At 43.4% G+C, this 144,179-nt stretch overlaps 3 protein-coding genes across 6 annotated transcripts in view; 2 read left to right on the top strand and 1 right to left on the bottom strand.

Annotated features, from left to right (window-relative positions):
* Positions 1 to 36,680, top strand: part of LOC138830835 (leucine-rich repeat-containing protein 37A3-like) — a 60,467-nt gene extending 23,787 nt beyond the window's left edge. For 3 of the 4 annotated variants that reach the window (XM_070027628.1, XM_070027627.1, XM_070027626.1), the window contains exons 4-16: positions 4,158 to 9,225; positions 11,943 to 12,014; positions 13,211 to 13,282; positions 15,777 to 15,848; positions 16,636 to 16,716; positions 19,673 to 19,744; positions 22,011 to 22,085; positions 25,748 to 25,866; positions 28,027 to 29,816; positions 30,147 to 30,251; positions 33,911 to 33,957; positions 36,178 to 36,299; positions 36,408 to 36,680. In XM_070027628.1, the coding sequence (XP_069883729.1) occupies positions 4,158 to 9,225; positions 11,943 to 12,014; positions 13,211 to 13,282; positions 15,777 to 15,848; positions 16,636 to 16,716; positions 19,673 to 19,744; positions 22,011 to 22,085; positions 25,748 to 25,866; positions 28,027 to 29,816; positions 30,147 to 30,251; positions 33,911 to 33,957; positions 36,178 to 36,299; positions 36,408 to 36,430 (7,718 nt within the window). In that variant the 3' untranslated portion in view covers positions 36,431 to 36,680. Of the gene's footprint in view, positions 1 to 4,157; positions 9,226 to 11,942; positions 12,015 to 13,210; positions 13,283 to 15,776; positions 15,849 to 16,635; positions 16,717 to 19,672; positions 19,745 to 22,010; positions 22,086 to 25,747; positions 25,867 to 28,026; positions 29,817 to 30,146; positions 30,252 to 33,910; positions 33,958 to 36,049; positions 36,102 to 36,177; positions 36,300 to 36,407 lie in introns of those variants that run through there. The other variant, XM_070027629.1, reaches the window with a different exon arrangement.
* A 24,120-nt stretch (positions 36,681 to 60,800) lies between these two features.
* On the bottom strand, positions 60,801 to 140,316 carry LOC138830844 (large ribosomal subunit protein uL29-like). The gene is made up of 3 exons (XM_070027657.1): positions 140,136 to 140,316; positions 139,730 to 139,860; positions 60,801 to 66,516 (listed from the first exon to the last, which is right to left on the bottom strand). The coding sequence occupies exons 1-3, from the start codon at positions 140,190 to 140,192 to the stop codon at positions 66,465 to 66,467; spliced, it is 240 nt and encodes a 79-aa protein (XP_069883758.1). The 5' UTR covers positions 140,193 to 140,316; the 3' UTR covers positions 60,801 to 66,464.
* LOC138830495 (uncharacterized) lies at positions 75,743 to 115,686 on the top strand. Its single transcript, XM_070026880.1, has 15 exons — positions 75,743 to 76,328; positions 82,856 to 88,406; positions 91,126 to 91,197; positions 92,392 to 92,463; positions 94,914 to 94,985; positions 95,769 to 95,849; positions 98,724 to 98,795; positions 101,060 to 101,134; positions 104,813 to 104,931; positions 107,092 to 108,881; positions 109,213 to 109,317; positions 112,987 to 113,033; positions 115,089 to 115,140; positions 115,217 to 115,362; positions 115,463 to 115,686. The coding sequence occupies exons 1-15, from the start codon at positions 75,884 to 75,886 to the stop codon at positions 115,590 to 115,592; spliced, it is 8,829 nt and encodes a 2,942-aa protein (XP_069882981.1). The 5' UTR covers positions 75,743 to 75,883; the 3' UTR covers positions 115,593 to 115,686.
* Positions 140,317 to 144,179: the final 3,863 nt, after the last annotated feature.

Here is a 144,179-nt window from a genome sequence, read left to right as displayed (position 1 = left end):
CCTGCCGTCTCTTTGGGGGTTGGAAGACCTCAACCTGCCCCGCTAGGGTGTCTACCAGGAGAAGAAGGTACCTCGGGGCTGAGGGCTTAGCTCAGCGGAAGGGTGCCCGCCTGGCACGCGCAAGGCCCTGGGTTCGGTTCCCAGCCCTGGAAAAACAAACAAACAAACAAAAAAACGAAGGTACTTCATCCTTTTGTGGGTGGCATATGGATGGACATACCAATCTCTGATGGGTTGTAAAGGCTTGCCTAAGTCCCCCTTGAGGGGTGGTGCTGGAGCAAGTAAAACATGCCTGAGAGGCAGACTCAACTATTCTGGAAAGCTGAGGTGATAAAAGAGGGGCTTTAAAAAAACCAGTCCCCAGCTGGGACGTTGGCTCACTGGTAGAGTGCTTGGCTCACATGCATGAGGCCCTGGTTTTGGTTCCTCAGCACCACATAAGCAGACAAAGCCAGAAGTGGCGCTGTGGCTCAAGTGGCAGGGTACTAGCCTTGAGCTGAAGAGCTGAGCGACAGTACCCAGGCCCAGAGTTCAAGCCCCACGACTGACAAAGACAAAAACAAAAACAAAAATGTCCCTTGGGCCCAATAGGAAGTGAGGAATAAACCTGCTGTATGAGGGTTTCAGCCTGGGCCAGAGGCAAGGCCACTTCTTTCCCAACAAGATCCATTCCTGTTCTCCATCTGTGCAACCACCCCACTCCCCGCCTTTTTTTTTTTTTTCACTCAGTTGTGGGGCTTGAATTCTGGGCCTGGGCGCTGTCCCTCAGCTCTTCAGCTCAAGGCTAGCACTCTACCATTTGAGCCACAGCGCCACTTCCAGCTTTCTCTGTTTCTGTGGTGCTCACAAATCCAACCCAAGGCCTCATGCATGCCAGGCAAGCACTCTACCACTCAGTCACCTTCCCAGCCCAGTGCCACCCTTCTCACAGATAAGAATGTTTTCAGATGGGCAATACTGAGGAGTCTAAATGTGAGACCTGTAAAAATAAAATGGAGACTGTCTTGAAAACCCTGGGGAGGCACCGTCCAGATCAGCTGACTGGTCTGAGAGGTGTTTGGATCCTCCCACGTAATGGCAAACAGATTCCAACGGCCGGGTCCAAGGGTATGGTAAAGAAAGCGGCCGTAAGATCCAATACTGAAAAATGGGTCATAGAAGGGGAAATATGGAAACGGCGGGTAGATGGGTTGGGAACTACAGGGTGTATGGGCACCACAGCTTCATTAATGAGATGAAGGTCCTGTACTAACTGGAAGGAGCCATCCGGTTTGCAGACAGGCAAAATAGGGGTGTTATCAGGAGAGTTAGTTGGCACCATGAGTCCCATCCTTTTCAAGTACTTTCTTATCCGGAGGTAACCAAAATTTCCCCCAATTCCTTTCCCAAGATTTTCTTTACTACCCTCTTTATAATTCCTTGAATTCCGTTCCCAAGGCTTTCTCTACTACCGTCTTTACAATTTCTTAAGCTTCTTTGTGGCTAGAGTTTAAACCAACCATTTTTTAACTTTGGCTTGTGGACCTGGGCTATCTCAGAACTGCCTCAAGGCACCGCTTGGGTGAAGTTTGCTACATTTTAAGGCTAAGAGCAGGATCTCATTCCTCTTAGTGCCTCCATTGCTTATATGAGGCATGAAAGACAGCTGGCCTTTCCCTGGAGGCTGGGAGGGAAGTCCCTCAGCTCCCATAACTGAGACCTGTGACAGAGAAGACCAGGTGTCAATGATCATTCTCAGCACCAAGGCTAAAGGTAGGGGGATGGGGGGGAAGGAGGGAGGAAGACTCTGGCAGGAGTGCCTGTGACTTTTATGGAATCGGGAGGAGCCTAGTTTCTGGAAAGCAAGACAGGACACCCTAAGACAAAGGGTAGGGATTTACCCAATCTGAAGGTGTTGGGTGCATAGAAGACCAGGCTCAGGTCCTGGGTCAGACAAAGGAGAGAGGGAGAGAAAGAGAGAAAGGTAGAGGCCTCAGAGACAGCCAATAATATCCCAAGCCACTTGGTGGCCATCCACAGCATATGCAGAGCTTACAGAGGCAAAGGCCATAAGGTGTTTTCAGGTGGCTGTTTTACTCAAAGTAAGCTCAGCAGGTTCTGTGCTCCTGACTGAGGAGGCCTCAGCAAAGAAGGAAGGGAAGAGAGAAGCCTAGAAGGGGCAGTGCCAGTTGCTCACTCTAGAGCTAAGTGAATGAAGCACAACAACCTTCCTGGGTTCCACACCAATCTATGGTTTTAAGTGAGGAAAGAACACGCAGGAGGAGTTAAAGGTGAATACAAGAAAAGTACATTGGGGTACACTCCTAGGAGAACTCCCTGGTCAGGAGCAGAGAGGTCACACTGAGTCTGGTTGTGGCAGGGTTTATATGGCCGGGGTCAGCAGGAACTTTTAGCAGGTAACTTGTTTTGCAAGTTTCAGAGGATTCAGGCTAGTGCCCCTCAAGAAGGATTCAGACAGGTGGTGTATAAGGAAGTGGCTTTTCTCAGCTGCCTCTGCCCTCCAGTGGCCTGACAGTTTTAACTTAAATTGAGACCAAGATAAATGATCTCCAGTCAGGAGGGAGTGGGAGGGGGAAATAGAGACAGACAGACAGAGAGAGAGAGAGAAATTGAAAATCAAACCTAGAATGGCTAGACTCTGAGAGGGAATCTAAAGGGGCATCCGCAGGACCAAGCCTGCGTCGCACTCTTGCAGGCACAAGCCAACAGGTTGGAGAAACTGAAGTAGGAGAGAGCACAAAAGAGCTTCAAAGTAAACAGACTTCTGACCATTACAAGTGCAGTGGCAAAAACTGTATCTCTGAGAATATTTTGACCAGGCCTCATGGCAAATGCAAGAGGCATTCCGACTGAGTGTCCCAGCTCGGGCTTAAAAGCTCAGGAGGCAGCCAGTCTGGTGAGTGAAGGAGAGCTTACTCGATGGAAGCAGCGTCCCACATCCTCCAGAGCCCTCTAGACATATTTCACTCACTTGAATGGAAAAGTGGTGAGCGTGGATGAGGAGGCCAGCAACGTTTTTCGCGAAAAATTTAGTGTAGCATCTTGCAGCACTTCAGTTCATGGAAAAAAGGCCAGCAGAACTGGGAATTTCCTTGGGGGGAGGGAGGTGGGAGGAGGAACAAAACAGTTTTAAAAAGGGGGGGGAGAACACAACACGGAGAGGAATCCCACCTATCCTGCCTTTAAACCCTTGCCAAGTTCACACAGCACCATTCATGTGAGGTTTTCAAATAGGTAGCTTTATGTAGGGAGGGTAAAGAGAACACCACACTCTTCCAGGCAAACCACTTGTCCCTGCCAGGCAAGGTAGAGACCACATGCCTGAAAGATGGGGTGGACTGAGGTTGGACCTAGGTTTAAGTAGGAAAAGAGAGGGGAGAAGTTGCAGCCAGGTGAAGGAAATTGTTGCAGCACCTTCCCTCAGGGCCTGGGACCCTCCTCTGGTCCTAAGGGAAATGGGGGCAGGTGGGCAATGTGTGTGTGTGTGTGTGTGTGTGTGTGTGTGTGTGTGTGTGTGTGTGTGTGTGTCTGTGTGTGTTTGCAACCCAAGATGAGACCTCCTTACCCATGTGACACAGGTACTGGGTTGAGACTTATCCAAGAGGAGGGAGGAACCTGCTCCACCTTCCCAAGGCCGACCTTACTTTAAGAAAAAAATGTATTGCTTTTGCTATAGGTGTGCCTGTTGCTTCAGGCCAGGCCAATTCTAACTAGGGAAGGGAGGGGAGAAGTTGAGGTCAGGTGAGAGAAAGTGTGGTTTCACCTTCCATCAGGGCCTGGGACCCTCCCCTGGTCCTATGGGAAATGGGGTGGTGGGATGATGGTGGGTGTGTGTGTGTGTGTGTGTGTGTGTGTGTGTGTGTGTGTGTGTGTGTGTGTGTGTGTGTGTGTGTGTGTGTGTGTGTGTGTGTGTGTGTGTGGTGTGTGTGTGTGTGTGTGTGTGTGTGTGTGTGTGTGTGCGCGCCCTCCCCTGGTCCTATGGGAAATGGGGTGGTGGGATGATGGTGTGTGTGTGTGTGTGTGTGTGTGTGTGTGTGTGTGTGTGTGTGTGTGTTTGTATGAGACTGTTTTACCCTAACTATGATACTGATGGACCCTACTAAGCCCAGGTCTTCACCCTCTTCTCACATCACACCTACAACGATTTTATTTGCTAGGATCTTCTGCTCCACCTCAGATGTTGGCTGAGCCTCAGGAGCCAAAGGAGACCAATACAGGTTCTGCAGGACAGCTACCTCCTGGCTCAGATGAATTTACTGTTTCTCATCAAGACCCGCCAGAGAAGCTGACTCTGCAGCACAAACTCCCACAGATGGTGCCAGGGCTAGGTGAAGATCACAACCCGGCCCGACCTCTGCCTCATTCGCTCAAAAGTACCACACAGAACAGTGCTCAAGCTGAGGCTTCAGAGCGACCGTCATCTAATATACCAAAACATACTGTGAATTCACAAGGGAAAGCATTTGTTCTTGCACCCGAGGAGCGGCTGAAGGATCCAGTTTGGGTTGGTTTCCATGAGCGGAGGCAGCAAAAACTTCAGCTGAGAGCAGCTGAAAACCGATTGGCACAATCTCTGCTAGATCCAAATAGAAAGGTGGCTTATGTTGACAGTGTGCCTCAGAAAGGCAAAGACAATGCTGATGAACCTCTAGAACCCCTTGAGCAAGATGAATCTTCTCAGTTCCACCAGCAGGCCCATACTCAAAACCCCAGGACTCCTGAGAAGCTCCAGTCTCCTGCAGCTCAGGAAGAGCACCCAGTGCAACAGCTTGTTAGCGAGGAGGTTGTGCCATCAGTGGAAAAAAAGCCTCAACATTCAACACTGCCAGATGCCACAGTTCAACCTGCAGATGTGCAGATTACCTTCACCACTCCCAGTCACCAACAGACTGCAGGCCATCCTCCAGGGAGACCTCTGGAGGAAGAGCTGTCATCTACCCAACAAGAGGTGCCAGCTCAACCTTCAGAGCTCCCAGAGTTTGGAGAACCTTCTGAAACCTATCTAGGAGCCCCAGCTCAGCCTGAAAAACCTTTTGAGGGAGTGAGACCTCCAGGTGAGCAGGAGGCTCCTGTTCAAGCTCCAGGGGCCCCCATGGAGAGCACAGATGTAAGTCCCCCAAACCATGAGCTGACAGCTCAGTCTCCAGGAGAGGTCCAGGCTCACCATGCCAACATCTCCTTTATTACAGATAAGCCCGCAGATGTGATAGTGACCATCACTGCAATGCCTACCAAGGAGACTGAATCGCCTCTATCCCACAATGAGGCTCCAGCTGGTCCTGCAGGTTACAGAGAAGAGACAGAACCTGCTTTCGGTGAGCAGGAGCATGCATCTCAACCTGAGTCTCTTGGGGAGATTCGGCCTTCTGAAATACAGCCTGAAGTCCCTGCTCAGGCTTCAGAGCATGATGGGGAGGTTGAATCTTCTCTAACCCAGCAGGAACAACCAGCTCAGTCGTCTGAGCATCATGAATGGACAATTTCACCTCCAGGTCTGAATGAATCTCAGCATTCAAACTTGGACAGTTTGACTGGTAAACCTCCAGATGTGGTGATTACCATAACACCACAGTCAACAGTTGCGTGGGGGAATTCTCCAATCCCCACTGAGGCTCCAGCTTATCCCTCAGTCCCAGGGAATGATATGGGACTTTCTATAACCCAGCAAGAGTCCCCAGCTGGGCCACCAGAGCCTTCTCAAGTGTCCATACCTGTATCAATCCAAGAAGAGGCTCTGGCTTCAGGATCTAGTGGACATGAAAAGCCTTCCACCCAACAGGAAGCCACAGCAGAGACTACACAGACCTCTGAAGAGGTTGTACCTCCAACCCGGCCTCCAGAGGGAGAAGTACCACCTCAGCCTCCAGAGCTTCCTAATGAAATTGTTCCATCTACAGAACTTCATGAAGTTCCACCTGTACCATTACAGAACAATACCGTTAAACCCTCAGAGATGAATGATGTTGAGATTACAACCCAACAGGAGGTCCCTGACCAGTCCTCAATGTTCTCTGAACAGTCTGGTCCCTTGGAAGACCAGAATGAGGTCCCAACCCTGAAGCCAAGACCCCCTGCATTGCATCAACACTCTCCAGTCTATGAAGGAATCTCTCCAGGGCTTGAAGAGCTTCCTGAGGAACCTTCTCCAAGCCAACAAGAGAGCACAACTCTGCTCCCCAAGCCCTCTGAGAGTACTGAGTTTCCAACCAGCCAGCAAGGACTTCTACTTCCGTCACCAATACCCAGTATGGACTACAGTATTCCTCTACTGTCAGATAGCTGGGGATTTTCACCGTTAGATCAGGAAACAGTGTTCAAAGGTCATAATGAACTAACATTGCCTAAAACCACAGTGAAACATGTGGATCTGGAGTTGACCATAACTCCACAGACTAATGAACAAGTTGAATTTTCTCCAAACCAGTCTGGCCTCCCTTCCCAGCCTCCTCAAGGCCCTGAAAATGTTGGATCTTTTTCAGTCCATCAAGAGACTACAACTCAGACTTCTCACAAGCAGCAAAATGCTTCTACAACTACCATAATGGCTTCATCTCTGCCTGCACAACTCCCCGAGAAGGTGGAACCCTTGCCAGTACTTCCACTGGACATAGAACTTCCTTCAATTCAGGATGTAGATCCAACTCAGCTTCCAGTGCTGCCTCATGAGATGGTAGTGCAACCTCCAGGGCACTATGAGATGACAGGTCCCACTCCAAATCAAGATGTAACTCAGGGTCCAGTATTGCCCAGTGTCACATCTCAACCTGTGGACCTGGAACTCACAATTACTCCAGAAATCTCTACTACACCTAAACATTCTACGGACCTCAAAAAGCACCCTTGGCTAACACTTCAACCTGTACACATCCAACTGACTGTAACTGTGCAAGGTGTTGTAGAAGATGAACGTCCTACAATAGTAGATGAAGCCCCAGGTCAGCCTACAAAGCCACCTACAGAGGATGTGGCGCAATCGGAAGAAAATCAGGGGGTGACAGTTCTCGTCACAGGTCAGAATGAAACTCAGCATTCAGCATTGCCCAATGTGACAATTCAAGAATTTGACCTGGAAGTTACACTAACTCCAGACTCCACCATAGAGCATGAACAGTCTTCAGCTCTGAAGGAAACAACCCCAGAACAACCTGAGGTAACCGTTCTACCCCCTATTGAGTCTCAGCATCCCCCTTTGACTGAAGACTCCCTTCATCCGTTTGACATAACAATTACCTTTACTCCAGATCCCAATATGGAGGCTGGGCTTGCTCCAACCATACAGGACACCTTCACTGACCTTACAACACCACCCAAGGGTTCTACGACCCAAGCCCCATTTTCCATCACAGGTCCAACTCCACCCTGGACTCCAATGACACACAACGTCACACCTAAAACAATGGGCCTACCACTTTCCACAACCTCAGAACCCATTACAGAGACAGTCCCAACGGAGCCTATGCCAGAGACCCAGGTTCCACCTCTGCAGGAGAACACGAATCAGCCTCTGCAGGAAACCCCGACTCAGCCTCCGCAGGAGACCCCAACTCTGCATCCGGAGGAGACCCCGACTCAGCCTCCGCAGCAGACCCCAACTCAGCCTCCGCGGGAGACCCCGACTCCACATCCGCAAGAGACCTCGACTCAACCTCCGCAGGAGACCCCGACTCAGCCTCCACGGGAGACCCCGACTCAGCCTCCACGGGAGACCCCGACTCAGCCTCCGCGGGAGACCCCGACTCAGCCTCCGCGGGATACCCCGACTCAGCCTCCGCGGGAGACCCCGACTCAGCCTCCGCGGGAGACCCCGACTCAGCCTCCGCGGGAGACCCCGACTCAGCCTCCGCGGGAGACCCCGACTCAGCCTCTGCGGGAGACCCCGACTCAGCCTCCGCAGGAGACCCCGATTCCGCATCCACAGGAGACCCCAACTCAGTCTCCCCAGGAGATTCTGACTAAGCCTCCACAGGAGACCCCAACTCCATATCCACAGGAGACCCCGACTCAGCCTCCGCAGGAGACCCCGACTCACCATCCACAGGAGACCCCGACTCTGCATCCGCAAAAGACCCCGACTCAGCCTCCACAGGAGACCCCGACTCTGCATCTGCAGGCAACCCCAACTCAGCGTCAGCAGAAGACCCCGACTCCGCGTCCCCAGGAGAGCCCTACTCAGCCTCCGCAGGAGACCCTGACTCAGCCTCCACAGGAGACCATGACTCACCCTCCACAGGAGACTCCAACCCTGCCTCCGCAGGTGACCCTGACTCAGCCTCCGCAGGGGACCCAGATTCAGCCTCTGCAGGAGACCCCGACTCAGCCCCCGCAGGAGACCCTGACTCAGCCTCCCCAGGAGACCCCGACTCAGCCTCCGCAGGAGATCCTGACTCAGCCTCCACAGGAGACCCCAACTCAGCCTCCGCAGGAGACCTCAACACAGATTCTGCACAAGACTCCAGCACAGCCGCTGCAGGAAACTCTAACACAGCCTCCCCATGAGCTTCCAGCACAGCCTTTGCAGGAAACTGCAATACAGACACTGCAGGAAACTTCAACCCAGCCTGTGCAAGAGACCCTAACCCAGCATCTACAGGAGATACCAACTCAACCTCTGCTGGAGATGCCAGCTCAACCCCTGTGGAAGACTGTAACTCACCCTAAGCAGAAGACCCCAACTTTGCCTCAGCCAAAAACTCCAACTCAGCCTTGGCAGAAGACCTCAACTCATCCTCTTCTGAAGCCCTTAAGTCAGCCTCACTGGAAGATTCTAACTCAATCTCAGTGGAAGACCCCAACTCAGACCCCACAGACACAGTTGGAGCCTGAGGCTAAACCTCCAACATCAGGCTATCAGCCAATGTCAAGGAATACAAAGACTGTACCTGGTGCCATCCTGAAGACTACTAGAACTCTTCCTCTAAAACTCACTACGGTGCCACTTCCACATCCCTATAGGTTTGGGACTCAACCTCCAACCCTGATTCAAGGCACAGTTAAAACTTTGAGTCAGGAACAGGAACAACTTCCTAATAATCAGTTAACAACATCCACCACAGAAAATGCTTTAGCTGTGCAAACAGAACAGAAGGCCCCTCCAAGCATCAGCTTATGTGAGCTCTGTCACTGCCAAGACCAGACACTGTCATGTGTGGATCTCAGCCCAAGTCAGAGGCTCCGCCAAGTTCCTGTGCCAGATATCGACCCCAAGAAACAACTTTTCACTGTCTTGCAAGTATCCCCCTACCTCCTTCGTGCTGGGCATTCTTTTCTCAAGGTCTTCCTCCTCTCTCCAATCCAATCTTGAATAATATTTACTATTTTTTTTCTTATTTCTTTTAGGTTGGTCGTGGGGCTTGAACCCAAGGTCTGGGTGCCGTCCTTGAGCTCTTTTGCTCAAGACTAGCATTTTACAACTTTAAAGCACAGTGTCACTTCCAGTTTTCTAGTGGTTAGTGGGGATAAGAATCTCATGGGCTTTTCTTCCCTGGGCTGGTTTCAAACCAAGATCTTCAGATTTCAGCCTCCTTAGGACTAGGATTACAGGCATGAGCCACCCGTAACCTGGCTGGCTCTTCAACTTGTCACTTCACCTTCCTTGTTCTCATCTTCCTATTGTATCCATTTGCCAAGCTTTTATTTGAGGTTGGAAAGATCTTTGTCTGTTTCCAAGAAGATTCTGAGTCACAGAAGTTCCATGGGAATACAAAATGGTAGTACAGTTCTCTAAAAAGAACAACAGAGAAATCACTGACTGTGGGCATGAGTGTACCAAACAGGACTCCACACTTTTGGTCCTCAATGAACCTGACAGTGATAGAAACAGTAGTCAGGAAGGAAAACCAGTTTGTGAGAAAGGAGTTCAGCTTGGAACATTTTCATTGGTAAGCAGTCAGAAGGCTTGCAGTTAAATGGAAAAGTCTACTAGACAGATGAGCAGACTTAAATCTTCTCTACTCTGCTACCAGACAAAGTATATATGAACTGAGCAAGAGAGTTATATCAAAGACTAAGGACAGATTAAGGTATCTCAGTAGCTTCTAGTAAACATGCGCTTTTGCCAAGCAATGGTGGCTCACACCGGGAATTTAGCTACGGGAACAGGCTCAGATCTGAGGACCGGGATTTAAAGCAAATCCTATTTGGAAAGTTTGTGAGGCTCTTATTTCAAATTAAATACCAACAAGCCAGAAGTGATAGAATATCATCCTTAAGCAAGAAAACCACAGAGACAGGGCCCAGGCCCTAAGGCCACGGGCAAACAGAAGCAAAATATTTTATTTTTCAACCCACATTTGTTTACTTTCTGGTTTCTATTTTTTGTTCTTTGGGTGGACAATGGGGCTTGAATTCAGGGCTTGGGAATTGTCCCTGAGCGCTTTTGCTCAAGTGGACTCTAATACTTTGAGCTAAAGTGCTACTTCTGGTGTTCTGGTAGGTAATTGGAGACAAGAATCTCACAGAGGGTTGGGAAGGTGGCTCACTGGTGGTAAAGTGCTTGTCTCACATGCATGAAGCCCTGGATTCAATAAATAGGAAGAGCCGAAGTGGCGCTGTAGCTCAAGTGTTACAGCGCTTGCCTTGAGCTGAAGAGCTGAAGGATACTGTCCAGACCCCAAGTTCAAGCCCTACAACCAACAAAAAATTTTTTAAAAAAATTAAAAATGAGGGGCTGGGAAGGTGGCTCAGTGGTAGAGCGCTTACCTTGCATGCATGAGGCCCTGGGTTCGATTTCTTAGCACCACATAAGCAACAAGAAAAAAGCCAGAAGTGGTGCTGTGGCTCAAGTGGTAGAGCACTAGCCTTGAGCTGAAAAGATGAGGGACAGTGCCCAGGCCCAGAGTTCAGGCCCCACACCGGACCCCCCCTCCAAAAAAAATGAAATAGAGTCTAACAGAGTTTCCTTCCCAGAGGGGCACTGAATGGTGACCCCAGTTATCAGCCGCCTGGGTAGCTAGGATTACAGGCATGGGCCACCAGCATCTGCCCACATATGCTTTCATATGTGCATTCTATTCTCCAAAAAAAAAAAAAAAAATCCCACAGAAGCTAATTTTACAGTACACATCTTTAACACACATTTGAGGGAGGAGAGAGCCTAGAATTCAATGCCAGTCTGAACTTTACCAGGTGTTATCTCAAACACTAATGGCTGATGACAAAGCATAGTAGCAGAGCCTTGTGCACACAAAAATCTCAGATCATCCCATAGCGCGTGCATGCATATGTGTACGCGCACACACAGACACACCAGTTATAGAAGTATAGAGAATAAAAGTATAAAAGCATGCAGTTCTTCCCTGTACTCTCTATCACTCCATTTTATATGCTCTATTCCAATCAGATTAAACCTCATACCATTTCCCATACATCCTCCTTTCCAATGTCTGTCTTTGGCCTTTTATTCCTGATGAGGTAATAAAACTTAACTCTTGTCTCAGTGAACCATGCTTTTCCCTGTATGCAATATGACTCTGAGCTCTTCCCTCACCACCATACTAATTCCTCTAATTTCTAATATTCCTTACATTTCCAACATATACTTCCTTCTAAGGCTTCATCCTTCTTAACAACACTTAAGCACAGCCTTGGTACACTACCTGACAGAGAGGTTTTTATTCCTGTTTTCCCACAATGCATTTGTCCCTTTTTCTGTCACCATTTGCTTATTGATTTAGATGTCATTTTCATCACACATGACTTGGGAAAATTACATCCAGAGTAATTAGAACTACATATGCACGAGATTGCTTGAGCAGACAGCAAATTAAAAGCTTCTGTTGAGGAGCCTCTTCTTTCGTGACAGTGGAGCCACTTTTGTTCATAGCTTCAGAAAGTAGAAAACGCTGGGTTTTTTCCTGCATTAGATTGCCTCATGAAGTTGCAATGCGTTTTTCTTACTCTAATCTTTTCCTTCTTATTCCTGGATGTAAACTGTTTCTCCATAGAAATTTCCAAGGAAACGATATTTCTTATATTGAAGAAAATATATGGGCATCGTACCGTTGGACTGAGAAACTGTGAGTATGTTCTCTCCAAATATGAATATGACACTATTCTGGGACCCACCTTGGCCCAGAATCTTGAAGGAAGTACCTCTGAGAAAAAGCCATTGCACTCCCCACCCCCCATATCCTAATTGACCTCTACTGACTGAAATTCTAACATTATTTTGAACATTAAACTTTATGGGTACTTGGGGTACTGTGAAGTGGCAGAGTGTTTGTCTTGCATGCATGATGAGTCCTTACAGCTATCATGCAAAATGCAGTTTCATGGACCCTCTTTGAACTAAGTATGTGGCAAGTGGAGATTATTGTCTATTGTATAAGTGATGCATGCTTACATTCTTCGTGCGTACAAGTGATGTTAATAACAGAATGAAAACTATACCTGAAACAAGAGTATAATAGAAAGATGTTTTCCCAGGCAGTTGTGCACTACTTTATGATAGTTACATATATATTTACTATATTTCCATGTAGTACAATAGATTTGGGGTATCATTTTCTTTTTTATCTTTTTTTTTTTTCTTTTTGGCTGGTCATGGGGCTTGAACTCTGGGCCTGTGCGCTGTCCCTCAGCTCATCAGCTCAAGGCTAGCACTCTACCACTTGGGCCACATCTCCACTTCCTGCTTTTTCTCTTTATGTACTGCTGACCAATTGAACCCAGGGTGTTACGTATGCAAGACAAGCACTCTACGACTGAGCTATCTTCCCAGCCCCTGTGGTATCATTTTCTTACTGGGTTTTCATTTTCTATAAACTGTAATATACTGCAACTTGATTTTTCCATTTCATAATATATACTTTGAACTTTCCTGTTACAGACATAGAGGACTATCCTATTCCTTTAATCTTTTCCAAAACATTCCATAATGTAGATGCCTCGTGCTTTATTTCATGTTTCCCTTAATATTATTTAGAGCATTCCCATTTAGCTTGTTGCATTCAGGCTACAACGAACATCCTCATATATACTTCTTTGTGAACACAGACAACTCATTCAGCAGAATAGTCTAGAATAGGATTGTTATTATGAACACGGTGATAGTACACATGAAATGTTAATTGTCCTCAAAAAAGTCGTGCCACCATACACTCTAGGCAACAGAAAATGACAGCCTTTCTTTTCCCATACTTTATCTCTCTATTCAATATATTTCCCAATGTTGGATGAATTTAGTTCCAGCAATAACTTTCTTATCTTCCAGAATTCTCAGCGAAAATCACCTTACTGAATTACATAAGGATACATTTGAAGGACTCCTATCCCTTGAATATTTGTAAGTTAGCATCCTTAATGTTTGTAATTATGTATAAATTATTCAGATTCATTACTGAAATCTCTTCTAGCAATCAATTCTGCAGCTATGAACTACTGTGTCTATCTGGGCTCATCTCTAGCAATAAATACTTCCTATTCATTATCAGATTGAGTATACAGATAACATATAGATAGGGAAAAATGGAGTGTAGACATTAGCAATTCCTCATACTCATAAAAACGTTTCCTTAAAAATGCACAACCTGGGTCTGGTCATGTGGCTGAGTGGCAGAGTGCTTGCCTATCATGTATGCAACCCTGGGATCAATTCCTCTGTACCACATAAACAGAAAAAGCTGGAAGTGGCACTGTGGCTCAAGTGGTAGAGTGCTAGCCTTGAGCAAAAGAAGCTCAGAGGAGACTCAGTGCCCAGGCTCTGAGTTCAAGCCCCAGGACTGGCAAAAAAAAAATGTACAGCCTGGCCAGGCACAGATGATTGATGCATCTAATCCTAGCTACCTACTCAGGAGGCTGAGATCTGAGGATTCCAATTTGAAGACAGTAGGGCAGGAAAGTCTGGGAGACTCTCATCTCTAATTAACCACCAGAACTAAAAGTGGTACAGTGGTTGAAGTGGTAGAGCACCAGCCTTGAGAAAATGGATCTCAGGGACAGCGGTCAGGTCCTGGATTCAAGCCCCAGCACCAATGCACAGGCATGGGTGCATGCACGCATCTCCCCTCCCAAGACACAAACCAAAGGGAAACTATAGCTCTAGTGTTAGAGCAACAGCGTTGAGCAAAGAAACTAAAGGACAGCATCCAAGGCCTAAGTTCAAACTTCAGTACTGGTACCCAAAACAACAAACACACACACACACACACACACACACACACACACACACACACACACACACACACACACACACACACACACACACACACACACACACACACACACACACACACACACACACACACACACACACACACACACACACACACACACACACACACACACACACACTTACTTTGCCCCATTTTTGTGCTTTGTCCATGAGGCCCAAAGATCCATCCTTAAGCTTATGAATGTTTCCATTAATCAGCCTCCTATGATAATGAGCTATTTTCAAGTAATTCTTTAAAAACCAAAGAGACTCTTAAGTGATTGGCATAACACAAAAGAAGGCTTTCAGTTATCAACCCTTCTAGGTTCTAAGGTGATGACTAGTTTTGGTCATTGTTGTTTGTTTGTTTTTCCCCACTCCTGGGGCTTGAACTCAGTCCCTGGGCACAGTCTCTTCTGAGCTTCTTTTGCTCAAGGCTAGCACTCTACCACTTAACCCACAGTGCCACTTGTGGCTTTTCTTGGTTATGTGGTACTGAGGAATGGAACCCAGGGCTTCATGCATGTTAGGAAGGTACTCTATCACTAAGCCACATTCCCCGCACGTTTGTTGGGTTTGTTTTGTTTTGGGTTTTTTTTGGGGGTGTGGGGGGTCCGGTCGGGGGCCTGAACTCTGGGCTTGGTTACTGTCCTTAAGCTCTTCACCTCAAGGCTAGTGCTCACCACTTGAGCCACAGCGTCACTTCCAGCTTTTTTCTTGTTTTTAATGTGGTGCTGAGGAATCGAACTGAGGAATCGAACCGAGTGCCTCATGCATGCAAGGAAAGCGCTCTACCACTGAGCCACCTTCCCAGCCCTGATAACTAGTTTTATACTGACTTTTTGTGGCCTTTCTGCCAGCTGGGCTCTCAAACCTCTAAACATGATTGGAAGGAAACAAATAAGAAAACTCTCCATGAAATCATCCCTTTGATTCTCCTACCATGAAACGCATTGCAAGCTATTTATATCCCACTACTGTGTATATCATCATCATTCACCAATAAAAAAGGAGATAAATTGGCTGCGTCTAGATTGGAGCACACAAAGATGAATAAGGCTGGGATCTACTCTCTAAGAACTCATAGGCTCAAAAGGTCAAGCAACAGTGCAGCAGAAGTGCAGAAAAGGTGTACTGCCAGCAAACAGCTGAATGTGGACCTACGGTTCAAGTGATAGGGCACCAGTTTCTGAGTAAAAAAGCCTAGCAACAGTGCAACGCCTGAGTTCAAGCCCTAGTACACCCTTATAGGCTATACATATAACAGATATGCAATGACTATCCTACATATTGTGTAATCTAACTATATGTCACATATATATATAATAGAATCTTACATTAAGCCTTGACGTTAATTTTATGAGAATACAAAATAAAACCTATTCGTTGTTCTGCTCTCTTGAAAGATTACATACATCAGTATCAGTAATTACATTTCATTGATGATGATCATAAGTCAAAATCTGTTAGGTGTGCTGAGACTTACTTGATTAAGGAAGTTAAAACACAAAGGTTTATCATTTAGAAATAATTCTTGTGTTCAATATTATCTATCCTAAAGTCTACATTTAATCATACTCATTAGATATCTAATAGAGTCTGAGTATATTTTCCTTTCTTTTTCTAGAGATTTGTCCTGCAATAAAATACAGTCAATTGAAAGACGCACATTTGAATCATTACCTTTTCTGAAGGTCGTGTAAGTTGCAAATAGAGTTTCAATATCTCGGACTGGGAATGTGGCTCAGTGCTAGAGTGCTTGCCTAGCATTCATCAACCCACAGGTTTCAGTCCTCAGTACCACATAAGCAGAAAAAGCAGAAGTGACACAGTGGCTCATGTGGTAGAGTGCTAGTCTTGAGCAAAAAGAAGCTCAGGGACAGTGCTCAGGCCCTGACTTCAAGCCATAAGACTCGCAAAAACAACAAAACAACAAAAAAGAAGAAAAACACTGCTTTATCTCACATATCAGCTCATTTTGAAATAAAATTAAATTTTACTAGCAAAAAGTTACATATATATATGAAATTATTTTAAACTAGCAAAGATGAGTCATTATAAGTCAGACAGACTCTTTACAAAGCAGTTATTCTCAGCCAATAGCCTGTACCCAGAAGACATTCAGCAACTGTGGATATGCCATGTGCATGTAGTGGGCAGACATGTCTAGAGGGATGCTGATGTCCTGCTTGTATCCTACAATGGACAGGACAAGGCTCCACAGCAAAGAACTGTGCAGCCTAAAATGAGTGGACATACAAAATCCTGTTCTCTATCAATGAGGGTCACTTGACACTGCATGTGTAAATATGAAAGCAGAAATCACGAGCCAGTATAGCCCACAAGAAGATTTCTTTAGAGCGCAGGCAAGGAACAGAATTGTTTCATTATATGAAAATTAGAATCACAAGAAAGTTCTGGAAAAATGCCTTCTTTTCCCTTTTTTTTTTTTTGGCTTATGGTTTTTGTTGTTTCTTTGTTTTTAGAAACCTTGGTTGCAATTTAATCACAGAACTGAGCTTCGGAACATTCCAGGCATGGCATGGGTTGCCGTTTTTACACCACATGTAAGTGGTATAGATGATAAGCATGTTAAATAAAAACTTATTTAGGTGTTCAAAACCTAATATCCATAATACTAAGCTGGGTATAATGACTATGTGAACTCTCCAATATATGTCTTTATGCATTTTTCTTTTTTAAAGTATTTTTATTGTTGTTATTATGTAGTTATACTAAGGGGTTGCAGTTCCATGTCAGGTTATGAGGACACTGCTTCCTGACAATGTTACGCCTTCCTTCATTCTCCCCCATTTTCCTGCTCCAATCCCCTACCACAAGTTACATGGTTTACTTTAATATTGAGCACATGGAATACACTGACTGCTTTTGCTCCATCCATTCCCGTACCCTCTCCCGTCAAAAATGAAAACTTGTTTCCATTTCACGCTTACTATTTGTGATGAACAGTACTTTGGTTGCTCAGAGGATTTATGCCAGTCTCTGTGTGTAAATGCATTCAGCCCTGTACATGTTATCATGCCTAGTTGTATTTTTGATTTAGCTTCCACATATGAGAGAAAACTTGTGTGCTTTGTCCCTCTGAGCCTGGCTTGCTTCACTTAACACAATTTTTATTTAGGTTCATCCATTTCCCTGCAAGGACACAATCTTATTTCTTTCTAATGGATGTGTAAAATTCCATTGTGTATTGGTACCACATTTTCTTGATCTGCTCATCTGTTGAAGGGCATCTGGGGTGTTTCCATGACTTGGCTATTGTGAATAGTGCAAATGTCGGGCTGGGAAGGTGGCTCAGTGGTAGAGTGCTTGCCTTGCATGCATGAGGCCCTGGGTTCAATTCCTCAGCACCACATACACAGAAAAAACCGGAAGTGGTGCTGTGGCTCAAGTGGTAGAGCACTAGCCTTGAGCTGAAGAGCTGAGGGACAGGGCCCAGGCCCAGAGTTCAGGCCCACAACTGACAAAAAAAAAAAAAAAACATAGGGCAAATGTCTTTACTATATGCTGACTTGGAATGTTCTGGGTAGATATCACACTCAAAAGTGATATCATTTGTTGTTGTTGTTGTTTTTCAAATCCGGGAAAGAAATAAGGTTCACAAGGCTAGGTGACTCATATGACTAGTCACACAGCGCCAGGTTCTGTTTCCTTAGTTCTGATGTATGGCCTGGAAAATAGAAGACATCACACAAGTAACCTTGAAATGAGCTCTGTCATGGGAGCCAATGACTGCTCTGATCAATGTGAGGTTAACATTCATTGCTTCTTTACTGCATCTTTACTGCAGAGTGACTGCCTGACTGCCCACATGTCAGCGAGGCAGAGCTGCAAAGAGCAACACTGATCACCAAGTCCTCCAGCAAGTAAAAGGGTGGATGACTTATCAGTGTCAGTTTCTTCTAATGGTGACAATGGCACTTCTCTCAGTCAGGCAGAATGTTACTTTTCAAGTATGTACCTCTGAGGTTGTTAATTACCTTGGGCAATAGGAACCTCTGAGGTATAGAAAAAGCTATACATTCAAAAAGAAAATACATTGCCCTAGAACTGATTCTATAAATTTTCTTTCCTGACTACCTCCACCAAGACACATGGGTTTTTATTTCCTGTCAGTTCAAAAATGTTATGCTGTTTGCCAGATGTGGTGACATACAGCTGTAATCCAGCACTCAAGAGGTGTGGGCAGGGGACCTATAGTCCAAGGCCACTCTGGGCTACAAGTCAAAACTCTACCTCAAAAAGAAAAGGACTGTGGGGTTCAATGTTCCAAAGGAAATTATGACTCAAGGTGAAATTCTCCTCTAAACTTGTCTCTGTGAAAGGCTGCTTGTGGATCAGGAAATTCAGGTTCCTAGAAGGTATTTTGTGTTGGTGGAGGATTGAGATGTGGCTGGAAGCTAAGATTTGGTTGCCTGTGCTGGCTCTGAATCTCCATCCTCACATAGCAGCCTGAGTAGCTAGGACTACAGGTGTAAGGAACCAGTATCTGCTTAAAATGACTTATTTGAAAATGTCCTTTTAGCCAGAAGCTAATAGCACATATCTTGTAACCTTATCTATTCAAGAGGCTGAGACCTAAGGATTGCAGTTCAAAGCCAGCCAGGACAAAAAAGTCCATGAGACATGAGACCCTCACTTCCAGTTAACTACCAGAAAACTGGAAGTGGAACTATGGTTGAAAGTGGTGGAGCAAAAGATCTCAAGCAGAACCCAGGCCCTGAATTTAAACCCAAGGAGAAACACACAGATACACACAGACACACACACACAGACACACACACACAGACACACACACACACACACACACAGACACACACACACAGACACACACACACACACACACACACACACACACACACACACACACACACACACACACACACACACACACACACCTGTCCTTTTAATCACTTCATTGATTCTCACAGTCCTGGCTCCATGAGTTTAGAAGCTATTGGACTTTACAAAGTAGAAATCCTATACCTTATTAAGGTAAAGCACTTTCCCATGCTAACTGGTCATGAGCACTAAGAGACAATAGGAGAAGAAAAAAGAGAAAAAAGCAGGCCTTATCCATATTGAATTATTTACCCCATGATTGAGAGTTTCTGTCATGCTACATTTTGAGGGCAACTCAACTGCTGTCCCTGAAACATCCTATTGCTTTCTCCCAGTTCAGTAGCATTGCTTTTCTATTGATAACAGTAGGTACGCAGAAGTGTGCATGCTTCTGGCTGTGTTTGGGTTTGTACTAGAGTCCTGGCTTAATCTCTGCTATCCAAAGCCTTTTCTAGACCTATACCCTTTCTCTTCTCCAAACTCTTTTCTAGAATTCTAGGCAGTGTCCAAAGGATGTCTACCTTATGGATTGTAAGTATGACTTAAAGACAGTGATTGTTTTTCATCTACAAGTTTCAAATCAAAGAAATGAATAGAAACTTTTCATGGAGACTAATATATATCAAGTGTTGATAATTTCAATTCCATTGCATTTTTCAGAGTTCTCAATCGTAATCCTCTAACATCTGTTGAAGATTCCTATCTTTATAAATTGCCTGCATTAAAATATCTGTAAGTATTTCAATGATCTTACCAGTCTTGAGATCATTTCTGTTATTCTTGATTAGTTTTTACAAAGCTTTAATAGTTTTCAGTAAGCCTAAGAAAGTCATTTTTAAAAAATCTTTTCTGGTGCTGATTCTAGGGCTTGAACTCAGGGCCTAGATGCTGTCCCTGAGGTACTTTTGCTCAAGGATAGCAGTCTACAATATAACCCACAGCTCCAATTCTAGATTTTATATTATTATTATTATTATTATTATTATTATTATTATTATTATTATTATTAGCATTAGCATTATCTTAGCATTATTTTGTACTTTAATGAAGGTAATAGTCTCACAAAATTTCCTGCCCAGGCTGGCTTCCAACCCTGATTTTCAGATCTCAGCCTCCTGAGTAAGCCTGATTATGGGCATGGGCCACAAGCAATCAGCTTAAGAGTCATAATTTTAGTTAATAGGGAATTAAGTGAAATGCCCATGGGAAAAGAAATAACTAAGAAAGTATATATGAAGGACAGAACAGAGAATGAACTTGTAACAACATCACTTTTCCCAGAAGGCAAAGAGGAATAAATGGTGCATTGTTTTATTAAAAAAAATAAAGGGATAGTGAATGTATTTTGAGAATGCTAAAATAGTGGTAAGAAAAAGAGATATTGATCCTAAAACACAGCAACATCCTAATTTGATGATGTAAGAAAGAATATCTTAGAGTCTTTTCAATGAGAAAGAACACTGTCAATTATTTTCAGTGACAAACTCTTGAGCTGACTCGTGCTCTTGAAGGATCTGTTTTCCCTTGAAAATATTTGACCTCCGATTGAAAACTGAACAGTGTCCATACTGCTCACTGCAAAGATCCACAGTATGCACCAATACACTGCTGGTCAGTGAGGAAATATATATACACCTCAAGTTCTCCTGCATGCTTTTCTTCTAGAAAGATACTGTTTACCAAAAAGAAACTTCAGCAATATAGGAAAAACTATTTTCCCAATAAATTTACAAAAACCTAAGGTTCCCAATGAAATCAAGTTTAGCTTCCTGCTACCACCACCTCAATATAATCACATGCTTATTAGAACACTAATATTCACACCCTAAGTAAGTACATTTACTTTTCAACAATGAGGGTGATTCTTTAAAAACAAACTTCAGTGTGGAAAATGTAACATGGATTTCTGTCAGTATTAAGTGTGTGCAACAGGTAGCTAATGCCGCTTCTAATATTATTTTATAAATAATTGTTATTCCTTAGCAGTAAACATAAGTCTACACATTCACTATAGTTCTACAGAATAAATGTAATGATGATGCACAATATGTTATGACACACTAGCTTCAATAAAACAAAAGCTTCAACATCTTAATAAAAATTCTGATCAGAAGAAAATGTAACTCTAAAACAGTCAAAATAATGGCACATTTAAAACTTCCCAAACAAAAGCAATAGCATCACTGAAATGAACAATTTCCAGTATGTTCATGTTTTAATTCACAATGAAACAAAATATGTGCCACAACCATAGTACTTTGTAAACCGTGAGGGATCTTTACTAGAACACAGTATCTTTTTTTATTTCTTTATTGAGATTAAGTGATTACCTAAATTTCACAGTATTGTGGGATAGTCACAAACACATTTTAACCTTCGGAAGGCAAATTGTCATTATCCCGGTCTATAAAGCTTAGGAACTCTACAAACGTTGACAATACAACCATTCCATTCCAAATCAGGTTGATATGTACATTTCTTTGCTCTTGCTTAGTGTAAGCTGTTCCCCTTTTTCTCTCATTCCCTCCCCCCATCTCTGCCCTGAGTTGCTTAGTTCACTTTCATCAATGCCCAGTGCAGCTGATGGGGGAGCCCTTCTGCTGTATTTTTTTCACCCATTTCCCTCTGATTGTGTTCCCTCCTAGCTTCCCTCAGACGTACACATGTACGTATGTATCATATGTGGGGTCAAGAACACAAGAGTCATGTAAAAATGATGCCACACATTAAGAAGAGGTCCTTTGTTTCTTGTCATCTCTCATTGTGTTTTGAATTTAATATCACGTATCAGGGAGACTCGCCAATCTTAGCTGAGCATGATTGTTCTACTTCCATCCCTTTCCCCATGAATGCCCTTATTTTGTTCTTTCTAATGGCTGCGTGATATTCCATTGTATACAGGTACCATAACTTATCTGTAGTGTAGTGGGGCATCTGATCTGTAAGCACACGATCTTTGAGCTGGGGTTTATCATGAATGTCTGGCTTTCTCCTTCAGAGATATGGGAACAACACAGGTGCAACTTACGACAGTTGAGAATGTCCTCATGTTGACCCTTTCCTTGGAAAAACTGTGAGTTAACTGTTTGTACATTTGTATCACTTTTTCAGGTTTGTTTTATTGCTTTCTGAGGCTAGGTTTATTGCGGAGACACTTTCATGCAATTAACTTTACACTTTTTTAAGTATACAGTTTGATGAGTTTGCATAGCTGTAACCACTACCGCATTCCCATCAACCACAAAAGGGAACAGGCCCTTTGCAATCAATCCAGTCCTCCTCCTCCTCCTACCCCTGGAAACATCCAATCTTACTTCTGGCCCTACAGGTCTACCTTTTCTAGACCATCCTATAAATGAAAGCATAGAATGTGTAGCCTTTTGGGCTTGGGTTCTGTCACATCACAAAACCCTTACATTGTCCCACTGGCAGTGGATGCGACTGTAATTGCTCCATGTCTCCCCCTGATCCTCCTATTTCCATTTTCCTCTGCCAAAACTGTACAACCAAGTGACCCAGAAATGCCAAAAGACAGACTACTGTATTCTCTAATCTCTGAGTTCCTTTGGCTCACTCCCCAAAACTACCTTGTCAGATAGGCTATTTGCTCTAGGCATCAATACAAACTGATACTGTATAGTCTGAGCTATTTATCAGAGGACACTAGATCCTTTGTTTTCAGAAATGGCCTTGGAGAATGAAGTTGCTGCCAACTGCTAAATCCTGAGCTCAAACTCTTCCTCTTCTGTCCACCTCTGAGAGTAGTCTGTGACCTGGACCCAGACTGGGTATCCCAGCCTTCTCAAATCCTTAACTTTCAGGCCCTCCTTTGTGATTTGTTTGCCAGTAATCTGTGTAAAGTGATGGCTCAGCAATCAAGACTTTCTACCAGCAGAAGCCAGGGCATATATTTTCTGAAATGGCCCTTTAGCAATGAAGTTACTCGTCCTGGGCGAAAGGCCAATTCTTCCTTCTCTATGGCTATGTGTGGTGGCTGCCAGCCTGGTGGACACTGGCAAGGGATCACAGAACACACTGATATCTGATGGTTTCTCCATTTCCAAGCCTGGCTGCAGGCTGTTTGAACATAACTAATGTAATCTAACTGATCCCAAGCAAGAAGGCGACCCACAAGATGGAGCATCAGTGTCCCCAAGATATGGGGAGCAAAAGACTCTTATCTAATACTTTCCTGTCATGATTATTGTTGGCAGGGACAAAATGACTTTTTTTCATGCCAGTCCTAGGGCTTGAACACAGGGCCTGAGCTTTTGTACTCACAACTAGTGTGCTAGCTCTACCACTTGATCCACAGCTCCCAGTGTTTTGCTACTTAACTGGAGATAAGAGTCTCATGAACTTTCCTGCCCAGCATGGCTTCCAACCATGATTCTCAGGTCTCAGCCTTCAGAGTAGCTAGGATTATAGGGGTAAACTACTGGTGCCCAGCTAATTTTCTAATTCTATCATGCCTCCTCATTGACCATTTTTCATTACTACATTACAGGAGAACACCCTATCATTTTAAATATTTAAATATCACAGTGGAATAATGGATTCTTCACATCTTTTGTACCTTATTATTATTTTATTTTTCCCAGTTTTTTGTTATTGTAGAATTGATATACAAAGGGGTACAGTTACATGAATCAGCAATCAGTCAAGAGTACAATTCTTTTTTAACCATATCTGCACTTCAGTGACTCTCTCCTGGCGTATTATCAATTGTTTGTATCTGTACTGCCAGAACCAAAGCTAGTCTCTCAAATGTAGCAGGCAAGCACTCTATTATTGAGCTGCATGCCTAGCCTTCTTTATTCTTGTGTGTGTGTGTGTGTGTGTGTGTGTGTGTGTGTGTGTGTGTGTGTGTGTTGGCATGTATATGGGTCCATCCTGGGTCTTTATCTCACTGGAGAGGGCACAGTCCATGAGCTTTTTTTTAACTTTTGGTCAAGTTTGGTGCTCCAGCTGTAGCTTGAGCTACAGCTCTAATTCTACCTTTTTTTTTAGTGTATAGTTAGAGATAAAAGTCTAATAGACTTTCCTGTCCAGGCTGGCTTCGAATCTTGATGCTGAGGTCTCAGCCTCTTAAGTAGCTTGGATTTTAGGCATGAGCCACCAGCCTCCTGCCTTTCTAGTCTTCTATATGCTCGGATTGTCTCTGGCCAATATGCTCCTTTCTTTCCTAACCACATAATATAGAGGATTTAAGCTGTTTTGACACCTTGTATAATTTCTAATATTTACCACTTAGAATAGAAAGTGAGGCAGAGGCTGGGCACCAGGGCTCATGCCTGTAATTCTACCTTCTCAGGAGGATGACATCTGAAGATCTCGGTTCAAAGCCAGCCCACACAGGAAAGTCTTCAAGACTCTTATCTCCAATAACCACCAGAAAAGCAGAAATGGCATTATGCCTCAAAGTGGTAGAGCAGTGGGACAGCTCCCAAGCTCAGAGTTCAAGCCCCATGACCAAGGCAAAAAAGGAAAGAAAAAGAAAGAGAGAGACAGAGAGAGAGAGAGAGAGAGAGAGAGAGAAATAGAGAGGGGGAGAAAGAAAAAGAGTAAGAAAGAAAAGAAAGAAAGGGAGGAAGGAAGGAAAAAGAAAGAAAAGAAAGTAAGAAAAAATGGAGGCAGGGAATTCTGAGGTGGGGAGCTTCGCAAACTCTTTTTGAAGTCTTGTTCCTACCTGTGCACTCACCACCCAGAGGCCTTTGAATTCATAGGAGATGCTTCTGAGATAAACTACAAATCTAGGATTCTCAGTTCTGATCTATTACCTAAATTTGAGTCAGACCACATCACTCCTATGATTAACCTTCTATTGGCTCCCGCAGTCTTCCTCCTTGTTTGTTTTCAAATATTAAAGGGCAGTAGTTTACCAAAGGGTTCCTCTTTAACTGTCCAGGCCATGTTGCTCAATAGCTCTTTTCTGTACAACGGAAAAGAGTTATTGGGTGAGCAAACACACCAGCAGTACACATTAGCCATTACGTTGGAAATGAACTATATACCACTGGTGGGTAGAGGCAGGAGGGAAAAACTGAGAGTAAGGGAAGGGTAGATGCTGCCCAATAAGAATGTACTCATTTCTAACGTATGTAAGGACTTGCCTCTCCCCTCATGGCCCAATCATTTTATGTATCTAAAGATGGAATATGAAAGATTGACCTCAACCCTATTGTCCCAGGTGCAATCAAATACCAGGCAAAACCCCTGGTAAGCACAGACATGCTTGGTGTGCAGGGAGGGCAATCTACCTAAGCTCAGCTGTAAATATTCCATTGTGGGCCCACCTGAAAAGCACCCAGCTCCCTAGTCCTAATGGATTTTTCATTAACCTCTGACTCCTTGCTCAGGTCCCATACAAACTTGATGTCAATTCACCCACTCACACAACCTCCAATCCCACGAGAAGGTCTGTGACCATCACTGACAATAAACAGTCCTTGGCCATGGGCGACTGAGTCCAGCCTATTCCTTTTTCATTCTTCCCTATTTTCGTAACATCACTTTTATAATAATATAAAAAGGTAAATATAAAATTTTTTAATTAACCAAAAAAAAAAATAAAATAAAATAAAATGAGCAAAAAAAAAAAAAAACAAAAACAAAAACGAAGAAGGAAAGCTCAAACCAAAACAGAATCAATAGAATTATTGGCCTTTCATTGGCTCTTCTACCACTCAGTAACTTCTTCTCCATTAACTTAATGCTTGATGCTTCAATTTATAGGGTCTTGCCTCAAAATATGGCCAGCTGCCTCTGCCAATTTAAAAACAATATTGAGGTTATCTGCAAGACAGTCAAGCTATATTGTGACAGTGACTTGCTGACAAATAACACACACTGCCGTGAGTCTGTTCACCCGATGCATATTGTTTTCATTTTTTACTTTTCCCTGGTGATGATTTGTAAATTAATAATTGCTTTCTTTTTATTCATTTATCTAGAACTAATCTCTCTACATTTCTGAATTGTTTCTTTCATGAAACTCCTGTTTGAAGGAGTTACTGTATAATTCAATAATTTAATTGCCCATATGCCTAAGAACCAAGAGAAGGGAATGGAAGAAGAAAAGAGATTATCAAGGGCCACTTTGCATGTACTGTGGTCTCTGCTTGGTACTCTGCCTTCCAATAATAATTTTATTCAGATGGTGCAAAGTAGACTGTAAGATTCTTTAAGTCTCAAGTATTTTCGTCTTTGTGACAAGTGCAGCTAGGTTTAGCTTTGTTTTCTAAAACAGTAGAAGTGATGTTGTCTTATTTGGAGCCTGTGAATTTCCAATTTTCTACCTTCCAGTTGTTACCTAGCTTTCATAACCAATCAAAGGCCTCTTCCAGGTCTAGACTGTCCAACTCTGAACATGTTTCAATCTCAGGCTTCCCTATCCACAGAATATCCCGGTGTCTGGAAGCATTTTTCCCTGTACATTACTAGATTTAACTTTGTGACTTCCAAAACATGACTGATGTGTGAAATGCAGTAACTTGCATACACGTTTCCACTGGTGATGGAGGGCAAAAAAACAAATAAACATGTAATAACACTGTGCTACCAGGTTGCTTAGTTTGCAAAACAATTTTTCATTCGTATCATTATTTCCTTCTCTATCAGTGATGGGCAAGCAAGGATTTTTTCATCTTTTTTAGCTGAAGGAAATTAGATCAGAGAATCAGGTACTATAGCCTCATGCCCAAGTCTTGAACCCTGGAATCTGGACTTACCAGAGGCCAAAGTTCCTCTTTTCCCACTATCTAACCTCCTCCTGTGACCTCACTACCAACAAAAGTACTTTAATTCTCCTAGCCACAGGATGACACACTAAATGTTCATGTTCTCTGATGCTCTGGATGCTTCCCAAGTAGCACTGGAGAGTTTGAAGTGAAAAGTAGCTTTTTCAGCTCCATGCTGTGATTTATGCCAATAACCACAGCTACTCAGAAGGGACAGATAAGGGAGATCATAGCTCCAAGTAAGCCTGGGAAAACATTTAGCCAAGACCTCATCCCAATCCATAAAACAACTGTGGTGGCATATGTCCCTGATCCTAAGAGGGAAGCTATAAACTGGAGAACTGATGTTAAAGGCCAGCTGGAGCAAATAAAAACAGAAAACCCTAACCAAACAGTAACTAAAGCAAAAAGGACCAGGTGTGGGACTTGCATGGCTGAATGACTCCCAAACTAGCAAGCACAAAGCCATGAGTTCAAATCCCAGTCATGCACAACCAAAACTTAAGTTTTTCTTTTGCACATTTTAGAACATCAAGTCATTTATATGCAGAATTGCTATTACTCTATTGATTTCATACCCATTGTGCATTAACATACAACAAGGATAACTGAAAATTGCTTAACATACCCCAACCCTATGTCCAAATTGTAGAGCCTACAGTTAGGGAAGCAGGACATATAGAATCAGAGTTCAAGTGAAGGTACTGGGAAGGTAGGTGGGAAAGAAGAAGTCCAGTTGAGGACCTATTATTAAAAAGGAGATGGACCTCTGGGTTAGCCTCTGACCTTGCTATCCTGAGGACCATCCTTTGTCATGGTTTCTGGTGTGGTAGGAAGAAAACAGCACAGTCAAGAGGTGGAGAGAAGTCGCCTGTGCTCCTTCTGAAGTTATAACAGGACAAGATAATACGGGGCATGTGAATGTGGAGAGGCATGGCTCTTCTGCAGAGAAGATACTCAGGATGAATATTTGTTTTCCAGCCTTGGGCTGTTATTGAGTACTAGGCATTGGGGATGTTCTTCTCTAATAGAGTTCCTGTATTTCACACAAAATTATGTACTCAGATGTTCTAAGTAGGTGACTACTTTGTTCAGGCTTGTCTTTTTTCTGTTTACTGTTGCCATTTCATAGGCTTGAGTTAGGGCTTATTTTTCCCCTCTATTGACACTCAAATCTTTGCTGACCCCTAATGTATTTCCTGGCATTGTGAGGTGGGAGAGTGCTAAGAAGCTATCAGCCTTCCCCTATCAAAGCAGTCTTTTCCTTTCTGGCAGTTGAAGAAGAATCCATTGGGAACCCAGAAGGAACATTCACGAAGGTGTTAAAATCCCGGAAGAAGAATACCAGCACCGAACTCACTATTGAACCAGAAAGAGAATATTCCGACAAAAATGACATTACCCACTCAGGACTCATGAATGAACAGCCTGAAATTACTGATGGGAGTGATCTTTTTACTGCACTAAGATACATATTGGCCTATTTCACACAGGGAAATGTAGGAAATATACAATCTACAGAATTACCACTCATTAAACTGCTTTTCTCCAATGTACAAAATGGAGATACCTTCATAAATTATTTAAAAGCCAATACAGAGATTCCCCCAATTATACAGGCATCAGACTCCTCCATTTCCAAACCTACATTAAATGATATTCATAGGGTAGAAAATCTGATAGGTACAGAAAGGCAGAGAAAATATAACAATGTTAAAAAGAAAGAGAAAGCATCAGTATTCATGCAACCTCAACTTTTATGGCCTAAAATTAAACGGCAAATCTTTCCCAAAAAAATGCCAAGTGTTGAACCAGAGGAAGGCATCTGGGAACAAATGGAGAATGAAGAAGAAAGACTGCCAAGCCTTAATAGAATCCTCGAGGGGCCAAAAGGCAAACAGAAAAGACACTTCAAGGAAGGGAATAAACAGAGCTCCTGGATGAGACAGAGTGCCCATAATCTTGTGGAGAGTGCTGGTAAAAAAAGAAGGTTTAGAAGACCTCCAACAAGGGAGCTGGGGCCACTTCATGGGGCTCAGGATCCCAAGAAAATGGTGGAAAGCTCCTTGCCCACAGAGCCCTCATTCATAAAGAAACTTAAGGCAGTAGCCTCTTCTTTCCAGAAACAAGACTCAGGGGGAAGGGCCTCTTTATCCACCATTGTAAAACCCCTACGTGAGGTTGGAAATAAAGACAAAGACTTAGCCGATAGCATGTTTATTTTAGAAGAAGCAAATTCTAGAGTAAAAAGCATGGAGGCTTCTAATCCAGTCATCTATTCCCAGAAAACATACCAAGCTCCCGTGGCCCACAGAATACCCAGGGCCAAAATGAGTCAAAAGTTCAGAAAGAAAATTTCACTCTTTAGACCAGTGCCTGCAAACAGGCCTCCATTTTCTGCAGTAAGGAACCTCATAAATTCCCCTTCAGGAGGGGACTTTTCATCATGGGCACAGCCGATTTCGAGGGAGAACCCTTTTCTAGAATTCAATGCTCGTTCAAAGCCTTCTGGAGACAGCACTCCTGCAAAACACCACACTGTAACAAATGCTGGGGTAGGAAGTACCCCTACACAAAACATCCCTGTGCCAGAAGGAAGGCTCCCGACAAACACAATCCGGGAAAATCTTGCTGCTCCAGGATCCACTGTGACTGCAGTGAATATAATTCCATCTATAAAACAAAACAAGGAAACACAATGGGAATATCTCAAGTCTGGAACGGACTCAACTCTCAAGGTCTCAATCACCCATTCCCATTCTCCATCCTTTTCTGATCACTTTGAAATGCAGTTAAACCAGCAGCTGATGCCTCTTGTTCCCGATAACGATGTGAGGAGGCTCCTGTCCCATCTCATCCGGACCTTGAAAATGGACTGCTCTGCAACTGAAGTACAGATACCCTGTTCCAAGCTCATCTCCAGAACAGGCCTGCTGATGAAGCTTCTCAGTGAACAGCAAGAAGTCAAGGTGTCAAGATCTGAGTGGGATACGGACCAATGGAAAACAGATAACTACATCAATGAGGCCACTGAAGTTCAAGGTGAACAGAAGGAGCCAAGTGAGGTGAGGACAACTATAGAACTGCAAGCTCTGCTTTCCCCATCCTTTACATATATACCTTGAAGGAGGAAGACCCCGGCCTTAGACCATTCCAAAGTCATGTAACCAGGACAGTGTTCTCCACTCTTCTTTATAGAGTGGAGTAGACCTAAAACACACTAGAAGTATAGAGAAACTACAAATTAGTAAGTCACATAGGATACATTAAATTTAACACATCCTCTAAGAAATTGCAAGCTTCTCTCCTGGGAGAATGGGGTTTTAAATAGTGTTATTTCTCAAAATCTCTGTTATTTAACCAAAGGATCCTTTTGTCTTCTGTTTTTTTTTAAGCTAACACAGGAAATTCCGGGATATGGCTATAACAACAAAATCATCTTGGCAATATCTGTGACTGTCGTAGTAATGATTTTGATTATTACTTTCTGTCTCATTGAGGTAAGTACCAGCATTCATGCACTTTTCCAGAATATACCTTGTTTTTGTAATAGATCCAGAACCCAATCTGTAAACCAAAGCCATTTTCCCACTCTCCAGATGGTAATTCTTTGATAGTGCACAGTGTTTTCCAAATAGATCCCAGAATTATCAGCTCATCCTGTGGTAACAAGCTAAGACTGCTACTACAGGAAGAAATGATTTGTTTTGTTAGTATAGTAACATTTGAATTTGACACCTCTTAATTGGGAACCAACACAGGATCAGTGGGCAAAATCCATTAGCAATTGATCACTGATCTTTCAACAGGCAGGCCATCTGCATCTCCTAGTGGCTAATTGTCTAGAAATTTCTATATACTCTCACACTGCCTTTACTTTGTATGTACAGTGCAACATTTTCATTATTTTTACTTATTTCCTCTGCATACTTAGATAAGCTCTGTGAGAACAGGGAATGTGCAATGTTTCTTTTGTAGTTGATAGTCAAAGAAGAAATGATGTTTGTGTTAAGTGGTGCTGTGTGAATGTTATGCCAGCTAACCATGTGCTCAACTCCTGAACTACACTTTTAGACTAAGATTTTTGACCTCTTACCTATTTTAGTAAATGTAAAATGAAAAAAACGATAAAACAAAGATGTCCTAAAACTATGAGAAGCCGCATTCTGGTGGCTCACGCATGTTATCCTAGCTACTCAGGAGGCTAAGATCTGAGGATTGCGGTTCAAAGCCAGTCTGGGCAGGAAAGTCCATGAGACTCTTATCTCCAATAAACCACTAGAAAATGGGAAATGGCGCTGTGGTGCAAGCGGTAGAGCACTGGCCTTGAGCTGAAGCCTCAGGGACAGCGCCCAAGAGTTCAAGCCCCATGACCGGCAAAAAAAAAAACAAAAAAACTAGGAGGAGAATATGAAAACAATATTTTTTTTTATAATCTTGTAATAGAAGAGAGCTTTCTATGCCTAATCCCTTAAACAAAAACCTTTCCTACCTTGGCCACTTGTCCCTGAGGTCCACAACACTATGGATCCTAAGTGAAGGACAAAAAGTTCCCATAAATCATCTTACCTAACCCTTACAAAAGACCTAGGAGGAAGATCTCATCCATCCTCTTCTATAAATGAAGGAGATCAACTATTGTCCCAGGGAAAAAAATCCAAGGACAGAAACTAATTCTGTTGACAATAAAGCCTGCAGTCCTTATTAGCTCTGTTCTGTTTGTGTCCTTACACAAAATAATACCAGGATATATTTCAAACATCAAAACACGATGTAAACGATCACTTTTGATGCTAAAGACTAACATAGTTAATTTAAAAGAGAGTTTTGTCACACTAAAAAAAAAAAAAAAAAGAGGGCTGGGAAGGTGTCTCAGTGGTAGAGCACTTGCCTTGCATGCATGAGGCCCTGGGCTCGATTCCTCAGCACCACATAAGAAAAAAGAAAAAAAGCCGGAAGTGGCGCTGTGACTCAAGTGGTAGAGCGCTAGCCTTGAGCTGAAGAGCTGAGGGACAGCGCCCAGGCCCAGAGTTCAGGCCCCACGACCAGACCCAAAAAAAAAAAAAAAAAAAAAGAGCAATCTGGTGGAGGGGGCCAGGACTTGGAAGAGCATGTACATTTTTCTAGTTTCCAACACAACCTGTGCCAGATCTCCCCCACCCTTGCCTATTTATGGTATGTGCTCTTGATAGACAGGTCTTTCTTATCTCATGGAATAAAAATGGACTCTAATGCTTTGCTAAGCTTGTCTTGTTATTTATAGCTTTAATCCATCTGGAATTTGTTCATGTTTTAGAATGGCTGTGGTAGAGAATTCTTTTTTAGGGCTGGGAAGGTAGCTCAGCGGTAGAGTGCATGCCTGGCAAGCATGAGGTCCTGGGTTCAATTCCTCAGCACCACATAAACAGAAAAAGCCAGAAGTGGCGCTGTGGCTCCAGTGGTAGAGCTCTAGCCTTGAGCTGAAGAGCTGAGGGACAGCACCCAGGCCCAGAGTTCAGGCCCCATGACCGGCAAAAAAAAAAAAAAAAAAAAAGAGAGAATTCTTTTTTACTCTAACTGAACATCAAATTATCATACACAATTCTTAATAAATCATTAATTCATTCTTCATTAATCTAAAATACTATATTGATCCAACTGTCTATCCTGCACAGTAACAGTACCAGCTGTTAATTAATAACTGTTAGTCCTAGTAACTTCATAATGCTTCCTTTAACAACTTTTCAACCTATGTAATGGTAAAAGGTAATCAACCTTCCCCTCTAGATCTTGTTTTCTATACATTTCATAGCTCTTTTTTCATACCTTCTCTTCCAAAAAATTTGGGAGTTGTTTTTGTTTTTACTTTTAAGTACATGATTTTGAAACAATATGGTGGGGTTAACTGGTGATAAGAGTCTCAGGGACTTTTCTGCCCAGGCTGGCCTTCTGAATATATTAATTATTATAGGCTTGAGCCACCAGTGACTGGCTTCACAAATAGTTTTCGTTAAAGGCATGGTACTATGCTTCATCCTAGGTATTTACTTTTTTTTTTTTTGTCAGTAGTGGGGCTTGAACTCAGGGTCTGGATGCTGTCTCTGAACTCTTTTTTCGCTCAAGGTTAGTACTCTACCAGTACGATCCACAGATTCACTTTGGGTTTTCTGGTAGTTAACTGGAGATAAGAGTGTTACTGACCTTCCTGCCCCAGCAGGCTTTGAACTGAGATCCTCAGTACTCAGCCACTGGAGTAGATAAGATTATAGGTGTGATTATAGGTGTGAGCACCCAGTGACTTTAGAGGTTCTATGTCATGGAAGTTTTCCATATTATTTACGTTTTTTTACATATTACATTTTATACTAAGGTGCTTTGTGCACCTTATTGCTATTATAAATTGGATCTTTCCTTCACCTCTAACTCATATGGGTACATAGGAAAGGTCTTGTTTGTGTGCTAATTTCCATATGTTATTTCTACCCACTTCAGTGAACTTTCATGTTACTAGTCCAATACTACCTGTTGATTGTCTTGGGCTTTGTTTTTTTTTTTTTTTCTACATCTGGCTTTCTTCTGGTTGATTGGGGGACAGAACCTCATGTACTTTCCTACCTAGACTGGCTTCAAACTTTGATCCTCAGATCCCAGCCTGCTGAGTAGCTAGGATTACAGGTGTGAGATATGATGCCTGGCTCTCTTAGGTCTTTTGGTTACCCATCATTTCATATACAAATAGAAATAGTTTATATCTTTCCTTTCCAACATTTATGCTCCATTTATGCCTTTATTACATTGGTTGGGAGATCTTCAATGGATGTGTCTCATCATAGTAAAAATTGTAATAAAGACAGTAATCTTGTCTTTGATTTGATAACAATAGTGTTCTTTTGGTCTTTACTACAGTAAAGATTGTGATTGCTTTACTGTATTAGGAGATACCATCGAGAACTTCCTGTTGGATAGTATCTAAAATACTGAATACTATGTGTTACTTTCTAGCTTCAGACAAGACCCTCACCTAGATACTGTGGAAGAGAACAGTATCTATTAGTAGGATAGAATTCTTGGAGTCAAAAAAGATACGTCCTGGGGGGCAAAGAAGACATAAATGAAGGAAGGAACAGTTGAAAGTAGTAATATTGGTAGATAATCATGATTGTGTTTTCTTCTCAAACAGATTTATTCCCACAGAACATCAGCAGAAAGAAGTAAAGAATCCTCACGGTAAATGGGAGTCTGTACATCTTCCAGTGAAGATCTGAGAATTGCAGAGACCTCTAGAACTCATCTGTTTCTATCCCATAGCCTTGCAATGGGTGGGGGGGGGGGGAGGCCTACCCAAAGTAGAGAGAACTCTTCCTTCCCAGAGGGCTTACCTGGCTCCTGCAAAAGTAGTTTTTCAGCAGAGGCAGAGGTGGTCAGTACTACCATGGATACCTCTCGGTCACAGTCCTTCAGTGAATAAGGGTGAGAGACTGAGAGGTTTCAGCTGTGACTGCTCCTGCTAGTGGTGGGCCTCAGGAGACAGTGTAAGAAATCCGTAGGGTATTGGGGTATAGGTCTGTTGGAAGGTGGAATGTAGGGGTCCTTCCTGGTTGAGAACAAGTTGAGAAAACTCAACCCCTCAACCTTCTCATTCCCACTCCCCTTTTACCTAGAACTTCATATCTTTTAGGTAAGAGAGACCTCAGATGCTAATTTATCATTTCCTTTTGTAATAAAGAAAGGAGAATAGAACTCCACATAGAGCTCCCCTATGACCCAGCAATCCCACTTTTGGGCATTTACCCAAATGTTTACAAACAAGACCACACTAAAGCTACCACCACAACTATGTTTATTGCAGCATTATTTACTATAGCTAAGATATGGAACCAACCCAGATGCCCCTCAGTAGATAAATGGATCAAGAAAATGTGGTATATATACACAATGGAATTCTATGCCTGCATCAGAAAGAATGACATTGGCACATTTGTTAGGAAATGCAAAGACTTGGAAAAAATTATATTAAGTGAAGTAAGCCAAGCCCAAAGAAACATTGGTACCATGGTTTCCCTTATGTGCAATATCTAGTATATGTCTGAGTCAAGCAGAAAAGGTCAGATAAGGTAATGTTAGGGAAATGAACCCTAAGATATGTATTCAAATGTTTTTTTCTTTCATGCGATTGTTTCTAACGCATTTAAAAGATTATTTCTTTGCTGCTTTGTATGTCCCTCCCCCACATTATAACCCCTGCTTTCACTGTATTTGATATCGGTATAATTTGTGGAGGGGAAGGGGAAAAACAAGTCGTTTAAATAAGGATACATGTGGACCGGTTGCAACAATGAGAAGTACAAGTTATTATGTCGAAAACGAATTTTGCAACTTTGGTGGTGGGGGGGGTACGGGGAGGATTGGGTGAGGGGGCAGGGGAAGGATGGGAAGGGATGGGAAGGGGAAACAAATGAGGAGGCTACAATGCTTGATAAGAAATGTACTCATTTGCCCATGTAATTGTAAGCCCTCTGTACAGTATTTTCACAATAAAAAAATAAATAAAAATTAAAAACAAAGAAAGGAGAATAGAAAGGGGAAATGTCTTCCAGCAAGATCACACTGCTCAGGAGTTTATGGAGCAGATGGTTCTTTCCCCTTATTACATGGGGACACATTTAACCAGTACACACATGCAATACAGACATCTACAGTCTCGAGAACAACAAACTGATTTTTTCTTATTTTCATTCAGAAAGGATAGCTTGCCTTTAAGTGCTAGTCATGTCCTTTAAATTGATTTCATGTCATTCATCATGACAGCCTTTCAGAGATGAAAATCTCTTTAACTACAGAACTTTAGAAGCTGTGCTTCCTATGATTCAGCTTATATAAAAACAGCTAAGATAAAACAGCTAAGAGAACAGAGGTAGCTCTCTCTCTCCCCAGCAACTGACATATGAGAGACTAAGTCCAAAGAGGACTGAAATGAATGGCTCTAGAGAGAACAAAGGCTTTTGCCCAGAATGGTTGAGCAGTTGTCTATGTGCAGGGATTTCTGGCAGAGAGCATAAGTGGGGCTAGCAATCCTACCTATGCTGCAGAACAAGGTCTCCCTAGAAGCATTGTAGAGACCTTTGGGACAGACCTGGGGAGATCCTGCAACTCCTGCCTGCATGCATGGAATTGTTTTCAAGCCCCAGGTTAGGATAGCTTTTGCTCATTGTGATTATGAACCAAAGTATAGGGGTTTCTGTTAGTAAGATCTGAGATGTACACTGAAAGAGACATGCAAAATGGCATGAGTCATTGTCTGCTTCCTTTTCTCCCCAAGGAGCTTTTTCGGATTTCAGTGAAGGAAATGCTCATCAGAAACTCCAAGCCAGGCAAGTTAAGGACTTAGTTCTGTGCCCAGAAAAGGGAAGTGAATATAGAATTAATATATCTCCTTGTCTCTCCTAGGAGGGCTTCTTCTCCTTATGTACAGACCTCTCAATGCCACACGCAAGAAAAACAATGGCCAACAAGCTACATGACAGGGACTCTTCTGATGAGGAAGAGATTTCCCATAAGAAGAGAAAAAGGTAAATGACTGGGGGCAATTCAACATTCCTAGCTAAGAAGGGGGGAAATGTAGGAAAAGTGTAGTTGCTTCCTTCAATACTGAAAGCCTGCTATTGTTCCTTTCACAGGGAGCCCAGTGACACCATCATAGAGATTCCACCATCACCACCACCAGCCTCATCACCTCCTCCTCCTCCACCTGCTGAAACTGAGACCACTGGCGATCCTGGGTGTTGTGGTGCTGTGCGTGCCTCATAACTCTGAGACTTTTACACTTGGGCTCTCTGCATTGTTTATTCCACACCTAATTTCTAACATATGCTAATATTTTGATAATACTGTTTCCTCAGATTAAATTGTATATAATTCACAACCATTTTCATGGGTGGCACTTACATATATGTGTGCAGATAACAGGGCCACAGGCAGGAGCGGCAGGACTGTGGCTAGGGCTGTGTCATGGCAGTCAAGCTTGCAGAAGTTCTAAAGATACTAAAAGTAGGACTGGAGGAGGTGAGAAAGGGGCCACATTCCTTATCATTATAAATAGGTGCACATTTGGGCCTGAGACCTGACTTCAAAGCAAAACCTTTGCTTTTGAGATGCTTTGGGGCAGCTGCCTGGCACTAATGGGAAATATCCAGACCAGGCTTATGGGTTCCTCAAGTCTCTTCCTCTATATTTAAGAGATGCACCTTTCTTTGAAGCTCAGCCTTCTAAACCTAACTCTGCCCACTTGGAGACAGGTTTGTCACAGGCAGACCTTTCTGGATTTGTCACAGGCAGACCTTTCTGGATCTTTAAAGTTAAAGCCCTGTGGTTTTGGTTTATGGTAAAGCAGTCATCCCCAAAGCACTTGACCTTCTGTCTCCAGGCCATTGTCCACTTCTAGCCACATTCACAAGATGTCATGGTCACCAGAATACTGGGGTCAGTGAGGCTACTACACTCTGGAATCATGTCTTCTCTTTTTCTCAGGCTCTCAAACTCACAAAGGAATGTGTGTCCCGTCCTGTATGATTTTGCTACCAGAGCAGCTGCTGAGCAGTGCACATTGGTTTATTTTTCTTTTGAGAATCCTAGCACTTGCACAACTAGCAGGAAGGTGCTGGAAGGAGTAGGGAAAGTACAATATGCACAGGGAGTCAGTGATTTCCCAAGATGGCCCTCCTCCTACCTTAGTGCTGAAACATGTTGGTGAGGCCACTTCTCCCTTCACATGAACTGCTCCAGCCTCTCCTGTCCCACGAGAGATGCCCAGCTCTGCTCAGCTTCACACATCTACTTCCTGCCCCAGTCCATAACTGTGTGCTTCCAACTGGTAAATTTCAGAGGACAGAAGGGCTTTCAACTTCACGCTCAAATACAAAGTCCATTAATAATTCATTTAGAAGCTTGCACACATTCAGGAGAAAAATAAAATGAAAATGACGTCCATTTCCCTTATTTATCATCAGTGAAAGAAGACATAAATTGCATTGCCTGTGTTGGTACTGGAGCTTGACCCCAAGCCCTTGTGCTCTCATGTAGCTGGCATTCTACTGCTTGAGCCATACATACCTTCACTTCTAGCTTTTTGCAGGTTAATTGGAGATAAGAGTCTTAAGGATTTGCCTGCCCAGGCTGGCTCTGAATCGAGATTCTGAAATCTCAACCTCCTGAATATAATCCTGAATAGGATTATACTCTTCCAGTTGATCCAAAGAGTTTCTCTCTGTACTTTCTGGGGTTAAAAGGGATTCATGTATCCCTGCCTCATGCCACAATAGGTAGAAAAGACTGTCTTTACTTATTTGGAACTTGTTTGTGGTTGCAGCCGTTTACTTGAAAGATACATTATCACTACTACATAGAGTTCACTGCTTTTCATCAGGCCTCCTGATAGACAGGTGTAGAATCCAAGTGGACTTTAATCCTTTCATGCAAATTTTCAAAACTAGAAAGTAGCATTTGACGATGATTCCTCCAGTACTTTGGAATGCATACATGAAAGCTCTTTACCATCATATTATTGTATGCTGATAATGAAAAATGTTTGCTCTTAAAGATCACAGACTTTCAGTAGTTTGATTATGATGGTAGCCACACATCCTCACATATGTGTTAGAATTTATAAAACTGGGATAGGCTACACTTTTACTGTGTGGTATTTTTAAGTCGATTTTTTTAAATGATGAAAAGGGAAGACTATTAATACTACAATTTTAGACAAATCTAGGGAAACAATGACTACTATGCTATAATATTCTTTTCTTGTGTCAGGATGTCAGCCCTCAGCACTTCTTTCTCCCTCCCTCCCTTCTTCCCTCCCTGACCCAGTACACACACCTTGTGTACTGCTCAGAAGCCATTTCGTCAAAAGACAAAATTTCATTATGAATTTTGGCATAACACTATCTACAAAATGAATTATTTACTACCTCTACTGTTAACATACTTTGTGCACTTCTACAGAGACCAGATGTTTCAAAAAAGCACTTAATTGTCCACTGTATGCACACAGTAGTGTTGAGAATGGTCCTGTCTGAAAGTGTCTTCTAGCTGGGAGCATTCTGGCCTAGAACCTTACCTTTCTTCCATCTCCTCTCCTGCATCACACTTGATATAGGTATACAGTCACTTACTTCTAAAGTCTTTTTCAAAAGACAGCCTTTTTATGAATTTTAACAGTGCATTCATGTATTAGGTTACTAACTCTTCTTCTGTCATACACAGGCAACCTCTTTAATGTATCTAGAGACTAGATATTACAAAACTAGTACTCATTTGTCCAGTCTGTACATAATGAATACAATACAGCAAAGTTTAACAAAATGTACAAAACATAGTGGGTAAGGGATACGCTGAAATGTTCTCACACACACACTAACAAGATAACTTTACAGCTGTCTCCTTTCCATCACCTTCAACCTAGTGAACAAGTACAGACAGTACACTGTTCACAAAGGTGTTTTAACAACTCCGATTCTGAACACAGTATTTCCCCAAAATTGCAAAGCTATTTACAGTTATTCTGTTTCTGCTTTTAAGTACATCAAACACTTCCAAATACCGAGGATTGGCTATTTCTTACACGAAGTTGCTTGCTGTACTCACAGCACTGGTAAATACAATTGCACATGCAGCAGTGATTATAATCCGAGTTATCTTCTAAATACAGCAAGCCTGTATTTATGGCCCTGGGCCATTCCCTCCTCAATTCCTTCTTTCTGCCTTCAAACTATTGGCCAAGTACAGGTGTCTGTAATGCTTACAGACAGCTAAACATTATTAGAGACATTATCTAAATGCCATTTATAGGAAAAAAGCTTCCTATGACATTTTAACACAAAGTACACAAAATGTGCTAACTTTACTACTTTGTCATACAGTGGCAACCTCTTTACTATCTAGCGACTAGATGTTGCCAAAGTTGGGCTTTTTTGTCCATTTTATATATATATATACTATATACGCAGCAAAACAAAATGCACAATACTGAAAAATGGCACCTGAATCGGATGACCAGGTATGAATACACTAGCATATTACTTTTTGCAATTGCTCCCTTCCACCTCCTCCAAACCAATAAATGAGTACACGCGGTACCTGCCATTCTGCTCACAGACGTGTGGCTTCCACATTCTGTCTTCTAAAGGGTTTCATGTGAATGTTAGCAAAAAGATATCTAAAAAGTGGTACTTTACTATCTCTACATTTAACATACATTGGGCACTTCTAAACGTCTAGAAACTAGACGTTTTCAAGTAAGGACTCAGTTTGTCCACTATATACACAACAGTCTTCACTGACTGCACACATGTAACTGTGTGCAGTTATAATCTGAAAAGTGTCTTCAAAATATGAGCATTCTAGAACCTTTGTCCATCTACCCAGGAGGCTAGAATGCTCAACTTTCAGAAGACTTTTTCTGGGAATTTTAGCACGGAACATACAAAGTCTACTAATTCTATTCTTGCCATATACTGGCAACCTCTCTAACATCTAGAAAGACTAGATGTGAGTTAGGACTCCTTTGTCCTTTATGTATACTATGCACACAAGAAAGTAGAACAAAATGGGACAAGGTTCCTCTTCACTGTAAGCACTGGAGTGGCCTCTCTTCATTTCTTTCTCCTGGGAAGCAGGGCATATAGCACCAGCCTACAACTCGAGTGGTTAACCGTCCTCCCCTCCCTCACCTACCCACACTCGATGCATTTCACAAGAATGTTAAGAGATGTTTACAAAATGTGTCATTTTCCTACTCCTACTTAAAAAATACAGCAGGCACTGCAGAATATCCAAGGTCCTTAAACACAGTCAACTCTACATACAGCAAGGGGGATGAGCTGCACACAGATCAATGGCTCTCCCTGGAAAATGTCTTCGCCGGCCCCCTCTTCCTTCTCACAGGTCTTCTGTTCCATGTCCTCCAACCAGGGAAGGGAACAAAAACGGACGAGTGTGGCTCTGGCTGTGTCCCCTGGAGCTGTTCTCTGCCGCCATTCCAAGTCGCTTCCAGAGGACGTTGCTATGGTCTTTACAAACCCACGGCACTGACAGGTGCACTTCCTGCCTCTCCTTTCTCACAGGTCGGCAACCTCTTCGCGTCCGGAGGACAGGTGGACGCAAGGTTGTCTTTGAGAAGGTTGGAGAAGTTGAGAGCAGCCTTTCCATGCTATGGACACAGGCCTACCAGCGGCCCGCAAACCTTGGTGGGCTCCGGTGGGCACCTGTGTCACCCGTGGCCATCACTCTACCGTTTCTCCGCGGCCACCAGCCCAACCGCCCGGGCTGCCAACCGTTGCCCCTGCCGCCATCGGGGCTCCGTTCACCTGGCAGGACCGTTAGGGTCTTCGTGTGACCTTGTCGCAGGGTGCGGCCTCTCTGGGGGGCAGAGAGGTCACCCCAGGTCCCGGATCGGCGGGCTCCGTGGCCTAGAATGTGGGTGCCAGCTTCCAAGGCCTCCTGCGGTCTCCATCCTCCAGCCCGTGAAAGCCGCCGCCGCCGTGGTCGCCTGGCTGCGCCATGCCTGCCACCACCCAAGGGCGCCAGGTCCTCGGCAGCCGGGCAAGGCCTTGGTCTGGACCCGGCAAGGTGGAGCACGGCCTCCCAGAGGCCACTGCAGCCATCAAGTCATTGTGGGGGGCGCGGGGATGAGGGGAGCTCGCCGCCTCCAGTGCCCCCAAGTCTGCGGCACAGGCCAATCCCCAGGGCTCTCTGCTCAGCCTCAGGCCTGGGGCCGCAAGGCTCCAAGGGCCCCGGGGAAGCCGACTGAGCTCCGTCCATCTCCCCTCTCTACCGAACTCGGCTGGCTGACTGTTTGCTGGAGCACTGGATGTTACTGGATCGTCCAACACTCTAGCCTAGGTTCCTTTCCAAGTGCAGTAGGACGACTCCCAAGGTCAATGACACAAGGCAAGCCCCAATGGTCACCTTCCACTTTTCACCTTTCTTTGCATCCCATTGTCTCTGTTGTCTTTCCCTTTTTCTTTTCTTTCTCTTTTTCTTTCCCTCTCCTTCCTTCCCTCCTTTCTTCCTTCTTTCTTTCCTTCCTTCCTTCCTTCCTTCCCTTTTTTTTTGTGCCAATCCTAGAGACTGAACTCAGAGCCCGGTGCTGTGTCTGAGCTTGTGTGCTCCACCTTAGCGTTCTGCCACTTGAACTACAGCTCCACTGACAGCTTTTTGCTGGTTAACTGGAGGTTAAGAGTCTCAGGAACGGAAGTGGCGCTGTGGCTCAAGTGGTAGAGCGCTAGCCTTGAGCTGAAGAGCTGAGGGGCAGTGCTGGGGCTCAGAGTTCAGGCCCCACGACAGGACCCAAAAAAGAAAAAAAAAATGAATTCTGGTTTTGGGGCTGGGAAGGTAGCTCAGTGGTAGAGTGCTTGCCTTGCATGCATGAGGCCCTGGGTTCAATTCCTCAGCACCACATAAGCAGAAAAAGCAGGAAGTGGCACTGTGGCTCAAGTGGTAGAGAACTAGCCTTGAGCTGAAGAGCTGAGCCTAGAGTTCAGGCCCCACAACTGACCAAAAAAAATAAAAATAAAATAAAATAAAAAAATAAATAATAAAAAAATATTGTCCTTGGGAGAAATTGCAATTAAAAAAAAAAAAAGAGTCTCAGGAACTTTCCTTCCAGAACTGGCCTCAAATTATGATGTTTAGATTTCAGCCTCATGAGTAGTTACTCAGGATTGTAGGTGTGAGCCACCGGTGCCTGGCTAGCATCCTGTTTTCTAATAGCTCCTTTGAAGTCACATGACTACTGACAGACATAAGAGGCAAAAATAGACTGACTCTTTATGGGAGGAGCTGAAAAGTTGTTACATTGCTTATAGAGACATGCATGCATGCATGCATGCATACCGGAATGTGAAGAATCTGTAACCATTTCTGTTACTGTCCATGCTGTTAATGTTCCTCTCTTCCATTCCCCTTAAATGCACTTTACATTTAGAGTCTGCCTATAGGTTATGTCTACTTTATGCTGCCCAAAGGTAAGAATACTTGATAACTATAGAATTCTGTTGGTTGATATAAACATCATCATAAAATAATACAGGCTATTGAAGAGAAATGTTACTCATTCCCTGAATGAGTGACATGAGCAATTTAAAATCCATTTGGATTACATTTGCAGGTACTATGGTTCTGAAACATGAAACTAGTCTGTTTTTGTAGATGAGAATGATTTTCTATGAGAATCTGAAGGCAATCACACTCCAGATTATCCGTTCTGCCTTTGGACCCTAAGCTTTATTATGGCAGGATACATAGTAAATGCCCAATAATTGTGTGAATGGGTGACTGACTTAATGAATGTATAATGAGGAAAGCATGGGTATAGAATAGGGAGCTATGTAAGAATGAAGATGGAAATTGGGGACAAAGCTGTATAGATAGAGGAAAAGAACAAGAGCTGCAGAGGAGAAGCAGTGGTGGGGGAAGAGCAGAATGAGAGACAGGCAGAAGGGACTGGGAGGTCTGGCTGTTTAGCAGGTGCATTGGAAGAACTTAGCACTTCCTTCAAAATACGAATTAATCTTTCAGCACTTCAGGCACAGGCTCTTTTGCATTGTTAAACTGCCTGCCTGCTTTTGCTTCAAACGTCAAGGCTTATTTTTGAAAGTGTATTTTTGGAGAGAACTCTAAAGGCCTTACATGGGCATAAAAACAATGACACGTTTAGCCATCTCCTCTGGATTGTTGGAGGCAGCTGACTTCTTAGCTCTTACTGAAGAATCCTTCTGCATTTCAAAATCTATCAGACTGTCTTAGTCTTTCTTCTCTGAAAGATGAAGACCTTCCTCAAATACTGTTGGACAAAAAAATTGTCCATGAAGCTAACAAGTGTTGTCATTTTTCAGTGCCGTGCAACTTTTATTTCAATCAAAGCCCGTCTGCTTTTATTTAGTGTTGGTCTTGGGGCTTGAACTCTGGGCCAGGGGACTGACCCTGAGCTCCATAATTCATAACCAATTGATTTTTTTCAAATTATTTTTTGACCACATCCATTATAGTAATAAAAACAAAGATTGTGAGAATATTTGAAGTCAGTTCTAATTCTTTAAACTAAAACATGCAAGCTGGGCACTAACGACACATAACTGAAGCCCTAACTACTCAGGATTTTGAGATCCTCTGGAGATCAAGCTTCAAAGCCAACTCCAACAGACAAATCTGTGAGACTGTTATTTTCAATCACCCAGCAAAAAGCCAGAAGTAGAGGTATGGCTGAATCGGTAGAATACCAGCTTTTTTCTTTGAAACGGTTTTTTTAAATTGTGAAAATACTGTAAAGAGGGGCTACAATTACATGGGAAAGATAATGAATACAATTTTTTATCAAGCATCTTAGCCTCCTCCTTTGTTTCCCCTTTCTTTCCCTTGCCATCATCCTCCGCACCCGCACCAAAGTTGTAAAGTTCATTTTTGACATAACAACTTGTACATCTCATTGTTGCAGTGGGTCCACCTGTATCCCTATTTAAACGATTTGTTTTTCCCCTTCCTCTCCACAAATTATACCGACATAAATTACAGTGAAAGCAGAGGTTATACCATGGGGGAGGGACATCCAGCTTTGACTGAAAAAGCCAAGCATTCAAGTCACCCCGAAAACACACACACACACACCACACACACACACCACACACACACACCCACACACAAACACACCACACAAGCACACAGTGAAATATACATACTTCTCATCTTCTCAACCATTGGTTCCCCAAGTGATTTGGGGCCTTCCTAGAAAACTTTTCTCCTCTCTCTTTTCAGTCTATCCAAAAACTATCAGGGCTGGGAATGTGACTTAATGGTAACGTGCTTGCCTAGCATGCATGAAGTCCTGGATTTGATTCTTCAGTACCACGTAAATGGAAAAAGCCCAAAGTGGCACTGAGGCTCAAATAGTAGAGTGCTATCCTTGAGTAAAAGAGCTCAGGGACAGCGCCCAGGCCCAGAGGTCAAGCCCCACAACTGATCCCCCCCTCCGACCCCACCTAAAAAAGAAACAGCAGCAGCAGCAGCAGGTCAGGAACTGTACCTAGGCATTGACTTCAAACCTCAGGATTGGCAAAAACAAAACAAAAACTGTCAAGACATCTTACTCTCTACTTTTATTTCAGAAAATCTTATAAATAACTTCACATACTCATTTATTTTGGATTGGGGTCACTCTGTTGGGTTTCTGATGAAAACTAGAGAAATTCCAGACCATTACAAATGACAGTATTTTTTCTTATTTCTCTCCTTTTACTACAGGAATTGTTTTCTGTACCATTCAGTGTTTATTGAGCCTTCCCTTAGTTTCAGATAGTATAAGGGACAAAGAATGCAGAGAGGACTAAGACATGATTCCTCTAACAAAGTTTTTCAGCATCCAGAGAACAGACATATACTATGAATAACAGCTATAACAGAAACCAGCCTAGTTTGCATAATTTTCTGGAGCTTGAGGGAATGGGATGAGGTTATCTGCATCTAATGCATATGTTTATATGAAAGTTCATATAGTCCTTTTATTGCCACAATGACTGATACCTCATAAACAGTAGTCAGAAAATGCAGAAGAGACTGAAAAATCCTTCCTATCACCTTTAGCTGGTCCATAACAGACAGAGGTACTGTTCATAGCAGAAGTAAGTATATGAGTTTTTCATCATACATTGTGTTTGTCTTTTGCTAAGATCAGTAAAGTTACATGATTGTCATATTAAATGGAAGCTTAAACATCTCTATTTGAACTTCAATGTCACCATTATTAATCACTCTTATTCATAAAACCCTTGCTTGGTTTTTGTGATAGGATTTTCTCTCTTCTTTTCCTTTTTTTTATCTTTGCTTGTCTCAGCATTTTTATTGCTTAGTTTTTCTTTTGCTTACATCTTAAAATATTGTTTTCCTGGGTTTTGGCTCTCATACCATTTGCCACTGAATTCACACTCCCTAACTTTTCTTGTTCAAATTCATCCTGTAGTGATCTTGTCATTCCCAAACTTCCCTCTAAGTTCCAGATTCTATTTGTAAAGGTCTACCGTGAGGGGGTAAAAAACAACCTGAAGATCAAAATGATAATCTTTGCATTTGGAAAAACTGAATATCTAGGGGTCTGTGGACAAACACAGGGAAATGCATAAGATGATTCATTTTTAAAATAAAAAGAATAAGCTGGGTGCTGGTGACTCACAGTTGTAGTCCTCGCTGCTCAGGAGGCTGAGATCTGGGGATCACAGCCTGAAAGCAGCCCAAGGAAGGCAAGTCCCCAATTAAGCACAAAAAAACCCAGAAGTGGATTTTTGGCTCAAGCAGTAGAGCACCAGCATTGAACAAAAAATTCAGGAACAGCGCCCAGGCCCAGAGATCAAGCCCCAGTAGCGACACATGACCTCGCATGCAGGTGTGCTCATGCACGCATACGTGCACGCGCGCATGCACATACACACACACACACACACACACACACACACACACACACAAATGAAATACATAGGATGATAACAAAGACCCTGCTTTTTTCAGGGGCACAGAGGAGGGAGAATGCTGATGTGTGGAAGAGAAAAAAGGGGTGGATAATCATGTTTAGGTTTAATTATGATAATACTTTCTATAATATCATTTTCCAACTTGGTGAACAACTCTTCTATTATTTGAGTCTTTTAGTATAAGAAGATATTCATGCTGGGCGTTAGTGACTCACACCTCCTAATCCTAGCAGCAGGCTGAGATCTGAGGATTGATGTTTAAAGCCAGGAAAGTACTCAGGCAGGAAAGTACCACAAAGCCCAAAGTGAAGCTGATTCAAGTGGTAGAACACTAGCCTTGAGCAAAGGAAGCACAAAGACAGCACCCAGACCTTGAGTTCAAGCCTGAGCCCTAGCGAAAAAAGAAGATATTGACAAATTCTTAGTTAATTTTGTTTTAGCAGTCCTGGGGTTTGAATTCAAACTTGTGCACGGTCATTTGGCTGGCTCTACCACATGAGCTATGCCTCTACATTTTGTTACTTATTTTGGAGATGGAATCTCATGGACTTTTTTTCCCTCAGGCTGGCTTTCAATCATGATCCTTACTAGCAGATTCCTTGTAGATAGGATTATAAGTGCCTGGTTTATAGTACTAATTTTTAAACTATTGAAGACCAAAGAAAGTTTTTAAAAGGTAAGTTTGTAGAGGGGTTTTGATTTAGGCTCTGTTTGTATAAATACTACAATAAAACCTATGTTTATTTTAGTATTTCATACTATTGTGTATATTTGTTTCTTCTTTATTCCAACCTAGGTATTAAAAAGTTAGGTTTACTTTTTAGTATTTTGATACTAGGAAATATCCTTTCTAGTTATTGGACTATTACCTAACTATGTCATTTACTATAACAAGATAGACATTAGTTAGGGAATAATTTTGTGTGTTTTAAGTACTATACTATAAATATGAAATATGAATGTATTATAACCAAACCAACTAGCAAATAACTTTTGTTCCAAAATTAGAAACACAATGCAAAGGACTGACTATTAGCAACTCAATGGAACGAGGACTGAGCAAATTGGAATTTATAGAAGCAAGTAATTGCATTACTTAATATTTTAATCAAATTATTTGCTAATTTCAACTGTCTTCTGGTGGGTGTCCCACGTATCTCAACTTAGAATTAAATAAATGCAAGCATCAAAATGTATTTTATCAATTCTAAGATACACACTTAAAATTTAACCCTTCTGAAATTAGGTTACATGTTACAACCAAAGGGACTCACAATATGAAAATGTGACAATCTTCTATTTACACCTTCTGGTAAGATGAAGAAAAAGCAGCATCTTATAGTTAATGAAACCTGTGTTTACAAATAATAGTGAGAAGTAAACTTACGAAGTATTTCCTGTGGATGAGGCACTGTCCTAAGCTATCCCTGTATGAACTCTGGCAATCCTCTCAGCAATCTTTATCCTTTTCTTTCTTAAACTTTGTGTGTGTGTGTGTGTGTGTGTGTGTGTGTGTGTGTGTGTGTGTGTGTGTGTGTGTGTGTGTGTGTGTGTGTGTGTGTGTGTGTGTGTGTGTGTGTGTGTGTGTGTGTGTGTGTGTGTGTGTGTGTGTGTGTGTGTGTGTGTGTGCGCACGTGGAGTGGGGGTGGGGTAATGGGGTTTGAATTCAGGGCCTATGCTTAAGTCCTCTGCCTCCAGCTCTTTTTGCTTTTAAGTTATTTTCCAGTTAGCGACTCACATTTTTCCCCCAAAGTCAGCCTTGAACAAAAACCTCCCAATCTCTGCCTCCTAAGAAGCTGCAATTATTGGTATGAGCTATTACACTTGGCTAATACTTTTCTTTAAACTTGGGGCATTCTGCTTGCTATGCAAACTCTGCCATTTGATCCAGGTCTCTGGCCCTCTTTATGTCTCCACACTTTTGCTCAGGGAAGACCTGTGCAGGGGTCCTTCTACCTACCACCTTCCTGAACAGCTGGGATGACAGGCACATAGCACCAGCAGTCCCCTGGCCTGTTGGTTGATCTGAGTTCTTGACCAGGCTAGCCTCGAACTATAATCCCAATCTCAGCCTTACAAGTAGCATAGGTTACAATCCTCCTCTGAGGTTCAGAAAGGTTGAACATCCTGTTCAGGGGCTCATAATTAGGAGAACTGGAAAATTTGTATCAGGTAGCTTTGTTCTAAACTTTATATAATATTACATCTCAGACAGCATGAATCTACAATAATGGAGTATGTAAATGAAAGCAGGATTTAATTAATTTATTTATTGTTTGAGTTAGGCAGTCCTGGGGCTTGAACTCAGGGCTTGGGCTCTGCCTCTGAGCCTCTCTGTAATCAAGGCTAGAGCTCTAGCACTTGAGTCAGAGTGCCACTTCCAGCCTTTTCTGTTTATGTGGTACTGAGGTATCAAACCCAGGCCTTCATTCATAATAGGCAAGCACTCTATTCCTAAGCCACATTCCAAACCTGAAAGCAGCAATTTGATACCAGAATCCTAATTCTTCTGTTTCCTGGTGGTTTTTTTTTTTTTTTATGTTTCTTCCTATTTCCTCAGGTTTTTCTCTGAGTCATAGAGTCAAGACACCTTTCTCTTTCTCTGCTCACATTCTTGCTCTGGTGAAGGTGAGGACTGTGTTCTATATACATGCTTTCCAAGTTCTATGTGAAGAATTTCTGGAATCTTTATTGGAATGATTTTGGTATAGATAAGAATTTGGCAAAATCTACCTCAGTTATGTTCTAACATGTTTTCTTAGATTGTCTGTCTGTTTTACATCCATTAGTCACAAGGCCAAACTAGTTTATTCCTTCCCTTTGTTATAGAACCATTTCATGAACAACCTCCTGGCTAATTCTCACACAGCTAACTGATATTTCTTCTGCATTTGACTAAACGTCCAGGAATAGCTCCTGCGACTCTAAAGTCTGCCAGCATGATTCAAGCTAGCCATTCCTAAGTTCTGTTTGTCCTACCTTGCCCTGCATTTCCAGAAGAAAAAAAAAAAGACATTGAAGATTCTGTTGTTGACTTTCCCTTCATTTCTTCCTGTCTCTGCCTCCTAACCAAAACCTGATGCTTCCTTCCCCATTGGCTCTGCATGACAGGAATTCTCCTTTCTCTTAGAAATGATGAGTAAGAGGGACTGGGAGAGTTGATCAGTAGTAGAGTGCTTGCCTTGCATGCATGAGGCCCTGAGTTTGATTCCTCAGCACCACAAAAGCAGAAAAAGGCAGAAGTGTCTGTGGCTTAAGGGGTAGCACTTGCCTAGAGCTGAGGAGCTAAGAGATAGTGCCCAGGCCCAGACTTCAAGCCCCACATCTGGCAAAAAAAAAGGGGGACGGGGCTAGGTGGATGAACCTGTGGCTCATGCTTGTAATCCTAGATACTTAAGAAGCTGAGAATAGGATGATTGCAGTTAGTTCAAGGCCAACCCAGGCATAAAAGTTTGTGAGATTCTTTAGCAACCCATAACTGGCACAGGGTTGCATTCCAGTTGTTCCAAGCTATATGGGAGGCTGAGAGAGAATCATAGTTGCCAGCTTGAGCAAAAAAGTTCATAGACTCCATCTCCAATGAATCAGAAAAAAGATGGGCAGGAGGTGGGCTGAAGTGGTAGATCCCCAGCTATGAACAAGCAAGAGTGTAAGGAACTTGGTTCAAGCCCCTGCACCAGCACACAAAGAAGGAAAATGGGACAGAAGAGAAGTAAGGAGGGAGAGAGGGATGGAAGAAAGAGAGGGAGGGAGGGAATCAGGAAGGAAGGAAGGAAGGAAGGAAGGAAGGAAGGAAGGAAGGAAGGAAGGAAGGAAAGAAAGAAAGAAAGAAGGAAAGAAGGAAAGAAGAGAGGGAGGGAGACAGGAAGGAAGGGAAGGAGAGAAGGAAAGAAGAGAGGGAGGCAGGAAGGAAAGAGGGAGGGAGGGAGGATGGGAAGAAGGGAGGAAGAGAGGAAGATAGTAAACAAAGAAAGGGGGAGGGATGAAAGAGAAGAGAGAAAGAAATCAGAAAGAAGCAGAGGGAAAGAGAAGAGAGGAAATAATTTTTTGGGGGGGGGTCCGGTCATGGGGACTTAACTCTGGGTTGGGCGCTGCCCCTCAGCTCTTCAGCTCAAGGCTAGCACTCTACCACCTGAGCCACAGCATCACTTCCGGCTTTTTTCTTATGTGGTGCTGAGGAATCGAACCCAGGGCCTCGAGCATGCAAGGCAAGCGCTCTACCACTGAGCCACCTTCCCAGCCCCCTCTTTTTTCTTATGTGGTACTGAGGAATCGAACCGAGGGCCTCATGCATGCAAGGCAAGCGCTCTACCACTGAGCTACCTTCCCAGCCTCAGGAAATAATTTTTTTTAATTACTTATACTCCATCACTCAGAAATGAAATAATCAGCCACCAGACATTCATGGCTCGAACCTGTAATCCTAGCTTTTCAGAAACCTCACATATAAGGATTCTGGTAGAAAACTAGCCCAGGCAGAGCTGAGGCTCAAGTACTTAAAGCACTGGCCTTGAGTGAACAAGCTGAGCAAGAACCCAAGTTCCTGAGTTCAAGCCCCAGTTCAGGCACCAAAAAAAATTATGTTAGACTGAATCCTACTATTTATATAAATAAAATTACATTTGTATTTATATGTAAAAAGAATGTATATGCTTAGATACATTTACCTTAATATATTTTAAAAAGATATATAAACATATATCAATGTAATATCAATATAAACATATAATATCAATATAAACATCTATCAATGTTCATATTGTTGAATAAGTGCTACATGTACTTAGAAGACTTGGAGGACTAGCTAGACTGGCCCCTTGGGAACCTCTATGGGAAACTCTTGGAATTTGATAATAGAGAAACTGTGGCTTAGACTAAAAAGGTCATCCCTTCTCCCAATATTTTCCTAAACTGTTTCTTTTTACTATGATCTTCAGAATGTTCACAAACCATTTTTTTTCTTTTTTTCTTTCAGTCATGGGGCCTGAACTCTGGGTCTGGACGATGTCCCTCACCTCTTCAGCTCTTCAGCTCAAGGCTCTACTAGTTGAGCCACAGTGCGACTTCCGACTTTTTCTGATTATATGGTGCTGAGGAATCGAACCCAGGGCTTCATGCATGCAAGACAAGCACTCTGCCACTGAACCACCTTCCCAGCCCCGCTTTTTTGTTTCTGAAAATAAATTCCATTAAAAAATTTTAGCTGTGCCAGATGCTGGTGGGTCACTCCTGTAATCCTAGCTACTCAGGAGGCTGAGATCTGAGGATCACTGTTCAAAGCCAACGCAACCAGGAAAAGTCTGTGAGACTTTTACCTCCAATAAACCACTCAGAAAACTGGAAGTGGCACTGTGGTTCAAGTGGTAGAGTCTTGAGTCTTGTGATGAAGAGCTGAGGGACAGCACCCAGGAAAGAGTTCAAGCCCTATGACTGACAAAAACAATTTGTCTTTAGTTATGTTCTATTGTGTAAAAAAATACTATGCAATAGTTTGCTGATAGATTTTATGAAGACAGTCCTGCACAGTGCCCTTTACCATCCACAGGTTGAGTACCACAGGTATGCTTGCATCTCAGAAGCTATGCAGTGTCTGATTATAGTTGTCTAAATTTATAATGTTTAAACTTTTGCCAAAAATATTACCTAGAAAGGCAGTTAACTTATGGAACACAGAATAAAACAGCATTTATATATACATATATATATATGTATATATATACACATATGTATATATAATGTATAGTTATATGTATGTGTGTGTGTGTGTGTGTGTGTATATATACTTAAATCAATTACTGGGATGTGTTTAAAAACAGAACTATAGCTGGGTGCTAGTGGCTCATGCCTATAATCCTAGCTATTCAGGAGGTTGATATCTGAGGATCCCTGTTCAAAGCCAGCCCAGGCAGGAAAGTCTGTGAGACTCTTATCTTCAATTAACCACCAGAAAACCGGAAGTGGCGCTGTGACTTAAGTGGCAGAGCAATCACCTCGAGCTGAAGAGCTGAAGGACAGGACCCAGGCACAGAGTTCAAGCCCCACAACTGACAAAAACAAAAAACACAGAACTATACTAGTTGTGAATAACAACATAATACACATTTTCCCCAGTAAGGTGGGAAGACAACCTACAACTATGTAGCATTCTAGCTTACCAAAACAGACAGAAGTAGAGCTGGAACTCAAGTGGTGAAGGACTATCCTTGAGCAAAAAGCTCAAAGATAGTGCCCAGGCTCTGAGTTCAAACCCCAGAACCAAGATAAACTATTGTTTTTATCCACTGAAGACACTGTTGTTTCAGGCTACCTTCTACTCTTGGTCTCCATCTCAGCACCTTCTCCAGATATGACTACAGCCAAGGGGGTCTGAACTTCAGGTTCCACTCTGGGTTCCAGGAAAAGGAGAGGCCAGAACAAGGCTCTCCTTGCTTCTGGGAATGAGCCAAGAGGCAGCAACACAGGAAGGAAGGAAACCTCTCAAGGCCGTTGGGACAGCCAATGAAATATGTTGTTAGAGAAGGTAAATGCAGCCAGAAAGACACTTGTCATAACGAGAGGGAAACCTCTGTGCAAATTATTGCAAAGGATCTCTTGCTTAGGGCACAAGAGCCTGAGGCAGATGCCCTGGTGTAGTTAACTGCTTAACTAGGCAGCAGCCCAGAAGCCTGGAGCAAAGATCTGAATTCATGGTTGTTGCTGGGCAGATCTGACCTATGTAAGTAAGCTACATATTGAGATCCTTGCTCTAAAAAAATTAAATTAAATTAAAATTAAAATTTAAAAGATGAGTGCTTGCCTCGCTTGCATGAGGCCCTGGGTTTGATTCCTCAGCACCACATAAACAGAAAAGGCCAGAAGTGGTGCTGTGGCTCAAGTGACAGAGCGCTAGCCTTGAGCTGAAGGGTTGAGGGACAATGCCCAGGCCCAGAGTTCAGGCCCCAAGGCTGACAAAAACAAACAAACAACAACAACAACAAAAAACCAAAACAGGAATCCACCTGGGAGAGCCACCTGACTAGGGTGGGCTGGTGAGGTAGAAAATGAGCTACCTACCTATCAGAAACCATCACACCATTCCCTATCCACCCAATCTCCACAAATGGCTGATGATTGGTCATTTCTCACCCTGCCACAGAAAAACAAAAAGTACCAATATCCTGCCACTCACTCTTTGGCCACTATTCAAAGCACTCTGACTGATGAAGGAAACAAAAAAGCAAAACCAGCCAGGCACAATACAAAGGGGAAGCCCTCACCTAAAGAGGCACAGAGGGAGAGGAATTCTATTCTCTAAAGAAGGAAGAGTCTTTATCAAAAATAAGGATCAGGCACTAGTGGCTCACACCTGTAATCCAAGCTACTTAGGAGGCTGAGATCTCAGGATTGCCCTTAGAAACCAGTTCCCCAAGAGATGCTTATCTCCAAGTAACCACCTAATAAGTGGAAGTGGAGTATGGCTCAGTGGTAGAGCACTAGCCTTGAACAAAAGAGCTCAAAACAGCATTCAGGCTCTGCTTTTTGAATCTCATGACCGACTAAATACAAACAAAACACCATAAGGAAAGCTCTAGCCCTGGCCAAGTGGTCAAATTAGTTATTTGCAAGATGTATTTCAGAACTGAAGAAGGGTAGCCAAAAAAGTGGAGATCCTGGTGGAAAAGAGAAATAAAGAGTTCCAGAAGGGGAAAAGGCCACAGATGAACGTGGGCACTGAAAGACCCCCGACTTCGGGTGTCCCCCAAATCAGGACCTCCCTGCCCCAAGCACCAGTCAGACGACACCAGATGCAAAAGCAAGAGGGTTTTATTTGGGCATGCCCAGGCTCCCAAGTGCACGTGACCCCGAGATCCGCAAGGTTCGGGTCAGTGGCTGGGAACCCCGAGCAGTCCCGGGGATGGTCCTTTTATGGGACCCCTCAGTCTGTTACAGTAGAGCCCGCGCTTTTTCAGCCAGTAAATTTAAAGTGTTACAACCTGGTCTGCACGCAGGCAGCCAATCCTTTTAAAACAAATCATATGTTTTGGCCAATCACTGTTCGAGGGGGTCCCTCGGTGTACGTGCCGAGTTGTGTGTCTCTGGCCCTTGGTATGAGGAAGTGACCTTTGTCCGAGTCAGCACCTGTCATTCGCTCACACCAGGGGGCTGACTTGACTGCGGGGTGGGATTAGTTAGTAGGGTGTGGGCTTATTGATTAACTGGTGAGGTTAGTTATCAAAGGGGGAGTGTGGGGGTAATATAATTTTCTTAGCAAAGCATGTTACAGAAGCCAGAAATAGCTTGGTTAGATACAAAACTCTGTTCCCCTACAAAGAGGCTCAGGGCCTGGTTGGTTGGGGAGGGGGTCTTTCAGGCACAATAAGGAAAATGTCTAGAAGCTGAATGAGACTGATTCAGTACATCAGAAAATCCCAATAAACCCATGCAGGCCAGGCGCCAGTGACTCATGTCTGCAGTCTTAGCTACTCAGGAGGCTGGGATCTGAGGAAAGTGGTTCAAAGCCATTCCAATCAGAAAAGTTCCTGAGACTTTTATCTCTAACTACTCAGAAAAAGCCAGAAGTGGTGCTGTGGCACAAGTGGTAGAGTGGTTTAAGTAGCAAAGCAAATACATAGCAAGCATAAGGCCCTAATTTCAAGCCTTAGTGCCCCAAAAGAAAGCTGGGGGGAAAAAAAGAAAAAACAAATTGAATCCAATAATATATCAGGAGTTACCAGTCCATGACCACATAGGGTATTATTCCTGTTATTCCAGGAATATAAAAATGGTACACTTTGGGAAATCAATCAACATAATTCATTACATCTGATAAACTAAGAAGAAAAACCATGTTTTTTATTCATAGATACTAGAAGATACAATCACATTCTTTTGTGTTTGTGTGTGCCTGTATTGCTTGATCTTAGGATCTGGGCACCATCTCAGCTTTTTTGCTCAAGGTTGGCACTCTACCACTTGAGCAACATCTCTACTCAAAGCTCCATTCTTAGTAGCTCTTAATAAAAATAGATTAGAGGGCTGGGAAGGTGGCTCAGTGGTAGAGCACTTGCCTTGCATGCCTGAGGCCCTGGGTTCGATTCCTCAGCACCACATAAGCAAAAAGAAAAAAGCCGGAAGTGGCGCTGTGGCTCAAGTGGTAGAGCGCTAGCCTTGAGCTGAAGAGCTGAGGGACAGCGCCCAGGCCCAGAGTTCAGGCCCCATGACCAGACCCAAAAATAAATAAATAAATAAATAAAAATAGATGAGAAAATAACTGAAAAATGGACTTTACCAAAATCTATTAGTCTAAACTGCTAAGTCAACCAGGTTGAAAGGCAAGGCATCATTATCGTTATCCACATTGTTTTGAGGGTCAAACTAAGAATGAACAATAAAATAGCTGGCATAAGAATTAAAAGAAAACAGATGGATTAGGAAACAGGCCTGAGATGCCAATAAAAGCTATTATAATAAATGAAAAAATTTGACAAAGTACTGAGTAACAAATCTTTTCTTTCTTTTCTTTTCTTTTGTCTGTCCTGAGGCCTGAACTCTGGGCCTGGGTGCTCGTGAGCTGTAGACTAGCGCTCTACCACTTGAGCCTCAGCCCTACTTCCGGCTTTTTCTGCTTATGTGGTGCTGAGGAATCAAACCCAGGGACTCATACATGCAAGGCAAGCACTCTACCTCTAAGCCACCTTCCCAGCCCATGAGTAACAAATCTTTACAACAATAACCAGTACAAAAGAAAGACAAAGAGCCAGCCACCGGCAGCTCACACCTGTAATCCTAGCTATTCAGCAGCCTAAGAGCTAAGGGTCATGGTTCAAAGCCAGCCTGGGCAGGAAAGTCCATGAGACTCATCTCCAATTAACCACCAAAAAGTCAGAAGTAGAACTGTGGTTCAAGGGGTAGTGTGCTCACTAGTCATGAGCTCAAGAGCTGAAAGACAGAGCCCAGGCCCAGACAAAATAGAAAGAGAGTCTCAGACTTTTCCTGTTGGGCTGGCTTTGAACCATGATCCTCAGATCTCAGCCTCCTGAGTAGCTAGGATTACAGGCATGAGCCACCAGCGCCCAGCTACTTCTAGTTCAAGCTTTTTTGTATTATTTTTGGCAGTCATGGGCCCTGAATTCTGGGTGGATCTGGGCGCTGTCTCTCAGCTCTTCAGCTCAGGGCTGGAGCTCTACCACTTGAGCCACAGTGCCCCTTCCAGCTTCTTTTGCTTATGTAGTGCTGAGCAATTGAACCCAGGCCTCATGTATGCAAGGCAAGCACTCTACCACTGAACCACCTTCCCAGCTACTTCTAGCTTTTGGATGATTAATTGGAGTCAAAGGTCTCTCAGATTTTTCTGCCTTAGCCTTGCTTTGACCCACAGTCCTCAGATCTTAACCTCTGAGTAGCTAGGCTTACAGGTGGTAAAACACCAGCACCTGGCTTATGGGATTACTTTTATATCAGTCATACAGTATAAGGCCTTCAAATTGACATGGTTCCACATGGTTCCACAGAAAAATACTTTACAACCTCTACTTAACTATTAGTATCTTTCATATGTTCTCCCAAATCCAGGCTAAATAGCTTTCTACTCAGTGTCTAGTTCCTCTATATCTTGTATTTTACTTTTATTGTTTTGTTCATTTTTTTCTTGTGCTTGGAGCTGTTGTAGGAAATAACAGAAAAGAGGAGACTATGGCTTTGGGGTTGGTCAGAGGTAATGATATTATGAAAATACATGAGAAGGCTTTGGGGAAAAGAGAGAATTCTATATCAGAGAAATGGGAAGGAAAGGGTGCACTCCTCCAAGCTGACATACCTCTTCCTGGATGATCTTAAACTGCAAAAAAACATGTATGTCAAGGCATTGACTGATTAGGAACTCCTCATTCCTCTATTACTTTGCTAGGCTTCCCATAACAAAGTAGCACCAATTGGATGGCTCAAATAACAGAAATATATGTTCCACAGTTCAGTGGTTAGAGGTCTGAGACAAGGTGTCATCATACTGAGGATCTTTCATCTTGGTCTGTAGATGTCTATCTTCTCGCTGTGTCTCCACATAGTCTTCTGTGTATGCATTAAAACTTCATCTTCTCATAAGCACATTAACTATTTGGATTAAGATTTACCCTTAGAGACCTCCTTTTAATTTAATGCCCTCTTTAAAGATCCTATCTCCAAATATATATAGGCCTCCAATAGTCACATTTTCAGAAATATAATTTAGTCCCTAAAACTACCAAAATTATACTTCACTAACAGGGGCAAAATTATGGTTTAGTCTGCCAGTTTTATTGTTACTAGGTGGTTTATTGTTACTAGGTTTTCATTTGATTCATATCTAAAGAATATAACTGCTTGGTTATGTACTTTGTTGTTGTTGTTATTGTTGTATGGTTTATGTTAGTGTTAGTGTTAGGGATCAAATGTAGACAAGCAAGATAAGCTACTCTATTAAATGTGATATTTCCTACATTCTCAACATTAAATCAGAAAAGAAAAACCCAGAATTCACTTCACTGTGATTTAACACGTAGACACAACTTGACCAAGTGCAATTTGGATGCTCAACAGCTCTCAGAACTATTAAGTTGAAACATATTAGCATCAGTGGTTTATCTTTAAATTAATCTCAACAGTTACCTTGATTCACTCCTTGTGATTTTTACTGTTGTTCTGTTTTTTTGTTTTGTTTTGTTTTCTGTTTTTTGTTTTTTATGAGACTGGCAAACTTCATTAATGGTCTTATTTGGAATTTGATTTATAATTGTTGTTGGGAATGGTAGGCTTTCTGTCACATAACTCACACCTAGGGAGCAATTATACTATGTTCATTCAGAAAACCTACTAAGTTATAAATCCATGAAGTAGTCCCTCAGAGAAAGATTTTAACCAAATGATTCATTTTCACACCAGAAAATTCCTATAGTTTTCTATCAGTTCCCAAAAGCTAAGTGTAAAAGACTGATTTTTTTTCTGACTCATTTTCTCTTTAAGGATTCAACCCCGAGATTTCCAAAAATCCTAACTAGTCAACAATTCTCCTATGTGAGTAATTAGGAAAAAACACCAAGTACTCAAGGAAACCACCTTTAAGATCAATAGGACTCTTGGGATACTAGACTAAAACTTCAGTAAATACTTTAAAAAAGAGATTCTTAGCCCCTATCTCATAGTTTTGGATTCATTATGTTGGGAAAGGACTGAAAAATGTGATGTTTATACTCTTAGTCTAAAGAATCACAGAGGGTCACTGATCTCATTTTTTTGTCTAAAGAAATTTGAAGGACTCTGATCCCTTGAGTATTTGTTAGTAAGCTTATCACATCCTTACTGTTTGTAAGTATGTATGAATTATTCTGTAATTAATCTCTTCCAGTAATCAATCCTCCAGCTATGTATTACTGTGTCTAGCTCAGCTTTTGTCTAGCAATAAATACTTAGTATTCATGATCAGATTAATTATAAACATAACAGATAGGGAAAAAATCCTTATTGAGAAAAATGGTTCTAAGTCCTCAACAGTTTCTGATTGTCATAAAAAGTTTTTCTGGGCTGGGAAGGTGGCTCAGTGGTAGAGTGCTTGCCTCGCATGCATGAGGCCCTGGGTTTGATTCCTCAGCACCACATAAGCAGAAAAGGCTGGAAGTGGTGCTGTGGCTCCAGGGTTAGAGCACTAGCCTTGAGCTGAAGAGCTGAAGGAGAGCACCTAGGCCCAGAGTTCAGGCCCCATGACCGGGAAAAAAAAAAGAAGGAAGTTTTTTTTAAAGATGCACCGCCTGGGGCTGGTCATGTGGCTTAGTGGCAGAGTGCTTGCCTAGCATGTATGCAGCCCTGGGTTCAATTCCTCTGTGCCACATAAACAGAAAAAGCTGGACATGGCACTGTGGCTCAAGTGAGTTCAAGTCCTAGGAAAGCAAAAAAAAAAAAAAAAAAGTACACCCTGGCCTAGCACAGATTATTCATGCCCCTAATCCTAGCTAATCAAGAGGCTGGGATCTGAGAATTCCAATTTGAAGCCAGCTAGGGCAGGAAAGTCTGGGAGACTCTTATCTCTAATTAACCACCAGAAAACTAGAAGTGGTACTGTGGTTGAAGTGGTAGAGCACTAGCCTTGAGGAAATGGATCTCAGGGACAGAGTCAGGCGTGGATTGAAGCTCCAGCAAGGGCACATGGGCACACCCACCCATCTCCCCTCCCAAGACACAACCAGAAGGGAAACTATAGCTTTAGTGGAAAAGCAACAGCCTTGAGCAAAGAAACTAAAGGACAGCATCCAAGGCCTAATTTGAAACTGCAGTACTGGCACCCAAAACAAAAAAAATTGTTTTGCCTCATTTTTAGGCTTTGTCCATGGGGCCCAAAGATCCATTCTTCATTAAGCTTACAAATGTTTCTATTAAACAGCCTCCTATGAGATGAGCTATATTCAAGTAATTCTTTCAAAAACAGAAGTGACTATTAAGTGATTCACATAACACAAAAGTAATCCTTTGAATTATCAACCCTTCTAGGTTCTAAGGTGATGACTCATTTTTGTCATCGTTGTTTGTTTCTTTGTTTGTGTTTCCCCAGTCCTGGAGCTTGAACTCAGTGCCTGGGCATAGTCTCCTCTGAGCTTCTTTTGCTCAAGGCTACCCCTCTACCATTTGAGCCACAGTGCCACTTGTGGCTTTTCCTGTTTATGTGCTACTGAGGAATGGAACCCAGGGCTTCATGCAGGATAGGCAAGTACTCTATCACTAAGCCACATTCCCAGCACATGATGACTAGTTTTATACTGGCTTTTTGTGGCCTTTCTGACAACTGGGCTCTCAAACTCCAAACATGGTTGGAAGGAAACTAAGAAAACTCTCCATGAAATCATCCCTTTCCTTCTCCTACCATGAAACGCATTGCAAGCTATTTATATCATACTACCAGGTATATCATCATTATTCACGATAAAATTGGCTGTGCCTAGATTGGAGCACACAAAGATGAGTAAGGCAGGGATCTACCCTCTAAGAACTGATGGGTTTTGTTGCATTGTATGTTGCTCCCCCATGGTATAAAACCTGCTTTCACAGTATTTGATGTTGGTATAATTTGTGTAGGGGAAGGGAAAAAACAAATTGTTTAAATACGGATACAGGTGGACCCATGGAAAAAGTGACATATAGGAGATGTAAAGTCAAAAAATGAACTTTACAACTCTGGCAGGAGGGAGGGAGGGGGAAAGGGGAAGCAATGGGAAGGGGAAACAAAGGAGGAGGCAACAATGATTGATAAGAAATGTACTCATTACCTTGCCCATGTAATTGTAACCCCTCTGGACGGTATTTTCACAACAAAAAAAAGAACTCATGGGCTTAAAAGGTCAAACAACAGTGCAGCAGAAGTGCAGAAAAGGTGTACTGCCAGCTGAATATACACTTTGGGTTCAAATGATAGGGCACCAGCTTCTGAGTGAAAAAGCATAGCAACAGTACGAGGCCATAAGTTTCAAACCTAGTACAGCACTATAGACTATACATACAATAGATTTGCAATGACCATCTTACATATTGTATATAAATATGTTATATTTGTAATAGAACTTTACAGTATATAGTATATACAGAGCTTACAGCCTTGAGCTCAATATGGTGAGAATAAAAAATATTACCTATTGCGGCGTGCGCCTTCTCGACCAGCGAGGAAGAACGAACACCACACCAGGAGTCTTCTCAGATCACGCTTTATTGGAGAGCCTTTTAGTTGATGGGAGAGCTTGAGCACGAGAGAGCGTGCACCCAAAACATGGCCGCTTATATAGGGAATAGGAACACGGGTCTTTCTATCATTGGTCATCTGCCTTTCACCGTCACCAGGTGCCACGGGATTGGCTGGGGACTCTACGTGGCTCGCGCATGCGCAAAGCCCAGGACCCACCGTCCCGCCAAGCACTGCCTGAAATGGAGTGGTTACCTCAAAGCTGCAAGGGAGTGGGCGCCATCTTGTAATGGCGTTTACCCTGGCTCCCTACAGTTCCCCCTTTTTTGTTTTTTGGCAACAGGTAAGAGTAGAGGTTGGGCCTCTGTCTAAAACATTAATGAGAGGACCTTGCACTGGCCTTCGCCTGAGGGGCGCCTTCCCCAGTGATGACCAGGCCCGTCCGATGCCTTTTTTGCAGAGGTGGGATCTTGGGCATCAACCCACTTGCAACCCAGCATGCTCTTCTTGAGGAGATGGTTCTCCTCAAGTGCAGTGCACTTGCCTCGCACCCTGTCCCAAATTGCAAGTTGCATACCTGTCCCGGTGCAATGGGATCCCCTAATCCCTCGGGGTGCTAAGGCTATGCAGGATGGTAAGGCTTAATTGCCTCTCAGGGCCGACAGCCAGATCTGGGGTGAGGATCCACTCTCCAAAGCGGCTAATGCTTGCAAGATAACAATCTTGTCCCTTCTGGTTTGGGCTTGAAGGCGACAGACCAACCATAGGCAGACCACGCATCCTCCCAGGCAGCAAGCTAAAAACATTCTGACTCCCACCCACTCTTTGAAAAAGGACACCGCAGAGGCCCAGTCAGTAAATTGTAACAGCCCACAGCATCATTGGTTTAGCTATCACAGGGATTGCTATTAGCACTGTTGCTAACAGCAGGAAGATCAGCTGCATCAGGAGACGAGTGGATGGCATCTTCAAGAGGGGGTTCTGCTGCAGTCTCCACCGGCCTGGTCAGTCTCGTTGGCACCCAGTGAGGTACTTCTTGACTCTGTGGAAAAACACAAACAGCTCCCCTGGATCTCGTTATTACCGGATCCGGTCCATACCATTTATTATTAATAACATCCTTCCACATAACCATGTCTTTAGTATCCATGGGGTCTCTTGTCATATGCCGATCTGCGGCAGACTGATCGTTGTCATTTAGAATTAAAAAATTAAGGGTAAAGAGCGCAAGAGAAAGTCTTTCCCTGGGGGACGCTGACTCAGCAATTCCCCCTTTTTGTTTTTGAAGCATTTCTTTTATGCTTCTATTAGCTCTTTCCACTATACCTTGTCCTTGAGGATTGTAGGGCAGTCCAGTGGTGTGGGCAACCTGCATTTGTGCGCAAAAGGCGCGAAAACCATGGGAAGTATAAGCAGGGCCATTATCCGTCTTGAGTCTAAGGGGCTTTCCCCAAGCTGCCCAAGCATCTAAGCAGTGTATTTTGACGTGAGACACCTTTTCTCCTGCCAAAGGTGTGGCATGAATGACACCGGAAAAGGTGTCCACAGACACATGTAAATATTTCAACTTACCAAATTCTGTCAGATGAGTAACATCCATTTGCCATAGGGCGTTTGGTCTCAACCCCCTGGGGTTTACCCCCACATGGGGAGGATGAAGAAAGGTAACACAAAATTTACAGGCTTTAACAATATCTCTTGCCACATGCCTGGACAAATTATATCTTTTCCTAAGGGTATTAGCAGGTACATGATACAATCTATGAAAGTCTTTTGCCAATTCTACAGGATCAGCAGCGACCAGAGCCACAGCCCGAGTTGCCTGGTCCACCAAATCATTACACCTTGCCATCGGGCCCGGCAACATAGAGTGGGCGCGAATATGTCCAATATAAAAAGAGTGTTTTCTGTTTAAGATAAGGGACTGAATCTGTAACAAAACATTAGAAACTGTACTGGCCTGCTTAATTGAAGCAGCAACTTCAAGAGAAGCAACGGCATTTACAACATATAATGAATCAGAAAATAAATTAAAAGGTTGATCAAATCTTTTAAAAACTTCAAGCACAATTAAACATTCAACAGCCTGTGGGGCATTCGGCCGAAAATTAAAGACTACCGGCTGTTTGTGTCCTTGAACAAAAAAGGCACCTTGTCCAGATTTTGATCCATCCGTAAAGATGGTCAGAGCATCAACCAAGGGCTCCTTTGAAGTGACAACAGGAAAATACACTAAATTTTTGTTAACTATGGCAAGCAGAGGATGCTTAGGATAATGGTTATCAATTACATTTGGAAATGAGCAAACAAGAATTGCCCACATATCCACTGTGGCTGCTAAAATTTCAACTTGCTCACGGGTGTATGGAATAATTAATTTATCTGGAATTTTTGCAAAGTGCATTAAACAATACTTTATACCCAAAATTGCCTTTTTGTTTCTCTCTCAGACCAAAATTGCCTGTTTAGCCACTAATTCAGGAAAATATTGAACAGTTTTTGCTCCCACAGAATCATAGCATTAATAGTTAGCCTTCGAAGCAAGGCAGTGGTATAATTAGCCGTCACTCCATAAGTCCTGACTGCCTCAACTAAATCCTTAAGCTGGAAGTAGGAAACCGGCTCAAAATTTCTTTCATTAGTAATTGGATTTTCAAAAACTGGAAAAGCGGCTGCTAACCGCGACCAGGTGCTTCCTTTTATAAAGTGACTCCGCCCCGCCTCCGGGCACGGAGGGGGGGGCCCGACGGGTGAGGGCCAGCTCCGTTTCCTCTTCCTGGCTGCTGCGGTACTCCCACCCCTAGGGGGCGCCACCCCCCATATCTGTCTGCCTCATACTCCGCCGCAGCCTCTTCTAAGTCTTCACTATCAGCTGGATCGAGCTGCTCTCCCTCCTCCTCTAACATTTCTTCCTCTGAGTCACTCACAAGATCACTGCATTCTTGGTCCCGCCCTTCCACATGTAGGGCTGAGAACCGGTTTGCTTTTAAAGAAGGGCATGGGGGTCTCCTTGAGACCCCCTCCTCCCTAAGACCCTTCTCCTTTTGTGAGGGCTGCAGTCCCTCCTGCTTTAATTCTTTAGGATCCTTTTGTCTTTTTTCCCTTTTTCTTTCAGGCCTATTTTCCTCCCCATTACTGGATGCTGACTCTGATAGACTATCCTAATGCCGTGTTAGTACTTTGCATCCTTCCTGGATTAAATCAAACCCTCCCTCCTCGAGGCAAGTGCGCACCATCAAAAAGACAAGCCACAAGGGAAGAAGCAATGCAAGCAACCAATAAATATCTAAATCTATAGTGAACAGCATACCGGGGGATACTTACCGACGTCCCCTCTCCGCGTGTTGAGTTCTGGCTCCGGTTCGGCCTCTCCCGCGGGTCCCGGGTTTCGGCACCACTTTGCGGCGCGCGCCTTCTCGACCAGCGAGGAAGAACGAACACCACACCAGGAGTCTTCTCACATCACGCTTTATTGGAGAGCCCTTTTAGTTGATGGGAGAGCTTGAGCGCGAGAGAGCGTGCACCCAAAACATGGCCGCTTATATAGGGAATAGGAACAGGGGTCTTTCTATCATTGGTCATCTGCCTTTCACCGTCACCAGGTGCCACGGGATTGGCTGGGGACTCTACGTGGCTCGCGCAAGCGCAAAGCCCAGGACCCACCGTCCCGCCAAGCACTGCCTGAAATGGAGTGGTTACCTCAAAGCTGCAAGGGAGTGGGCGCCATCTTGTAATGGCGTTTACCCTGGCTCCCTACAACCTATTCATTGTTCTGCTCTCTTAAAAGATTATCCAAAAATCCATCAGTATCTATAACTACATGTGCCATTGATGATGATCACGATGAATAGGTGTAACTCTTTTAGGTGTGCTCAGATTTTGATTGAGGAAGTTAAAACCCAAGGGTTTATCATTTAGAAATACTTATGTGTTCAATAGTATATGTTCTCAAGTCTACTATTTAATCATCCTTATTAGATATCTAAAAGATTCTGAGTATAATATTTTCCTCTTTCTTTATCTAGAGATTTTCCTGCAATAAAATATAGTCAATTGAAAGACGTATATTTAACTCATTGCCTTTTCTGAAGTTCATGGAAGTTGCAAATAGAGTTTCAATATCTCGGCTGGGAATGTGGCTCAGTTCCAGAGTGCTTGCCTAGCATGCATGAAGCCCCAGGTTCAATTTGTCAGTACCACTTAAACAGAAAAAGCAGAAGTAGTGCAGTGGCTCATGTGGTAGAGTGTTAGCTGTGAGCAAAAAGAAGCTCAGGCACACTGGTCAGGCCCTGAGATCAATCCCCAAGACACTCCAAAACAAAAAACAAAAAACAACAACAAAAAGAAAACTTCTTTATCTCACATATATCACCTCATTTTGAAATAGAATCAAATTGTGCTAGTGAAAAGTTACTAATATATATGAAATTATTTTATACTAACAAAGATGAGTAAGTATCATAAGTCAGACAGACTCATTACAAAGCAGTTGTTCTCAGCCAATGGCCTGTAGGATTACAAGCATGGGAAACCAGCTTCTGCCCACATAAGCTTTCATATGTGCATTCCAGCTTCGAAAAAAAATCACAGCAGCCTGTTTTACAATACATATGTTTAACACACACACAGACAGACACACAGACACAAGACACAGGCACAAATACACACACACACACAAATACACACACTTGAGAAAGAGCAGAGAGCCTAGAATTCAAAGGCAGATTGGACTTTCCCAGCTCTTATCTCAAACACCAAGGGGGATGACAAAGCTTAGGAGCAGAGCCTTGTACACACAAGAATCGGATTTCAGTCCCTAGTGTGTGCGTGCATATGTGCATGTGCACACAGACACACAATTTATAGAAGTATAGACAACAAAATATAAAGGCTGCAATTCTTCCCCAGTGCTTGCAAATAGGCCTCCATGTTCTGCAGTAAGGAGCCTCATAAATTCCCCTTCAGGAGGGGACTTTTCATCATGGAGAGAGCTGAGTTCTAGGGAGAAATCTCTTTCAGAATTCTATGCTCTTTCAAAGCCTTCTGTAGACAGCACTCCTGCAAAACACCAGATTGCAGCAAATGCTGTGGTAGGAAGTATTCCTTCACAAAACGTTCCTGTGTCAGAAGGAAGGCTCCCTAAAAACACAATTCAGGAAAATCTTGCTGCTCCAGGATCCACGATTGCAGCAAATGCTGTGGTAGGAAGTATTCCTTCACAAAACGTTCTTGTGTCCCTAAAAACACAATCCAGGAAAATCTTGCTGCTCCAGGATCCACGATTGCAGCAAATGCTGTGGTAGGAAGTATTCCTTCACAAAACGTTCCTGTGTCCCTAAAAACACAATCCAGGAAAATCTTGCTGCTCCAGGATCCACGATTGCAGCAAATGCTGTGGTAGGAAGTATTCCTTCACAAAACGTTCCTGTGTCCCTAAAAACACAATCCAGGAAAATCTTGCTGCTCCAGGATCCACGATTGCAGCAAATGCTGTGGTAGGAAGTATTCCTTACAAAACGTTCCTGTGTCCCTAAAAACACAATTCAGGAAAATCTTGCTGCTCCAGGATCCACTGTGACTGCATTCAAGGTAATGCTGCCAATACAAAGCAAGGAGGCACAATGGGACTACCTCAGAAGGGCCCTGATTCACCTGTGAAGCCCTTCCAATCACCCATTCCCAAGTTCCATCCTTTGCCGATCAATTTGACATGCAGTTAAATCAGCAGCTGAGGCCCTCCTGTCTCATGTTATCCAGACCTTGAAAATTGACTGCTCTGAGACTGATGTGCAAATATCTGTTCCAAATGCATTTCCAAAACGGGCCTGCTGATGAAGCTTCTCAGTGAACAGCAGCCAAGAAATCAAGGTGTCAAGAGCTGAGTGGGATACGGACCAATGGAAAACAGATAACTACGTCAAGGAGAGCACTGAAGTTCAAGATGAACAGAAGGAACCAAATGAGGCGAGGACAGCTGTAGAACTGCAAGCCCTGATTTCCCCATCCTTTAGATACTCCTTCAAGGAGGAAAACCCAGGCTTTAGGCCATTCCAAAGTCATGTGACTAGGACTGTGTTCCCTACTCTTCTCCTTTATAGAGTGGAGTGGAACCAAAACACAGAATAAGTATAGAAAAATTGCAAAATAGTGAGACAAAATACATTACTTTTTCCATTTGGTGTTTTTTTTTTCTACCGAACACAAGAAGTTCCAGGATATGGCTATAACAACAAAATCATCTTGGCAATATCTGTGACTGTAGTAGTAATGATTTTGATTTCCATTTTCTGTCTCATTGAGGGTAACACCCACCATTCATGCACGTTTGCAGATTATATCTTGTTTCTGTAGCCAAAGGTGTTTTCCCACTCTACAGGTGGGAATTTTTTGACAGTGCATAGTGTTTTCCCTATGGAACCGTATTTATGATTTTTAGGCCTGTGGTAACAAGGTATGACTGCTCCTACATTAAGAAGAGAGGTCTCAGAACATCAGGTACTGGTTTGCAGAACAGCAGATCGCCAGGAACAGAGAAACCTACCAGCCGGGAGTCTCCACGAGGATCCCACCCCCACCCCTCACTCTCCACCGGAGCAGAGAGGCTCCATCCCGCCAAAGCCGCTCAGCATCAGTAGAGTGACAAAAGGACCTTTCCGCAGACCACCCGGCCCGCCTGATCGCGATCACAACGATCCAGCACTCTCCACCCAAGCAGAGAGGTTCCATCCCGCCAAAGCCGTTCGGCGCCAGCAGCGCGACAAAGGGTCCTGTCTGCAGACCACCTGCCCACCCGATCACGATCGCAACGACCCGGCGGGGTCACTTGGGCCCCAGAGGTACGGAGAAGAAGCTGCCTGAGCGTGGACACTCTTGACCCGACAGCTTCGACAGAGGCAGAGACAGAAAAGAATCACACAGAGCCACCACCGCCCAACCCAGCCCGGATTGCAACAACAACTGACGACCTACACCACACAGAAACAACCAGCTCCAGGGTGAGTACCCCACAGGGGAAGTGTATCCCTCAAGGGAGACCAGAGCTGGAGGGAATCCCCAGACCCTGACCTAGACTCCCTACCCCAGCACCCGGACCACAGGACCCACTAAAACTGGGAACTGTTTGAGAGCTCCACCAGCCCGTGGAGCACACTCAGCTGGCCAGGCTAGAGCAAGAGCGCCCCTGGAAGGGAGCTTAAATGCCCAAGCCAGGAACAGCGCCCCTGGGTCAAGACTACCAACAGTAGAAGAAATTTGAACTGTGTCCCCCAGGCTGTATAACCTAGGTGGTATACACATCAGCACAGGCCTAACGAGTGCGCTCCAGGCTGCATAACCTAGGTGGTATACACATCAGCACAGGCCTAACAAGCGCGCTCCAGGCTGGGGCCGGAACCAGACCCGGGGATCCGGCGCCTGAACAACACAACCAACTCCTCCCAATTGAAGTAAAAAGCTGAGCATACGCCTCTCAACAGAGGGGAGAAAACCAGGAAACAACACTCCCCCGGGAAGCACGCCTGTGACAACAAAAGACGTGGAGGCCCAGGACAAGAGAAGCCCAAACACCACCAAAACTCCACCCATATACCCTAGACTGGGAATTGGGCAACACAGGCTGCCAGCACCTGATAGTAAGCAGGAGCTCAGACTGTTAAGGCGGCTCAGCAATAGAGTGATAGTCTTGGATGTATGAGGCCTTGGATCTGATTCCTCAGCATCACAAAAGCAAAAAGGGTCAGAAGTGGTGCTGTGGCTCAAATGGTAGGGTGCCAGCCTTGAGCTGAAAAGCTGAGGGACAGCACCCAAACCTTGAGTTCAAGCCCACAACCAGCCCAAAACAAATAAACAAAAACACATCAGGAGCCCATAGCAGACTCCAGCATTTGGGAGAGTGCATCCAGAGCATCTGTTCTTCACAAGAGCACCCGTAGGAGCAAACACAAGCAGTCTAGGCTGCTCAACCCTTCCAAAGGCGGGAACTGCCAGCAATCTACAGCAGAGAGCTGAGAATCCTAAGTAAGTCAGAATAGCAGCTGGAAATAGGCTCCCAACAGAACCCAGATCAGGCACAGACTCTCTCTACCAATACAGAACCAGCAACCAAGCAAAGACAGACACAGCAAAACAAAATTGAAGAGCAGTCTCCTGAACCTCCATGCGAAAATCACAGAGAAAAATCACAAGGTTTACTACCACCCAGGACAGCAAGCTCACCTCAAAAGCCAGCAGCCACACAGGGGAGAGCCCCAGTGGGAGCAAAGCAGGAATGGAAGACAAAGGCTACTTCCGAGGGTTGCTAGAGGCAATGACTCAAGAAATAAAGCGAGAAATTGATCAGAGATTGAAAGAGCACAAGGATGAACTATCCAAAGAGATACAGGGTATCAAACAAGAGATGCATGCAAAAATAGAAGCTGCACAAACCTCAGTAAGAAGTGAGATAAACGCCAAATTAGAGGTAATGCATACCTCATTGAGAGGTGAGATCAGTACTCTGAGAACCAACATTGAATCCATAAAGGGATCCATTTCCTCCATGCAAACCACAATAGAAGCCACTGTCAACAGAGTGAATGAAATGGAAGGTAGAGTGTCAGATACAGAAGACAGAATACACCAACTGGACCAAAAAGTGACAGATATGGAAAAATCACTCAAATTAAACCAAAGGGAAATTCAAGAGCAAGCAGATAATGCTAAAAAATTTAACCTTCGCATAATCGGAGTGGACGAAGGTGAGGAATTCCAGAGAAAGGGAATGCAACACCTATTTAACAATATAATCAATGAAAATTTTCCCCACCTCAAAAACGACCATCTTAACTACATCACAAAAGCTTATCGAACACCCAACAAGCAAGACCCCAGGAGAAACACTTCTAGACACATTATAGTAAAAATGATAGATCTGAATAATAAGGAAACAATCCTGCATGCAGCAAAAATGAAGAAGGAGCTATACTACAATGGGAAAAAAATAAGAATTACTGCAGATCTCTCCACACAAACAATGAATGCGAGAAAAGCCTGGGAAAGCACCATACGAGCCCTGAGAGCCAATAACTGCCAACCCAGACTGATCTACCCGGCAAAGCTAGCATTCACATTCAATGGAGAACTGAAAACTTTTAATAGCAAAGAAAAACTAAATGAATACATAAACATTAAGCCAGCATTACAAAGAATTCTAAGAGGGGGGACACAACCTGAAGAAAGCAGCCAGGAACTGGGGCCTGCCCCAAACAGGCGTTACTCAAAGTCTAACTGAGCAAGCATGGGAGGAAAGGAAAAAAGAAAAACTTAGGAAAACGGAATGGCAGGGACAACAATGCATCTCTCTATACTTTCTCTTAATATAAATGGGTTGAATTCGCCAATTAAAAGAAAACGAACTGAGGACTGGATAAGAAAACAAGACCCATCCATCTGTTGCCTTCAGGAGACCCACCTCGCAGCCAAACATACAAACAAACTCAGAGTGAAGGGGTGAAAAAGGATCTACCAATCAAACGCCCCCAGTAAGAAAGCAGGTGTAGCTATCCTGATATCTGACAAAATAAACTTTTCATTAAAATCAGTACAGAAAGACAAGGACGGACACTACATATTAATAAAGGGAACAATCCAAGAGGAGGATATAACCATCATCAACTTATATGCCCCAAATATTGGTGCACCCAGATATGTCAAACAAATGCTCTCAAACTTACAGAATAAAATAGATCCCAATACGATAATACTAGGAGACTTTAACACACCACTCTCACCAAAGGACAGGTCTACCAACCAGAGGATTGGCAAAGAAGCTACCAATTAAGAGAGGCCATACTTCAAGCGGAATTAACTGACATCTACCGAGTATTTCACCCTAAAACAACACAGTACACATTCTTCTCAGCAGCTCACGGAACTTTCTCCAAAATAGACCATATCATAGTTCATGCAAGGAACTTAAGCAAATACAAAGGGATCGACATAATCCCCTGTATCCTATCTGACCACAGTGGAATCAAGCTAGCTCTCAATAACAAAGCATACCACAGAAATTTCTCCAATACATGGAAATTGAACAGCACACTCCTTAACAATGCCTGGATAACAGAAGAGATCAGAGAAGAAATAAAGCATTTCCTACAACTCAATGAAAATGCAAACACCTCACAAAGAAACTTGTGGGACACAGCAAAAGCAGTCCTGAGGGGCAAATTTATTGCCCTCAGTGCCCACATCAAGAGAATGGAGACAGACCAAGTAAATAATCTCATGTTGCAATTAAAACAGCTAGAAAAACAGGAAAAAATGGAACCTAAAGCTACTAGAAGAAGCCAGATAACCAAATTAAAAGCAGAGATTAACCAATTAGAAAATCAGAAAACCATAACCAAAATAAACCAAACAAAAAGCTGGTTCTTTGAAAAAATAAACAAAATTGATGGCCCATTGGCTAGATTAATTAAAAAAAGAAGAGAGGAAACCCATATTAATAGGATTAGGGATGCCACGGGAAACATCACCACACGTACCCAAGATATCCAAACAATTCTAACAGACTACTTTCAAAAGCTATACTCTCTAAAGGAAGAAAATCGGGCAGAAATGGATGCATTTTTAGAGAAATACAAGTTGCCCAAACTGAGCAAAGAAGAAGTTAACCAATTAAATAAGCCAATATCCTATAATGAGATACAGGAAGCTATCAAAAGTCTTCCAACAAAAAAAAGCACAGGACCACATGGATTCACAGCAGAATTCTATAAGACCTTTAAACAAGAACTAATACCCATACTCCTCAAGCTCTTCAGAGAAACAGAGAAGGAAGGAGCTATCCCAAACTCATTCTACGAAGCCAATATCACACTCATCCCCAAACCAGGCAAAGACCCAACCAAAAAGGAGAATTACAGGCCAATCTCCTTGATGAACACAGATGCAAAGATCCTTAACAAGATTCTAGCTAACAGAATCCAGAAACACATAAAAAAAATAATTCACTATGACCAGGTAGGCTTCATCCCAGAGACACAGGGATGGTTTAACATACGTAAGTCAATAAATGTAATCCAACATATCAACAGAGCCAAGGTCAAGAATCACATGATTATCGCCACAGATGCAGAAAAGGCCTTTGACAAAATTCAACATTCATTCATGCTAAAAGCTCTGGAGAAAATAGGAATAGAAGGAACATTTCTAAAAACAATAAAAGCCATTTATGACAGACCAATAGCCAATATTATACTTAATGGGGAAAAGCTACAACCAATTCTCCTAAAATCAGGAACAAGGCAAGGATGCCCACTGTCTCCACTCCTCTTCAATATAGTCCTAGAACCCTTAGCCAGGGCAATAAGGCAAGAAAAAGACATTAAAGGGATCCGCATAGGGAAAGAAGAAGTTAAACTATCCCTTTCTGCAGACGACATGATACTATACCTCCACGATCCCAAAAACTCCATCCCCAAACTCTTAGAAATCATAAATCACTTAGGCAAAATAGCAGGATACAAAATAAACCCACAAAAATCAGTTGCCTTCCTATACACTGATAATGTACAGGAAGAGAGGGAAATAAAGTGAGCAACCCCATTCAAAATAACCTCCCGAAAAATAAAATATTTAGGAATTAACCTAACCAAAGATGTAAAAGAACTATTTAATGAGAACTATAAAAAGTTAAAGAAAGAAATTGCAGAAGACACTAGGAAATGGAAAGACCTCCCATGCTCCTGGATAGGCCGACTTAATATAGTAAAGATGGTAATACTTCCAAAACTAATATACAAATTCAACGCAATTCCTATTAAAATCCCAATGACGTACATCACTGAAATACAGAAAACAGTCCAAAAATTCATATGGAACAACAAAAGACCTAGAATAGCCAAAACAATTCTAGGGGATAAAGACAATATGGGAGGGCTATCCATGCCGAACTTCAAACTCTACTACAGAGCTATAATAACAAAGACAGCATGGTACTGGCACAAAAACAGACCCGAAGACCAATGGAACAGAATAGAAGATCCAGAAATAAATCCACAGGCCTACAGCCAGCTGATATTCGACAAAGGAGCCAAAGACATACAATGGAAGAAACACAGCCTCTTCAACCGCTGGTGCTGGGAAAACTGGGCAGCCACATGCAGAAAACTAAAAGTGGACCCCAGCCTATCACCATGCACCAACATCAACTCAAAATGGATTAAAGACCTTAACATTAAACCTGAATCTCTGAAACTACTGCAGGACAGAGTAGGAGAGACACTTGAACTAATAGGCACAGGAAGGAACTTCCTGAACAGAGCCCCACGGTCACAACAAATTGGAGAGAGACTGGACAAATGGGACTACCTTAAAATAAAAAGCTTCTGCACAGATAAAGCTATCGCAACCAAGCTAGAAAGACAACCAACTAATTGGGAAAAAATATTTACCAGCAATATATCAGACAAGGGGTTAACATCCTGTATATACAGGGAACTCAAGAAACTAATCCCTCCCAAACCCAACAAACCAATTACTAAATGGGCAAGGGAACTAAAGAGGGACTTCTCAAATGAAGAAATAAAAATGGCAAAGAAACACATGAGGAAATGTTCATCATCCCTGGTGGTGAAGGAAATGCAAATAAAGACAACCCTGAGATCCCACCTTACCCCAGTCAGAATGTCCCACATCCACAAATCAGCCAACGACAAATGCTGGAGGGAATGTGGAGAACGAGGAACGCTATTACACTGCTGGTGGGAATGTACACTTATACAACCACTTTGGAAAGCAGTCTGGAGGGTCCTTAGAAAGCTAAAGATTGACCTCCTTTACGACCCAGTCATACCACTTCTAGGCATCTACCCTGAACAACAGGAACCAATAAACAAGGACACGTGCACCTCCATGTTTATTGCAGCACTGTTCACAATAGCTAGGATATGGAAACAACTTAGATGCCCCACCACAGATGAATGGATCCAAAAATTGTGGTATCTATACACAATGGAATATTATGCAGCCATTAGAAATGACAAAATAATGGCATTTGCAGGGAAATGGATGGAGCTAGAAGGAATCATGTTGAGCGAGGTAAGCCAAGAACGAAGAGACAAACAGTACATGGTCTCCCTGATAAGTGGATGATGAATCCAAAATGTTAGGTGATATGACAAAACTAACAGGACTTAAGAAACAAAGAACTCCCACTCATCTGGTTGAACCACTACTAAATATCCCCATGCTGCTGATCACATATATGGTATATAACATGTGAGCACCGTTATATATTACAGACTGTGATAGACAATTTGCTCCAGGAAAGTTAGAATGAACTTGTGACTTTAAATGAGCATCATTATTCCACAATACTGTGAATTTCTGGAAATTAAGTAATCACTTAATCACAATAAAAAAAAAAAAAAAAAAGAACCTTGGGGAAGGGAGGGAGGGAGGGGATGGTAGGGGGAAAACAATGGAGGGGGTAACAATGTTCAAGAGGAAGTGGAAGTGTACTCATTACCTCACTCACGTAACTGTAACCCTCTGTATAGTATCTTTACAATAAAAAAAAAATTAAAAAAAAAAAAAAAAAAGAAGAGAGGTCTCTTGTTAGTAAGAGTTGAATTTGATGACAACTAGTTGGGGACCATCCTAGGATCAGTGTGCAAAGGCCATTAGTAATTGATCACTGGCCATTGAACAGGCAGGCCAACTGAATCTCCTAGTGCCTCACTGTTTATCTAGAAATTTATTTTTTTTTTTTGTTGGCCGTGGGCTTGAACTCTGGGCCTGGGCACTGTCCCTCAGCTCTGCAGCTCAAGGCAAGCGCTCTACCACTTGAGCTACAGCGCCACTTCCGGTTTTCACGTGGTTTATTGGAGATAGGAGTCTCACGGTCTCTCCTGCCCGGGCTGGCTTTGAACCACGATCCTCAGATCTCAGCCTCCTGAGTAGCTAGGATTACAGGCGTGAGCCACCAGCGCCCGGCTTATCGAGAAATTTCTATACACTTCTGTACTGCCTTTAATTTCTATGTACAGTCCAATGTTGTCTTTATATTTTTTCATTATTTTCTCTGCTTACTTAGTTAGATAAGCTCCGTGAGAAGAGGGAAAATGCAGTGTTTCCCTTGCCATTGATAGTAATGGTCAAACATGGAGATGAGGCATTGTGCTAAGCTGTGGTGTTTGAATGTTACACCAGCTGACCATGTGCTCTAACTCCTGAGCTATACTTCTAGCCTATGATATTTGAAATGTCACCTTTCACTATTCTAATTCATGGGAGAAAATAAACAAATGATAAAGCTACCAAACTTTTTTTGGAAGAGGGAGTGCTAAGTGAGAAATGATTCCTATCTCTCACCTAAAGAAATATATTTCAGTAAATGGAGAGAGAGACAGAGACAGAGAGACAGAGATAGAGAGAAGAATCATAATGTACATTCTCAGGCTCACCACCCAAACCAGCTCATTTTTTCCTGGAAGCCTATGACCATGGCGAGGAAGAAAATCTCAGATTTTAGCATGGAAGAAAAGGACTTAAAGCTCCCAGAACTGGACTTCCATTTCTACATAACTCCAGAGGTCCTGCCATGTGATTTCCTTGGGAAGGTCTGCTTTGACCTTACTACAGCAGCTGCTGGCTGTCTTCTGGGGATATCCAGGTCTGCAGCCAAACCTTGCCTAGCTGTGGAGCAGGGGCCCTGTAGGAAGAAAAGGTCCCTGTTCTCAGGAAGAGGGGTTCCAGGCCCTGGAAGCCCCAAGCCTAAGCCTTTCTGTTTGAGGAACAAAGCTGTCAGTCCCATAAGCAAACATGTCATAAAGCAGGGGTGGGGCAGAGAACTCAGGGCCCCTACATAATAACCTACTCCAGGTCAGAACCTACCATATTGTTTTGTCCCCTGCTATTAGCAGACGCTTGGCATAACAGATCCCTATTTCCTACAATATCCATATCCCTTTTTCCCACAATGTCCCTTTTGCCCTTAATGTCCCTAATGTATTGCTTTGTAGCAAAATACGTATTCCTATTAGTGCAGATGTGCCTGCTGTTGCAGGCCAGGCCAATTCCACAGTGGGCCCAGGATGAGTTCTATACGAGCTCTAATCCTTATGGACCCACAAAGCCCGGGTCTTCACCCTTTTTGCACATCCCACCTGAACTTTCATCACCCAGGATGGGAGGATTTGATTTAATAGGATCCTCTGCACCATCTCAGATGCTTACTGAGCCTCAGGAGCCAACGGAGACCAATACAGATACTGCAGAACAGCTACCTCCGGGCTCAGATGCTTTTACTGTTTCGCATCAAGACCCACCAGAGAAGTTGACTCTGCAGCACAGACTCCCACAGATGGTGCCAGTGCTTGGTGAAGATCAGACCCGGGCCCAACCTCTACCTCATCTACTCAAAGGTACCATATAGAATATTGCTCTGGCTGAGACTTCAGAACACTCCTCACTTGAAATGCCTTTTCTGAAAGGCAGTTCAGTAGGTAGCCAGTAAAGAGAACACCATGTGTTCTAGCCTATGATATTTGAAATGTCCTGCTTTCAGGCAGGAAGAGAAGTTTACTGCACAGAACTGCTTGCTCCCAGCCATGCAAGGTGGAGACCACATGGACTAAAGAAGGGCCGGGGGGGGGGGGGGGGTGGGGAGGTGAGGCTAGGTGAGCGAAGGTGTGGCCACACTGGATTCAGATATGATCTCAGAGCCTGGGACTCTCCCTTGGTCTGATGGGGAGCATGGAGGGGGGGAAGTGGCAGCCCGGGATGTGTCCTCCAGGTAAGCCAGTGACCTAGATGACACAGGTACTGAACAGAGACTTAGCCAAGAGGAGGGAGGAGCCTGCCTCATCTATCCAGGGAGGCCCTTGCATTCCAGCCTTTTGATAATGATGAAACAGGGCACAGACTCTCTCTGGCTACTTCCTGCTGGCAAGGGGGTGTCGCCACTTGGGGCAAAAGGCCAAGATGTAGTCTTTTCTGGGAGAAGGCAGCAGATAGCATAGCAGCTGTCCCTTGATGACAATCCTTAGATGATGTCTGGAAGAAGTTTGATGAGGCAGGGGCTGGGCAAAAAACTAGAGAGCACACAAAAGGTAACAAAGGCCAGAATGTTCGTTCCTGTGTACATAGAAGGTAGACAGGTATGGACAGTAGATGGGCAAGCCTATTTCTATTGACCTTCTGGCTCTGGTTAATTTTGAAAGGCAGACACAAAGTGGCTAATGTGACATCATCTCCTATTACTTCTCTCCATTGTACCTTGTTTCCCGGACTGGCTGAGTCACAGGGGTCTCGGTGCTTGTTGCTAGGGTAGCTTGTCCCAGTTGGCATTCACAGGCTTTGAACTCAAGGCCTTGGGAGCTGTCCCTGAGCACTTCTGCTCAAGGCTAGTGCTCTCCTTCTTTGAGTCACAGTGCCTCTGGCTGGTTAGAGATTAGAGTCTCTTGAGCCATGCCTTCAGCCTGGCTCTTTGCTGGTTAGTTGGGAGGTGGATTCTAAGGGGAATTTTTCTGCCTGGGCTGGTCTTGAACTGCAACCCTCAGATCCAACAAGTCTTTGTCACAAAAGCCCCTTTATTTCCTATTAAAGCACAGGAGACCCACAGAAATAATGAGCACAGCTTACCTGTAACTCGGTAAGAATTGACCAACAAATAACTTGACACAATTATTTCTCTAAGGGTCTGGCTAGATACTACAAAGAGGAAAATCTGTATCAAAACTCAGTGGACATGATGAGAGATTTTGTAAGCTTTTAGGTGAGGAAAGAACACGCAGGTGAATAAAAGTTTACTAGGGGTATGCTCCAGGCGAACTCCCTCTTAAGGATCAGAGAGGTGGCACAGAGTCTCCTTGTAGCAGGGTTTATATGGCCAGGGTCAGCAGGAACTTTTAGCAGGTAACTAACTGGTTTTGCAAGTTTGAGTGGTTTCAGGCTAATGCCCCCAAAGGAGGATTGGGACAGGTGGTGTATGAGGAAGTGGCTTTTCTAGGCTGCCTCTACCCTTCAGCGGCCTGACATGCTGGCATGTTTTGTTTGGTAAAGGGGTGATGATAGTCATCTGGTGACTTCCTGCTGGACAGGGGCCTAGTGGGGCTGCATGCCGGTTGTTTAGGACGCTGGAGGGATAGTGGGCAGGTGAGTGTACGGGTAGAGAAGAAGGTAATTAACTGTCCCTCTGGTCATTTCTTGGATGCAGCTCTGGATGAACCTCAAGAGGCATGGGGCAAATAAACAGAAAAGGCACATTAAAATTAATGGGCCTGAAAAAAGACTAATTAAAATTAATGGGGGCTATGGAACCAGACCAAAACAGGTCCCCCAGATTGCTAATGTTGAGCTCCTCTTTTAGCTTATTTAAGACCTTGATATTTTGTTCTACCAATCCTGACTCATTACTATAACAACAACATTGTTCCCGCAAGATATGGCAGGTCCCACCTTTTTTGACTGTAAGGAGGCCAACGGCTTGGCAGTTTTTGAGAGCAACCTGTGCCAGGGAGGGAAGCTGGCGCTGGAGTGAGGCTAGAGATACTGAGGTGAATTCCATGGCCACCTGGAGTTTATCTGAAAATTCCTTAGCTGAGACTAGGCTATGTCTTAGGGCCCAAGAAACCTGTGGAACCACTTGGGAAATAAAGGCTCGACAATGATCAGCTTGAAGGGAGGAAGGGAGGCCAAAGCAAGGAATAATTTCTGAAAGTAAAAATGGGGATACAACTCCTGCCGTCTCTTTGGGGGTTGGAAGACCTCAACCTGCCCCGCTAGGGTGTCTACCAGGAGAAGAAGGTACCTCGGGGCTGAGGGCTTAGCTCAGCGGAAGGGTGCCCGCCTGGCACGCACAAGGCCCTGGGTTCGGTTCTCAGCCCTGGAAAACAACAACAACAAAAAAAAAAGAACGAAGGTACTTCATCCTTTTGTGGGTGGCATATGGATGGACATACCAATCTCTGATGGGTTGTAAAGGCTTGCCTAAGTCCCCCTTGAGGGGTGGTGCTGGAGCAAGTAAAACATGCCTGAGAGGCAGACTCAACTATTCTGGAAAGCTGAGGTGATAAAAGAGGGGCTTTAAAAAAACCAGTCCCCGGCTGGGAAGTTGGCTCACTGGTAGAGTGCTTGGCTCGCATGCATGAGGCCCTGGTTTTGGTTCCTCAGCACCACATAAGCAGACAAAGCCAGAAGTGGCGCTGTGGCTCAAGTGGCAGGGTACTAGCCTTGAGCTGAAGAGCTGAGCGACAGTACCCAGGCCCAGAGTTCAAGCCCCACGACTGACAAAGACAAAAACAAAAACAAAAATGTCCCTTGGGCCCAATAGGAAGTGAGGAATAAACCTGCTGTATGAGGGTTTCAGCCTGGGCCAGAGGCAAGGCCACTTCTTTCCCAACAAGATCCATTCCTGTTCTCCATCTGTGCAACCACCCCACTCCCCGCCTTTTTTTTTTTTTTCACTCAGTTGTGGGGCTTGAATTCTGGGCCTGGGCTCTGTCCCTCAGCTCTTCAGCTCAAGGCTAGCACTCTACCATTTGAGCCACAGCACCACTTCCAGCTTTCTCTGTTTCTGTGGTGCTCACAAATCCAACCCAAGGCCTCATGCATGCCAGGCAAGCACTCTACCACTCAGTCACCTTCCCAGCCCAGTGCCACCCTTCTCACAGATAAGAATGTTTTCAGATGGGCAATACTGAGGAGTCTAAATGTGAGACCTGTAAAAATAAAATGGAGACTGTCTTGAAAACCCTGGGGAGGCACCGTCCAGATCAGCTGACTGGTCTGAGAGGTGTTTGGATCCTCCCACGTAATGGCAAACAGATTCCAACGGCCGGGTCCAAGGGTATGGTAAAGAAAGCGGCCGTAAGATCCAATACTGAAAAATGGGTCATAGAAGGGGAAATATGGAAACGGCGGGTAGATGGGTTGGGAACTACAGGGTGTATGGGCACCACAGCTTCATTAATGAGATGAAGGTCCTGTACTAACTGGAAGGAGCCATCCGGTTTGCAGACAGGCAAAATAGGGGTGTTATCAGGAGAGTTAGTTGGCACCATGAGTCCCATCCTTTTCAAGTACTTTCTTATCCGGAGGTAACCAAAATTTCCCCCAATTCCTTTCCCAAGACTTTCTTTACTACCCTCTTTATAATTCCTTGAATTCCGTTCCCAAGGCTTTCTCTACTACCGTCTTTACAATTTCTTAAGCTTCTTTGTGGCTAGAGTTTAAACCAACCATTTTTTAACTTTGGCTTGTGGACCTGGGCTATCTCAGAACTGCCTCAAGGCACCGCTTGGGTGAAGTTTGCTACATTTTAAGGCTAAGAGCAGGATCTCATTCCTCTTAGTGCCTCCATTGCTTATATGAGGCATGAAAGACAGCTGGCCTTTCCCTGGAGGCTGGGAGGGAAGTCCCTCAGCTCCCATAACTGAGACCTGTGACAGAGAAGACCAGGTGTCAATGATCATTCTCAGCACCAAGGCCAAAGGTAGGGGGATGGGGGGGAAGGAGGGAGGAAGACTCTGGCAGGAGTGCCTGTGACTTTTATGGAATCGGGAGGAGCCTAGTTTCTGGAAAGCAAGACAGGACACCCTAAGACAAAGGGTAGGGATTTACCCAATCTGAAGGTGTTGGGTGCATAGAAGACCAGGCTCAGGTCCTGGGTCAGACAAAGGAGAGAGGGAGAGAAAGAGAGAAAGGTAGAGGCCTCAGAGACAGCCAATAATATCCCAAGCCACTTGGTGGCCATCCACAGCATATGCAGAGCTTACAGAGGCAAAGGCCATAAGGTCTTTTCAGGTGGCTGTTTTACTCAAAGTAAGCTCAGCAGGTTCTGTGCTCCTGACTGAGGAGGCCTCAGCAAAGAAGGAAGGGAAGAGAGAAGCCTAGAAGGGGCAGTGCCAGTTGCTCACTCTAGAGCTAAGTGAATGAAGCACAACAACCTTCCTGGGTTCCACACCAATCTATGGTTTTAAGTGAGGAAAGAACACGCAGGAGGAGTTAAAGGTGAATACAAGAAAAGTACATTGGGGTACACTCCTAGGAGAACTCCCTGGTCAGGAGCAGAGAGGTCACACTGAGTCTGGTTGTGGCAGGGTTTATATGGCCGGGGTCAGCAGGAACTTTTAGCAGGTAACTTGTTTTGCAAGTTTCAGAGGATTCAGGCTAGTGCCCCTCAAGAAGGATTCAGACAGGTGGTGTATAAGGAAGTGGCTTTTCTCAGCTGCCTCTGCCCTCCAGTGGCCTGACAGTTTTAACTTAAATTGAGACCAAGATAAATGATCTCCAGTCAGGAGGGAGTGGGAGGGGGAAATAGAGACAGACAGACAGAGAGAGAGAGAGAAATTGAAAATCAAACCTAGAATGGCTAGACTCTGAGAGGGAATCTAAAGGGGCATCCGCAGGACCAAGCCTGCGTCGCACTCTTGCAGGCACAAGCCAACAGGTTGGAGAAACTGAAGTAGGAGAGAGCACAAAAGAGCTTCAAAGTAAACAGACTTCTGACCATTACAAGTGCAGTGGCAAAAACTGTATCTCTGAGAATATTTTGACCAGGCCTCATGGCAAATGCAAGAGGCATTCCGACTGAGTGTCCCAGCTCGGGCTTAAAAGCTCAGGAGGCAGCCAGTCTGGTGAGTGAAGGAGAGCTTACTCGATGGAAGCAGCGTCCCACATCCTCCAGAGCCCTCTAGACATATTTCACTCACTTGAATGGAAAAGTGGTGAGCGTGGATGAGGAGGCCAGCAACGTTTTTCGCGAAAAATTTAGTGTAGCATCTTGCAGCACTTCAGTTCATGGAAAAAAGGCCAGCAGAACTGGGAATTTCCTTGGGGGGAGGGAGGTGGGAGGAGGAACAAAACAGTTTTAAAAAGGGGGGGGAGAACACAACACGGAGAGGAATCCCACCTATCCTGCCTTTAAACCCTTGCCAAGTTCACACAGCACCATTCATGTGAGGTTTTCAAATAGGTAGCTTTATGTAGGGAGGGTAAAGAGAACACCACACTCTTCCAGGCAAACCACTTGTCCCTGCCAGGCAAGGTAGAGACCACATGCCTGAAAGATGGGGTGGACTGAGGTTGGACCTAGGTTTAAGTAGGAAAAGAGAGGGGAGAAGTTGCAGCCAGGTGAAGGAAATTGTTGCAGCACCTTCCCTCAGGGCCTGGGACCCTCCTCTGGTCCCAAGGGAAATGGGGGCAGGTGGGCAATGTGTGTGTGTGTGTGTGTGTGTGTGTGTGTGTGTGTGTGTGTGTGTGTGGTGGGCAGTGTGTGTGTGTGTGTGTGTGTGTGTGTGTGTGTGTGGTGGGCAATGTGTGTGTGTGTGTCTGTGTGTGTGTCTGTGTGTGTTTGCAACCCAAGATGAGACCTCCTTACCCATGTGACACAGGTACTGGGTTGAGACTTATCCAAGAGGAGGGAGGAACCTGCTCCACCTTCCCAAGGCCGACCTTACTTTAAGAAAAAATTGTATTGCTTTTGCTATAGGTGTGCCTGTTGCTTCAGGCCAGGCCAATTCTAACTAGGGAAGGGAGGGGAGAAGTTGAGGTCAGGTGAGAGAAAGTGTGGTTTCACCTTCCATCAGGGCCTGGGACCCTCCCCTGGTCCTATGGGAAATGGGGTGGTGGGATGATGGTGTGTTTGTGTGTGTGTGTGTGTGTGTGTGTGTGTGTGTGTGTGTGTGTGGTGTGTGTGTGTGTGTGTGTGTGTGTGTGTGTGTGTGTGTGTGCGCGCCCTCCCCTGGTCCTATGGGAAATGAGGTGGTGGGATGATGGTGTGTGTGTGTGTGTGTGTGTGTGTGTGTGTGTGTGTGTGTGTGTGTGTGTGTGTGTGAGTGTGTGTGTTTGTATGAGACTGTTTTACCCTAACTATGATACTGATGGACCCTACTAAGCCCAGGTCTTCACCCTCTTCTCACATCACACCTACAACGATTTTATTTGCTAGGATCTTCTGCTCCACCTCAGATGTTGGCTGAGCCTCAGGAGCCAAAGGAGACCAATACAGGTTCTGCAGGACAGCTACCTCCTGGCTCAGATGAATTTACTGTTTCTCATCAAGACCCGCCAGAGAAGCTGACTCTGCAGCACAAACTCCCACAGATGGTGCCAGGGCTAGGTGAAGATCACAACCCGGCCCGACCTCTGCCTCATTCGCTCAAAAGTACCACACAGAACAGTGCTCAAGCTGAGGCTTCAGAGCGACCGTCATCTAATATACCAAAACATACTGTGAATTCACAAGGGAAAGCATTTGTTCTTGCACCCGAGGAGCGGCTGAAGGATCCAGTTTGGGTTGGTTTCCATGAGCGGAGGCAGCAAAAACTTCAGCTGAGAGCAGCTGAAAACCGATTGGCACAATCTCAGCTAGATCCACTCAAAAGTACCACACAGAACGGTGCTCAAGCTGAGGCTTCAGAGCGACCGTCATCTAATATACCAAAACATACTGTGAATTCACAAGGGAAAGCATTTGTTCTTGCACCCGAGGAGCGGCTGAAGGATCCAGTTTGGGTTGGTTTCCATGAGCGGAGGCAGCAAAAACTTCAGCTGAGAGCAGCTGAAAACCGATTGGCACAATCTCTGCTAGATCCAAATAGAAAGGTGGCTTATGTTGACAGTGTGCCTCAGAAAGGCAAAGACAATGCTGATGAACCTCTAGAACCCCTTGAGCAAGATGAATCTTCTCAGTTCCACCAGCAGGCCCATACTCAAAACCCCAGGACTCCTGAGAAGCTCCAGTCTCCTGCAGCTCAGGAAGAGCACCCAGTGCAACAGTTTGTTAGCGAGGAGGTTGTGCCATCAGTGGAAAAAAAGCCTCAACATTCAACACTGCCAGATGCCACAGTTCAACCTGCAGATGTGCAGATTACCTTCACCACTCCCAGTCACCAACAGACTGCAGGCCATCCTCCAGGGAGACCTCTGGAGGAAGAGCTGTCATCTACCCAACAAGAGGTGCCAGCTCAACCTTCAGAGCTCCCAGAGTTTGGAGAACCTTCTGAAACCCATCTAGGAGCCCCAGCTCAGCCTGAAAAACCTTTTGAGGGAGTGAGACCTCCAGGTGAGCAGGAGGCTCCTGTTCAAGCTCCAGGGGCCCCCATGGAGAGCACAGATGTAAGTCCCCCAAACCATGAGCTGACAGCTCAGTCTTCAGGAGAGGTCCAAGCTCACCATGCCAACGTCTCCTATATTACAGATAAGCCCGCAGATGTGATAGTGACCATCACTGCAATGCCTACCAAGGAGACTGAATCGCCTCTATCCCACAATGAGGCTCCAGCTGGTCCTGCAGGTTATAGAGAAGAGACAGAACCTGCTTTCGGTGAGCAGGAGCATGCATCTCAACCTGAGTCTCTTGGGGAGATTCGGCCTTCTGAAATACAGCCTGAAGTCCCTGCTCAGGCTTCAGAGCATGATGGGGAGGTTGAATCTTCTCTAACCCAGCAGGAACAACCAGCTCAGTCGTCTGAGCATCATGAATGGACAATTTCACCTCCAGGTCTGAATGAATCTCAGCATTCAAACTTGGACAGTTTGACTGGTAAACCTCCAGATGTGGTGATTACCATAACACCACAGTCAACAGTTGCGTGGGGGAATTCTCCAATCCCCACTGAGGCTCCAGCTTATCCCTCAGTCCCAGGGAATGATATGGGACTTTCTATAACCCAGCAAGAGTCCCCAGCTGGGCCACCAGAGCCTTCTCAAGTGTCCATACCTGTATCAATCCAAGAAGAGGCTCTGGCTTCAGGATCTAGTGGACATGAAAAGCCTTCCACCCAACAGGAAGCCACAGCAGAGACTACACAGACCTCTGAAGAGGTTGTACCTCCAACCCGGCCTCCAGAGGGAGAAGTACCACCTCAGCCTCCAGAGCTTCCTAATGAAATTGTTCCATCTACAGAACTTCATGAAGTTCCACCTGTACCATTACAGAACAATACCGTTAAACCCTCAGAGATGAATGATGTTGAGATTACAACCCAACAGGAGGTCCCTGACCAGTCCTCAATGTTCTCTGAACAGTCTGGTCCCTTGGAAGACCAGAATGAGGTCCCAACCCTGAAGCCAAGACCCCCTGCATTGCATCAACACTCTCCAGTCTATGAAGGAATCTCTCCAGGGCTTGAAGAGCTTCCTGAGGAACCTTCTCCAAGCCAACAAGAGAGCACAACTCTGCTCCCCAAGCCCTCTGAGAGTACTGAGTTTCCAACCAGCCAGCAAGGACTTCTACTTCCGTCACCAATACCCAGTATGGACTACAGTATTCCTCTACTGTCAGATAGCTGGGGATTTTCACCGTTAGATCAGGAAACAGTGTTCAAAGGTCATAATGAACTAACATTGCCTAAAACCACAGTGAAACATGTGGATCTGGAGTTGACCATAACTCCACAGACTAATGAACAAGTTGAATTTTCTCCAAACCAGTCTGGCCTCCCTTCCCAGCCTCCTCAAGGCCCTGAAAATGTTGGATCTTTTTCAGTCCATCAAGAGACTACAACTCAGACTTCTCACAAGCAGCAAAATGCTTCTACAACTACCATAATGGCTTCATCTCTGCCTGCACAACTCCCCGAGAAGGTGGAACCCTTGCCAGTACTTCCACTGGACATAGAACTTCCTTCAATTCAGGATGTAGATCCAACTCAGCTTCCAGTGCTGCCTCATGAGATGGTAGTGCAACCTCCAGGGCACTATGAGATGACAGGTCCCACTCCAAATCAAGATGTAACTCAGGGTCCAGTATTGCCCAGTGTCACATCTCAACCTGTGGACCTGGAACTCACAATTACTCCAGAAATCTCTACTACACCTAAACATTCTACGGACCTCAAAAAGCACCCTTGGCTAACACTTCAACCTGTACACATCCAACTGACTGTAACTGTGCAAGGTGTTGTAGAAGATGAACGTCCTACAATAGTAGATGAAGCCCCAGGTCAGCCTACAAAGCCACCTACAGAGGATGTGGCGCAATCGGAAGAAAATCAGGGGGTGACAGTTCTCGTCACAGGTCAGAATGAAACTCAGCATTCAGCATTGCCCAATGTGACAATTCAAGAATTTGACCTGGAAGTTACACTAACTCCAGACTCCACCATAGAGCATGAACAGTCTTCAGCTCTGAAGGAAACAACCCCAGAACAACCTGAGGTAACCGTTCTACCCCCTATTGAGTCTCAGCATCCCCCTTTGACTGAAGACTCCCTTCATCCGTTTGACATAACAATTACCTTTACTCCAGATCCCAATATGGAGGCTGGGCTTGCTCCAACCATACAGGACACCTTCACTGACCTTACAACACCACCCAAGGGTTCTACGACCCAAGCCCCATTTTCCATCACAGGTCCAACTCCAACCTGGACTCCAATGACACACAACGTCACACCTAAAACAATGGGCCTACCACTTTCCACAACCTCAGAACCCATTACAGAGACAGTCCCAACGGAGCCTATGCCAGAGACCCAGGTTCCGCCTCTGCAGGAGAACACGAATCAGCCTCTGCAGGAAACCCCGACTCAGCCTCCGCAGGAGACCCCAACTCTGCATCCGGAGGAGACCCCGACTCAGCCTCCGGAGGAGACCCCGACTCAGCCTCCGCAGCAGACCCCAACTCAGCCTCCGCGGGAGACCCCGACTCCACATCCGCAAGAGACCTCGACTCAACCTCCGCAGGAGACCCCGACTAAGCCTCCACGGGAGACCCCGACTCAGCCTCCGCGGGAGACCCCGACTCAACCTCCGCGGGAGACCCCGACTCAGCCTCCGCGGGAGACCCCGACTCAGCCTCCGCAGGAGACCCCGACTCTGCATCCGGAGGAGACCCCGACTCAGCCTCCGCAGCAGACCCCAACTCAGCCTCCGCGGGAGACCCCGACTCCACATCCGCAGGAGACCTCGACTCAACCTCCGCAGGAGACCCCGACTGAGCCTCCGCGCGAGACCCCGACTCCACATCCGCAAGAGACCTCGACTCAACCTCCGCAGGAGACCCCGACTCAGCCTCCACGGGAGACCCCGACTCAGCCTCCGCGGGAAACCCCGACTCAGCCTCCGCGGGAGACCCCGACTCAGCCTCCGCGGGAGACCCCGACTCAGCCTCCGCGGGAGACCCCGACTCAGCCTCCGCGGGAGACCCCGACTCAGCCTCCGCAGGAGACCCCGATTCCGCATCCACAGGAGACCCCAACTCAGTCTCCGCAGGAGATTCTGACTAAGGCTGCACAGGAGACCCCAACTCCATATCCACAGGAGACCCCGACTCAGCCTCCGCAGGAGACCCCGACTCACCATCCACAGGAGACCCCGACTCTGCATCCGCAAAAGACCCCGACTCAGCCTCCACAGGAGACCCCGACTCTGCATCTGCAGGCAACCCCAACTCAGCGTCAGCAGAAGACCCCGACTCCGCGTCCCCAGGAGAGCCCTACTCAGCCTCCGCAGGAGACCCTGACTCAGCCTCCACAGGAGACCATGACTCACCCTCCACAGGAGACTCCAACCCTGCCTCCGCAGGTGACCCTGACTCAGCCTCCGCAGGGGACCCAGATTCAGCCTCTGCAGGAGACCCCGACTCAGCCCCCGCAGGAGACCCCGACTCAGCCTCCCCAGGAGACCCCGACTCAGCCTCCGCAGGAGATCCCGACTCAGCCTCCACAGGAGACCCCAACTCAGCCTCCGCAGGAGACCTCAACACAGATTCTGCACAAGACTCCAGCACAGCCGCTGCAGGAAACTCTAACACAGCCTCCCCATGAGCTTCCAGCACAGCCTTTGCAGGAAACTGCAATACAGACACTGCAGGAAACTTCAACCCAGCCTGTGCAAGAGACCCTAACCCAGCATCTACAGGAGATACCAACTCAACCTCTGCTGGAGATGCCAGCTCAACCCCTGTGGAAGACTGTAACTCACCCTAAGCAGAAGACCCCAACTTTGCCTCAGCCAAAAACTCCAACTCAGCCTTGGCAGAAGACCTCAACTCATCCTCTTCTGAAGCCCTTAAGTCAGCCTCACTGGAAGATTCTAACTCAATCTCAGTGGAAGACCCCAACTCAGACCCCACAGACACAGTTGGAGCCTGAGGCTAAACCTCCAACATCAGGCTATCAGCCAATGTCAAGGAATACAAAGACTGTACCTGGTGTCATCCTGAAGACTACTAGAACTCTTCCTCCAAAACTCACTACGGTGCCACTTCCACATCCCTATAGCTTTGGGACTCAACCTCCAACCCTGATTCAAGGCACAGTTAAAACTTTGAGTCAGGAACAGGAACAACTTCCTAATAATCAGTTAACAACATCCACCACAGAAAATGCTTTAGCTGTGCAAACAGAACAGAAGGCCCCTCCAAGCATCAGCTTATGTGAGCTCTGTCACTGCCAAGACCAGACACTGTCATGTGTGGATCTCAGCCCAAGTCAGAGGCTCCGCCAAGTTCCTGTGCCAGATATCGACCCCAAGAAACAACTTTTCACTGTCTTGCAAGTATCCCCCTACCTCCTTTGTGCTGGGCATTCTTTTCTCAAGGTCTTCCTCCTCTCTCCAATCCAATCTTGAATAATATTTACTATTTTTTTTTCTTATTTTTTTTAGGTTGGTCGTGGGGCTTGAACCCAAGGTCTGGGTGCCGTCCTTGAGCTCTTTTGCTCAAGACTAGCATTTTACAACTTTAAAGCACAGTGTCACTTCCAGTTTTCTAGTGATTAGTGGGGATAAGAATCTCATGGGCTTTTCTTCCCCGGGCTGGTTTCAAACCAAGATCTTCAGATTTCAGCCTCCTTAGGACTAGGATTACAGGCATGAGCCACCCGTAACCTGGCTGGCTCTTCAACTTGTCACTTCACCTTCCTTGTTCTCATCTTCCTATTGTATCCATTTGCCAAGCTTTTATTTGAGGTTGCAAAGATCTTTGTCTGTTTCCAAGAAGATTCTGAGTCACAGACGTTCCATGGGAATACAAAATGGTAGTACAATTCTCTAAAAAGAACAACAGAGAAATCACTGACTGTGGGCATGAGTGTACCAAACAGGACTCCACACTTTTGGTCCTCAATGAACCTGACAGTGATAGAAACAGAGTAGTCAGGAAGGAAAACCAGTTTGTGAGAAAGGAGTTCAGCTTGGAACATTTTTATTGGTAAGCAGTCAGAAGGCTTGCAGTTAAATGGAAAAGTCTACTAGACAGATGAGCAGACTTAAATCTTCTCTACTCTGCTACCAGACAAAGTATATATGAACTGAGCAAGAGAGTTATAGCAAAGACTAAGGACAGATTAAGGTATCTCAGTAGCTTCTAGTAAACATGTGCTTTTGCCAAGCAATGGTGGCTCACACCGGGAATTTAGCTACGGGAACAGGCTCAGATCTGAGGACCGGGATTTAAAGCAAATCCTATTTGGAAAGTTTGTGAGGCTCTTATTTCAAATTAAATACCAACAAGCCAGAAGTGATAGAATATCATCCTTAAGCAAGAAAACCACAGAGACAGGGCCCAGGCCCTAAGGCCACGGGCAAACAGAAGCAAAATATTTTATTTTTCAACCCACATTTGTTTACTTTCTGGTTTCTATTTTTTGTTCTTTGGGTGGACAATGGGGCTTGAATTCAGGGCCTGGGAATTGTCCCTGAGCGCTTTTGCTCAAGTGGACTCTAATACTTTGAGCTAAAGTGCTACTTCTGGTGTTCTGGTAGGTAATTGGAGACAAGAATCTCACAGAGGGTTGGGAAGGTGGCTCACTGGTGGTAAAGTGCTTGTCTCACATGCATGAAGCCCTGGATTCAATAAATAGGAAGAGCCGAAGTGGCGCTGTAGCTCAAGTGTTACAGCGCTTGCCTTGAGCTGAAGAGCTGAAGGATACTGTCCAGACCCCAAGTTCAAGCCCTACAACCAACAAAAAATTTTTTAAAAAAATTAAAAATGAGGGGCTGGGAAGGTGGCTCAGTGGTAGAGCGCTTGCCTTGCATGCATGAGGCCCTGGGTTCGATTTCTCAGCACCACATAAGCAAAAAGAAAAAAGCCAGAAGTAGTGCTGTGGCTCAAGTGGTAGAGCACTAGCCTTGAGCTGAAAAGATGAGGGACAGTGCCCAGGCCCAGAGTTCAGGCCCCAGGACCGGACCCCCCCTCCAAAAAAAATGAAATAGAGTCTAACAGAGTTTCCTTCCCAGAGGGGCACTGAATGGTGACCCCAGTTATCAGCCGCCTGGATAGCTAGGATTACAGGCACGGGCCACCAGCATCTGCCCACATGTGCTTTCATATGTGCATTCTATTCTCCAAAAAAAAAAAAAAATCCCACAGAAGCTAATTTTACAGTACACATCTTTAACACACATTTGAGGGAGGAGAGAGCCTAGAATTCAATGCCAGTCTGAACTTTACCAGGTGTTATCTCAAAAACTAATGGCTGATGACAAAGCATAGTAGCAGAGCCTTGTGCACACAAAAATCTCAGATCATCCCATAGCGCGTGCATGCATATGTGTACGCGCACACACAGACACACCAGTTATAGAAGTATAGAGAATAAAAGTATAAAAGCATGCAGTTCTTCCCTGTACTCTCTATCACTCCATTTTATATGCTCTATTCCAATCAGATTAAACCTCATACCATTTCCCATACATCCTCCTTTCCAATGTCTGTCTTTGGCCTTTTATTCCTGATGAGGTAATAAAACTTAACTCTTGTCTCAGTGAACCATGCTTTTCCCTGTATGCAATATGACTCTGAGCTCTTCCCTCACCACCATACTAATTCCTCTAATTTCTAATATTCCTTACATTTCCAACATATGCTTCCTTCTAAGGCTTCATCCTTCTTAACAACACTTAAGCACAGCCTTGGTACACTACCTGACAGAGAGGTTTTTATTCCTGTTTTCCCACAATGCATTTGTCCCTTTTTCTGTCACCATTTGCTTATTGATTTAGATGTCAGTTTCATCACACATGACTTGGGAAAATTACATCCAGAGTAATTAGAACTACATATGCACGAGATTGCTTGAGCAGACAGCAAATTAAAAGCTTCTGTTGAGGAGCCTCTTCTTTCGTGACAGTGGAGCCACTTTTGTTCATAGCTTCAGAAAGTAGAAAACGCTGGGTTTTTTCCTGCATTAGATTGCCTCATGAAGTTGCAATGCGTTTTTCTTACTCTAATCTTTTCCTTCTTATTCCTGGATGTAAACTGTTTCTCCATAGAAATTTCCAAGGAAACAATATTTCTTATATTGAAGAAAATATATGGGCATCGTACCGTTGGACTGAGAAACTGTGAGTATGTTCTCTCCAAATATGAATATGACACTATTCTGGGACCCACCTTGGCCCAGAATCTTGAAGGAAGTACCTCTGAGAAAAAGCCATTGCACTCCCCACCCCCCATATCCTAATTGACCTCTACTGACTGAAATTCTAACATTATTTTGAACATTAAACTTTATGGGTACTTGGGGTACTGTGAAGTGGCAGAGTGTTTGTCTTGCATGCATGATGAGTCCTTACAGCTATCATGCAAAATGCAGTTTCATGGACCCTCTTTGAACTAAGTATGTGGCAAGTGGAGATTATTGTCTATTGTATAAGTGATGCATGCTTACATTCTTCGTGCGTACAAGTGATGTTAATAACAGAATGAAAACTATACCTGAAACAAGAGTATAATAGAAAGATGTTTTCCCAGGCAGTTGTGCACTATTTTATTATAGTTACATATATATTTACTATATTTCCATGTAGTACAATAGATTTGGGGTAACATTTTCTTTTTTATCTTTTTTTTTTCTTTTTGGCTGGTCATGGGGCTTGAACTCTGGGCCTGTGCGCTGTCCCTCAGCTCATCAGCTCAAGGCTAGCACTCTACCACTTGGGCCACATCTCCACTTCCTGCTTTTTCTCTTTATGTACTGCTGACCAATTGAACCCAGGGTGTTACGTATGCAAGACAAGCACTCTACGACTGAGCTATCTTCCCAGCCCCTGTGGTATCATTTTCTTACTGGGTTTTCATTTTCTATAAACTGTAATATACTGCAACTTGATTTTTCCATTTCATAATATATACTTTGAACTTTCCTGTTACAGACATAGAGGACTATCCTATTCCTTTAATCTTTTCCAAAACATTCCATAATGTAGATGCCTCGTGCTTTATTTCATGTTTCCCTTAATATTATTTAGAGCATTCCCATTTAGCTTGTTGCATTCAGGCTACAACGAACATCCTCATATATACTTCTTTGTGAACACAGACAACTCATTCAGCAGAATAGTCTAGAATAGGATTGTTATTATGAACACGGTGATAGTACACATGAAATGTTAATTGTCCTCAAAAAAGTCGTGCCACCATACACTCTAGGCAACAGAAAATGACAGCCTTTCTTTTCCCATACTTTATCTCTCTATTCAATATATTTCCCAATGTTGGATGAATTTAGTTCCAGCAATAACTTTCTTATCTTCCAGAATTCTCAGCGAAAATCGCCTTACTGAATTACATAAGGATACATTTGAAGGACTCCTATCCCTTGAATATTTGTAAGTTAGCATCCTTAATGTTTGTAATTATGTATAAATTATTCAGATTCATTACTGAAATCTCTTCTAGCAATCAATTCTGCAGCTATGAACTACTGTGTCTATCTGGGCTCATCTCTAGCAATAAATACTTCCTATTCATTATCAGATTGAGTATACAGATAACATATAGATAGGGAAAAATGGAGTGTAGACATTAGCAATTCCTCATACTCATAAAAACGTTTCCTTAAAAATGCACAACCTGGGTCTGGTCATGTGGCTGAGTGGCAGAGTGCTTGCCTATCATGTATGCAGCCCTGGGATCAATTCCTCTGTACCACATAAACAGAAAAAGCTAGAAGTGGCACTGTGGCTCAAGTGGTAGAGTGCTAGCCTTGAGCAAAAGAAGCTCAGAGGAGACTCAGTGCCCAGGCTCTGAGTTCAAGCCCCAGGACTGGCAAAAAAAAATGTACAGCCTGGCCAGGCACAGATGATTGATGCATCTAATCCTAGCTACCTACTCAGGAGGCTGAGATCTGAGGATTCCAATTTGAAGCCAGCTGGGGCAGGAAAGTCTGGGAGACTCTCATCTCTAATTAACCACCAGAACTAAAAGTGGTACAGTGGTTGAAGTGGTAGAGCACCAGCCTTGAGAAAATGGATCTCAGGGACAGCGGTCAGGTCCTGGATTCAAGCCCCAGCACCAATGCACAGGCATGGGTGCATCCACGCATCTCCCCTCCCAAGACACAAACCAAAGGGAAACTATAGCTCTAGTGTTAGAGCAACAGCGTTGAGCAAAGAAACTAAAGGACAGCATCCAAGGCCTAAGTTCAAACTTCAGTACTGGTACCCAAAACAACAAAAACACACACACACACACACACACACACACACACACACACACACACACACACACACACACACACACACACACACACACACACACACACACATTTTGCCCCATTTTTGTGCTTTGTCCATGAGGCCCAAAGATCCATCCTTAAGCTTATGAATGTTTCCATTAATCAGCCTCCTATGATAATGAGCTATTTTCAAGTAATTCTTTAAAAACCAAAGAGACTCTTAAGTGATTGGCATAACACAAAAGAAGGCTTTCAATTATCAACCCTTCTAGGTTCTAGGTTCTAAGGTGATGACTAGTTTTGGTCATTGTTGTTTGTTTGTTTTTCCCCACTCCTGGGGCTTGAACTCAGTCCCTGGGCACAGTCTCTTCTGAGCTTCTTTTGCTCAAGGCTAACACTCTACCACTTGACCCACAGTGCCACTTGTGGCTTTTCTTGGTTATGTGGCACTGAGGAATGGAACCCAGGCCTTCATGCATGTTAGGAAAGTACTCTATCACTAAGCCACATTCCCCTCACGTAATGACTAGTTTGTTGGGTTTGTTTTGTTTTGGGTTTTTTTTTTTGGGGGGGGGGTCCGGTCGGGGGCCTGAACTCTGGGCTTGGTTACTGTCCTTAAGCTCTTCACCTCAAGGCTAGTGCTCACCACTTGAGCCACAGCGTCACTTCCAGCTTTTTTCTTTTTTTTAATGTGGTGCTGAGGAATGGAACTGAGGAATCGAACCGAGGGCCTCATGCATGCAAGGAAAGCGCTCTACCACTGAGCCACCTTCCCAGCCCTGATAACTAGTTTTATACTGACTTTTTGTGGCCTTTCTGCCAGCTGGGCTCTCAAACCTCTAAACATGATTGGAAGGAAACAAATAAGAAAACTCTCCATGAAATCATCCCTTTGATTCTCCTACCATGAAACGCATTGCAAGCTATTTATATCCCACTACTGTGTATATCATCATCATTCACCAATAAAAAAGGAGGTAAATTGGCTGCGTCTAGATTGGAGCACACAAAGATGAATAAGGCTGGGATCTACTCTCTAAGAACTCATAGGCTCAAAAGGTCAAGCAACAGTGCAGCAGAAGTGCAGAAAAGGTGTACTGCCAGCAAACAGCTGAATGTGGACCTACGGTTCAAGTGATAGGGCACCAGTTTCTGAGTAAAAAAGCCTAGCAACAGTGCAACGCCTGAGTTCAAGCCCTAGTACACCCTTATAGGCTATACATATAACAGATATGCAATGACTATCCTACATATTGTGTAATCTAACTATATGTCACATATATTATATATATAATAGAATCTTACATTAAGCCTTGACGTTAATTTTATGAGAATACAAAATAAAACCTATTCGTTGTTCTGCTCTCTTGAAAGATTACATACATCAGTATCAGTAAATTACATTTCATTGATGATGATCATGAGAATAAGTCAAAATCTGTTAGGTGTGCTGAGACTTACTTGATTAAGGAAGTTAAAACACAAAGGTTTATCATTTAGAAATAATTCTTGTGTTCAATATTATCTATCCTAAAGTCTACATTTAATCATACTCATTAGATATCTAATAGAGTCTGAGTATATTTTCCTTTCTTTTTCTAGAGATTTGTCCTGCAATAAAATACAGTCAATTGAAAGACGCACATTTGAATCATTACCTTTTCTGAAGGTCGTGTAAGTTGCAAATAGAGTTTCAATATCTCGGACTGGGAATGTGGCTCAGTGCTAGAGTGCTTGCCTAGCATTCATCAACCCACAGGTTTCAGTCCTCAGTACCACATAAGCAGAAAAAGCAGAAGTGACACAGTGGCTCATGTGGTAGAGTGCTAGTCTTGAGCAAAAAGAAGCTCAGGGACAGTGCTCAGGCCCTGACTTCAAGCCATAAGACTCGCAAAAATAACGAAACAACAAAAAAGAAGAAAAACACTGCTTTATCTCACATATCAGCTCATTTTGAAATAAAATTAAATTTTACTAGCAAAAATTTACATATATATATGAAATTATTTTAAACTAGCAAAGATGAGTCATTATAAGTCAGACAGACTCTTTACAAAGCAGTTATTCTCAGCCAATGGCCTGTACCCAGAAGACATTCAGCAACTGTGGATATGCCATGTGCATGTAGTGGGCAGACATGTCTAGAGGGATGCTGATGTCCTGCTTGTATCCTACAATGGACAGGACAAGGCTCCACAGCAAAGAACTGTGCAGCCCAAAATGAGTGGACATACAAAATCCTGTTCTCTATCAATGAGGGTCACTTGACACTGCATGTGTAAATATGAAAGCAGAAATCACGAGCCAGTATAGCCCACAAGAAGATTTCTTGAGAGCGCAGGCAAGGAACAGAATTGTTTCATTATATGTAAATTAGAATCACAAGAAAGTTCTGGAAAAATGCCTTCTTTTCCCTTTTTTTTTGGCTTATGGTTTTTGTTGTTTCTTTGTTTTTAGAAACCTTGGTTGCAATTTAATCACAGAACTGAGCTTCGGAACATTCCAGGCATGGCATGGGTTGCCGTTTTTACACCACATGTAAGTGGTATAGATGATAAGCATGTTAAATAAAAACTTATTTAGGTGTTCAAAACCTAATATCCATAATACTAAGCTGGGTATAATGACTATGTGAACTCTCCAATATATGTCTTTATGCATTTTTTCTTTTTTAAAGTATTTTTATTGTTGTTGTTATGTAGTTATACTAAGGGGTTGCAGTTCCATGTCAGGTTATGAGGACACTGCTTCCTGACAATGTTACGCCTTCCTTCATTCTCCCCCATTTTCCTGCTCCAATCCCCTACCACAAGTTACATGGTTTACTTTAATATTGAGCACATGGAATACACTGACTGCTTTTGCTCCATCCATTCCTGTACCCTCTCCCCTCAAAAATGAAAACTTGTTTCCATTTCACGCTTACTATTTGTGATGAACAGTACTTTGGTTGCTCAGAGGATTTATGCCAGTCTTTGTGTGTAAATGCATTCAGCCCTGTACATGTTATCATGCCTAGTTGTATTTTTGATTTAGCTTCCACATATGAGAGAAAACTTGTGTGCTTTGTCTCTCTGAGCCTGGCTTGCTTCACTTAACACAATTTTTATTTAGGTTCATCCATTTCCCTGCAAGGACACAATCTTATTTCTTTCTAATGGATGTGTAAAATTCCATTGTGTATTGGTACCACATTTTCTTGATCTGCTCATCTGTTGAAGGGCATCTGGGCTGTTTCCATGACTTGGCTATTGTGAATAGTGCAAATGTCGGGCTGGGAAGGTGGCTCAGTGGTAGAGTGCTTGCCTTGCATGCATGAGGCCCTGGGTTCAATTCCTCAGCACCACATACACAGAAAAAACCGGAAGTGGTGCTGTGGCTCAAGTGGTAGAGCACTAGCCTTGAGCTGAAGACCTGAGGGACAGGGCCCAGACCCAGAGTTCAGGCCCACAACTGACCAAAAAAAAAAAAAAAACATAGGGCAAATGTCTTTACTATATGCTGACTTGGAATGTTCTGGGTAGATATCACACTCAAAAGTGATATCATTTGTTGTTGTTGTTGTTGTTTTTCAAATCAGGGAAAGAAATAAGGTTCACAAGGCTAGGTGACTCATACGACTAGTCACACAGCGCCAGGTTCTGTTTCCTTAGTTCTGATGTATGGCCTGGAAAATAGAAGACATCACACAAGTAACCTTGAAATGAGCTCTGTCATGGGAGCCAATGACTGCTCTGATCAATGTGAGGTTAACATTCATTGCTTCTTTACTGCAGAGTGACTGCCTGACTGCCCACATGTCAGCGAGGCAGAGCTGCAAAGAGCAACACTGATCACCAAGTCCTCCAGCAAGTAAAAGGGTGGATGACTTATCAGTATCAGTTTCTTCTAATGGTGACAATGGCACTTCTCTCAGTCAGGCAGAATGTTACTTTTCAAGTATGTACCTCTGAGGTTGTTAATTACCTTGGGCAATAGGAACCTCTGAGGTATAGAAAAAGCTATACATTCAAAAAGAAAATACATTGCCCTAGAACTGATTCTATAAATTTTCTTTCCTGACTACCTCCACCAAGACACATGGGTTTTTATTTCCTGTCAGTTCAAAAATGTTATGCTGTTTGCCAGATGTGGTGACATACAGCTGTAATCCAGCACTCAAGAGGTGTGGGCAGGGGACCTATAGTCCAAGGCCACTCTGGGCTACAAGTCAAAACTCTACCTCAAAAAGAAAAGGACTGTGGGGTTCAATGTTCCAAAGGAAATTATGACTCAAGGTGAAATTCTCCTCTAAACTTGTCTCTGTGAAAGGCTGCTTGTGGATCAGGAAATTCAGGTTCCTAGAAGGTATTTTGTGTTGGTGGAGGATTGAGATGTGGCTGGAAGCTAAGATTTGGTTGCCTGTGCTGGCTCTGAATCTCCATCCTCATATAGCAGCCTGAGTAGCTAGGACTACAGGTGTAAGGAACCAGTATCTGCTTAAAATGACTTATTTGAAAATGTCCTTTTAGCCAGAAGCTAATAGCACATATCTTGTAACCTTATCTATTCAAGAGGCTGAGACCTAAGGATTGCAGTTCAAAGCCAGCCAGGACAAAAAAGTCCATGAGACATGAGACCCTCACTTCCAGTTAACTACCAGAAAACTGGAAGTGGAACTATGGTTGAAAGTGGTGGAGCAAAAGATCTCAAGCAGATCCCAGGCCCTGAATTTAAACCCAAGGAGAAACACACAGACACACAGACACAGACACAGACACACACACACAGACACACACACACACAGACACACACACACACACACACACTTGTCCTTTTAATCACTTCATTGATTCTCACAGTCCTGGCTCCATGAGTTTAGAAGCTATTGGACTTTACAAAGTAGAAATCCTATACCTTATTAAGGTAAAGCACTTTCCCATGCTAACTGGTCATGAGCACTAAGAGACAATAGGAGAAGAAAAAAGAGAAAAAAGCAGGCCTTATCCATATTGAATTATTTACCCCATGATTGAGAGTTTCTGTCATGCTACATTTTGAGGGCAACTCAACTGCTGTCCCTGAAACATCCTATTGCTTTCTCCCAGTTCAGTAGCATTGCTTTTCTATTGATAACAGTAGGTACGCAGAAGTGTGCATGCTTCTGGCTGTGTTTGGGTTTGTACTAGAGTCCTGGCTTAATCTCTGCTATCCAAAGCCTTTTCTAGACCTATACCCTTTCTCTTCTCCAAACTCTTTTCTAGAATTCTAGGCAGTGTCCAAAGGATGTCTACCTTATGGATTGTAAGTATGACTTAAAGACAGTGATTGTTTTTCATCTACAAGTTTCAAATCAAAGAAATGAATAGAAACTTTTCATGGAGACTAATATATATCAAGTGTTGATAATTTCAATTCCATTGCATTTTTCAGAGTTCTCAATCGTAATCCTCTAACATCTGTTGAAGATTCCTATCTTTATAAATTGCCTGCATTAAAATATCTGTAAGTATTTCAATGATCTTACCAGTCTTGAGATCATTTCTGTTATTCTTGATTAGTTTTTACAAAGCTTTAATAGTTTTCAGTAAGCCTAAGAAAGTCATTTTTAAAAAATCTTTTCTGGTGCTGATTCTAGGGCTTGAACTCAGGGCCTAGATGCTGTCCCTGAGGTACTTTTGCTCAAGGATAGCAGTCTACAATATAACCCACAGCTCCAATTCTAGATTTTATATTATTATTATTATTATTATTATTATTATTATTATTATTATTATTATTAGCATTAGCATTATCTTAGCATTATTTTGTACTTTAATGAAGGTAATAGTCTCACAAAATTTCCTGCCCAGGCTGGCTTCCAACCCTGATTTTCAGATCTCAGCCTCCTGAGTAAGCCTGATTATGGGCATGGGCCACAAGCAATCAGCTTAAGAGTCATAATTTTAGTTAATAGGGAATTAAGTGAAATGCCCATGGGAAAAGAAATAACTAAGAAAGTATATATGAAGGACAGAACAGAGAATGAACTTGTAACAACATCACTTTTCCCAGAAGGCAAAGAGGAATAAATGGTGCATTGTTTTATTAAAAAAAATAAAGGGATAGTGAATGTATTTTGAGAATGCTAAAATAGTGGTAAGAAAAAGAGATATTGATCCTAAAACACAGCAACATCCTAATTTGATGATGTAAGAAAGAATATCTTAGAGTCTTTTCAATGAGAAAGAACACTGTCAATTATTTTCAGTGACAAACTCTTGAGCTGACTCGTGCTCTTGAAGGATCTGTTTTCCCTTGAAAATATTTGACCTCCGATTGAAAACTGAACAGTGTCCATACTGCTCACTGCAAAGATCCACAGTATGCACCAATACACTGCTGGTCAGTGAGGAAATATATATACACCTCAAGTTCTCCTGCATGCTTTTCTTCTAGAAAGATACTGTTTACCAAAAAGAAACTTCAGCAATATAGGAAAAACTATTTTCCCAATAAATTTACAAAAACCTAAGGTTCCCAATGAAATCAAGTTTAGCTTCCTGCTACCACCACCTCAATATAATCACATGCTTATTAGAACACTAATATTCACACCCTAAGTAAGTACATTTACTTTTCAACAATGAGGGTGATTCTTTAAAAACAAACTTCAGTGTGGAAAATGTAACATGGATTTCTGTCAGTATTAAGTGTGTGCAACAGGTAGCTAATGCCGCTTCTAATATTATTTTATAAATAATTGTTTCCTTCGCAGTAAACATAAGTCTACACATTCACTATAGTTCTACAGAATAAATGTAATGATGATGCACAATATGTTATGACACACTAGCTTCAATAAAACAAAAGCTTCAACATCTTAATAAAAATTCTGATCAGAAGAAAATGTAACTCTAAAACAGTCAAAATAATGGCACATTTAAAACTTCCCAAACAAAAGCAATAGCATCACTGAAATGAACAATTTCCAGTATGTTCATGTTTTAATTCACAATGAAACAAAATATGTGCCACAACCATAGTACTTTGTAAACCGTGAGGGATCTTTACTAGAACACAGTATCTTTTTTTATTTCTTTATTCAGATTAAGTGATTACCTAAATTTCACAGTATTGTGGGATAGTCACAAACACATTTTAACCTTCGGAAGGCAAATTGTCATTATCCCGGTCTATAAAGCTTAGGAACTCTACAAACGTTGACAATACAACCATTCCATTCCAAATCAGGTTGATATGTACATTTCTTTGCTCTTGCTTAGTGTAAGCTGTTCCCCTTTTTCTCTCATTCCCTCCCCCCATCTCTGCCCTGAGTTGCTTAGTTCACTTTCATCAATGCCCAGTGCAGCTGATGGGGGAGCCCTTCTGCTGTATTTTTTTCACCCATTTCCCTCTGATTGTGTTCCCTCCTAGCTTCCCTCAGACGTACACATGTACGTATGTATCATATGTGGGGTCAAGAACACAAGAGTCATGTAAAAATGATGCCACACATTAAGAAGAGGTCCTTTGTTTCTTGTCATCTCTCATTGTGTTTTGAATTTAATATCACGTATCAGGGAGACTCGCCAATCTTAGCTGAGCATGATTGTTCTACTTCCATCCCTTTCCCCATGAATGCCCTTATTTTGTTCTTTCTAATGGCTGCGTGATATTCCATTGTATACAGGTACCATAACTTATCTGTAGTGTAGTGGGGCATCTGATCTGTAAGCACACGATCTTTGAGCTGGGGTTTATCATGAATGTCTGGCTTTCTCCTTCAGAGATATGGGAACAACACAGGTGCAACTTACGACAGTTGAGAATGTCCTCATGTTGACCCTTTCCTTGGAAAAACTGTGAGTTAACTGTTTGTACATTTGTATCACTTTTTCAGGTTTGTTTTATTGCTTTCTGAGGCTAGGTTTATTGCGGAGACACTTTCATGCAATTAACTTTACACTTTTTTAAGTATACAGTTTGATGAGTTTGCATAGCTGTAACCACTACCGCATTCCCATCAACCACAAAAGGGAACAGGCCCTTTGCAATCAATCCAGTCCTCCTCCTCCTCCTACCCCTGGAAACATCCAATCTTACTTCTGGCCCTACAGGTCTACCTTTTCTAGACCATCCTATAAATGAAAGCATAGAATGTGTAGCCTTTTGGGCTTGGGTTCTGTCACATCACAAAACCCTTACATTGTCCCACTGGCAGTGGATGCGACTGTAATTGCTCCATGTCTCCCCCTGATCCTCCTATTTCCATTTTCCTCTGCCAAAACTGTACAACCAAGTGACCCAGAAATGCCAAAAGACAGACTACTGTATTCTCTAATCTCTGAGTTCCTTTGGCTCACTCCCCAAAACTACCTTGTCAGATAGGCTATTTGCTCTAGGCATCAATACAAACTGATACTGTATAGTCTGAGCTATTTATCAGAGGACACTAGATCCTTTGTTTTCAGAAATGGCCTTGGAGAATGAAGTTGCTGCCAACTGCTAAATCCTGAGCTCAAACTCTTCCTCTTCTGTCCACCTCTGAGAGTAGTCTGTGACCTGGACCCAGACTGGGTATCCCAGCCTTCTCAAATCCTTAACTTTCAGGCCCTCCTTTGTGATTTGTTTGCCAGTAATCTGTGTAAAGTGATGGCTCAGCAATCAAGACTTTCTACCAGCAGAAGCCAGGGCATATATTTTCTGAAATGGCCCTTTAGCAATGAAGTTGCTCGTCCTGGGCGAAAGGCCAATTCTTCCTTCTCTATGGCTATGTGTGGTGGCTGCCAGCCTGGTGGACACTGGCAAGGGATCACAGAACACACTGATATCTGATGGTTTCTCCATTTCCAAGCCTGGCTGCAGGCTGTTTGAACATAACTAATGTAATCTAACTGATCCCAAGCAAGAAGGCGACCCACAAGATGGAGCATCAGTGTCCCCAAGATATGGGGAGCAAAAGACTCTTATCTAATACTTTCCTGTCATGATTATTGTTGGCAGGGACAAAATGACTTTTTTTCATGCCAGTCCTAGGGCTTGAACACAGGGCCTGAGCTTTTGTACTCACAACTAGTGTGCTAGCTCTACCACTTGATCCACAGCTCCCAGTGTTTTGCTACTTAACTGGAGATAAGAGTCTCATGAACTTTCCTGCCCAGCATGGCTTCCAACCATGATTCTCAGGTCTCAGCCTTCAGAGTAGCTAGGATTATAGGGGTAAACTACTGGTGCCCAGCTAATTTTCTAATTCTATCATGCCTCCTCATTGACCATTTTTCATTACTACATTACAGGAGAACACCCTATCATTTTAAATATTTAAATATCACAGTGGAATAATGGATTCTTCACATCTTTTGTACCTTATTATTATTTTATTTTTCCCAGTTTTTTGTTATTGTAGAATTGATATACAAAGGGGTACAGTTACATGAACCAGCAATCAGTCAAGAGTACAATTCTTTTTTAACCATATCTGCACTTCAGTGACTCTCTCCTGGCGTATTATCAATTGTTTGTACCTGTACTGCCAGAACCAAACCTAGTCTCTCAAATGTAGCAGGCAAGCACTCTATTATTGAGCTGCATGCCTAGCCTTCTTTATTCTTGTGTGTGTGTGTGTGTGTGTGTGTGTGTGTGTGTGTGTGCGCATGTGTGTGTTTGTGTGTGTGTGTGTGTGTTGGCATGTATATGGGTCCATCCTGGGTCTTTATCTCACTGGAGAGGGCACAGTCCATGAGCTTTTTTTTAACTTTTGGTCAAGTTTGGTGCTCCAGCTGTAGCTTGAGCTACAGCTCTAATTCTACCTTTTTTTTTAGTGTATAGTTAGAGATAAAAGTCTAATAGACTTTCCTGTCCAGGCTGGCTTCGAATCTTGATGCTGAGGTCTCAGCCTCTTAAGTAGCTTGGATTTTAGGCATGAGCCACCAGCCTCCTGCCTTTCTAGTCTTCTATATGCTCGGATTGTCTCTGGCCAATATGCTCCTTTCTTTCCTAACCACATAATATAGAGGATTTAAGCTGTTTTGACACCTTGTATAATTTCTAATATTTACCACTTAGAATAGAAAGTGAGGCAGAGGCTGGGCACCAGGGCTCATGCCTGTAATTCTACCTTCTCAGGAGGATGACATCTGAAGATCTCGGTTCAAAGCCAGCCCACACAGGAAAGTCTTCAAGACTCTTATCTCCAATAACCACCAGAAAAGCAGAAATGGCATTATGCCTCAAAGTGGTAGAGCAGTGGGACAGCTCCCAAGCTCAGAGTTCAAGCCCCATGACCAAGGCAAAAAAGGAAAGAAAAAGAAAGAGAGAGACAGAGAGAGAGAGAGAGAGAAATAGAGAGGGGGAGAAAGAAAAAGAGTAAGAAAGAAAAGAAAGAAAGGGAGGAAGGAAGGAAAAAGAAAGAAAAGAAAGTAAGAAAAAATGGAGGCAGGGAATTCTGAGGTGGGGAGCTTCGCAAACTCTTCTTAGAAGTCTTGTTCCTACCTGTGCACTCACCACCCAGAGGCCTTTGAATTCATAGGAGATGCTTCTGAGATAAACTACAAATCTAGGATTCTCAGTTCTGATCTATTACCTAAATTTGAGTCAGACCACATCACTCCTATGATTAACCTTCTATTGGCTCCCGCAGTCTTCCTCCTTGTTTGTTTTCAAATATTAAAGGGCAGTAGTTTACCAAAGGGTTCCTCTTTAACTGTCCAGGCCATGTTGCTCAATAGCTCTTTTCTGTACAACGGAAAAGAGTTATTGGGTGAGCAAACACACCAGCAGTACACATTAGCCATTACGTTGGAAATGAACTATATACCACTGGTGGGTAGAGGCAGGAGGGAAAAACTGAGAGTAAGGGAAGGGTAGATGCTGCCCAATAAGAATGTACTCATTTCTAACGTATGTAAGGACTTGCCTCTCCCCTCATGGCCCAATCATTTTATGTATCTAAAGATGGAATATGAAAGATTGACCTCAACCCTATTGTCCCAGGTGCAATCAAATACCAGGCAAAACCCCTGGTAAGCACAGACATGCTTGGTGTGCAGGGAGGGCAATCTACCTAAGCTCAGCTGTAAATATTCCATTGTGGGCCCACCTGAAAAGCACCCAGCTCCCTAGTCCTAATGGATTTTTCATTAACCTCTGAATCCTTGCTCAGGTCCCATACAAACTTGATGTCAATTCACCCACTCACACAACCTCCAATCCCACGAGAAGGTCTGTGACCATCACTGACAATAAACAGTCCTTGGCCATGGGCGACTGAGTCCAGCCTATTCCTTTTTCATTCTTCCCTATTTTCGTAACATCACTTTTATAATAATATAAAAAGGTAAATATAAAATTTTTTAATTAACCAAAAAAACAAAAAATAAAATAAAATAAAATGAGCAAAAAAAAAAAAAAACAAAAACAAAAACGAAGAAGGAAAGCTCAAACCAAAACAGAATCAATAGAATTATTGGCCTTTCATTGGCTCTTCTACCACTCAGTAACTTCTTCTCCATTAACTTAATGCTTGATGCTTCAATTTATAGGGTCTTGCCTCAAAATATGGCCAGCTGCCTCTGCCAATTTAAAAACAATATTGAGGTTATCTGCAAGACAGTCAAGCTATATTGTGACAGTGACTTGCTGACAAATAACACACACTGCCGTGAGTCTGTTCACCCGATGCATATTGTTTTCATTTTTTACTTTTCCCTGGTGATGATTTGTAAATTAATAATTGCTTTCTTTTTATTCATTTATCTAGAACTAATCTCTCTACATTTCTGAATTGTTTCTTTCATGAAACTCCTGTTTGAAGGAGTTACTGTATAATTCAATAATTTAATTGCCCATATGCCTAAGAACCAAGAGAAGGGAATGGAAGAAGAAAAGAGATTATCAAGGGCCACTTTGCATGTACTGTGGTCTCTGCTTGGTACTCTGCCTTCCAATAATAATTTTATTCAGATGGTGCAAAGTAGACTGTAAGATTCTTTAAGTCTCAAGTATTTTCGTCTTTGTGACAAGTGCAGCTAGGTTTAGCTTTGTTTTCTAAAACAGTAGAAGTGATGTTGTCTTATTTGGAGCCTGTGAATTTCCAATTTTCTACCTTCCAGTTGTTACCTAGCTTTCATAACCAATCAAAGGCCTCTTCCAGGTCTAGACTGTCCAACTCTGAACATGTTTCAATCTCAGGCTTCCCTATCCACAGAATATCCCGGTGTCTGGAAGCATTTTTCCCTGTACATTACTAGATTTAACTTTGTGACTTCCAAAACATGACTGATGTGTGAAATGCAGTAACTTGCATACACGTTTCCACTGGTGATGGAGGGCAAAAAAACAAATAAACATGTAATAACACTGTGCTACCAGGTTGCTTAGTTTGCAAAACAATTTTTCATTCGTATCATTATTTCCTTCTCTATCAGTGATGGGCAAGCAAGGATTTTTTCATCTTTTTTAGCTGAAGGAAATTAGATCAGAGAATCAGGTACTATAGCCTCATGCCCAAGTCTTGAACCCTGGAATCTGGACTTACCAGAGGCCAAAGTTCCTCTTTTCCCACTATCTAACCTCCTCCTGTGACCTCACTACCAACAAAAGTACTTTAATTCTCCTAGCCACAGGATGACACACTAAATGTTCATGTTCTCTGATGCTCTGGATGCTTCCCAAGTAGCACTGGAGAGTTTGAAGTGAAAAGTAGCTTTTTCAGCTCCATGCTGTGATTTATGCCAATAACCACAGCTACTCAGAAGGGACAGATAAGGGAGATCATAGCTCCAAGTAAGCCTGGGAAAACATTTAGCCAAGACCTCATCCCAATCCATAAAACAACTGTGGTGGCATATGTCCCTGATCCTAAGAGGGAAGCTATAAACTGGAGAACTGATGTTAAAGGCCAGCTGGAGCAAATAAAAACAGAAAACCCTAACCAAACAGTAACTAAAGCAAAAAGGACCAGGTGTGGGACTTGCATGGCTGAATGACTCCCAAACTAGCAAGCACAAAGCCATGAATTCAAATCCCAGTCATGCACAACCAAAACTTAAGTTTTTCTTTTGCACATTTTAGAACATCAAGTCATTTATATGCAGAATTGCTATTACTCTATTGATTTCATACCCATTGTGCATTAACATACAACAAGGATAACTGAAAATTGCTTAACATACCCCAACCCTATGTCCAAATTGTAGAGCCTACAGTTAGGGAAGCAGGACATATAGAATCAGAGTTCAAGTGAAGGTACTGGGAAGGTAGGTGGGAAAGAAGAAGTCCAGTTGAGGACCTATTATTAAAAAGGAGATGGACCTCTGGGTTAGCCTCTGACCTTGCTATCCTGAGGACCATCCTTTGTCATGGTTTCTGGTGTGGTAGGAAGAAAACAGCACAGTCAAGAGGTGGAGAGAAGTCGCCTGTGCTCCTTCTGAAGTTATAACAGGACAAGATAATACGGGGCATGTGAATGTGGAGAGGCATGGCTCTTCTGCAGAGAAGATACTCAGAATGAATATTTGTTTTCCAGCCTTGGGCTGTTATTGAGTACTAGGCATTGGGGATGTTCTTCTCTAATAGAGTTCCTGTATTTCACACAAAATTATGTACTCAGATGTTCTAAGTAGGTGACTACTTTGTTCAGGCTTGTCTTTTTTCTGTTTACTGTTGCCATTTCATAGGCTTGAGTTAGGGCTTATTTTTCCCCTCTATTGACACTCAAATCTTTGCTGACCCCTAATGTATTTCCTGGCATTGTGAGGTGGGAGAGTGCTAAGAAGCTATCAGCCTTCCCCTATCAAAGCAGTCTTTTCCTTTCTGGCAGTTGAAGAAGAATCCATTGGGAACCCAGAAGGAACATTCATGAAGGTGTTAAAATCCCGGAAGAAGAATACCAGCACCGAACTCACTATTGAACCAGAAAGAGAATATTCCGACAAAAATGACATTACCCACTCAGGACTCATGAATGAACAGCCTGAAATTACTGATGGGAGTGATCTTTTTACTGCACTAAGATACATATTGGCCTATTTCACACAGGGAAATGTAGGAAATATACAATCTACAGAATTACCACTCATTAAACTGCTTTTCTCCAATGTACAAAATGGAGATACCTTCATAAATTATTTAAAAGCCAATACAGAGATTCCCCCAATTATACAGGCATCAGACTCCTCCATTTCCAAACCTACATTAAATGATATTCATAGGGTAGAAAATCTGATAGGTACAGAAAGGCAGAGAAAATATAACAATGTTAAAAAGAAAGAGAAAGCATCAGTATTCATGCAACCTCAACTTTTATGGCCTAAAATTAAACGGCAAATCTTTCCCAAAAAAATGCCAAGTGTTGAACCAGAGGAAGGCATCTGGGAACAAATGGAGAATGAAGAAGAAAGACTGCCAAGCCTTAATAGAATCCTCGAGGGGCCAAAAGGCAAACAGAAAAGACACTTCAAGGAAGGGAATAAACAGAGCTCCTGGATGAGACAGAGTGCCCATAATCTTGTGGAGAGTGCTGGTAAAAAAAGAAGGTTTAGAAGACCTCCAACAAGGGAGCTGGGGCCACTTCATGGGGCTCAGGATCCCAAGAAAATGGTGGAAAGCTCCTTGCCCACAGAGCCCTCATTCATAAAGAAACTTAAGGCAGTAGCCTCTTCTTTCCAGAAACAAGACTCAGGGGGAAGGGCCTCTTTATCCACCATTGTAAAACCCCTACGTGAGGTTGGAAATAAAGACAAAGACTTAGCCGATAGCATGTTTATTTTAGAAGAAGCAAATTCTAGAGTAAAAAGCATGGAGGCTTCTAATCCAGTCATCTATTCCCAGAAAACATACCAAGCTCCCGTGGCCCACAGAATACCCAGGGCCAAAATGAGTCAAAAGTTCAGAAAGAAAATTTCACTCTTTAGACCAGTGCCTGCAAACAGGCCTCCATTTTCTGCAGTAAGGAACCTCATAAATTCCCCTTCAGGAGGGGACTTTTCATCATGGGCACAGCCGATTTCGAGGGAGAACCCTTTTCTAGAATTCAATGCTCGTTCAAAGCCTTCTGGAGACAGCACTCCTGCAAAACACCACACTGTAACAAATGCTGGGGTAGGAAGTACCCCTACACAAAACATCCCTGTGCCAGAAGGAAGGCTCCCGACAAACACAATCCGGGAAAATCTTGCTGCTCCAGGATCCACTGTGACTGCAGTGAATATAATTCCATCTATAAAACAAAACAAGGAAACACAATGGGAATATCTCAAGTCTGGAACAGACTCAACTCTCAAGGTCTCAATCACCCATTCCCATTCTCCATCCTTTTCTGATCACTTTGAAATGCAGTTAAACCAGCAGCTGATGCCTCTTGTTCCCGATAACGATGTGAGGAGGCTCCTGTCCCATCTCATCCGGACCTTGAAAATGGACTGCTCTGCAACTGAAGTACAGATACCCTGTTCCAAGCTCATCTCCAGAACAGGCCTGCTGATGAAGCTTCTCAGTGAACAGCAAGAAGTCAAGGTGTCAAGATCTGAGTGGGATACGGACCAATGGAAAACAGATAACTACATCAATGAGGCCACTGAAGTTCAAGGTGAACAGAAGGAGCCAAGTGAGGTGAGGACAACTATAGAACTGCAAGCTCTGCTTTCCCCATCCTTTACATATATACCTTGAAGGAGGAAGACCCCGGCCTTAGACCATTCCAAAGTCATGTAACCAGGACAGTGTTCTCCACTCTTCTTTATAGAGTGGAGTAGACCTAAAACACACTAGAAGTATAGAGAAACTACAAATTAGTAAGTCACATAGGATACATTAAATTTAACACATCCTCTAAGAAATTGCAAGCTTCTCTCCTGGGAGAATGGGGTTTTAAATAGTGTTATTTCTCAAAATCTCTGTTATTTAACCAAAGGATCCTTTTGTCTTCTGTTTTTTTTTTAAGCTAACACAGGAAATTCCGGGATATGGCTATAACAACAAAATCATCTTGGCAATATCTGTGACTGTCGTAGTAATGATTTTGATTATTACTTTCTGTCTCATTGAGGTAAGTACCAGCATTCATGCACTTTTCCAGAATATACCTTGTTTTTGTAATAGATCCAGAACCCAATCTGTAAACCAAAGCCATTTTCCCACTCTCCAGATGGTAATTCTTTGATAGTGCACAGTGTTTTCCAAATAGATCCCAGAATTATCAGCTCATCCTGTGGTAACAAGCTAAGACTGCTACTACAGGAAGAAATGATTTGTTTTGTTAGTATAGTAACATTTGAATTTGACACCTCTTAATTGGGAACCAACACAGGATCAGTGGGCAAAATCCATTAGTAATTGATCACTGATCTTTCAACAGGCAGGCCATCTGCATCTCCTAGTGGCTAATTGTCTAGAAATTTCTATATACTCTCATACTGCCTTTACTTTGTATGTACAGTGTAACATTTTCATTATTTTTACTTATTTCCTCTGCTTACTTAGATAAGCTCTGTGAGAACAGGGAATGTGCAATGTTTCTTTTGTAGTTGATAGTCAAAGAAGAAATGATGTTTGTGTTAAGTGGTGCTGTGTGAATGTTATGCCAGCTAACCATGTGCTCAACTCCTGAACTACACTTTTAGACTAAGATTTTTGACCTCTTACCTATTTTAGTAAATGAAAAATGAAAAAAACGATAAAACAAAGATGTCCTAAAACTATGAGAAGTCGCATTCTGGTGGCTCACGCATGTTATCCTAGCTACTCAGGAGGCTAAGATCTGAGGATTGCGGTTCAAAGCCAGTCTGGGCAGGAAAGTCCATGAGACTCTTATCTCCAATAAACCACTAGAAAATGGGAAATGGCGCTGTGGTGCAAGCGGTAGAGCACTGGCCTTGAGCTGAAGCCTCAGGGACAGCGCCCAAGAGTTCAAGCCCCATGACCGGCAAAAAAAAAAAAAACAAAAAAACTAGGAGGAGAATATGAAAACAATATTTTTTTTTATAATCTTGTAATAGAAGAGAGCTTTCTATGCCTAATCCCTTAAACAAAAACCTTTCCTACCTTGGCCACTTGTCCCTGAGGTCCACAACACTATGGATCCTAAGTGAAGGACAAAAAGTTCCCATAAATCATCTTACCTAACCCTTACAAAAGACCTAGGAGGAAGATCTCATCCATCCTCTTCTACAAATGGAGATCAACTATTGTCCCAGGGAAAAAAAACCAAGGACAGAAACTAATTCTGTTGACAATAAAGCCTGCAGTCCTTATTAGCTCTGTTCTGTTTGTGTCCTTACACAAAATAATACCAGGATATATTTCAAACATCAAAACACGATGTAAACGATCACTTTTGATGCTAAAGACTAACATAGTTAATTTAAAAGAGAGTTTTGTCACACTAAAAAAAAAAAAAAAAAAAGAGGGCTGGGAAGGTGGCTCAGTGGTAGAGCACTTGCCTTGCATGCATGAGGCCCTGGGCTCGATTCCTCAGCACCACATAAGAAAAAAGAAAAAAAGCCGGAAGTGGCGCTGTGACTCAAGTGGTAGAGCGCTAGCCTTGAGCTGAAGAGCTGAGGGACAGCGCCCAGGCCCAGAGTTCAGGCCCCACGACCAGACCCCCCAAAAAAAAAAAAAAAAAAAAAAAAGAGCAATCTGGTGGAGGGGGCCAGGACTTGGAAGAGCATGTACATTTTTCTAGCTTCCAACACAACCTGTGCCAGATCCCCCCCACCCTTGCCTATTTATGGTATGTGCTCTTGATAGACAGGTCTTTCTTATCTCATGGAATAAAAATGGACTCTAATGCTTTGCTAAGCTTGTCTTGTTATTTATAGCTTTAATCCATCTGGAATTTGTTCATGTTTTAGAATGGCTGTGGTAGAGAATTCTTTTTTAGGGCTGGGAAGGTAGCTCAGCGGTAGAGTGCATGCCTGGCAAGCATGAGGTCCTGGGTTCAATTCCTCAGCACCACATAAACAGAAAAAGCCAGAAGTGGCGCTGTGGCTCCAGTGGTAGAGCTCTAGCCTTGAGCTGAAGAGCTGAGGGACAGCGCCTAGGCCCAGAGTTCAGGCCCCATGACCGGCAAAAAAAAAAAAAAAAAAAAGAGAGAGAATTCTTTTTTACTCTAACTGAACATCAAATTATCATACACAATTCTTAATAAATCATTAATTCATTCTTCATTAATCTAAAATACTATATTGATCCAACTGTCTATCCTGCACAGTAACAGTACCAGCTGTTAATTAATAACTGTTAGTCCTAGTAACTTCATAATGCTTCCTTTAACAACTTTTCAACCTATGTAATGGTAAAAGGTAATCAACCTTCCCCTCTAGATCTTGTTTTCTATACATTTCATAGCTCTTTTTTCATACCTTCTCTTCCAAAAAATTTGGGAGTTGTTTTTGTTTTTACTTTTAAGTACATGATTTTGAAACAATATGGTGGGGTTAACTGGTGATAAGAGTCTCAGGGACTTTTCTGCCCAGGCTGGCCTTCTGAATATATTAATTATTATAGGCTTGAGCCACCAGTGACTGGCTTCACAAATAGTTTTCGTTAAAGGCATGGTACTATGCTTCATCCTAGGTATTTACTTTTTTTTTTTTTGTCAGTAGTGGGGCTTGAACTCAGGGTCTGGATGCTGTCTCTGAACTCTTTTTTCGCTCAAGGTTAGTACTCTACCAGTACGATCCACAGATTCACTTTGGGTTTTCTGGTAGTTAACTGGAGATAAGAGTGTTACTGACCTTCCTGCCCCAGCAGGCTTTGAACTGAGATCCTCAGTACTCAGCCACTGGAGTAGATAAGATTATAGGTGTGATTATAGGTGTGAGCACCCAGTGACTTTAGAGGTTCTATGTCATGGAAGTTTTCCATATTATTTATGTTTTTTTACATATTACATTTTATACTAAGGTGCTTTGTGCACCTTATTGCTATTATAAATTGGATCTTTCCTTCACCTCTAACTCATATGGGTACATAGGAAAGGTCTTGTTTGTGTGCTAATTTCCATATGTTATTTCTACCCACTTCAGTGAACTTTCATGTTACTAGTCCAATACTACCTGTTGATTGTCTTGGGCTTTGTTTTTTTTTTTTTTTTCTACATCTGGCTTTCTTCTGGTTGATTGGGGGACAGAACCTCATGTACTTTCCTACCTAGACTGGCTTCAAACTTTGATCCTCAGATCCCAGCCTGCTGAGTAGCTAGGATTACAGGTGTGAGATATGATGCCTGGCTCTCTTAGGCCTTTTGGTTACCCATCATTTCATATACAAATAGAAATAGTTTATATCTTTCCTTTCCAACATTTATGCTCCATTTATGCCTTTATTACATTGGTTGGGAGATCTTCAATGGGTGTGTCTCATCATAGTAAAAATTGTAATAAAGACAGTAATCTTGTCTTTGATTTGATAACAATAGAGTTCTTTTGGACTTTACTACAGTAAAGATTGTGATTGCTTTACTGTATTAGGAGATACCATCGAGAACTTCCTGTTGGATAGTATCTAAAATACTGAATACTATGTGTTACTTTCTAGCTTCAGACAAGACCCTCACCTAGATACTGTGGAAGAGAACAGTATCTATTAGTAGGATAGAATTCTTGGAGTCAAAAAAGATACGTCCTGGGGGGCAAAGAAGACATAAATGAAGGAAGGAACAGTTGAAAGTAGTAATATTGGTAGATAATCATGATTGTGTTTTCTTCTCAAACAGATTTATTCCCACAGAACATCAGCAGAAAGAAGTAAAGAATCCTCACGGTAAATGGGAGTCTGTACATCTTCCAGTGAAGATCTGAGAATTGCAGAGACCTCTAGAACTCATCTGTTTCTATCCCATAGCCTTGCAATGGGGGGGGGGGAGGCCTACCCAAAGTAGAGAGAACTCTTCCTTCCCAGAGGGCTTACCTGGCTCCTGCAAAAGTAGTTTTTCAGCAGAGGCAGAGGTGGTCAGTACTACCATGGATACCTCTCGGTCACAGTCCTTCAGTGAATAAGGGTGAGAGACTGAGAGGTTTCAGCTGTGACTGCTCCTGCTAGTGGTGGGCCTCAGGAGACAGTGTAAGAAATCCGTAGGGTATTGGGGTATAGGTCTGTTGGAAGGTGGAATGTAGGGGTCCTTCCTGGTTGAGAACAAGTTGAGAAAACTCAACCCCTCAACCTTCTCATTCCCACTCCCCTTTTACCTAGAACTTCATATCTTTTAGGTAAGAGAGACCTCAGATGCTAATTTATCATTTCCTTTTGTAATAAAGAAAGGAGAATAGAACTCCACATAGAGCTCCCCTATGACCCAGCAATCCCACTTTTGGGCATTTACCCAAATGTTTACAAACAAGACCACACTAAAGCTACCACCACAACTATGTTTATTGCAGCATTATTTACTATAGCTAAGATATGGAACCAACCCAGATGCCCCTCAGTAGATAAATGGATCAAGAAAATGTGGTATATATACACAATGGAATTCTATGCCTGCATCAGAAAGAATGACATTGGCACATTTGTTAGGAAATGCAAAGACTTGGAAAAAATTATATTAAGTGAAGTAAGCCAAGCCCAAAGAAACATTGGTACCATGGTTTCCCTTATGTGCAATATCTAGTATATGTCTGAGTCAAGCAGAAAAGGTCAGATAAGGTAATGTTAGGGAAATGAACCCTAAGATATGTATTCAAATGTTTTTTTCTTTCATGCGATTGTTTCTAACGCATTTAAAAGATTATTTCTTTGCTGCTTTGTATGTCCCTCCCCCACATTATAACCCCTGCTTTCACTGTATTTGATATCGGTATAATTTGTGGAGGGGAAGGGGAAAAACAAGTCGTTTAAATAAGGATACATGTGGACCGGTTGCAACAATGAGAAGTACAAGTTATTATGTCGAAAACGAATTTTGCAACTTTGGTGGGGGGGGGGTACGGGGAGGATTGGGTGAGGGGGCAGGGGAAGGATGGGAAGGGATGGGAAGGGGAAACAAATGAGGAGGCTACAATGCTTGATAAGAAATGTACTCATTTGCCCATGTAATTGTAAGTCCTCTGTACAGTATTTTCACAATAAAAAAATAAATAAAAATTAAAAACAAAGAAAGGAGAATAGAAAGGGGAAATGTCTTCCAGCAAGATCACACTGCTCATTACATGGGGACACATTTAACCAGTACACACATGCAATACAGACATCTACAGTCTCGAGAACAACAAACTGATTTTTTCTTATTTTCATTCAGAAAGGATAGCTTGCCTTTAAGTGCTAGTCATGTCCTTTAAATTGATTTCATGTCATTCATCATGACAGCCTTTCAGAGATGAAAATCTCTTTAACTACAGAACTTTAGAAGCTGTGCTTCCTATGATTCAGCTTATATAAAAACAGCTAAGATAAAACAGCTAAGAGAACAGAGGTAGCTCTCTCTCTCCCCAGCAACTGACATATGAGAGACTAAGTCCAAAGAGGACTGAAATGAATGGCTCTAGAGAGAACAAAGGCTTTTGCCCAGAATGGTTGAGCAGTTGTCTATGTGCAGGGATTTCTGGCAGAGAGCATAAGTGGGGCTAGCAATCCTACCTATGCTGCAGAACAAGGTCTCCCTAGAAGCATTATAGAGATCTTTGGGACAGACCTGGGGAGATCCTGAAACCTCTGCCTGCATGCATGGAATTGTTTTCAAGCCCCAGGTTAGGATAGCCTGTGCTCATTGTGATTGTGAACCAAAGTATAGAGCTTTCTGTCAGTAAGAGATGTTAGATGTACATTGTGAGAGACATGCAAAATGGCATGAGTCATTGTCTGCTTCCTTTTTCCCCCAAGGAGCTTTTTTGGATTTCTGCGAAGGAAATGCTCATCAGAAACAACAAGTCAGGCAAGTTAAGGACTTCGTTCTGTGCCCAGAAAAGGGAAGTGAATATAGAATTAATATTTCTCCTTGTCTCTTCTAGGAGGGCTTCTTCTCCTTATGGCAGCCAGTTTGGCTGAGGGATATGTACAGACCTCTCAATGCCACACGCAAGAAAAACATGGCCAACAAGCTACATGACAGGGACTCTTCTGATGAGGAAGAGATTTTCAATAAGAAGAAAAAAGGGTAAATGCCTGGGGGCAATTCAACATTCCTAGCTAACAAGGGGAGGCAAGGAAAAGTCTAGTTGCTTCCATCAATACTGATAGCCTGCTATTGTTCACAGGGAGCCCAGTGACACCATCATAGAGATTCCACCATCACCACCACCAGCCTCATCACCTCCTCCTCCTCCACCTGCTGAAACTGAGACCACTGGCGATCCTGGGTGTTGTGGTGCTGTGCGTGCCTCATAACTCTGAGACTTTTACACTTGGGCTCTCTGCATTGTTTATTCCACACCTAATTTCTAACATAAGCTAATATTCTGATATACTGTTTCCTCAGATTAAATTGTATATAATTCACAACCATTTTCTTATTTTTGGGGTCTAGTCGTGGGGCCTGAACTCTGGGCCTGGGCGCTGTCCCTCAGTTATTCAGCTCAAGGCTAGTGCTCTACCACTTGAGGCACAGCGCCACTTCCGGCTTTTTGTTTCTTTTTGCTTATGTGGTACTGAGGAATCGAACCCAGGGCCTCATGCATGCAAGGCAAGCACTCTACCGCTGAGCCACCTTCCCAGCCCCAATTTTCATGGGTGGCACTTACATATTTGTGTGCAGATAACAGGGGCACAGGCAGGAGCGGCAGGACTATGGCTAGGGCTGTGTCCTGGCAGTCATGCTTCCTAAGAGGACATACTGCCTGCATTCTATCAGTGTAATCGGCTTCGGGGGGAACAAGAGAATATATCCTCAGCATGTATGTTTGGGTTTGTTTCTTTTTTGAAATCTCAAAATCTGCCTATTTTCTGGGAAGTTGAAATAGAAATGAATTATATATAATGAAATTAAGTGAAAAGGAAAGCTATAGATTCTTCTGGAAGTTTTTTTTTTTTTTTTTTTTTTTTGGTTCCCATCGTGGGGCCTGCACTCTGGGCCTGGGCGCTGTCCCTCAGCTCTTCAGCTCCAGGCTAGCGCTCTACCACTTGAGCCACCGTACCACTTCCAGCTTTTTTCTTTTTGCTTATGTGGTGCTGAGGAATTGAACCCAGGGCCTAATGCATGCAAGGCAAGTGCTCTACCACTGAGCCACCTTCCCAGCCCCCAGTTTTTTTCTTTTTTGCTTATGTGGTGCAGAGGAATTGAACCCAGGGCCTCATGCATACAAGGCAAGCGCTCTACCACTGAGCCACCTTCCCAGCCCGAGTCTCACTTTTTTTGTTTGCCAGTCCTGGGGCTTGAACTTAGGGCTTGAGTGCTGCCCTGAGCTTTTGTGCTTAAGGCTAATGTTCTACCATTTGAGCCACAGCTCTTCTTTTAGGTTTTGGTGGAATCAAACCCAGGAGGAATCAAACCCAGGGCCTTGGGCATGCAAGGCAAGTGCTCTACCACTGAGCCACCTTCCCAGCCCCTCTAGCCTTGAGATGAAGAGCTCAGGGACAGTGCCCAGGCCCAGAGTTCAGGGCCCACAACCAACCAAAAAAAAAAAACAAAAAAAAAAACACGTAGACTCTATCTGAAAAATAAGGAGGGGCTATGGAAGGAGGGGGGAGGAAAAGGAAGAGGTAGAGCAGGAGGAGGAGGAGGAGGAAGAGGAGGAGGAGGAGGAGGAGGAGGAGGAGGAGGAGGAGGAGGAGGAGGAATAACCAAAGCAAAGGACTGGGGTATGGCTTAAGTGATGGAGTGCTTACCAGGAGGAGGATGCCTGCTATAATCCTAACTACTCAGAAGCTGAGATCTTAGGACTGTGGTTCAAAGCTAGCCCAGGCAGATAGGTCCATGAGACTCTTCTCTTCAATTAACCACCAGGAAACTGGAAGTGGAGCTGTGGATCTAGCCTTGAGTGAAAATGCTTAGAGAAAGCACCTAGGCCCTGAGTTCAAGCCCTATGAGCAGCAAAGGAGGAGGTGGAGAAGGGGAAGGCCAGACAGCCAATGGCATCTTACAGGCAGCATTCCTCACAGCTCTCATAATGCCATACATTAGTAGGTGTAAGTCAGGACTGTCTCCCATATTGCAGTAGGGACACATAACTCCCTCAGCCATTTCCAAATCAGGATGCCCTGATCCACTGCCAGAGGGACATCTGGACTCCCCAGGGCCTGCTAGCATTTTCCACAGCAGCTGGGTGAGAAAGAAGGTGGCTGTCATGTGGGCATAGCCTATCATAGACTATTTTTGGCTCCCATGCATGTAGCCCTGCCTTTCACATTGCAAAATAGGAATATCATGTATAATACTTATGAGGTCACTGGGAAGATGAGGTGTGTAAGAAGGTGGGCTTGGCATGGGACTGGTGCCATCAGTATGTGCTGTTATGGCTGTGACCTTTCTGCCCAGGTGGCCACCAGGTCTGAATAGTGGGTGATCCCTTCTCTGCTTCCACCTTGATTGACCTGAATCCTCTGGGCAGGTGGATAGCCTCCATAAAACTATTCTCTCTCCATCTCCATCTCGCAGATGGGCAAACTGACACCCAGGAGGTGAGGGAGGACATGGAGGCATTGTAGGGATCTGCAGGGGTATTGGAGGAAAAAGAGGCTTCTGTGTAGAACCCAGTCTGCATGGCTGGTCTAGTACAGCTTGACCTTGTCCATTTGGAGAAAAATCAGGAAGCTAGGCTATGGCCAGGAATTGGAACCGCCCTTCCTCTGCTCTGGGCATGGTGGGGGAATGTGGGGCAGGGTGGGGACACCATAGGCTAAGCCAGCATGGCCTGGGCCTACTGGAGTTGGTGGCTCTACCAGTGGACTTGTCCGACCTGGCTTGCTGAGGCCAAGAAAAGGCATGAGGTAGGGGGTAAGGAGAAGATGCTCCCAGAAACAGAGCCCTGGCCACCAGGAACAGATCTGCCTTTTGCCTTCATGGTTCCTTTCTCCATGCTAAAAACAAACAAGCAAAAACCCTTAAAAAGTGTATTATATAGATGACAGATGGCTCACACCTGTAATCCTAGCTACTCAGCAAGCTGAGATCTGAGGATCGAGGTTTGAAGCTAGCCCAGGCAGGAAGGTCTGTGAGACTTTTCTCTCCAAATAATCACTGAAAAAGCTGAAAACAGATCACAAAATCTCAGGAACAGTGTCCAGGCCCTGAGTTCAAGCCACACACACACACAAATGTATTATATAAACAAGTTGAAATCAAGATAAATATAATCTAAGACAGATAACCACATATTTATTATTTTCTTCAAAATTTCTTCTAATTTTTGAAATAAAATTAAAACATTTTCTTGGAGCTATAGGCACAAGCCTACAATCCCAGCTACTCAGGAAGAGGAGGCAGAAGATCAATGAGTTTGAAGTCAACCCTAGGTAGTTAATGAAACCCTATCTCAAGTAGAAACAAACAAACAAAAACAGGCTTGTGGTATGGTTCAAGTGGTAGAGTGCTTCTTGCCTAGCATAATCAAAAACCTCATCAACCAACCAACCTTCCCTCATATTTTCATAGGCCTCTTAAAGCGTGGCAGGCTCTAGGCCCCGCACCTCCTTGGCATATAGGAGAGTGCTTTCCAGCCTCCTCGAAACTGGGTACCCCATATGGCCATGTAGCACAGAGACCAATTACCTGATGCCACAAGAAAATGATGCTCAGCTTAAACAGAACCACACTGAGCCTCAGTTCCCTTCATCACAAAATGGAGGAATGAGAATGCTGTCTGTGCAGTTTGGTCCTTCCTCCTTTCCTTTCTTTCCTTCTTTTTCCTCCCCCTTCCTTCTTCTTCTCTCCCTCCCCCCATCCTTCCCTCTGTCTTCTTCCCCCTCTTCTCTCTACCCCTCCCTCCCTCCCTCCCTTCTCCTTCCTACCCTTCCCCTGCCTCTTCCTCTGTCCCTGTCCCTACTCCCATCCCTTTTCCTCCCTCTTCATTTCTCTCCTCCTTTACTCACCCCCCCCTTCCTTTTCCCCTTTCTCTCCCCCTCCGTCTCCCCCCCTTTCCCCTTTCCTCCTTCCCCCCTCTCTCTGCAGTGCTCTGGATCCAAGCCGGGTCTTCACACATGCTAGGCAAGCACTATGCCACTGGGAGATATTTTAGCAACACGCCCCCTCCCCGCTAAATCAAGGGTTTACAGAGTGCACAACCTAACATCAGAACCCCAGAAGCTTCAGGGTGCCTTGCCTTTGGGGTCTGCAGACATTTGCAGCTTTCTCACGTTTTGACTACTTCCTCCTGTACTGGCCCAAGGCAACCACAAATCTAGCAAACTGTCTTGGTTTGATACATAAACCTCCTTTGAAATTCTGTGACTCTATCAATCCTCACAACAATCCATAAGGCATGTGTTGCACGCAAGACACTATTTCCCCCGTTTTCCTGGAAAAGTTGGGTATCCTATTCAAGATCATGCACCTGCAGTAGACAGGGCTGAGACAGTTTAGATCTGTCAACTTTGCCCTCAGATAGCAATAATATTCTACAATGTGTATGTGCAAACATGACCATGTGCCAGTCCTGGGACTTGAACTCAGGTACTTGCACTCTTGCTTGGCTTTTTCACTCATGACTAGCACTCCAACACTTGAGCCATACCTCCACTTCTAGCTTTTTGCTAATTAATTGGAGGTAACTCTCATGGATTTGTCTGACCTGGCTGGCTTGGAACTTCAGTACTCAGTAGCTAGGATTACAGATGTGAGTCACAGGGCTTGAGTCTTGGACAGCCCTGTGAGAGAGCTTGAAGTTGAGACAATTTCCAGCTGGCAGGAACTTTGTGGGCTAACGTTTTCATTTTAGTGAGGTTTCTGATTAAAACCTTTCAGTGCTGTAGGCTGAGTTAAGCTGTTTGTTGTCTCAGTATTTCCTCATTTCCTAAGAGTGTGAGCCAGAGCTAGAAGGACAACCTTGCCCTCCTTTGTCAAGGAGCTGGGGAGTGGGGTGGGAAGGCCCGTTGCCCAGCTAATAGGTGCTGAGACTGAATTGTCTCTTGGGGGATGAATGACATTAAGGACACAAATCCCACCCTATCATTACTCAGCTGGCAACCTCAGGGACATGTGATGGCTCTCCTGAGAAGGAAGGTAGCTGGGCCAGCCCTGCCTCCTGTCCTAAACCAGGCTGGCCCTTCTCCTGACCTTCCTTCCTTTCTTCTTGTCCCTCTGGTTCAGCAGGCCCTGGAGTTACTCCCAATCCAGCCTCCTCTGGCTTCCTTTGCAATGCCAGCATCTGGAGGCAGGTCTACAGAAATGTAGCTAAAGCCCTTATGCTCACTGGCCATGAGCTTATCTGGAGTGGCATCACCACTCCATACCCAGAACCCTGAGAAGCACCCAGCAAATGGATTCAAATAATATTTCCTAGAAGAGGGGCTGAGTGGTCATGCTCACCTGGGTTCTGGTTTTTCTTGGTTGGTCCTGGGGCTTGAACTCTGGGGCTGTACACTGTCCCTCTGCTTTTGTGCTCAAGTCTAGTCTACCAATTGAGCCACATCTCCACTTCTGGCTTTTTGTGGTTAACTGGAGACAAGAGTTCTCACAGACTTTCTTGCCCAGGCTGGCTTCAAACTGTAATCCTCCAATCTCTGCCTCCTGAGTAGTTAGGAGAACAGGTGTGAGCTACCGACGCCAGGCTCTTGGTTATTTTATCTTGGTAAATGGCTCAACCTGAGTTGAGTTTCAGGTCAGTATCTTCACAGAGAGACAGCAACTCTGTCTGGCTCACTGCACAGTCGTGGGGAAAATGAGGCAATGTGCACAAGGCCCTTGGCCTAAGCTGCCTTCAACAAATGCAGCTGCTATGAGGCCGGTATCCTTGGTGATGGAGGGGTGAGAGGAAGCCTAGGAACCACTGAAAAGGCTGGCACAGACTGAACAGAGCAGACATGAATTGGGAGACACAGATATACGTAGGGCTGTTAGGAAAGGGCTGTTGACATTGGTCTAAGCCATGTCAAATGCATGTGAGGAGATATCCCAGGGGTTGGCCAAGGGGGGGGGGCGGTCATAGGTCAGCTCAGCAAGAGGGAGAGAAGAATGGGGAGGATGGGCACCAGCCAGGCTGCCCAGCCCAGGCCTACTACCTGTAGACAAGCTGATATCTATCTAGGACAGCCACAAACCCCAAGCTGGAGCTGGGGATCCAGCTCCAGGCAGAAACACTGCAAGGAATAAAGTAGGGATTTGGTCGCCATGGATTCAGGCCCTAGCCAGGTGACTCTCTTAGTTCACTGGACTCAGGGTTTCCCTGAAGCTGCTATAGAGCAAAGAAGTTTGGGATATAGGCTCTATGAAGCAGACTAAAAGGTTCCAATCTCCGTTTTCTACGAACTATGGCAAAAGGTGCACATCTATAATCCTAGCAACTTGGGAGGCTGAGATCTGGAGACTGTGGTTTGAAGCCAGCCCAAACAGGAAACTCTGTAAGATGCTTATCTCCAATTAAACACCAAAAATCCACAAGTAGAGCTGTGGCTCAAGTGGTACAACAACAGCCTTGAACAAAAGGGATAAGAGACAGTACCCAGGCCCCAGTACTGCAGAATAAACAAACAAACGAGATGCTTGGCTTTGGTGAGTACTCTTTAGTGTCTGTCTAGACAAGTCACACATCCTTATCAGTGATGTCATTGATATCTTACCAGTGATAAGATGCATCTCCTTTTTAAAGATAAAATGCAAAAAGTGTGCATCTCTTAAACCAAGGAAAATTAGTTTAAGGTAAGTTGCATAGAAAATATCATTGTTCGCTCTAAAGTAATAGAATGATAGTCATTGATAAAAGCTATTAGGGATTTTCTAGGTGTCAGGCACTGAGCCAAGACCTTACAAGCATTATATCATTATATCATTCAAACTCTGAAAAGGTTATTAAATTATCTTCACTTTTCAGTTGAAAAGACAAAGCATCTAAAAGATGAAGTAACTTGCCTGAACTACATAAATGGCCAAAAACAATGTCCATTTTACCCCCAGGATACATGTGACTGGAATTAAATATCTGTTTATCCCCCTCCTCCCCATGGTGCAGGAAATCAATTCCAGGGCTGAGGCCAGCGGAGTACTTTTGTTCTTTTTAATCATTGGGCCACACACCAAGCTCCATTTGTTCATCTTTTTTTTTTTTTTAATTAAGATGTTGAACATGGGCTTGGGAAGGTGGCTTAGCAATAGAGCACTTGCCTTGAGCAAAAGAAGCTCAGGGACAGTGCCTAGGCCCTGAGTGTAAGCCCCAGACTGGCAAAAAAATAAAAAATAAATAAAAAACCATACAATAAACAAAAAACAGAAAGAACAAAATCAAAGAAGTTGAACAAAGATGCTATAATTTTATTATGTCAGGTTATGAGTATAATGCATCTTGATCAATGTGACACCTTCCACTGTTCTCCCCTTTTTTTGCTTATTTATCTTTGTGTGTATCTGTGTGTGTCAGTTGTGGGGCTTGAACTCAGGGTCTGAGTGCTATCCCTAAGCCTATTTGTGCTCGAAGCTAGTGCTCTACCACTTGAGTCCCAGCGCCATTTCTTTTTTGCTTTCTCTCTCTCTCTCTCTCTCTTTCTTTCTTTCTTTTCTTTTTCGTTTCCTTTTTCTTCTTTCAGTGGTTAATTGGAGATAAGAGTTTCACAGGTACTTTTCTACCATGGCTAGCTTCAAACTGTGATCTTCATATCTCAGCCTCTTAACTAGCTAGGATTACACACATGAGCCACAGGTGCCTGGCTTTTTTTTTTCATTATTTAGAGAATATTAATTTCTGTAATCAAACTCACATAGATAAGACCTTACATATTTTTCTCTTTTCTTCTCCCAATACTTAAATATTTAATACTGTGGGTTTAGCCCTGTTCAAATGGAAAAAATTAAAGTTTCTAGACCAATATGGCTATTCATTTTCGTACAAGGCCAACTCAATATGGTAAACTGGGATAGTTTTTCCAAAGTTGACAGTACAGATAAAGTTTCAAAAAACTCAAATGACTTTAGCTGTTTGACCCTTAGCTTTTTTTGCTCAAGGACCTGGGGTTCTACCATTTGAGCCACGAGCCTGATTCTGGATTTTTGTTGTTTTTTGTTTTTTGTTTGGGTCCGGTCGTGGTGCCTGAACTCTGGGCCTGGGCGATGTCCCTCAACTCTTCAGCTCAAGGATAGCACTCTACCACTTGAGCTACAGCGCCACTTCCGGCTTTTTTCTTTTTGCTTATGTGGTGCTGAGGAATCGAACCCAGGGCCTCATGCATGCAAGGCAAGCACTCTACCACTGAGCCACCTTCCCAGCCCCTGATTCTGGATTTTTATTGGTTAATTGTAGATAAAAGTCTCATGGACTTTCCTGCCCTGACTGGCCTTGCACCTTGATCCTCAGATCCCAGCCCACTGAATAGATAGGATTACAAGTGTTAGCTACCAATTTTGACAAATGCCTGAGCACATGGAATTTAACCCCCATCAAGATACAAAACACCATTGCCACTCCAGTTATGCAATTGCGAGTCATTCAATTTTTTTTTTCATCACAGATTAATTTTGACTTTTGGAGGCCTTCATACAAATTGAATCATGTTATAAAAGTACTTTCTTGTGTGTAGTTTCTTCTACTCACCATGGAGATTCATTCATGTTGGCACATGTATTGGCAATTTAAGTTCCAACTTCTTAAAATGAAGTAACACAAAATCAAAAGTGACTCTAGTTACTCAATCATGTTAGCAACTATAGAGAATATGTTCTAAAACAAAATTAGAATATTCTTTTTTATTTTCTTGGTCGGTCATGGGATTTGAACTCTGGGCCTAGGCACTGTCCCTCAGCTCTTCAGCTCAAGACTAGCACTCTACCACTTGAGCCACAGCCCCACTTCCCAAAATTAGAATATTCTATATATATTACATGGTAGCAGTTAGAATTAAAGGCTCTACGAAAAACTAGAATCAAGCTCCCTTAGTCGGAAGCTTTGTTTCTTTCTAACCTTTTTGAGCCTAGATTTCTTTATCTTGAAAACAAGGATAATACGAGGAGGCTACAATGCTTGATAAGAAATGTACTCATTATCTTGCCCATGTAATTGTAACCCCTCTATACAGTATTTTTACAATTAAAAAAAGAGAGAAATTCAAAAAAAAAAAAGAAATCAAGGATAATAAAATGAGGCAGCTGTGAGATGTCGATGAGAATATGGCTACCTAAAGTAATATATGACTTATAATAACAAGCCCTTAATAAATATTAGTTACATCTATAGTTATCAATAATTGTGTCTCAATGTATTTTGATTGGATGAGAAACATTTTAACATTTAGTTACAACAGATCCAGAGTGTACAAAAAGGATTAGTGCTTAAAATGTATACCACACTAGAGTATTAGCTGAATATTTTATTTTCACCAAGACCTAGGAAGCATGTGGGAGAGGATGTAAAGAGGATGTTGATGCCTATACAGGATACAGCTGGATACGAAGAGTTACTTCTAATATTTTCTATGGCAAAGAGCAGTAACTATGGTAGACGACAATTGCACATTTCAATTTAGCTAGATTTCCAATGTTAACAGAAAAAAAAGGTAATTGAGGTGCTAAGATATGAATTGGTCATTAAATAGTACATACACGTATTAAAAGTCATATTTCACAGCATAAATATGTACAATTGCCATGTATTTAGAAAGTTTTAAATATATTTAAGAATTCAATTCTCACCACATTAAAATAAATAATACAACTGGGCCCTAGTGGCTCACACCTGTAATCCTAGCTACTCATGAGGCTGAAATCTGAGGATCATTGTTCAAAGCAATCCCGGGCAGGAAAGTCCATGAGATACTTATCTCCAATAAACCACTAGAAAACGGGAAGTGGCGCTGCGGCTCAAGTGGTAGAGCACTGGCCTTGAGCTGAAGAGCTGAGGGACAGTGCCCAGGCCCAGAGTTCAAGCCCCACGACCAACAAAATAAACAAACAAATTAAATAAATAAATAAATAAATAAAGCCTGTAATCCTGCCTACATATGAAACTGGTATCTTAGGATCTAGGTTTAGAGCAGGCCAAAGGAGGGACTTATCATTAACCAGCAAAAAGCTAAAATTAGAGGCATTGCTCAAGTGGGAGTGTCAAAGCCCAGTGAGAGCTTGACAGCCTGAATTCAAGCTCCCATACTGGCACAAAAAATTGTTTCTGGGGCTAGGAAGGTGGCTCAGTGGTAGAGTGCTTGCCTCACATTCATGAGGCTCTGAGTTTGATTCCTCAGTACCTGGTAAGCAGAAAAAAAGCCGGAAGTGGCACTGTGGATCAAGTGGTAGAGTGCTAGCCTTGAGCTTAACTGCTGAGGGACAGTGCCCAGGTCCAGAATTCAGGTCTCACGACCAACAACAACAACAAAAAAACAACTTTCCCTTGTTGATCAGACAATTCAACCTTCCTATTTTCATAGATGGGATATACCTGGTTTAACCTTCACTATTTGAGGCTCTCTAGTAATTATAATACTGTATTTCTAATATTATATTACACTATTTTTTCTTTGTAAAATGTACCAAAAGTGGACTTGGTGGCCTTCAACTTTGGGATTGCAAAGGGCTGGGGGAAGTCTTAATGTGGTTTATGTCTGGCCTACTGAAAATTTTCCTTTGCACTGTTAATCTTAGACAAGTGAAATGTGGGGAAAATGGACAGGTCTGTACTCCTGGCTTTGGTCTCTGAGCTTGGTCCTTCAGCCTCTCATTCATTAAGTGATAGCTGACATTCTCTGACAAGTATTTGGCTTTAGATAGTTATAATTCATTTCTGAGCTTACAATAGATAATCTTACATATTAACTAAGAGCCAGAGAATTTAGTCTCTGGTCCCAAATTTCATAAATTATTAGCAGTAGAGTTAACACTAGGCCACCATGCCAGCTGACATCAGAGTAGCATGGGGGCTGGGGGGTGCGAGGGTAATGGCTGGCCCTCTACCACTTGACCCACACTCAAGCCTCCAGTTGTGTTTATTGCTGGTTCTTTTTATTTTTTTTTATTTTTTGTTCGGCTACTGGGGTTGATTTCTGGGTGCCATCCCTTAGCTTTTTCGCTCAAGGCTGTCACTCTACCACTTGAGCCACAGCTACACTTCCAGTTTGGGGGAGGTTAATTGGAGATAGAATCTTACAGACTTCTTTCCCAGGCTGGCTTTGAACTACAATCCTCAGATCTCAGCCTCCTGAATAGCTAGGATTGAGGTGTGAACCACTGGCACCCATCTTATTACTGGTTTTTTGTTTTGTTTTTTCTTGCAGGTCATGGGGCCTGAACTCTCGGCCTGGGCACTGTCCCTCAGCTCTTCAGCTCAAGATTAGCACTCTACCACTTGAGCCACAGCGCCACTTCCAGCTTTTTCTGTTTATGTAGTGCTGAGGAATAGAACCCAGGTCCTCAGGCATGTGAGGCAAGCACTCTATCTCTGAGCCACCTTCCCAGCCCATTACTGGTTATTTTTCATATAGAGGCTCAAGAACTCTTCTACCTGTGTTGGCCTTCAGTTGTGATCCTTCTATTTTCAGTTTCTAGAATAGCTAGGATTAAAGGTGTGAGTCACCAGTAGCTGGCCCTATTGGAATTTTATTTTTCATATAGATGAACATTCAATCGCTTTGTCTCCAAATTTCTCATCTGAACTTTAAAGAACCCTCTCTTAGACGCTGTTTAAACAAATTTTTTAATTCCCTTTGAAAGGCATGAGATCTTGAAAGATCTGATTTCAAAACCAAAATAGTTCTTTAAAATACCTATTGTGATCTTTGGGGAGGGAACCTGATGCATCACAACTGTATTACAATTAAGCCATTAATCTTGTAGCTTCACCAACATTAACTGTTTCATTTTCATGACACTGCTGAGTCATCTCTTTCTGTAGAGGGTCAAGAAAAGGTCTTTTGACAAGTGTTAATTCCTTCTGGATGTTTACAAGTTTCATTCACTCTTAACTTTTTCATTATTCACAATGTTTCTATTCTTACAATTAATAATAACTAGTTTTGTCTTATTGTTAGCCTTAATTTCTTTGGGGGGGTCTGGCTATTGTCACACTCAATATTGGCTTGTGGACTGCTCAAGTCCTGGTATGATAACCAAACACACAATGTACAGGAAGTTCTGGGGAAAGGGATCCAGTTAAAGATATTCTCACATGCTGTAGTTCCCCCGCCTCCCTGCAAAACAAAACAAAAACTTCCTATAATAATGAGCCTTCTTGTAACCCCCATGTTTTTCAACCAGAGGGAAACTCCTAAATCCCTTTGAGTCTTCAACTTTTTTCTAAGCTACCAAACCTCTTGAGTTTTCTCTTTTCTAACCAACCCAGTCTCATGTCTTATCTTCTAATTATTTTCCTTACTATTTTTTCTCCTTCCTGCTTTCCTTCATAATACTAGAACTTAAAATCATAGGATTTGCTGACTTTATTATCTGTTGAACAAGTCAACACTTTGGGGGCAGAAACTTTACCTTGTTTAACATTATTTTTCTAATGTCTAATATAGTTCTGGATACCTGAATGGATATTCAGTAAATATATTGAAACAATGAAAGAATGAAAACCTAACACTGAATTAGATACTGAAACCACCAGTCTGGATGCCATAACACTTAGTTATGGTCTCAGTGACAAAGATGTCAGAGAAGACAGCTTAGTTAACTCAGCTGGACATTTAACAACTTTGGACAGCTTCTCACTCATTCTCTTCCATGTAATTCCAACCCCCTGAACCCAAATCCTATCACTCCTACATTTTTCCATTCTCCACTTAATAGCCTTTTAAAACACCATGAAAAAAGGTTGCTAGCTGATGTGCTTTCTCCCAATTACTCTTACCTGCCTTACTCCAATGGGAGAGGACAATGTGAGCAGTCAAGGGCACTCCTTCACATGTGTTCTTGACCGCCATTCTCTAATCTCCCAGTTTTATCCCCCTAGTAACAGCTTTTCTCCAGGCTTGAAATATGCGCAAGTCCAACCTTTCTTAAAGCACCCCCCCCAAAAAAATTGTTTTTCATTACTGAAAAAAAAATTTTTTTTTTTGTCGTTGGTTGTGGGGCCTGAATACTGGGCTTACGCTCTGTGCCTCAGCTCTTCAGCTCAAAGCTAGCACTCTACCACTTGAGCCACAGCGCCACTTCAGCTTTTTCTGCTTATGTGGTGCTGAGGAATCGAACCCAGGGCCTCATGCATGCAAGCAAGCACTCTACCACTGAGCCTCCTTCCCAGCCCAATTCTTTAAAAACAAAGTTTATACCTGCTATCTCCATTGTCTTTCCCTGTCATTTTTTTCTAACCACCTCTATCCTTTTGGTTTGAGACATTTTGCTATGTAGCCCAGGCTATGTCTAACTTGTGATCTTCCTGCCTCAGCCTCCCAAGTACTGAGATTACAGGTGTGTAATCACCTCACTTACATCTTCCTTCTCTCCTTCTCATCACTCCTCTGAAACTCCTCAGGCATTTCCCAAGTGATGGAACCTAAAGGTCAAAGACTTGAGTTTCACTCAAGGTTGTTGCTCTACCACCTGAGTCACAGCTCCACTTCCAGCTTTTTAAATTAATTAATTAGAGATGATAGTTGCATGGACTTTTCTGCTTTGGCTTGGCTTTGAACCATGATCGTCAGATCTCAGCCTCTTGATTACAGGTGTGAGCCACAAGCAAAGACCATAGGATTTAACTTTCTGCTCTTCACTTAACATCTGATGTACACTAACAAATCATTTCCAATTTTCTGAGACCCTTTCCACTTACCTCATACCTTTCTGAGCATTTCAGTATCCTTTGCTGTAATCCCACTCTACCTTAGCCTATCTTGCTCTACTTTACCCTACTAACTGCCTTTAAACCAGACAGATTACTCTTTAGTGCTTTGAAAACAAAGTCACTGACAACTAATTATATTAAAAACCAGAATTTCCAGCTTTAAAAAAAAATCAGAAGCGTTGACTACACATTCCCATCTAACAACTAGCCAGATGTTGCCACATTAGATGTCATGTGGTGGAAAGGATAACAGAGTAAAACAGCAAAAGGCTGACAGGAAATGCTGCTGTGCATTTGTGTTATAAAGTATGACCATGGACAGTCTCTCTCATAAGGTAACATTTGAACTTATACTTCCAGAAGGAGCTATTTCACTGTGTAGGAAAAGAACATTAAAGGCAGAGGACATTAAAGCCACTGAGGTGGAAGTGTGATTGGCTGATTTGGGAAACAGCAAAGTCAGTGTAAGTCATCAGTGAGTGCTGGAACATGAGATCAAACCAATAGGGCAGGTGTTAGAAGGTTTCAATATGTAAGGATAAGGAGCTGTATTTTGTCTCCCAGTGGACTGTACCTGGGATTTGTCTTCTGCTTTTAAAATAAATGGGCATTTTTAAAAGTCCTTATCTTGCTTTATATTACTGACAACTTTCTAGTTTTTGAAACTCTCTTATTTTTTTGCTAGTGATGGGGGAGGGGGGGGTCTTGAATTCAAGGCCTGAGTACTGCCCCTCAGCTCTTCAGCTCAAGGCAAGCACTCCACCACTTGAGCCACACTGCCACTTCCAGTTTTCTGGTAGTTAATTGGAAGTAAGAGTGTCATGGACTTTCCTGCCCTGGCTGGCTTTAAACTGTGATCCTCAGATCTCAGCCTCCTAAGTAGGTAGGATTACAGGCATGAGCTTTCTCTTATGTTTTTAATATTCCTTCACATTCTTTGTCCGTTCCTATTCTTCTGTCCATTTCTTTTTTTCTTTTTTTTTGTCGGTACTGGGGCCTGAACTCTGGGCCTGGGCACTGTCCCTCAGCTCTTCAGCTGTAGACTAGCGCTCTACCACTAGAGCCTCATCCCCACTTCTGGCTTATGTGGTGCTGAGGAATCGAACCCAGGGCTTCAAGCATGCACGGCAAGCACTCTACCACTGAGCCACCTTCCAAGCCCCCTCTTCTTCACTATGATGTTGTCCATCATTCATTTCATCAATTATCTTCTTGCTCTCTTCATATTCTTCTGGAATGCCTTCATCCTCACTCATGGTCATTACTACAGGCTGACAACTTTCTGATTAATTGTCTATATGTGAATAGCAATGTATCCTAAAACTTATCAGCCTAATGTAACAGCAATATATAGGAAAGCTAAAAACACAGCTTCTGAGAATCAGAGGATCAACTTAACTGTATAGTTCTGGCTGAAAGATATGCTTCTGAAGGGTTAAAGTCTTGAGGCAGTGACCACTTGTTGCTTGTTTAAGATCAGCAAATTCTGTCTAGCAGAGCCACACATGGTGGTAATCCAACCCGTAGTTGGTTGTGTGGCTTTATAGCCCTGCAAATCTTTTTTTTTGGGGGGGGGGCAGTCCAGTCTTGGGGCCTGAACTCTGGGCCTGGGTGCTGTCCCTCAGCTCTTCAGCTCAAGGCTAGCACTCTACCACTTGAGCCACAGAGCCACTTCCGGCTTTTTTCTTTTTGCTTATGTGGTGCTGAGGAATCGAACCCAGGGCTTCAGGCATGCAAGCCAAGCACTCTACCACTGAGCCACCTTCCCAGCCCAGCCCTGCAAATCTTTAGCTCGGGGTTCTCCTCCTAGGCTCAGCTGTGTCAGAATGTAGGACCAGGCCCGAGTTGCAGCCCGTCTAAATAAAACCTTAAAACAGCTGTAAAGTCTGACTCTCAGTGGTCTTCTTGGTGGAGGTCCTGCGACCTGGCCACAACATATTAGTGGGGGCTCGTCCGGGATCCCCCAAAGACCTCCAAGACCTCAGACGCCAAAGGTAAAACAGCGCTATTTTTGTTAATTTGTCTTGTACTGTCGTTGTATGTTTTACTTTCTTTTTCCTTTGTGGGGACGACCACTCCGATTCGTTTTGTGTAAAGGGTTGTGGAAGTGGATGCACTCTGTACAACAGCCCAAATGCTCTTGTGTGGTAGGGGTCCTTGGAACCCTGCCGTGTGAATTGTGCAGCGGGGGTCGGTTCAGTGTAGGGCCAGAACTGACCAAGAGGGCCTTCTAACCGAGGCCCAACTCGCCCACTGTGGGTCTGCTCCTTCTTCTGTGGGGCATGGGTGTGCAACCCCACCATGACAGGAGTCAGCGGACCAATTTGGGAGATCTCCACTTCATAAACTTTTTTTCATAACTGTCAGGCCTACGTGTGTTTTGTTTGTACTGTTTATTGTTTTTTGGACTGTACGACTGATGGGACTGGAAACCAGGGGCACCACTCCATCTAGCCCCCTAGACTTAGAAAAAGAAACTAAGAAAGAGGAAAAGAAATTGTACCCCCCAGTTTCTCAGGGAGATAACTTGGAAGAAGAAATGTTTCCTCCCCCATACTCCCCTTCCCAGGTTGCTTTTGCAGAACCTGAGAATGATCAAGAGGAGGAAGGAGCTATAGAACCAGCAGCCAAACCCTTAGCACCTGTCCTTAAAGTTTCTGAGGGGCCAGTCACTCGACGAAGCCATGGAATCAACCCCCCTTCTAATACAGCTGTTTTTCCCTTATGCGCCATAGGTCCTATGGATGCGGATGGTCAACAGCAACTCCAATATTGGACATTTTCTACCAGTGACCTATACAACTAGTGCACCCAAAATGCCCCCTTTTCTGAGAAACCCCAGGATTTAATTCGTTTGCTTGAAACTATTCTCTTTACTCATCAGCCCACTTGGGATGATTGCAGTCAGCTTTTACAGGTCCTTTTTACCACCGAAGAGAGAGACCGTATCCGAGAGGCGGCCCAGAAACATATCCCTGGCTCCACATGAGCAGCCATCACGGATTCTGCCCTGATCGTTGCCTATTTTCCTGAGATCCAACCAACATGGGAGTACAATACAGTTGAAGGTAGGAAGAGAGTTCTTGTCTACCGCCAGGCTCTGTTGGCAGGCCTCAAGGCGGCGGCTCGCCGACCTACTAATATGGCCAAAGTTTATGATGTTAGACAGGGAGGAAGCATATCTTGACCAGCTCATGGAAGCTTTTAGTCAATATACCCCGTATGATCTTGAGACCCAGGAGTTGGCTCAGATGATTATGTTTGCCTATATAAATCAAGCTGCACCAGACAGAAAGCAAAAGTTGTAGGCTCTAGACAGACTTGGTGAAAAGTCTATTAGGGATCTAGTAGCCGCGGCTGAAATGGTTTACAATAAAAGACAGAGGAGAAAAGACAGGAAAGGAGGGACAGAGAACGTGAAATTGAGCGTGAAAAGAGAGACCGGGCCAAGGAAAAGAGGCCAGACTTGTAGGACTCGCCACTATCGCATGCCGAGCACACCTGGTTCACAAATGGCAGCAGTTTCATTCAAGATGGAAAATGGTACGCGGGTGCAGCTGTAACCGCCCACACTGAGATAGTGTGGGCAGAAGCACTCCCCCAGGGAACATCTGCACAAAGATCAGAACTAGTGGCACTAACAAAAGATGGGAAAAGGGAAGAGACTAAACATTTACACAGACGGTCTGTATGCTTTTGCCACCATGCATGGAGCCATTTACCAAGAGAGGGAGCTGCTGACAGCTGAGGGAAAGGCTATTAAAAACAAACAAGAAATTTTAAGCCTCATTCAGGCCTATGGGAACCATTAAATATTGCCATTATGCACTGCCCTGGCCATGAAAATGGAACTGATTCTATAACCAAAGGAAATAACTTGGCCGATCAGGCAGCTAAGGAGGCGGCCCTGCAGCCCAGTACTGACTCTAGAAGACCCAGGGCCACAAGCTTTGCCTCCTGAGCCTCATTACTCCCAAGAAGACTTGGAGTAGATAAAAAAAATTCCCATAGCCTATAAACCCCCGGACAGAGAAGGAAACAAAGACTGGTAGAAAACTGGTGAGGGGAAACTTATCTTGCCACAAAGATTGGGCAAGGGGATTCTTAAGAGAATCCATCAGGTCTCTCACATGGGAACCTGAAGAATGCAGAACTTGCTCCGACACTCAGAAGTTAAAATTAGGCAAGGAAATCAACTCATTGAGGACATTGTTAAAAATTGTAAAGCCTGTCAGCTCACCAATGCCACCAATCAACCGGTTACAATAAGAGCTCGCCGCCGTGGAGATAGGCCAGGTGTGTATTGGGAAGTAGACTTCACAGAAATTAAAACTGGAAACTTTGGATATAAATATTTGCTAGTTTTTATAGACACCATTTCAGGATGGGTTGAAGCCTACCCAACAAAACATAAGACCACAAACATCGTGGCTAAGAAGATCCTGGAAGAAATCCTACCTAGGTAGGGCTTCCCATCCACCATCGGGTCAGACAATGGACCAGCCTTCGTCTCAAAAGTAAGTCAGGGAGGGGCTGGGAAGGTGGCTCAGTGGTAGAGCCCTTGCCTTGCATGCATGAGGCCCTGGGTTCAATTCCGCAGCACCACATAAGCAGAAAAAAACCAAAGTGGGACTATGGCTCAAGTGGTAGACTGCTAGCCTTGAGCTGAAGAGCTGAGGGACAGCGCCCAGGCCCAGAGTTCAGGCCCGACAACCGGAACCCCCCCCAAAAAAAAAAATCAGTCAGGGAATACCGAGGCACTGGGGACAGATTGGAAATTGCACTGTGCTTATAGATCCCAGAGTTCAGGGCAGTTAGAAAGAATGAATCGGACTCTAAAAGAGACCTTAACTAAATTGGCCTTGGAGACTGGCACAGACTGGGTATTGCTCCTTCCTTTTGCACGAAATTCATCCTATCAGCTTGGCATTACTCATTTTGAAATAATGTATGGACACCTTCCACCCATTATCCCTAGCCTTCAGACTGAATTGCTTGCTGATTTGGATGATACTGAATTTCTGTGTAAGCTTGACTATTTACAGCTGGTGCATAAAAGTATGTGGCCCCAGCTTAGAGCATTATAGGATTCTGCTTCTATTCCTAACCCCCATTTGCTTAAACCAGGGGACTGGGTGTTTGTTCAAAAGCACAACTTGAGATCTCTGGAACCACAGTAGAAGGGACCTTACATGGTGCTACTGGCTACACCTACTGCCCTTAAGGTGGACGGCATTGCTGCTTGGATCCACTGCTCCTATGCCAGACTGGCTGACCCCTTTGCCCTGGAACACATGGGGAAACATGGGAAGTCTCCAAGCATCCTACCCAAGCACTCCACATACGCCTCAAGGAAAGAAAGAGGAACTGATTGTTATTGGGACTGTTGTTTAATAGTATGGCTAAGGTCAGAGAGGGACTATAACCGTTCAAGATCAAGAGCTGTTGGAGTTTAGTTTGGGGCTGGAGCCACAAGATTGTGTCTCAGGACCATAAGTCAAGGGGGGAATGAAGGGTTAAAGTCTTGAGTTTTACAACACTTCCAAGATAGCCCACTCATATGACTGTGACAGGAGCCCTTAACGTCTCTACCATATAAATTTCTCCACTGGGCTGCTTGAATATCCTTTTGACAAGGCATCTGGTTTTAGGCAGTGAGTGATACTAAGGAAAACAATGAAGAACTACAATATTTCATGACAACCCTGGAAGATATACACATAATTTCTGCAACATCCTATATAAGTCAGCAATATTATATTTCAGGAAAGGGAACAAAGGAAAACTAGTAATCATTGATGGCTGCTTTGAAAGATGGTTACCACAGTACAAAAATTGGTTCTCTAAAGTCACTTAAAATAAAGTTCTTTTTTTTTTTTTGGTCCAGTCGTGAGACCTGAACTGGGCCTGGGCGCTGTCCCTCAGCTCTTCAGCTCAAGGCTGGGACTCTACCACTTGAGCCACAACGCCACTTCCGGCTTTTTTCTTTTTTCTTATGTGGTGCTGAGGAATTGAACCCAGAGCCTCAGACATGCAAGGCAAGCGCTCTACCACTGAGCCACCTTCCCAGCCCCATGTTCTATAAATATTTTAAAAAATTGGTTCTCTAATTCAGATCTATCACCTGAGCCTCAGACATGTAAACTCAAGTTACCTACTGGATAGCTATTGTTTATATATTATCTGTGAAAACCTGCTCTTTGATACAATGGTGTGTCCACCAAATGTTCTCCTGGGAGTTGCATGAGAGTAATAGTAGTAGTAGTAGCAGTAGTAGTAGTAGTGAAGGAGTGGCTCAAGTGGAAATGGAAGTAGCAGCAGCAGCAGCAGTAGTAGTTAGAAACTGGCTCTGAGTACTGTCAAATAAACTTTAAACTTAAAAGAGTACCTGTGTGTGAGGCAGGATGCCTGGTGCTTTAAAATATCTTACAGTAACTAATGTCACATCATAAATGAGAAAACAAAGGTTGACTGTAACTTGCTTAACCTTGCCAATTCTATGGTTAGTGAACGGCAGTGTAGGGATCAAAATTCAGGGCTACTTTCCAGTTTTCTTGTCATTTTAATAAAACCACATTTTCTGACTTCTTTAGAGTTCTGAGCTTTTGTTCTATTATCAGGAAGGCACTGCAGGCAATTCCACTAAAAGTAGCATGTCTTCTGTGGTAGAAAACCAAGGAGGGCTTGTTGTTGTTGTTGAGTCAGTTCAATGCCCTTGTAGGAAGATCTGTGCAAGTAATTATTCAAAATTTATTGGCTACAAAAATTTAATCCAGGCTGCAAAACAATAGTTATCAAATTGTGTTGCTAAGTAATCTTTGCTACAGTTATTCTACCTTTCTAGGTTAACAAAATGAAAAATAAAGTTATTTTCTAGCACACAATCTTTTTTCCCCTAACAATCTCTTTAAAGTCTCTCAAAGAGACCAGCTGTGGTAAAATGAAATTATTTTCCCACAGACTTTTTAAAAAAGTCTTCTCAGTGTCATCTCCAAAAAGTGTATGGTTTGTAAAAAAGAACCACTTTATTCAATATTGTATCTAAGAAAAAAATATCACTACTAAACAGTATTGGTACATCCTGGAAACAGCAAAAAAATACCAACTTGAAGCTGAGTGTTGGTGGCTCATATCTGTAATCCTAGCTCACTTAGGAGGCTGAGATCTGAGGATCAAGTTTTAAAGCCAGGCTGGGCAACAAAGTTCGTGAGACATATTTCTAACAAACTACCAAAAAAGCTTGAGGTGAATGAGTGGCTCAAGTCAAGAGTACCAGCCTCGGGTGAAAAAATGAAGCAACTGTGTCTAGAGTCTGAGTTCAAGCTCAAGTACACCAATACAAATAAAACTTTGATATTCCTTGTTTTCTATATTCTTTCTCCTTCCATAATCATTACCGAATTGCACTATCATTAAAGATAAAACGTCCCTCCTACTGTGCCTTGCGACTTTAATGTACTGGGCTTTCTTGATGTCCAATCCAATTTATTCTTTTGAAATTCAATGAATGCACATTTTAAGGTAACTTTATAAAGCAATGATCCAGAAAATTATTCCTTATTTTCTAGAACATGATTGTTAGAAATCGGAGAACTAGAGATAGCCATCACTATGTAGTATTCAGTAGTAATCTAAACAGCAATATAAAGCAATGAAATTCCAAATAAGAAAAATATACAAACCACAATAACCAACAAGCAAATTTAACTTCTGTATGTTTAAAACAAGTTGGAAAGAGCAAAAGGCTAAAGACTCATCATATATTTGCCCTAGTGTAGAAATAGATAGTGCATGCAGTACAATTGCACACCTTCTGTTTACATTGCTGTCCAATAATCTACCCCAATGGCAACTCAAAACCCACAGGAGCAGCTGGCTGAAGCCTGTAATCCTAACTACTCAGCAGGCTAAGATCTGAAAATCATGGTTCAAGCCGGTGCGGGCAGGAAAGTCTGTGAGACTCTTATCTACAATTAACCACTAAGGAGACATGGTCCATTTTATTTTTACAAATTTTCTCAATCAAAAAAAGGGCAAACAATGAGACACATATATAGATTTATTCACTATTAAGTAAAGGACAAAGGATGAGATATTACAGACAACTCTGGTCAAGTAAACAACTAGTTACAAGTAAAACATTACTACTAAAAACATTAGTCAGGTCGGGCGCTGGTGGCTCAGATCTATAATCGTAGCTACTCAGGAGGCTGAGATCTGAGAATCACGGTTCAAACCAGCCTGGGCAGGGAAGTCCATGAGACTCTTATCTCCAATAAGCCAAAAGAAAACCTGAAGTGCACTGTGCCTCAAGCGGTAGAGTGCTTGCCTTGAGCTAAAGAGCTCAGGGACAGCACCCAGACCCAGAGTTCAAGCCTCATGACCAACAGAATAAAATAAATAGTTGGACTTGCAACACAACGAATGCCAAATACTTAAAACGTGTATTATAGTATATATTAATTGTAAAAAATAATGAGTTTTGTTGTGATATTTTCACACATGCATATGTGAATGTACTTTGTCTCTGATCATCTTTCTCTTTCCCTGAGTCCTCTTTACTTTTGTAGACTTTTTTTGTAAATTAAGGCCAATCTTGGATGGACACAGTGCCTTGTAACATCAGTGATTTAATGGAGTTTAAATATTGCCAATGTAAGCTACTCAGGAGTCAGAGATCTGAGGATCATGGTTCAAAGCCATCCTGGACAGGAAAGGCCATGAGACTCTTATCTCTAATAAACCACTCAGAAAACTGGAAGTGGAACTGATCTGATCCCCAACACTAACATAAACCATACAAAAACAAAGTACTTAACCAAGCAGTTATATCCTTTAGAAATTAATCAAATGATTAATTTAACACCTAATAACAATAAAACTGGCAGACTAAACCATAATTTTGCCCCTATTAGTGAAGTATAATTTGGGTAGTGTTAGAAGCTAAATTATATTTCCAACAAAGATGTATATTGGAGGCCTAAAATTAGAATATAACTATATTTGGAGATAGGATCTTTAAAGAGGCCATTAAATTAGAATGAGGTTTCTACAAGTCTTAATCCAACATGGTTAATGGGCTTATCTGAAGTTAAAATTTGAACACATATACAGGAAGACTATGTGGAGACACAGTGAGAAGACAGACATCTACAAACTCCAATTTCTAGTTTCACCCCAGACCTATACAGCATATGCACACAAAAACTGGGACACAAACACACACACACACACACAGAAAAATTCCTATATAGATACATGTCCATGGATACTTGCCCATACAATAGTGCATTATTATACTGCTATGACACATTATTGTACGGTGATTAATAACTGAGGCAACAGGACTAAATATTCTCCATGAATTGGATCTTCATTTACTAGAACAAACCAGATAGAAAATGAGAGGTAGTGAACAGTCAGCGAAGAGGGCATCATCTGTACCCTTTTCATCAGAAATCAGATGCCTAGAAAAATGGTAATACTACAGAGGCATCTGTAAGTATTAATCCATTTATTGCCTCCATTTCTCTGTTTCCTCCCTATTCCCACTCAATGACTCCATTTTTCTCCAAGTACACTCCATCAAGCTTGCTCTTTTATTGCTTATTATTACAAATGATTGGGGGAAATTGTAGGGCATAGTATGTCCACCAGAACATACTATGTAATATCTTGCCTTTGTGTTCCACATAGACAATTACATTTTCTTTGGTTTTCGTTAATATAGTGCTGATAAAATATCTTTAAAGCAAAACACTTTAAAATTCCAAGTGCACAAAATCAGGCACAGTGGCACATGTAACCCTAGTTTACCTGTGGAGCTGAGATCATAGCTTAGGGCCAGCCTGGGTGTTTAGAAAGACCTCAGCAGAAGGAAGGAAGGAAGGAAAGAAGGAAGGAAGGAAGGAAGGAAGGAAGGAAGGAAGGAAGGAAGGAAGGAGGGAGGGAGGGAGGGAGGGAGGGAGGGACAAGGGAGGAAGAGAGGAAGGAAGGGAGGGAGGGGAAAAGAGGGGAGAGAAAAGAGGGGAGAGGAGGGAAGAGAGGGGAGGGAAGAGAGGGGAAAGAAGAGAGGGGAGGGGAGGGAAGAGAGAGGAGGGAAGGGAGGAAGGATGGAAGAGGAGGGAGAGTGAAGGGGAGGGAGAGAAGAGAGAGGGAAGAAAAAGGGAGAAAAGAGGGAAGAAAGGGGGAATGATAGGGGTAGAATACGGAAAGGGAGGGAGGAAATGAAAAATGACCCAAATACTGCTTTTTTGTTGTTGTTCATGTCGGTTATGGGACTTGAACTCGGGGCCTGGGGATTGTCCCTGAGCTTTTTTGTTCAAGGCTAGGCCTCTACCACTATGAGCCACAGCTCCACTTTCACTTTCTTGGTGATTAATTGGAGTCTCACGGACTTTCCTGCTGGAGCTGGCTTTGAACTGAGAGCCTCAGATCTCAGCCTCCTGAGTAACTAGTAATTACAGGTGTGTGAGCCACCAGTGCCTGTGGCCCCAGTGATGTGTTGATCAGATAAATAAATACTTTGCTGCACAAGAAATTTTTGAGACAGGATCTCATTATGCTGTTCAGGAGGCTAGTCTAGTTTGGAAAATATTGCATTTTTCTTTCTGTTCCATTTATCCAGGAAATGGTCACTCCCCAGGCACACGTGAGGCTCCACACCAGTTGGCTTACATTTTGGAGAGTTTGGATGCCAGGACACTGGTCACTTCAGCGATGCGCAGCTGGGACAGCTCCACCTTCAGGTCGTCCAGCTTCTTTAGCAGCTCCTCCTCCTTTCTGCCGCGCAGATCCGGAGCGTGATTCTGCGCCGAAGAGGTCCGAGTTCAGTCACACCGCCAGGCCTCTCGGCACCTCAGGAAGCCGCGGCCGATTCGGTCCCCGCCGGCTCCCCAGCAGGGCCGCCACCCCCCTCAGCAGACGGGAAGCTTCAAGAGCCGGGTGCGCGCCGACTCCGCGGGCCGAACCCGGGGCCCGGCCGTCCTCAGCTGCACCTCACAGACCGTTGCGGCAGGCAGATGAGACCCCACCACCACCACACACACACCCCAAGTGCAGCCCGCGGCCCCTACCAACTCACCAAGCTCCCGTGACCCAGCGACACTGGGATGGCACCGAATCCCTCGGCCCTCACCATAACTACAAGTTGCTGCCTCGGCCATTGCCTCGGTCGGAGGAAGAGACGAACCGACGGTTGGGAGCTCCGAAACCACCGCGGCCGGACAGCGCCGGACGTTGCCAAGAGCAACCGTCCCGAGGATCCTGTCCCGCCCTCCTCCTTCCGGAGAGCGGCGGTAAGTCCCGCCCTGCGTGTCTCGGGAGCATTTTACAGCTTGGCCTGGTGCTGGAGTGAGCACCCCTATGGAAACTGAGGCCCGGAGTGCCCAGCAAGTAGTCGGAGATGTAGTAGTGAGGGCTTGAATTTGACCATTAAGTGCTCTGTTTAATTCATTCATTCGCGCTGCTTAGCAGATTTCCCAGACTGTCCCTAAGCCAGGTGCTGGAGCCAGCAGAATAAGTGAGAGGGTGTGGGGATGTTAGACTGAAGAGTTGAAGTAACTCCATTTAGAGGCAGCGGCCATTCTGTCATTTATGCTAAATTATGAGTGACCCAGAGCAAACATAAATTCCAGGTACTGACCTATCTGTGTTGAAGTTAACCAGAACTCACATAAATCCCAAGGACAGAGTTATCTTTGGCCACAAACTCCCCTCACTTTACAGATACCCCCTGCGCTTTATTGCCCTGGCCCAAATGGTCTGATAACACCCTATCACCCTCTGTGCTAGAAAGTCTTTTTAACACATCTGGTTGCTGTAACTTTCTGGCTTTTGCCTTTATAAGCCCTGTGAAATTTCAGCTCAGGGCCTTCCTCCTAAGCTCCCCTGTGTAGATGTGTAGGATGAGGCTGGAGCTGCAGCCAGCCTGAATAAACCCTTGCCTTCAATATGTCTGGCTCTCAGTGGTCTTCTTGGTGGGGGGTCCTGCAATGCAGGCATAACAAGACTAGTCCTGCTAGCTTCCAATAAGAGATCCTCCTCCTGAGCTGCTCCTGTGGTGGGATTACAAGGTAAACCTGTAAGCAAAGAAGCTAGTGCTCTACAATGAACCAAAGTGTTACTTCGGTTTTCTGTTTAGTTGGAAATAAGAATCTCACAGACTTTCCTGGCCAGGCTGGCTTTGAACCACGACCCTTGGATCTCAGCCTGTTTAGTAGCTAGGATTACAGGTGTGAGCTTGCCAGTGCCTGGCTCTTTGTCTTTCTTTTGTACTAGTTATTGTTGTAAAGATTTGTTACTCAGCTACTGGGTGGCCACATGCAGAAGACTAAAAGTGGACCCCAGCCTATCACCATGCACAAACATCAACTCAAAAAGGATTAAAGACCTTAACATTAAACCTAAATCTCTGAAACTACTGCAGGACAGAGTAGGAGAGACACTTGAACTTACACGCACAGGAAGGAACTTCCTGAACAGAGTCCCAGGGTCACAACTAATGGGAGAGAGACTCAACAAATGGGGCTACCTTAAAATAAAAAGCTTCTGCACAGCCAAAGCTATCGCAACCAACCTAGAAAGACAACCAACTATTGGGAAAATATATTTACCAGCAATAAATCAGACAAGGGGTTAATAGCCAGTATATACAGGGAACTCAAGAAACTAAGCCATCCCAAACCTAACAAACCAATTACTAAATGGGCAAGGGAACTAAAGAGGGACTTCTCAGATGAAGAAATAAAAATGGCAAAGAAACACATGAGGAAATGTTCACTATCCCTGGTTGTGAAGAAAATGCAAATAAAGACAACCCTGAGATACCACCTTACCCCAGTCAGAATGTCCCACATCCACAAATCAGCCAATGACAAATGCTGGAGGGGATGCAGAGAAAGAGGAACCCTATTACACTGCTGGTGGGAATGTACACTTATACAAACACTTTGGAAAGCAGTCTGCAGGGTCCTCAGAAAGCTAAATATTGACCTCCCTTATGACCCAGTCATACCACTTCTAGGCATCTATCCTGAACAACAGGAACCAGTATACAAGGACACATGAACCTCCATGTTCATTGCAGCACTGTTCACAATAGCTAGGATATGGAAACAACCCAGATGTCCCACCACAGATGAATGGATCCAAAAATTGTGGTATCTATACACAATGGAATATTATGCAGCCATTAGAAAGGACAAAATAATTACACTTGAAGGGAAATGGATAGAGCTAGAAGAAATTATGTTGAGCGAGGTAAGCCAAGTGCAAAGAGACAAACGGCACATGGTTTCCCTGATAAGTGGATGTTAAGTACAAAATGTTAGGTGATATGGCAAAATTAACAAGACTTAAGAAAGAAAGAACTTCCATTCATCTGGTTGAACCACTACTAAATAACCCTATGTGTTGGGAGCCCTACAGGGAGTCTATCTGCATGATAGGCTTGACTATCTCACTGGAACATCTGGAGGCTGTTTACAGAATCTGGTCTTTTCATCCTGCCCCAAACAAAGACCAGGTAGCCGCTATCGACCACCTTTTCACACTGCCCTAAGCAAACATCCTGCAGCTGCTATGGCCACTGAAAAAGCTTCCTTATTTTAAGCATATAAATACCCCTGTGTGAAAAATAAAAATTTGCAGCTTGATCAGAATCCTTGTCTTGCTGTCATTCTTCTTGTCTCTTGTCCCTTCATTCCTTCTCGCTTAGGTTCATTGCCCTCGTTGAAGTCCTGCTGGTCAGGACACCCATGCTGCTGATCACATGTATGGTGTATATGTGTACACCGTTACATGTTATAGACCATGACAGACAATTTGCTCCAGGAAAGTTAGAATGTGTTTCTGACTTTAACTGAGCATCACTATCCCACAATACTGTAAAATTTGAGCAATTATGTAATCACTTAATTACAATTAAAAAAAAACACCACCAGAAAACTGGAAGTGGCGCTATGGCTCAAGTGGTAGAGCATGAGCCTTTAGCTGAATTGCTCAGGGACAGCTCCCAGGCCTAGAGTTCAAGCCCCATGACTGACCAAAAAAAAAAAAAAAAAAATAGAGAGAGAGATCCTTCATGTGATTGTATCTAACATATTTATAAGATTGTTTCTTTGTTGCTTTTTATGTCCCTCCCCCATGGTATAATCCCTGCTTTCACTATATATAATGTTGGTATATGTGGAAGGGAAGGGGAAAAAATCATAAAAAAAAGGAATACAGGAGTAACCATTGCAATAACGAAATGTACAAGTCGTTATGTCCATTTGGTTTTATTAGCCAAATGAAGATATCAGTAAAATACGGTGTCAGTAGACAACAAATGGATTTATTATTTTTAGACAGGACCTTGCTAGTAGGCCAGGTTGGTCTTACAGGTGTGTGCCACCATGTATAGCACAACAACTAGAATTTCATATGTGTATATTCCCTTGCAAAAAAAAAGACTGGAAACTATACGAAAATCCATAATGGGAGATGAAAAACCAGAGTAAGGGAGAGAAAAGATGAAGCAAGTACACTGACCCAGAGATCCCATTTTCTGAAGCCTTGTTCCTGCATTACAAGGGTTATAAAATTCTGTGGCCAAAGCACAGAGAGAAATAAAATCAGTTATTCCATTTGCAGGATCCAGGGGGGAGGAAGGGAACACAGACACACTCACACACACACACACACACAAACAGACACACACACACACCCAGAGCTGCTTAGGAGAGGAGCATTCCTTTTTTTTTTTTTTTGGTCCGGTTGTGGGGCCTGAACTCTGGGCCTGGGCACTGTCCCTCAGCTCTTCAGCTCAAGGCTAGCACTCTACCACTTGAGCCACAGCACCACTTCCGGCTTTTTCTTTTTGCTTATGTGGTGCTGGGGAATCGAACCCAGGGCCTCATACATTGCAAGGCAAGCGCTCTACCACTGAGCCACCTTCCCAGCCCCCTAGAGAGGAGCATTCCTATTGAGAAATTTCTCATAAAGAGGATGAGATGTAATGAGTGAGGTGATGAGGGATCAACATCACCAACAGCATCTGTGTATGAATACAGTCAGATTTCCTGGGCCCAGAGGAAAGTTGCTTTTGTAACCATGATCCCTGAATGAACAGGCAAAACTTCTCCTA

The sequence above is a fragment of the Dipodomys merriami genome, unplaced genomic scaffold (assembly GCF_024711535.1).
Source record: "Dipodomys merriami isolate MVZ:Mamm:240054 unplaced genomic scaffold, mDipMer1.0.p SCAF_19, whole genome shotgun sequence".
NCBI lineage: Eukaryota > Metazoa > Chordata > Mammalia > Rodentia > Heteromyidae > Dipodomys > Dipodomys merriami.
The sequence above is the reverse complement of the archived record's forward strand: the minus strand, read 5'-3'. Positions and strand labels throughout refer to the sequence as shown.

What these genes read in the sequence shown, in the direction of transcription:
- LOC138830844 (XM_070027657.1), bottom strand. Translation starts at nt 140,192, where the DNA reads ATGGTGAGGGCCGAGGGATTCGGTGCCATCCCAGTGTCGCTGGGTCAC. An exon ending in CGCTGGGTCACGGGAGCTTG is followed by an intron (nt 139,861 to 140,135) that starts GTGAGTTGGTAG and finishes TCTTCGGCGCAG; the next exon opens with AATCACGCTCCGGATCTGCG. An exon ending in GCATCCAAACTCTCCAAAAT is followed by an intron (nt 66,517 to 139,729) that starts GTAAGCCAACTG and finishes TTGTATTGGCAG; the next exon opens with CATTACCTTGAATGCAGTCA.
- LOC138830495 (XM_070026880.1), top strand. Translation starts at nt 75,884, where the DNA reads ATGTCCCTTTTGCCCTTAATGTCCCTAATGTATTGCTTTGTAGCAAAA. An exon ending in ACCCTTTCCTTGGAAAAACT is followed by an intron (nt 101,135 to 104,812) that starts GTGAGTTAACTG and finishes TTCAATTTATAG; the next exon opens with GGTCTTGCCTCAAAATATGG. An exon ending in AGAAGTAAAGAATCCTCACG is followed by an intron (nt 113,034 to 115,088) that starts GTAAATGGGAGT and finishes TTTTCCCCCAAG; the next exon opens with GAGCTTTTTTGGATTTCTGC.